At 39.2% G+C, this 144179-nt stretch overlaps 2 protein-coding genes across 3 annotated transcripts in view; both read left to right on the top strand.

The window, feature by feature from the left end:
- Window positions 1–5563, top strand: part of EIF3E (eukaryotic translation initiation factor 3 subunit E) — a 23477-nt gene extending 17914 nt beyond the window's left edge. The window contains exons 11-13 of the mRNA XM_009087592.3: window positions 3686–3788; window positions 4246–4380; window positions 5406–5563. Coding sequence (XP_009085840.1) covers window positions 3686–3788; window positions 4246–4380; window positions 5406–5444 — 277 coding nt within the window. The 3' untranslated portion in view covers window positions 5445–5563. The remainder of the gene's footprint in view (window positions 1–3685; window positions 3789–4245; window positions 4381–5405) is intronic.
- Window positions 5564–26748: 21185 nt separating this feature from the next.
- RSPO2 (R-spondin 2) lies at window positions 26749–130098 on the top strand. Of its 2 annotated transcripts, none has more exons than XM_050970469.1 (5): window positions 26749–26886; window positions 80173–80292; window positions 86175–86318; window positions 87002–87190; window positions 125671–130098. In XM_050970469.1, exons 1-5 carry the CDS (start codon window positions 26793–26795, stop codon window positions 125778–125780), a joined length of 657 nt encoding a protein of 218 aa, XP_050826426.1. In that variant the 5' UTR covers window positions 26749–26792; the 3' UTR covers window positions 125781–130098. The 2 variants fall into 2 exon arrangements, with proteins under 2 accessions (XP_050826426.1, XP_050826425.1); XM_050970468.1 differs by having other exon boundaries at window positions 26750–26886; window positions 80173–80361.
- Window positions 130099–144179: the final 14081 nt, after the last annotated feature.

Below are 144179 nucleotides of genomic sequence, written 5' to 3'. Positions count from 1 at the left end.
GGTAATTGCCAATTATTTAGTGTTTATTACTTATTGTAATAGTTCATATTTTTGTGCTGTGTGTGGTATTTCAACTTTAGGTATGATAAAAAATATTGTAGTTGGCTGTCCTTGTTATGTGTGAGTAATTCCTAAATATAGGTAGCAGTGTCCTTTCTTTATAAGCATTGTAGTGTGTTCTGAGGCAAGTGATAGATTTGGAGTTGAGACATTTATCTCAGAGTGACATGGATATTTCTACCACATGCCCCTAAGTAAATTGCACATGGAGTCAGTCATCAGTAATGAGGTGGTTCTCAGTAGGTCATTGTGTTTTTAATGATGGATATCAGCCTTAAATTGATTTGCAAGCTGTAACAATCATTGTATTTGAGCTGATTAAATTAGGTACACAAGTATTTCTTAGTGTATTTGAGTTGCTTTTGAAGAAATTAGCCAGTTGAAATGAATGTTTCACTGAGACATAGTTCTTGCATTTTTTTGTTCACAAGTGATTTCCCCTGCTAATCCTGGAGCAAAAAACTAAATGATTGTAACACAGTACTTGATGAGTACTGCTTAGCTATTCAGAATGAATTTGAAAACAGTAGGAAACTTCCTTATATTTACCTTATCAGTTGTAACTTAATGTTTGCACATCCTAAATCACTCTGTGATTGGTTTGCTCTTTGAAATATCATGTTTATAGGAAGTAATAGATGAAGCTAATTCAGTTTTAGTTAGTTTTATATGCCTGTATTTAATTGGAGAGCTGAATATGTTTCATTCTTTTGTACTGCGCATACAAGAAAACTATATAAGATGGGCTTGTTCATATATGAGCGTGTGGGGAATTCAGTTAGCTTGCCTTTTAAGTAAATGAAAACTTAAATAACATCAGCCCCTAGCATGACCCAAATGAATTATATAGAAAGTGAATTTCTATATAAAACTAGGGGACAGAAATTATTTAAAAATCTGCCATTTAAAATTAACTGTAACTTTAAAGGGTAGATCATTATTTAAATGTTAATAGTATTTCATTATAATTGACTTAATTTTTATTGAATTATATCAGCAATCTTTATAAACAGTGGTAACCTACAATACAGATTCTGTTGCACCCTTTCCTTAATATTAATTATGTTAATATGTATTTGTAAGTCTAAACATGTCACTATTACTTTAGCTGTCAAACTTGAGTGAGGCTAAGCTGTATTTTATATCTCAAGAGATTTAAATACATCTTCTAACTGTGTTAGGAGAATAATGGTGTTTGTTACAGAGTTGTAATCAGGATAGATCTTCTGTGCATTTGCTCTGGAAAGATAGAGAATACTTTTTTGATCATGTGTGTTATTTACCAGGAAAATACCTCTGTTATACATCCATGCAGTTTGGGGGGTCCTGGCTGCTTCAGTGTAGGCTGCAAGGAGACTCTTAAGAGGGAATCCAGTTGCCACAAGGGCTGGAGGAAGGTTTTCTCTTGTGTTCAAGTTCTAGGTTTTAATAACTTTATTCCTTATTCACTTAAAGGTACTTGCTGCCCGATAATGTCAGTTGTTTTATACTAAAATTTAAAAATTGTTTAAGTCTCAAAGCTACAAAGTGAGATAAAACAGATTTTACATCCTTTTTACTCTGTCATTTGCATTCTCTGATTTAAGTTTTCCAGACACATGTACAGGAAAATAATACTTCTGTAGTGTTACTTCTGTTGTGTTGTTACATATATATTGTATGTTTGTTTAAAAAACAGTTTTTAGTTGGAAAAAAGCGACTTCTGAAGCAGCTGAGCTAAAGTAGTAAAAGGTGGATATAAGAGAAAAAGGTAAAATTATTTGCTAGTAAGAGATGCAAAATACTTCATAGTTTCTGGCTTGGAATAATTCTCTAGAAATCTCTGCCCTCTTTCCATCTAATGACATGAGGACTGTGTTAAGGAAAAAGGAAAGTGTAGGTGCTGTAGGATGGAAGTCATCTGGTTTAATCCTTTGAACTCAATTGCAGCTCTGAGCAGGTCCCACAGCAATACTCCATTATGCTGCTTAGTCAGGAATCCACAAGTAAATCCTCCTATCTCCATGAATGGAGGTTCCACACTGTAATCCCAAAGCTGGGTTGCTTAATCCCCAGTGTAGTGGCAGTAGCCTTTCTTGTGGTCATCTGGAAGGGAATTTACTTTATTGAAATCTTACTAAGGTTTCTAAAAGAGAAACGTGAGAATCATACTCACCCCCATGTACTTTTCATTTAAAACTTCTTTATTTTCAAGTCAAATGGTTAACATCACTGATTGAGGGTAATAAAATTATTGTGGTTTTTTTCTGTTAAAGTATCTCATGTTCTGTCCAGGTGACTGATAATTCCACAAAAATTTCCATCCTGAGTGTCTTCTGCTATCTTCTGCCTTTACAATTGCACGTTTAAACTCACATTATAAAGCTCTACTGAAACAGTAGCAACTGGGATTGGGTTTTACTTCCCCTTACTTTGCCAAGTTTAAACACTTGTTACCCATTTGTTGTCTTATTTTGCTTAAGTGAGTCAGTGTAAATCCAGTATTTTAAGTTACTTTGGGGTTTTTTTCTGTTCACTTCATGTTTATCTGTGGAAAAAATGGTATTTGCAATTATAGTTGAGAGGAAGGTAAGAGATCAAGACCATATAGGAGAGCCAATTGTATAAACAAGTTTATGTAGAAGTCCAGTCAGGTAGATGAGGTAACAATTGATAGTTTATAAAGTATTTATTTGATGCAAATAATCACCAAGAAAAAAAACCAAACTGTTTTGGGTGGAGAAAAAGATGTTTAGGCAAAATTCTGTGAAATGGTGAGAAATTGACCTCTTGCGCAACTCAGCGTAGCCAGCTGGCTTTTTAGTCATGCCTGTAGCCTTTACCTCATGTTTGTTACCTCAGTCTGCAAGCTGATGGAAGAATGAGCGTTACTAATGCCCTGTATGAGCCAACTGCCAGCAGGAAGCTGAAGGAGTTAGCTGGAAAGCCACAGGAAGCACTGTCAGGAGGAATTATTCCTGGACAAGACTGCTTGTTTGATTAAGAATTTTCCTTTCTCTGTTCTCCCCTACCTTCCTTCCTTGAAGTTGCAAGAAGTTTTAACTTAGTGTATCTGTCATATCTTCTATACCAAGCTCTGTCTTGTGTGTCTTGTTCCTGAACTTTGGAGCAAAGTTTTCTTGTTAAACGTATTTTTTTGACTAGGTAATCTATACTTACTTAAATGCAATCAGCAGTCAAGAAAGAATAAAAGCAGTTGGGTTGATTTTTTTTTTTTTTTTTTTTTTAATTAACAGTGGTGGTGGGTTTATGTTAATAGTGAAATTACTTAAATGACAATTTTTCCAAGAATGTTTGTGTAGACAAGGTTTAATAGGAACATAGGACAATTGTGCAGGTCAAGATTTAAAAGCAGTGTGGTGTAGTTCAGAATGAGGAAGTGTATGCTTCAGGATATGAATTTCTTGTTTGCAGTGGGGGTGGGAGATGTGCAGGAGAGCATGTATGCAGTTTTTAAAGTAATTTCAGTCAAATTAAAGTAAGCTTCCCAGCTATGCAGTATTTATTGAATCTTGGACTGTGCTGTATTTTGTGTTGGTTTGACTTGCATTCCATAGTCCCTCGTTATGTTTACTAACATCAGAGAGATTTTATTTTGCCATTTAATAAGTTGTTTATCTTTCAGTATGTTGGCAGATAAACTGAATATGACTCCTGAAGAAGCAGAAAGATGGATTGTCAATCTGATCCGAAATGCACGATTGGATGCCAAACTGGATTCAAAGCTGGTAAGACTGTGCATAGAATCATGGAGTGGCTTTTGTTGAAGGACCCTAAAGACTGTCAAGTTACAACCCCTCTGCAGGGGCACCTCCCACTGTACCAGGTTGCTCAGAGCCTCATCCAGCCTGGCCTTCAGCACTTCCAAGAATGCAGCGCTCACAGTTGTTCTGAACAGCCTGTTCTACCCTCATAGTCTAATCTAAACCTGCTCTCTTTCATTTTAAAGCCAGATGGATCCAAGTGAATTTGTCTAGTTTTTCATTAAATTCCTTTTACTTCATGGACAAAGAAAAACAATAGAAATCAAAACTTTCTGTTCCTGGCTAAACTGTAGTGGGTTTCATTTATTGTGTTTTGTGCTTGTCTGTGAGATCTGTGAAAGATCTGAAAGCACAGTATTACATTAAAGATCCTTGCATGCTGAGCAATTGTTAAATTTGTTCTGTCTTTGCTGGGTTTTAGGGCCATGTAGTCATGGGCAACAATGCAGTCTCACCTTACCAACAAGTGATTGAGAAGACCAAAAGCTTGTCTTTTCGTAGTCAAATGTTGGCTATGAACATTGAGAAGAAACTGAATCAGAGTGGTAGATCTGAGGTTGGTATAAGTTTTGTTTTTCTGATTTCTTGCTGTCTTTTTTTAAGAGAGATAAATTTAAGTACAATTCTTAACCTATGCCTTAATTCACCAGATGTGCTTACTCCTAGGAATTATGTTGGGAAAGACATAGTGACCACAAAAACAGTGGTTCTTGCTTTCTTTTAGCCTTTCTCTTTATCATTAGATTTTATTCTGTTGCATAACTGTTTCTGTCATTTGCTGTTCTGCTCTGTTTAAATGGTCTCCTTCACTACCAGGAAAGAGCAGATTATGAAGCGTGACACTTATGAAAGTAGTTATAATACTTTTCCAAGTGAGTTGTACTCAAAAGTATTGTAGGTGCATATGTGGTATTGAAAGGAGTATCAATGGTGCTTAAGACTGGAATATGGAAGAAGAATTGTGCAAAAACCCTGTTAAATGAAATTCTAGAAAATGTAGAAAGGTTTAAGTAGAACCAGTGAAAATTAGAAAGTTGGCTAGATCATCTGATTTTGCTTCCCTCCACATTACAATATGAGAAGCTCTGAGGCAGAACGGTCCTGTAATGGGGATGGCTCTGAGACCCAGCCATACATTTTTGTTTGTTTTGTTTAAAACAAACAAAAAAAAAGTCAGAACAAACCACACAGTAAAAGAGTAAACATTATAGGTTTATTGTGCTTCCTCAGTCCTTGGCTGAAATATTGGTGGAAGTTGGACAGGCAGTGGTGCACTATTTTATTCTGTTAATAGGAAGTATGAAACTTGTGTATCATTCCTTCCTTTAAAAAATACAGCTGAAAAATTATTTCTGTATTTATATTGGGATCTTCTAGAACTTCTCCTTTTTGAAACTACTAGCTTGGAGGACTCTAGCTGTACAACTCAATGACAGTATGTGTGTCTGGGATATGAATACTTGGCTTTAATCTTACAGGGTATCCTTCGTTAGTAGCAACATTCCCACTGTTTAAATTAATGTGTTATAAATGTCAGTATTAGGTAATACAGTAATTTCTTCTAATCTTTATTCATTTTAGGCACCCAACTGGGCTACTCAAGACTCTGGATTCTATTGAAACACTTCTACAGTGGGGACAAATCTGTTTGACTAAGAAGCACATAAATATGTAACCTTTTTGAGAAAAGTAATTATGTGTTAGAGCTTATGTTATTTGAATAAAATTGGCTACTTTTATCAGTCTGTGTGTGTTTGATTTAAATAGATTCTTATGTTTTATAAGGACTTAACATCATAGTATTCTACAGGATTTTTTGATCACATTTTGCAAAATTGAGAATGTCAGTTGTGTTAGGTCTGTACTAAAGGATGCTTTTGCTCTCAGGGCTGTCTGAGTTTGGAAGCAGGGATTTATAGATTTTTATTACCTATTGCAAATGTTGCATGTTAAAAAAATTAGGAGTGTGTGGAACAAACAAATTGACCATGTTTGAACATGTGGTCAAGCCAAAATCTTCTGTGCTTCCATGTTTTTGTTTGTTACAGGAGAAGCGTGGAAGAGCAAAGGCACTTGCAGCCAGTATCTTCTGTGAAACCTAACATAGTCTACATGTAGAATAATTTGAGTAGACTTCCTGTGTTCTTGCTTCAGAATTTTTCCAGTTTGAAATCACATTTTTAATCTTGCCCTGTGTTGTAAACTTTCTGGAGTATTTTTGGTTGGGAGGGAGAATTAAAAAAGGCCTGACAAGTGAGCTGCATGTGGTTTATAACTTTCATTCTGAAATTTGAAGTTGTTAGGATGAAAGACGCAAATATCAGACAGCAAAACTCTAGTTCAGCAGTTGGATTTTGGAGAGAGTTTGTAAGTTTCTGGGGGTTTCAACTACTGTTTCACCCTTGCCTGGATTTCCTTAGCACCTTTACACTGCAGAGTATGCCTCAGTATCTTTAAGAGAAAATCACAGATCCTTTTTCTGAGTTCTGTCAGGTAAAGTGGCTGATGGCTGAGGGGAGTGTGGATGTTGGAAAAGAGGCATTATCACTGCATACAGTTATGTGTTTAAGGTTGAGGGAAACACCAATGACTCACCTTCAACTTGTTCCAGCTGTGTGCCTGTTTCCCTCTTAACTCTTAAGTTCTGGGATTCATCGATGTGTGTAAAGTTGTTTCAGCTTGCCAACACTCCTGTTTACTGTCTGAAATTACATGTTGCCTGGGAAAGGAGAAACAGTTTCGTGATGTTCAGCCTTAAGGCTAAGACCAGTTTTTACTGTTGTGTTACTGGGTAGATTCACAACAAGACAAGTCTTCAAGCTGCATGGAGACAGGATCAGTGACAATGGACACAAAACATGGGAAAAATTCAGTTTAAGTGGGAATATCAGTATTTTCTTTTATTACCTAAAAGATCATTAGGCACTAGAAGCAGTCACCCAGAAAGGATATGCAGTCTCCACTTTTAGATTTACTAAGTACCTCAGTACCCTGATAGAACTAAACCTGCATTGAGGAGGGAGTTGAGCTCTGCCCTTCAAAGGTCCCTTCCTTGGCTGAGCAACTGGAATTGAGGAGGTGGTAAATATAAGCAGTTATAAGTAGATTGCTGCTGGTCTGTAACCATGGTCCAAGAAAGCTGGTCCTACAGCACAAGGATTCACTTTGTGTATAACATTGGTTCCTAGGATGGGGATGAGGAGTCTGAAACATCTGAAGTTAACAACTTGATTTTTGGAGAGTAGTTTCAAGTCTGAGCATGGTCTATACCAAGTTCCTTATTCCCCAAGTTTTCTATCAGGGGATTGATTAAATTGCAATCTGTAGACTCACTCTAAATTGTTACAGCCCCAAAGCAGCCACTTTAGAGCAATCCAGATTGTGTAATAGCCATGTTCCTTGTTAACACAATCATAGAAGTGCAGTTGTGTAATAATTAAAGAATTTTTAAATGAGATAAAATAGGAATGTTTTGTTGTAAACAGCAGGGAAAGGGCCCACATGCAGATTTTCCTTTGACTGGAAGAATTTACTTAAAAGTACAGATTTAAAATAATCTCATCCCAGGAGTGAGATACTTATGTTATCATAGCTTTCAGTTCTCTGTGTTTTGGACCCTTCAAAAAATGATGCAAATATATGAGAGCTGTGTAGGCACAGAAGAGGTACATGCAGATTGTAGGGCTACTGAAATGTTTGGTAACTTTGTGTCATGTCAGTTCCATGAAGTTTGTAGGCTTGAGAATGTTCTGTAAATGTGAAAGCCTTGAAGCAAAGCTTCAAAATGATAACTACCTTCTGTAAAAGTATTGAGCAACAAATATCTTTGTCATCTCTATGCTTTAATTCTTGCACCACCATGATGCTGTGTGTGTCAGAGGGTCTCCCATTAAAGATTTCAGTCCAGCTCACAAACCCCAACACTTCTATGACTTTCACATTCACTAAAGCATCAATCATTACTCTTTTATTTGGTCCTTAGGAAGCTCAAAGGGTGGAGTTTGGATGTAAAACTATTGCTTTGTGGGTTGATTCTGATTTTTTTTTTTTTTTAAGGAGTGTGGCAGGCTAGGAGTTTCTTGGTTTTGCACTGTCATTTAAGTCCTCATGCTGTCATCACTGATGATTATAGTACATAGATGGGTTTCACAACAGGAATTCAGAATAATTCATACTGATTTCAAGAACTGATTTGCTAGTCAGTTTACTAAAGCAGAAATCATATAATGGATGTAAGATTCAGAGCAAACTATATTCACTGGTGGCATCTCGGGTAGATGCAGTTGTGTTGTGTGTAATGCTTCCTATTTGCTGAAATGGCAATTTTTGATGAAAGGGGTTTTAAGCAAATGATTTATTTTTAGTACTTTTGTCACTACCCCTCATCTCTGCTTAGGAGAATTTTAAAAAATGTTCTTGTCACTCTTAAAAAATGAAACAGAAGGGTGGTTGTATAGTTGGAGAGTGGTGCATGTGTTCTGAAGCCCACCTGCTGCTACACATATGAAGTAATGTTTCTAAAAATCATTCTTGTAAATTGACAGATCTCACCTGGTTTCAATGGCTGAAAGGGAAATGCTTCATTCAAAATGTTGCTATGAAGGACTTTGGTTCCAGGTACCTCTTGGTGAAGTAAATCCACTGCTTTCAGCAGCCCAGTAAGAATTCAGTCTTCTTTGTTTTTTTCTGAATGTCCCAACACTGCTGTTCAGAGAGGAAAGCTTGGCTGAATCTAAATTTCCAAGAACAAGCCCTGTCATGGGCTCTCCTGATGGTGCTGCAACAGCCCTCAGTTCTGCCAGCAGTCACCTGAGGGCTTTTCTATGTGGCTGAACGTGTGCTTGGTTGGGACTGTCCCTGTGGTTATGGGGAATGTGCTGCCTTCCCTGCTGGGCACTCTGGGACACCTTCACAAAGAACTGAGTTATGACTGGATTACACAGGCAGGGGAGAGTAGAAGAGGGAAGGCAAAGTTTATTCTCAGGCAGAGGGTGATGCTGGCCAGAGTGTGTGTTTGCAGTAGGTTGGCAGTAGATGAAGCTTTCTTCAAGCATGACAATTGCAAATTCTGTCATAACTTTCCCTTCGCTAAGCTTTAGCAATCTCATTAGTAGCAATATTTTATAAACATCCAAGAATAGTTGTTCTCTAAATTACATGAAGATAAGGTCTGCTTTGTGTCTCTTGTTTTGGCTTTGCTTTTACAAAAAAAAATATTTTTAGTAACTGCTAAAAGAAGAACTTGGAAAGGGGACTGTTAAGAACTTCTCTTTCCTTTAGTTTTTGGAATAACAAAGGGTGAAAGAGAAATTTTGTACTTCTGCTCCAAGGACTCTTTTAAAACGAAGTTTTTAAAATTTTTTTAAATTTGTTGAGCAGATACTATGTTATAATATCAAGTTTTGCCTCTTTTGGAGAATATAAAGATTGTTTTTTCCCTTTAAGCAACTGTAACATGTAAAGCTATGATTGTCTATGGGTTAAAATATTTCATCTATCCTATTTAGAGAAGATGTGTTGCCGTGTTTGTAATTATTTTAATAAAATTTTAATAATTTCAATAAATGTCTTCTCAATTCCCATTGTAGAAATGCCATCAGAAATGAAGCCTGCAAAAGCCATTCAAGGATCTTTAACAGGAGGGTTGTGGTAAGGCAGCAGTGCTGCTTCTGGTAGAGGGCTCCTTTTATAGTGTGTGAGAGTGGAAGAACTGAATGAGGGACTTCCACTCTTCCCTGCAATTGTTTATGTAACCTGTAATATCCAGGAGGGAAGCAAAATCAGATGACTGTAAGCTGTACATTAAAATAAAAGCTTAAACTAAATCCCATCTGCAGCTAGGAAAGGCAGACATATTTTCTACTCCAAGTCGTCACTGGGTTTATAGCCTAAGACTCTGTTGTGCCAACAAAGGGCACTGACTGCTGGAAGTGTTGTGATTCACAAGGGGGAATGAGCAAACGTAGGAGATCAACACAAAATGCCAAGAGCACAGAGGGGCTGAAAAGTGTGCTTGGCTTTCCTTGATCATTTTGTAACTCAGCAGAGGATTTAGTGTATGAGCTACCTTTGTAAATAAGGTGGCAACAAGTAGATGCCTTCCTCTGTAGAGCAAGACTTCCAAGGCCTGTGGATAACAGCAGGGTAAAGTGATTAGCTGATTAGCACCAAGAATTGGCTACCCAGGAACTTTGGGAGGTGCATGTGAGCTCCCTGTAGCTGGATTAATGAATAGGAATGTCCTTAGAAAGGATGGCAACTGGCAATAGCAGCCAAATTGTGAAACAAGTTCCTTGCCATGTATGAGTAGCCAGTTGATAACTTGTGTCATGCGACCCTGGCTAAATAAAGTGTAATTTAAGGACGTGAAAATGCAAATCTGCATGCCTCCTAATGAATACTTTCATTTTGTGTGAGAATGAGTAATGCTTTGCCAGGAGCAAAACCACCACTGATGTACAGCTCTCCATTAATTGTTCACACAGAGGGTGGCTATGGTTTCTTAGCAGCCTGGGCAAAGATATAGGCCACATAACCACATCTTCTTGGCTTCACATCACACACATCTTCAGAAGTAGTCTATTTGTGTCTTGATCAGTGCATCCTCAGTGATAGGAGGATATTTTGAATGAAGGGTATGAATAATCCATATCTCTCCTTGTAAAAAAAGTAGGCTGCATGGTAGCAGACTAAACCAGGCATGGCAGGCCTCACCCATCTGCCCCGTGCCAGTAGAAAAGTTGAAACTTCTCCATCCACTGTGTCCCAAAGTATCTTCAGTGTGAGGGTTTGTGTTCATATGTGCACTATGGCCACTGAACAAAGCTGAGCTTTAGCAGGAGGTGAAATCATAATGCAGTATGTACATTCCACAGTTTAAGGCATTTAAAGGGTGTTGGAATTAGTTTATTGTCATGTTGGATCTCATCTTCCTGGAGCTAACCAACCCTGAATATGCTAAGTTGGCTATGAGGAGAAATTTTAATGCAAAGAACATAAAAGTTTAAGCTTCTTTCAGTAGGTTAACTTCTTGTTGCAGTGAACATCTACTGTAAATTCGAGAATTTGCTTTAAAAAAATGAGGTGCTTGTGAGAGCTCGCACACACTGCAGTAGCATCTGTGGAAAGGTGCTGGCCATGCTGCTCAGCTCCAGCTGCCTTGGCTGAAGTGGCCGCAGGCTGGAAACTGCCCTGTGTGAGTTTGTAGGAGTTGGGGACATGCAGATGATATTTCTCTTATAAGGATCCTGGGCAGGGCATGTAGAATCAATTGTTTAAGGCAATTAACTTTTTATTCCCATGTTGAGAAGACTAAATTGTGTTCCTGCAGAGATCAGGAGTGGTGATATTTAAGGAAATATTGTGCTGTGCCAAAGAGCCATTCACTGAACATGTAAAAGTATTCACCTTGTGACTGAACAGTGAGGCTACCTGTAGAAGGATCAAGATTCTACTTGTGGACAGAGATTTCTTGTTTAATCTCATAGCAAAGAAATGTATGCTTTATGTCCCCTCTAAGGAATTAGAAGTCAAAGTACTTCTTTGGAATTTTGGGGTGTAAATTATTTCTGTATGTTTTCATATTTTACAGTAGGGCCCACAGAGATGCATTGTGGTATTTGATAATAATTGTTTGCATAATGCATAATTTAGGCATTTTTTGCCTATTTCTTCTGCTTTAAGGTACATTTTTCCTCCCATGATGCCAGATTGAGGTACTTTTGAAGAGACAAAAGGTGATAACATTTAGATAGTAATAGTTATTCCTACATCAAGCTGCAGTTCCTCCTTCTCACTTACACAAACCATGTGTTGTATGGTTTCCTCGATGTAAAGCCCCTTTCCTAATGAATTTAAATGAAGAAATTTTGTTTGCAATACAGGAAATTTAAAAGTTTGCTCAGTGCAAAGAACAGAGAACAACCTGTTTATTTCTTTTCCATAGGTTTCTTTTGACCTAACTAGTACTATTTGTTTGGTGCTGTGCCTTCCTTACTGCATCTGTTGGGAGAGGCATATTTCTACTTCATTTTTTCCCTGTTCCACACTTCATATTGACTTATAAATCTCCCTGAAGGATCTGAAACTTACTCAGGGCAGTCTGCTTCCAAAGCTTGGAAAACACTTATTGGAAATTATTAGTAGGAAAAATATAATCCAATATTTTGTATGATTTGAACATAAAGCAAATGTTACCCAGAATGGGAAATGTCAGATAATTTCTGTGAGTCTCCAGGAGGTTCAAATTAGGTTAAAAGTAACAAGAACACTCATCTATTTTGGCTTTCAGCAAGGTTAGATATTAGTTTCCTGGACAAATTCAGTGAGTGTTTTCAACAAATATAGAATTTAAACTATAATTACACATCTTAAAGGTACGAATAATTTGCAGTGTCCCTGCCAAGTAAACAGAATTTATGAGAGGTCAAACACTTGTGATTATTGAATTGTTACTGGTATAGCCAACTCTAGATTAAGGAACTTAATTTAGACAGCCACATCATTTCAAATTTTGGCTACATTCAGTAGAGGGCTGCAGGAGCCTTTTGGATCAAAGGTGCCTTGTGTCAATAGTATAGTGAAGGAATATCCCTGATGTGAAATGAGCTTTCCATTTTGACTTCACTCAATCCTCATCCCCCCAAAAACTATCTGACTACATCTTGTGTATATAATTTATCTGTCAATTCTCTCAAAAAGGAGAGCTTGTGTTACTTGGAGAGCCTTCATGCCAATTCCAAAATGAAAAGCAATTCACACTGCCAATGCAGCAATTGCCTGCAGGCTTATTGAATTTCTTTCTTCACTCCTACTTACCACCAAAACCAGCTCAAGGAAAAAAAATCCCCATAAAAAGCTTGTTAGGAGTCAACAGAACTGAAAGGTGATAAAATACTAAGTGTTTTCCTGGGGTGAAAAAAAAGGAGAAATTAGACATTAAACATTATTAATAGGCTATCATGTATATGCTTTGCTCTTGCATAGAGCCAGACCCAGCAGGACTGTTGTAAGTGTAGGCAGAGGGAGCCACAAAGAGATAAATGTGGTGTTAGTTTAAGGCCACATATTCCAGTACCCCACCATGTTCTCTTCATCTGCACTTCCCCTACAGCTTCTGAGTTGGTCCCATGGAGAGAAACAACACAGCCCTGCCCTTCCCTCTCTGGTAGTGCTGCACTTGTGAGAAAAGAAAAGAGGCTATAAGGGGATATCCATCAGCTGGCAGGCTCCATCTAGGTAATGAGCTGCACCCATTCACTTAGTTATTAGTATATACATTAGTATTATATATTATTCAATTTATATGTAAATATAAATTATATTAGTTCAATTTATATATATTTATTTATTTATTTATTTATTTATTTATTTATTTATATATATAAATTAAATATCCATGATGCAGGAACCATCAACTCAACATCACCAGTACTGGAGCAGTGGGGAATTTGAGATGCAGTGTTTTCCTCCTGTGGGTTTTTCCATCTGTATTGTTCTCAAACTGAAGAATTATTATGGATCCATATAAGAGAATAAAGGATGTGAAGGGCAGTAATGGGAGAAGCCTCTACTCCAGAAGAGTGTTTGAAAGGGACGTCTAAAGAAACAGGAGAAGGCAAAGGGAGGAGGAGCCTGAGGAAAGTACAAGGACAGAGTGAAACAGCATGGAGCATGTTATGAAAAAGAGAGAAAAGGAGCTGTTAGGTAAGAAGAATCCAAAAGTACTACGCAAAGTTAGGAAGAAATTAGAACAGAAATACAGACAAGATAAAAATTCCAGATAGCCACAAATATCAGGGAACAGTATTAAATTTGTATCGGTGCAGGGGCAATAACATTGGTTGAAATGTAATTTCTAAATATTTGTTGGTGCTAATTGTAATAACTGGGACATAAAACCTGGACAAAACATGGTGGGAAAAGACAGAGGATGAAATGTGCTCTGTTATTTGTCTCTTAATTTTATCTGTTTCCTGTGTATTGGCTCATTAGGTATCCTGCCTGCCTGCCAAGAGAGAAACCATTTTGGATTTGCATAGTTGTAGCCATGTGGGGAAAAGATACAGTGTTCTCCCTGAAAAAAAAACGTTTTCTCTCTAATGTAAGATAAGATATTTTGGACACACCAAGCTGTTTGCATGGAAATATTACAGTTGAGGAGTTACATGGCAGAAACAGAAATGGAATAATAAACTTGAGGGAAGTAATCTGGTTGGCAGCTTATTGGAGGTTTTGGTTAGTATTTATGACAATCCAAAGGCTTCTAGTACCACAAGCATCTTTCTTTTCTTTTTGGTTTATTTGTGATGAGAGAAGAATGACGGAAAAGATCCAATTTTAAATTTCCAACATATTTATATTTTTTCTCTTGTGTTTGGAATGGTGATTTATTAAGTGACAGGGAAGAAGACTTGCCACTGGGGGAATGGCTCACTGCAGCTCTTGCTATGCACTGGACAAAGTCTCCAAACTCTAATTTGCACAGGAGCTCTTATACAAAATGCCACAAATAAATAACATAATGTGGGGATGGCTGAGAGCAAGAAGTCACTGCAGTCCAAACCTCCTGAGCTAGAGATCCTGGCTGAACAATCCTGTGTTTCAACAAGGGATAGAAGGCTTCTCATGTTGGAGCAGCCTGCCAGGAACTTTAATAATCAATTTATTATTGCTAGACTGATCTAAAATGAGGATAAAAATTTCCAGAGCATAGTTGTTCCAAGCACTATAGGTAGCTTGTGTGTCTTGATGTTGTCAAATGGCCTGGAATATGAAACTAGAAATGTGGCTATTGTGTTAGTCAGGAGCTTCCAACTCCAGACCTGCTTTCAAGATCCTTCATGGTGCTTCTAGATGTATCTGTCAAGCTTATAAATGGAAAAGGTATAAAGTTCACTGAAAAATTAGGGCCTTAAGCCTATTCTTTACATTCTCCTGATCTGCCCCTAAAAGATTTAGTAAATAGGCTCAGGCTAGCTCATAAAGACATTAGCAGAAATGAGGATGCTATGTCACAGGACTTGGTGCAGAAGAAGAGTCCCAGGAAGGCCTGGGGGTTCCCAGCAGGTGTGCACAGCCCATGGCACTCTGCCAGCACCTCTCTGCTGGCTTACCCTTGGAGTTTCACTTTCAGGAAAGGCTTAATCTGTGTGTTAAAAATCCCCTAAACTATAGCAATGTGGGGATTGCCCTGTAAATAGCAGAAAGTAAGGATGTGCTATATTCCTACAGCAGTATTGCCCTGGGCACACTGTGTGTTCCCAAAATTGCTTTCAGGTGAACAGCACAGCTCTCTGTACTTCTGTATCTGGCATCAAGATTGTTACAGGTTTCCTGCAGTCTTTACTCAGATCTTCTAAAACTGAGAGAATGGTGTTTTATAATTTTTTGTTTCAACAGTAGTCACTGATAAAGAAGCCAGAAGGAAGAGATGTGGTAGTTTGCAGAAAGGGTTGTGTTAGTCTCATGGGCAGACACGTAAGAACACAGAATTCAACCACCTTTCTTCAGCCAGGTAGTGGGATTACAATTAGTGGGGAATGTCTTTGCAAACCATTACTCCATCTGTCATCACCCCACAGTCTGAATCAGTGATAGAAAATAGTTTCATTTTCAGGTGCCTACATCAAAAATTTAAACCTGCTATGCCTCCTACAGCTGCAGTCTAACCCTTGAGACTTCTGAATTCCCCATGTGGCTAAATGGCCTATTTCATACATGCAGGCTGAACTTTGCAGGAGCTGAAGTTGTGTTCCTTTTCCTGGAGTCCATCCTACCTGGTGGGCACTCTCTGAGGTCTGTCCTTTCAGGAAAACAAACCAAGAGGGAATTTTCAGCTGTATAGCCTGAGTGCATGCCCAGAACGTTTTAACACCAGGCTTACATCCCTGTTTTTCCTGATTTTAGAACAAGGATTTGAACCTCCACACCTCACCTCTCAGAGGGCACTAGGAGGTTTTTCCAGTTTTGCAATTCCTAGATGATTTTTGGATCAGGTCTGCCCCAGGAAGTTTGATAATTGCTCCCACATATACAATGTTTAAGTGCTTTTTTCAAAGCAAACCAGCTATATCGAAGGAAAAGAAACAATCAATTGTTTGGGACTCAACAAATTATAGAACTGGGCAATCACCAACCACATGCAGCTCAACAAGGGACGGTGCTGGATTCTACTCTGGGATGCAGCAACCCTGGATGTATGTACAGACTGGGGAGTGAGATGCTGGAGAGCAGTGCCTTGGAAAGGGACCTGAGGATTCCTGGTCCATGGCAAGTTGAACATGAGCCAGCAGTGCCCTGGCAGGCAGGAGGGCCAGGTGTGTCCTGGGGGGCATCAGGCACAGCATCACCAGCCAGCCAGGAGGGGATTGTCTTGCTCTGCTCTGCTCTGGGCCTCACCTCAAGTGTTGGGGGCAGTTTTGGGTGACATGATATAAGAAAGACATTAAACTGCTAGACACTGTCCAAGGGAGATGGACATGGGTCCAACAAAGATGATGAAGGGCCTTGAGGGGAAGCTGTATGAAGAGCAGCTGAGGTCAGTTCAGGTCTGTTCAGCCTGGAGAAGAGGACATTGAGGAGAGACATCACTGTGGTTACAACTTCCTCATGAGGGGAAGAGGAGGGGCAGGCACTGATCTCATCTCTGTGGTCCCCAGTCACAGGACCCGAGGGAATTGCCTGAAGCTGTATCAGGGGAGGTTTAGGTTGGATATAAGGAAAAAGTTCTTCACCCAGAAGGTGGCTGGACACTGGAACAGCTTCCCCAGGGAGGTGGTCACAGCACCAGCCTGACAGAGTTCAAGAAAATTTGCACAATTCTCTCAAGTACAGAGTGTGACTTTTGGGGATGGTGCAGGGCTGGGAGCTGGACTATGATCCTTGTGGGACCCTTCCAGCTCAGCTTGTTCTGTGATTCTGTGCAGTCATTTACAGGCTGAGCCATTCAGCTGGGGGATGAGAGATGGATACTCAAGAAGGTACATTCAGATCCACATCTACTGCTCCCTAGGAACTGCTAGCCATGTGTTTCACTAGCTAGAATCATCAAGAGATGCTTGGTGGACAGTGTTTGCAGACAGAATTTGTTGTGGGCTGATTGCTCCAAAGGCAATTTATTTATTGAGGGGCTCTCAGCCCCTCATTCCAAGGTGGTTTTCTGTAGTGGGACACATGGAATATTTTAGGCAGTAACTGATGAATGCAAACATAAATCTTTTGGGGGACAGAAAACAGGGAGCCATGCATGGATAAAGATCCTGGGCTTCTTTTCCTGCTTCTTTCTAGTCTAACAAATCCTGTTTTCCTGGGATTGTTTAGATCACTTCATCCTCATTCTGCCTTCCACTACTAATTACTTAGGATACATTCAGAGCTGTAGGTTTTGATATCGTGAGGCAAATGGGAAATAGTCAGTTGTGTAGTGTTAGGGTACTGCTGCTGGCTAACAAAGAAGTCACCAGCTGTGTTTTTCAAGGACACTATTCCTGGTTATTTTCTCAGATGCATCTGCTAAGCCACACTGGCAGGGCTAGGGGCATAGATTGAATATAGTGATACACATTTCATGTTTTGCAATTAAGGTTTGAGAATGTGTTTGCTGAAGAGGGTCTCAGCCTTCCACATTTGCCAGTATGAGGTAGAAGCAAAGCTTCCAGGATCTTTGAAATCAAGCCAAATGGTGTTATGGAGTTTGAAACCTCCTGCTGAGAAGCAAGCCAAGATTTTTATATACTTCAAAAAACTATTATTATTATTATTATTATTATTATTATTATTATTAATTTCCATTTTGTATTTAGATGCAGCAATTCAAGTAAAATTTAGTTGCAGATGTTCAAACGTGTTCTTCAGGGATTTAGCTCCTAATTTCTATCCCATATGTATAAGGGGTATGAGACAAGGTACCTTACCTTTCCCTAATATTAAAAACATCTTAAGTTTTGAAGGTGACACTTTATAAGGTGCCATCAGTGGCACAACAAAAATTCCCTTTTAAAAATCCCTTGCCTGACACTGTCCCAGCTACATCCCTCTGCATCCCTCATGAGGGACAGATAAAATGTGGATTTTGAGACTTCAACAATTGCTTACTGTGCAAGATGCTGTTCCCCAGAAGTACTAAACAGCAGGGAGTGGACTTGGGCCCAGGGATATTATTAGTTGTACTCACCAAGCCAGCTATCAGCCAGAAAATATTCAGCTGCCAGCTGTGTGCCAAACCAGCACTGGGGTAAAAGAAGGAGAGTCATGAGGGCATTGAAGATGATCAGTAGCTGTTTTTAGACTGAACCATGTGATTTGTAATATTCCCTTTGTTAATTTTCATGCTAGTTAAAAAAAATCCCAACTTAGTATTTTCCCCAAGGAGAGAAGCTGACATTAAATAATGAAAATCAACACAGAGGTCCAGCTGATCTGAAACTATCCCTCAAAGTGATGATAAAAAACTTCAGTATTGAGTTCAGGGAAAGGAAAGTGAAATATCTGCATTTGGCATGGCCTCACATACTCCTCTGCTTTAAAGGGCTCAGTGGACAGAGAAAAATGTCCAAAATAAAGTAGAAATGAAATCTTCCAGATTATCATATGTATTATTCTGCCAGAGCATGACTGAGTCCTTTAATACTTATTTAAGCCTTTCAGTCCCTAAGGAGCATGATTTATGGGCTTGCTGCTGATCATCAGAAGATAGGCATGGTTATAGGCTACAACTCCTTGCGTACTGTGGTTCATGCCTTTGGCTCCAGCAGCCTTCTCAGCCCCTGGGGTACTGCTGAAATGGCTGCCATCACAGTTTCTCTGCCCTATTCTCTAATTTAATTTTACTTTGAAGAATTGTTCTGAAGAATGATGACCTCAAATTTTCACTTTTTTCCCCTTATGGTTTATCTCTATTTTATTTTAAGGAAAGAAATCAGTCTAATTTTGTTTCCAGAAGATAGATACGGTACACTTCTCCAAAACTTGTAATGAAGTAAAAGCTGACATTCAGCTCCCATCATGATTGGCAGGGTATAAATCTCAAACAAAACAATATTTTACTGTGATTTATTGCACTTTTGAAAAATTAAAAGCTGTATTTTGTGGCTCTCACATTTTAAAAACATGTCTTCAGTTACATCTGTACAATTCCTCTGACAAAACTGAATGTAAGCTCTTTTGCTGCCCTTTCACCAAGACTCTTGGTTTCTGTACAGGTATTTGTACAAGGTCATGTAGGGGGCTGGCATCCCAAGGGCACTGAGCTCATGCTCCCCTCTCCTATTCCTGTCACTATTTACTCCTTCAGTGCAGGATCACCTACTGCTCCAAGCTCCCTCCTGAGCTGGGCTAAAGGAGGTGACAGTGTTTCAGAGAGAATGCCCATGACTCCTCTTTTAATTTGTTTTCCTGAGCTGTTTGCTCAATGTATAAGACAAGGAGTAAGCAACGATGTGGCAGTGGAAAAGTATAATATTTTGCAGATTATAAAACTGTCTTAAACACATTTTTTTATTACTGGAGAAAATTTTACTTTTGAAATTCAGTGTAGATTAACTACACAAATTTCAGGATTTTATCTAAGAATTCTCAACTGTCCAAAATTCTTTTTAAACTCCCTTCTTTATTATCATTTGGCAGAGATACTTCTTGTATATTCCAACAAGTATTGCAATCACTTTATTGCTAAATAGATATGCTGGAGAAAACATGCACTTAACATCACAACATTTAACACTTAGCCTTTATTCACATTAAATAGTAAATATCTCCAAATTATACTTGGAAGACATCTCCAAAGCCAGTTACTAAATTAGAAGGCTGTTAAGAGAAAATGTTGAATACAACATATGTCTCTGCTGAACAATGCCTCTGTTACAACAAATTGAGCCACAAATTCTGACATTTCAATAAAAAAGTTTCCATCATATCACTTTTCTCACTTTGAAAGCCCTTTTGATTGTCATTGCTCATTGTGGTAACAATTCTGTGTTTGCAGGTACACAATCATCTTTTCTCCCTTTCCTTCTGGCAACAGAAACAGTGGGAAAATAAACTAGACATTTCAAGATGATAGGGTTTGTCACAGGGATATAATTTTTTAAGAAATGTCTTAAATATTTTCTCCATTAGATGCATAAGTGATAAGGAAACAGGAAAAGCAAAGTAGAAATAAAAAGTAAACATACATTTGAACCAGAATAGATTATAAATATATATATATATAATTTTATACATATTTTATATATATATATATATATATATATATATAAATCAAATATATAAATATATCTCTACAAGCATATATATATATATAAAATATATATATATATAAAAATATATATATATATATATATATGTATATATATCTATTCAGGTGTAAGAAGGAGCTTATAGGAAGATGTGATTTGCAGAGAAAAGCAAAAGGGCAATAATTACAACTTTCAATGAGCAAAATTTTCTCCTGAGATATGGCAAAAATTTTCACTATGAGGATGGAGAAGCACTGGAAGAAGTCGCCCAGAGAACCTGTGGAATCTTCCACCTTGGACTTTTTCAAGCCTCAGCTAGATAAGGCTCTCAGGAACCTGACCTCACTTTGAAGTTAGCTCTGCTTTGAGCAAGAGATGGTCCCTTCCAAACTCAGCTACTCTACAATTTTTTGTGGAGGGAGGGGTGGGTTTCTATGTGTGTGAGAGATAAAGCAGTGATTGCATAAAACTTAGGGTACATGATATAAAATCCTTGTAAAAAACTATGCAAACACCAGCTCCCCATTTCATCTTTGCATTCCAGATCCTTGTGAAGCCGTTTTGTTGAGGCCATGTTAGAGCAAATTCAAACCCATATATGTGTGTTGCAAACCTCCTCTGTAGCTGTAGTGCCATGAGAAGCATTGCAAAACAGAAAGCCTGAACTTTGGTATACATTAATTTTTCAGTAATTTTCTGATCTATATGCTGGCAAACTAAAATCACCATTCTCCAAAAGAAGTGGATTTTCTGCAGCTGCCAGGCTGGAATTTGAACTCTCACCTTCAGAATGCACAGGAGGACACTGGCTCTTGCACACTCCAAGAGAAGCATTGTGTCCAAAGCTGGCAGGCAGGAACTGGTAATGTGGTTCCAGTCCAAACTGGGAAAGGAGGATACACACCATTTAGAATATATTTTTGTTACTATTTTCTGGTTTTCTTTCTTTTTTTTTTTTTTTTCAGAAAGAACTGAAAATTATATTTGAGAGCTACTGAAGTTACTTTAGAGAGGTTAACCCCCTTTCCCCATCTTTTCTTATTTGAGTCCTTAATGAAAACATAAGCTTTGATGAATTGATGGATTTGTTCTTTAGGCAAAACACTCATGGACACTGCTGGAAGCTCTGCAAGAGCAAAGTCTGCACAAGGAGGTAAAAAATCAAGGATTTTGATCATGTTTCAGAGAGGGAGAAGTGTCAGAAGGGTGACAATCTTTTGATCTCCCCAGGGTTTGGATGGAGGAGATGTGGGTGCCCAGAGGTGTGCAGGGCAATCCTCTCAGCCTGTTTTGGGAGCCCATGGGTTTCATAGGATTGACAGATCATGAAGGCTGGAGGGACCTTGGGAGTCCCGAGTGCAGCCCCTTGCTAAAAGCAAGCACAGTCAGCAGAGGCCAGACCAGGCTGCTTAAGGCCTTGTTGTAGGAAGGAGAGCCCACAGCTTGTCTGGCCAAACCACTTCCAGTTCTTATTCATCCTCATAGGGAAAATTATTTTCTATTATATCCAGCACAAATCTCCCTGTTTCAGTACATGACCACTGCCTCCTGTTCTTCTGTCCAGCACCTCCATAGGGGTCCTGGCTCTTTCTGCTCAGTAACCTCCTCATAGGTGTGGAAAGGAACACTTTGGTCTCCTCTAAATCCTCTCCTTCAGGGTGAACAAGCCCACCTTCTTAAGCTTTCCTTCACAGCACTAGTGCTCCAGCACCCAAACCTTGTGGTTCTCCAGTAGTCTTGCTCTGATCTGGGGAGACAATACTCCGTTATTGTCATTAACATTTCAGATGACATTTTGAAGAACTAATGAATTGAAAGAATTTTAAGAATTTAAAGAAGCTAAAAATAGACTTAGAAATAAAAAGTTTGAAGCTGGGTTCTATGTAATTCTTTTTGAAGGTTAGATATAAAGCTTGTCAGATTCATTAATTTCTTTCACTGAAAATAAAGATATGTCTTTTCTACTGCAATGTAAGGCTGCTAAGACTTACATGTTATTGCTGAGATTCTGGTCTTTGGAAAGATCATGACTTTCACATAGCAATGAGTTGCCCTGTTATAAGAATATGGAGAAATTTCTTCTAAAGTAAACCTTAGTGTTGCTGATTTTGAGATGATGAAGTTAGAATACTTACAGATCAAATCCTAGGGAGCCCAATAAAGAATTGAAAGATTCAATTACAATTACTTTACATCAAAAAAGCAGCAGTGCTTTGGCTTTAATACAGCTGAAATGTAGAAGGTAAGATCTTTTACAGTCAGTTACTCTGTGGAGCACAACACATAAAAATTTATTTTCTATGAACTGAAATTTAGTTCTAGAAAATAATATGATTTCTGAACAGTGTGTAATGAATCATCTCAGAACTATTCAAATACATTAATTTGGCTGCTAAGAGTTTTGAGTGATCTATGTAAAATAAACCTGTTCTTAGCTATCCCCATTGCTAAAGCTGTTGCCCAGACTGTCATCATCTGGTATTTCAATTATTGCCACATCATCCACTTGGGCCTTGACTGCAGCATTCTTTCTATGGCTGTTAATTGAACATGCTCAGATAATTTTCCCAGCTCCTGCCCGTGACAAAGCCGGCCTCAGAGTGAGTGCAGTGTTCACTAGAGCCACGGCACACAAGGTGCCACATCTACAGCCAGGTTCTCTCTGGTAACTGATGTGAAGCTGCAGAGACAGAGGTCACCATGTCCTACAGAACTCATCCCAGCACTTTTCCTTCCTCTGATTTTTAATCTCTTGGAGCCCCTGACTTTTTTTCCCTCTGACTGTAAAAATGTTCTGGGTTCTGCAGGCTCTGGTTTGGCTTCCAGGCCACTGACACCACACTTTGACAGACATCAGTCATCTTCAGTGCCAGCAGGACACCTGTCATAAAGTCCTTTCATGCTTTTATTGCCTCCACTTCCAGAAGTGGAGCTGTGTTAATGAGGAGGTCCTGGTATCACTGTTTTCAAAAATGACTCCAAAACTCTAGAAAGCTGTTGTAAAGTCAAAGATGCTTAATTATGGGTTTGTAGACATGAAGCAGCAAAGGAGATTAGTTCCTGAAGTCCTCACAAAAATGTAGGGAACACCTTTGTTTGGTTTCCCATTCTTGTACTTTGATATCTCTCTCCCTGGTATTAAAACTTGGGAAGATCTCTAGGGTGCTGGTACACTTCTTATTTCTGCAGCAGAAAATCACATACTCTAAAAATAGTGCTAGTGCAAAAAGGCTCACTTTTAGCTGTCTAGGGTACACAACATGTCACATGAAACATGAGTGGATACAAGGACTGCACATCTTGGAGAGCTCCAGTTGACACTAAACACACTTGACTGAAATAAATTATGGCATCAGTTGCAACAAGTTTTACAGAAAAGTTTAACTGTGTAAGTAGACTGGGGGAAATAAAGACCATAAACCACATTTACACATGCCTTTTTTTGGCACTCTTTCCTTTAGCATCCACTCCAAACCCACTTGGACACCACTGACACTGAGCTAGACTGACCTTGACTGACTGAGTTCTTAGATCTGTGTTAATTAGTTGACAGGTGACATCTTTGTAATTCTTGGATTATGATAACACTGAAAGATACTGATGCTCTGCATAGCACAATGGAATCTCACACACTGTAACCCCATCATGACAGTTACAAGAAGTAAATATTTTGCATCAAAAAATACCCATATAATAGAATCATAAAATGGCTTGGATTGGAAGGGACCTTAATGAACATTTAGTTCCAACCTTCCTGCTATGAGGAGGGACACCTTCCACTAGGACTAGGTTGCTCAGAGCTCCATCCAACCTTGAGCATTTCCAGGAATGGGGCAGCCACAGCTTCTCTGGGCAATCTGTGCCAGTGTCTCACCACCCTCACAGTAAAGAATTTCTTCTTAACAGCTAGTATAGAACAACTCTCTTTCAGTTTGAAAACATCCCCCCTTGTGTCACTACAGACTCTTGTAAAAATTCTCTCTTTTCTTGCAGGCTCCCTTCAGGCACTGGAAGGCTGCAATTAGGTCACTCTAAAGCCTTCTCTCTTCCAGACTGAATAATTCCAATTCTCTTGGGCTTTCCTAAAAAAGTACTCCATCCCTCTAATCGTCCTGGTGGCCTCCTCTGGACTCACTCCAACAGGTGAATGTCTTTCCTGTGCTGGGGACCCCACAGCATTCCAGGTGGGTTCTCATGAGAGCAGAGTAGAGGGATAAAATTGCCTCTTGTAGACCTGATGCCCACGCTGCTTTTGATGCAGCCCAGGACATGCTTGGCTTTCTGGGCTGCAAGTGCTCATTGCTGTTGCAAGTCCAGCCTCTCATCTGCCAGCACCCTCAAGTCCTTCTTTGCAGGCTGCTCTTGTATTGGTACTGGGGGCTGCCCCGGTCCAGGGGGCACATTGCCCTTGGTCTTCTTAAGTCTCATGAGATTCCTATGTGCCCCCTTCTTGAGCTTGTCCAGGTCCCTCTGGATGGACCCCATCCTTCAGCTGCATCACTCAGCTTGATGTCTTCTGCAAAATTGCTGAGGATGCACTCAATCCCTACTGTAGTGTGACTTCAAAAATCTTTATAATTTGTACTAGTATTAAACTAGTGTAGTGCTACTATTATACACTAGAAAACATAAAGATGGGCAGCACAGTGATTACAGAAATATCTAAGAGCTTGAGAAATTCAGGACACAGTCTCATGTGCCCCTTTTGATTTCAGGCAAGTTACATACCCTCTTTGTAAGTCAGTCTTCATTATGGAAACTGATGATACTGATCCTTCTCTGCTCCAGAAGAATATTATACAATAAATGCAGTCAAAAATTCTGAGCTCTCAGGATGGTATGGCAAACACCATACAGTCAGACTTCACTTATCTATGGTTAGATTGTTTGGGCCATGGATGAAAAACCAGCTTGGATCTAACACAGCATATTAGCTCAGGCACAGTGCCACATGAATGCAGTTATGCTCTTTCTAAGGCCAGCTCTGCTGTGGAAAGAGTGCATCTGCTTTTGTGGGAACCTAGCTGGCTCCATCCCGAGGCAGCTCAGGTACTTCAGCACCAGAATTATTGGCACGGGGTTTGGGGGGAGGGAGCAAGAAGGAGGAGCAGAAACACCCAGCACAGACCTCGATCCTGGATCTAGCTGGGTTTATAAGACCTGGCTTTGCACCAGCTGTACCAGATCCCCGCTGCCTCCCAGCTTTTGCACCTGCTTCACAGAGCCCCTTCGGGGCTCATTAGGTCAGGCACAAGGGGGTGAGAACCACAAGGAGAGTCAAGGTCTGCCTGTACCTGGCTGGGGAACAGGCTGTGAATGAGAAGCAGAGAAATGAATGGCACTGTGGAGTCAGCGTAGTGGATGTTATGAGGTATTAACAGATCTTCCTGTATCAAAACTAAATTCACTTGGAAACTCTTGGCTTCCCCCTTGTTTCAGCCTTCCTTACCTGTACTATTGGGATTGCCGTTTTACTAACTTTACAATACCTTTGCCAAGTAGAGATGTGGCTAGAAACAAGTACAAATCACTTACAGAAGTCACACATTAGGACTTCCAGAGCCATCTTGCCAAGACAATGAAAGTGGTGTTTCAAGGAAAAGACTTCGAAATGTGTGACATCAGACTTTAGGAAGCCAGAAGGAAAAGGGGGGGGCGCAGAATAAATCAATCAAGGTCTTAAATCCAGACTTGAAACATGTAGTTATCAAGGACAAAAGGGAAAGGAAAAATTAATAAAAAGAAAGAACAGGGCGAGAAGCGAGGAGGACTAGGTTTCCCCTGGCTGTAAGCAGGGCAGAGAAAGGACGAGGGGGCTTTGCGGGGAGAGGGAGAAGCCCGCCGAGGAAGAGCCTCCAGGCAAAAAGCATCAGCGGCTCTCGGGCCGGCTGGCGTTAGGGCCCGGCGGAGGCGGGGGCGCGGGCCGGGGCGGGCGGCGCCAGGGCTGGGCGGCGGGAGGGCCGGGGCCGCGGCACCACCCACGTACCGGGCCCCGCGCGGCCGCGCATCCCCGCGGAGCCCGCACGGCCCCGCCGCCCGCGCCCTCGCCTCGCTGCATAAAAGGAGCGGGCGGAGGCGGGCGGCCGGGGGCCCGGCGCGGACACCGCCTGCATGTGCCCGGGAGCCCCCGCCGCCCGCCCCGCCGAGCCCGCGTCCCGGCGGCCGCCGGCGGCCCGCGTGGGGCTGCCCCGCGGCGCGGAGCCGCGCTCGGGAGCCGGCGGCTGGACGGGGCGGCCGCGGGGCCGCGCCGCGGGAGGTAGGGGGGGACGGCTTCGCCCCGCCGTGCCGCGACCTGAGCGCGTGTGGGCGGGGAGCGCCCCGCGCCGGGATAAATAGCGCTGTGCCCCGGCTGACAGCCCGTCCCGGGGCGCGCGGGGCCGGCGGCAGCGGGACAGGCTTGGGGCTCTCGGTGACTCCGCTCCGCGGCTCCGCTCCTGCCCCGACACGGGTTGTGATTTTCCTCTGTCTGTTTGTTTTTGGGGAGAGCCAGAGCAGTGGAGGACCAGGAGAGCCCGGGTCCGAGCTTTTCACCTCTCTCTCCCCGCAGCACAGGGGAGATGCTGGAAGCGGCGGTGAGTTCGCAGAGCCCGAGAAGGGCGGCGAGAAGCTTGTAAACTCCCCAGCGGCAGCCGCTGCCCCGCGACCCTCCGCCGGCCCCTCCTCGCCCCGCACGCCGCCGGCCTCGCCGCCCCTCGCTGCCGCCGGAGGAGGCTGCCCACCCCAGCGGCCCAGGATGCAGTTTCGCCTCTTCTCCTTTGCCTTGATCATCCTGAACTGCATGGATTACGGCCACTGCCAGCCCGGCCGCTGGAGACGCAGCAAAAGAGGTGAGTGGCGCCGGCTGCTCACCCGGGACGCCGCCCGGGGCAGCTGCGGGAGCGCCCGCAGGGAAGGGCCGCTCTCCGGCAGGTGAGCCGCGCTCCGGCTCCGCGGGCACCGGGCCGGCACGTGGGGCGGCAGCGGGGGCGAGCCTGGGGCGCGGGGCCGTGCCGGCCTGGCGACCGCTCCGCGGGGCTGCTCGCCGCCGTCCTGCTGCGGAGGGCGAACCGGGAGCAGGAGGAGCGGCGTGGACGTGAGCTCCGAGGGGAAGGGACCGGCCGGAGCCCGGGGCAGCCGGGGAGGAGAATGCCGAGCGGTAGGCGCACGGCCCCCGACCCCCACGGCATGTCCTTCCCCGGGGGCCGTGGCGGGCAGGGGACGTCGCTCATGTCGCCGTCGCTCCTCGTCCAACGGGTCGCGGCTGCCGGGGGATCGCTATTAGCCCGCGCAGTTAGAGTCGCGTGTCCACGGGACGGACTTTGAAGCTGCTTTCCGTGGGCGTTTCCGAGGCAAAAATGCGGCTTCTCCCCTCCATCCTCCGGTACCGCCGTGCCCGCTCCCGCGGGGCTTGGCCGCCGGGAGAGCCGCTGCGGCGGAGAGCACCGCGCCTTGCCCAGCGCCCGGGGGAGTTCTGTGCCGCCAGCTTTGCTGAAAACGTGCCGATCCCTTTGAGGAAAAGTCATAAACGGTGCGTTGGGGCTTCATCGGTTTCCCTAAACGCTGATGTCGGGATGCCGGAGCTTTGAGCCGGAGCGGTGCAATATGCCAGTACAGCTCCCGTGTGGACGGAGAGGTTACTGCAGCGCCTTCCGGCAGGCAGCCTGGCCGAGGCTTCGTCTGCTTCTTTTTTACTTTTTTTTTTGTTTGTTTTTTTTTTTTTTTAGTGGTGGGGAGGTTCACCTTATTATAAAATGTTTTATTATCCACATATTGTGAGTTATTTTTCTATCCCTTTTGCTGTTATTTTCTCAGCCACGCATCCCCTTCACATTTCAAAAGTTTGCTGAAAATCAGGTGGCTCAAGCTGCTGAGAAATTTCTGAAAGGATTGCGCTTTTAGTGGTATTATATGGAAGGGGAGGGACTTAACATCTCCAGTGTTAAGCTGCTACAAATAGTAATAAAACTGTGAGAAGAAAATAGTTTGCACTTTTCTGCTTACATCACTTTCAGAGTAGGTGCAAATAAAATTGTAAGGCAGTTTGGTTTTGATGGTTTCCAGAGTTTAATTTATGTGTGTGTGGCTAAAACGATAGCAGTCCTTTAAAGTGACCAGACTATCTGTGCTAACAAAGGGTATACTGTGTCTTTAATTAAATGTGGAACTACTTAGAGTGCTGGCTAGACAGCGGAGGGTGATAGTGGTATTTCTGCTTTACAACAGAGCTTAAGGGCTGCATTGTGGGAGTACTGAAATGAATAGACATCTAACTCAAGTTGTGTGAATTGTCCTCTTACAAAAACTTAAGCTGGTTTTAATTGATCTCATGTTCACTGATTGATCCTAGACCAATTGTTGTGCTTGTTGAACAGTTGGCTTTTCCAAAGAAGATTGATTTAAATTAGTTTTTAGTTTAATTATTGGATAAATACAATCAGTATTGACAGTTGACTTACTGGGTCTATTTTGTGCTGTCACCTATGTGTTTTGTTTTGGGCTTTGAAGAATGCAGTCTTTTTCAGTTAATAAGTATAAAGAAGTAAGCATAGCCAGTTCTAAGCAGAGAAAGCACAATCTAAGAATGTATTCAAATTATAATAGGTATTTGCCATGACATATCCAGTCTGAAGTAATGCTTTCATACAGGACTCAAAATTCCAATAATTTCACAATTTTTCCATATCCCATCTGCAAATAATCAGGCAGTCACTGTGGGGTACTGGCAGTTAAAATTTCTCTGGCATTCTGTTTTGTCTGTTACATGATCTTAGATGCTCCATAATATCGTTTTCTTAATGAAATACAATTTTTGGCATAGAATAAGTCTCCTATGTGGTAGGAATCAATTGCATTCAGTCTGGAATGATGGGCAAATATCATGTGTAGCTGATTTTTTTAAAGCAGCTAAATGTACAATAAACTTCAAGTGTATATGCCTGTACTGGTGTTTGCTTGGATTTGTTGCTGATGTAGAATACTCTAATAAAGAAGACTTAAGTAAATTTGGGGAGACGTTCCCAGGATTCCTCATTTACCATCTGCTTGCAACCCTTTCCCAAATCAAGGCTTGCAACATTGCAGTAGAAGCAGAATAATAGAATAAGGTTCAGAAAGTGGTTCCTGCCTTGTATTGATTTGTGTTTTGTTAGTTAATGTCACTTCACTAAGATTTTTTGATAGATACATAATAATCAACAGTCTCTACTTAGTCCACTGCTGCTCTTAATTACTTTTTCAGCTCACTACAATATTGCTTTGCATAGTTGCTCAGAACAGAACCTTATTTTCCTTAAAACACCTCACCAAATTCTCCTTCTGTAAGTCACTGCCCTGAGCAGGATGAAAGCCTTTTGGCCTTTCCTGCAGAAGATATTTGAAAACCTATTTAAGGGTTACCTAGCTGAAAGTTTGGTGGTGTAGTATCACAGCTGGTTTAGTCTAATCTTTCCTTTTCTTGTTGAATTGTATAACTTGATTTTTTGTTTCTCTTGTAAGCCTTCTTCAATGAAAATTTATATTTATTTTTCAGATTTCTCTTTAGCAATCAGTATAAGATGGGCAGCTTCATGTCTTAGCATTTCACTGAATATCACAGGGTACAGGAAAGACCATTGGTTTTTCCCTTAGAGACATAATGAAAACAACTTTTCCAAAGATTGCCGCAAATCAAAATGGAGATATGTAGAAATGGAGACTCTCAGGGAGGCATGATGGTATTCTGAAAAGTTTTGACAGAAGAGAATATAGGGATCATTATAAACAGTCATCAAAAACCAGATGCTGACAAAATTCCCCAAGGGGAAAAAAGTCAATGATAGCAGTCAGTGCCTGCCTTGATGGGGAAACTCAAGAGTCTACAGAGAGGCTCTCTACAGTTGGTAAGACCAATGTTGGAGTAATAAAAAATGTGAATGGGACACATTCACATAGTTAAACCTGTTTATATCCAAGTACTCAAAACCTGTGTCTGTAAGATACTTGTCTTTCCATTTAGTTCCTATTGATGGAGTGTCATGAGGGCTGAGGTGAATACTTATCTCCCAGATGCTTACACTCTATGTTAGAGGTACATAAAGGGGGAATATCTGTGCCAAGGAGTGACAGTGGTGATGGCAAAATATCCACAGGTGGAAACAGGAGGAATACCTGGGGCAGGAAATTTCCCAAGTGTTTCTCAGACTTCAATATAGCTTTGTGCACAGCATTTATTGAAGAATATGAATAAATGGAGGGGCACAGTCACTGGGTTCAAAATTATGTCAATTAAATTTTTATCATCTTAATATAAGATGGGAATCCTGACCACAAACCTGTTATTATTATAGGAAGTTGTTACATGGATTTTCAACTAGAAGAAAAACCTGCTTGGATATTGGGGACTGTGATTTAGCTTTCCTAACAAGGTGTTTACCTGGGATAATCTTGGAACCTGTCTCAGTTGGGTTGTATGGCCAAGCTTTGGGAAAGGTAGATGATTTAAGCATTAGGGAAAAAGAAACTCTGTTGGATATACTTGACTGAAATAAATACCACATCTGCTTTTACAAGGACTGTACTAGCTCCTGAAGAGTAATTTACCTCAAAAAAAGTCATACTACATGACTTTTGTCTAGCATTATCCAAATATTCTGGCTGTTATTAGCTAATCTTCCTCTCTCTGAGTCTGAAACGTGTTTGAAGGAAAGTTAACCTTTTTATCTGCAGGTTAAGACTTAAAATTCAATGTGGAAGCAGTACTTTGAGATACTTTTTTTCCCTCAGGTGTGACATTAAGCAGTTGTAACAGAACCTGTGAAAGAACTGAGTTGTGCTAACACAAGTGGTAATTTTCCAGCACTCATGATCAGGAGAAATGTTTTGGAACATAGCTTCTGTTCCTCAGACCTGCACTTAGGATAGTTACTAATCATTCTTTATACATACATTGTTACTACAGCAATTAGAATATCCTAACTCTGTAACCATTGAAAAGTTGCAACTTTCAAACCTTTTGCTATTTACACTTATTACTGTCATAAACTGACAGAAATCAAAATTTCTGTGTGAATGACTGAATACTGAACTGGCTAATGATGCAGTGTTACTGAGGATAAGCAATGCTCAAACAGATTGTGAAGATTTGCAGGAGAATGCTCAAAGCACCAAGAGCAGGATTCACTGTCAAAATAGACATCTAAGGGTTAGGTGTTTCAGCTTCCCAAAGTTGGTTTTTAGTGCTGCTTATAATATTTATAAGATATACTTCTGGGCTTGGTATGTGCGTGACTCTCTTTAGCAAGCAGAGGCTGGACAGGATATTTTGGGGCAGGTCCTGTGCATTTGATACCTTTGGGTGTCCCAAGACCTGTTACTGGGGAAGTTAGAACTGGGGAGCATGTTCTGGCACAGTGTTGGGGTGTGTGTGCTTTTCCTTGCCTGTATCCACCCCTTTAGGTTCCATCATAGGTCACTTGGGTTTAGGATGCTGGGTTTAGATGGGTGTGCCTGATCAGACCTTGAAGTCTGTGTCCATGCTTTTGTGTTAAAACCTGCTGTAAGATTTACACTATGATGAAGAGCTTAGATTTGTACACTTGATAAACTTGTCTTAATGGTGTACTTTCCCCTTTTAGAGGATGGAGGGGATTTTCTAAGGCTTGGCTGAAAACTCTCACTGGAGCAGCTCAAAATGCATGACAGATACTGAAAGGGAGTTTTTGCACTAATATAGGGACATTATGGTGACAAAAGCAAGAGTGCAGTTTCTCAATTTAATGTGTCATTTACAATACACAGGCCAGCATAATTACTATGTTAAAGTATGTTAGCATAGTGTTGTTTACATAAGATGCCTTTAAAAATATGGAAAATATGAAATTATTTAAAAGGTAGAAAGTGGAAGAGGTGTTTGGTAATAAAATTCAAAGAATAAAGAAATAAAAGGCTGTTTCTTTTTTTGGGTTTTTTCTTTCTCTTGCTCTTTCTGCCACGACTCTGACTACCCCATGGAGGCCTGCACTTCATTTCTGATAATCTAGCTTTTTTTTTTAATACCAAAACCTAAAGCTAACTAGAGGGACTGTCTAATCAAACCTGCAAATCATCACAGGCTGAAAACATTGCCCAACTTACTGTACCTCCAACTTGAAAGCTTATAACTGACCATAACATCTTTTCCAAAAATGCATCCTTGATTTTGAATTCTGGGGTGGGACTCATGTGAGTACAGGTAACTATCTGGAACATGAAGGTCTACATGTTCTTTTATAATTGATCTAGTTGGTGCAGTCCATCAAACTCTTAGTGCAATTTAACTCATCCCATGGTAGATGCCTGCCTTTGATCAGATAAACATACCCCTACTTAAATAAAGATAAGATTACTTGATTATCTTTATCTGTAATTGAAGTGTAGTTCAGCTGTACATGTCTTCAGTGTTAGCCCCTGAACTAAACTGAAATCAGCCCCCAATGAAAAAGTATCCACTACCTATAGTAAAATTAAATGTTGGTGCAGCTCTTAACTGTTAACAGATACAGTCCCTGAAAGTTCTAATCTCTCCTGTATTAGAGATTGGTTTAGTTTCAGGTATTTTTTAATAAATTCAGTTCCTCAAGCATGCCCCTTCTTTTCACCTCAAAGTTTTGTTCAGGCACAGTTGGAGAACCTTCTGTATTTGTCTAGGCTCCAAGTATTTGCTAATCCTTTTCTTAGTGAAGAGCATGACTTCATAAGTATTGGCTGTTGGTAATGCACAAATGTAACAGCTTGATCCTTTCATCATGGACTGCTTTAGAAACTGAAATTAGGTGCTGCCATGGTTTGTATACTCATTGTATTGGTAGTATGTGTTTAGCAGATGTAATGCTTTGGTGTCAGGGTGGTGCTGCAAAGTAACTTTGTGCAAGAGGAGGAAATCTATCACTTTTTGGGACAGCAGTGGCAGGCTTAAACCTGTTCCCAAGTAATTTTTGGTGTAGAGGGTGTAAGAGGCTTTGTATCACATTTTGATACTTGGATCCTAAGTCATACATCTTAGGAAGGGAGGTGTTGAGGTGTCAGCTGGATCTTGCTGGTGAGCACCATAGGGCAGATGCAGAGCTCTCTTTCCTGCCTACACAGTGGCTTTGTCCAGGCAGCTCCATCCATGAGGACCACTTACTGATTAGTCTTCAGTGCAACACTTGTTGAGTTTTGCCTGTCTGTGGGCAGTAAGGTCCCTTGTCTGACTTGAATTCTTGCTGTGCCACTTTATTCTCTCTATGTGTGGCTCCTGTCCGTTTTTGCTAATACTTTTCAAAACTCAGAGGAGAAATGAAACTGAAATGGATCAGGGTGGTGGTCTCTGCATGTTTGCCCCAAAAAGGCAGATGGTGATACAACGCAGTGTCAAGCACAGGAGAGGCAAGAGTGAAAGCATAAGTTTGCCAATACTCTAATGTCACCTTTCTGATTAAGTTTCTGCAGTGGAGGGGGTGGGTGGGTGGAGGAATTATAAAAAATTGGTATTTATACATAATACTATTTCAAAATACCTAATTGGTGTGAAACTTGTGTTCTGAACATGGAATGGAGATAAGTGAAACAATGAAATATGATATTTTCCTCTTTAAGTTTTCCTCTGAAACTAAAAGGATTTGAGACTTTATTTGTTTGTCCTTACTTTGGGATTTCTGTGTCTTAGCACTTTGATTTCACACGGCTGTACACATCTCTGACCTTTGTGTGTCAAACTGTGGTCCACAGAGCAGCTGCCAGCATCTTCTGGATGTGTAGAGATCACACTGTCTCATCCTTGTGTTTCTACCTAAATACCCTTGAATGAAACACTCCAGTGAACTTGTATAGCTCTGCTTCTTTAATCTTATCCTATTTTGCTGCAAGTGCTCGTTAGTTAAATTCAAATTTGAGCTTAAAATTTTTTTTAGGGGACAGCATATGAAAGATTGGCAGTTAAATTTTCTGAAATTTCCTCCTGTTTGTGGATTTGAATGTGCAAACTGTGAAGTGCAAAAGGATATAAAAGAAGGAATAGAACTACAGTGTGGGGAAGAGACTAATTTTTATAGGAAAGCAGAGAAGGAATTACTATTTGAGGTACCTTGATTATGTGATCAATAAGTGGCTTTTAAGATCCCATCTGTTAAGATCTGGTGAAAAGTACAAAAACCCTTCATGTTCTTTGTTTCAGTAATTAATCACTTATGTATTTCTTTTTGAAATACAGATTTCAGTAGAGCCAAGTACTTGATGTATCTCTAAGGTTTTGTCCTTCTGTGAGGAAATGTTGTCTCCATTCCTTCCTCTTTTGTTGATTTTAGGGGATGGTCATAAGACTATAACTAGGGAAATGTAAGCAATTACAGGTTACATGCAGAATATTTAGAAGAGGTGTGGAGTTCTGTAATTTTGTTTCAAACACCATCCTCCCCACCCCCACACTTTCAGTGGAATTATGTGTGTTATTTCATAAGGATAATGGCAAATCTTGTGTACAATTAACATAGATCCAAAAATGACAGTACTTCAACTGTGATTATCTGTTTGTAAAAATATTTTTTCTCTCAAGAATTTAAATCTAAAAATAATCAAAAGCATATGGTTTAGGGACTGACTCTCAAATTTATCTTGCAGAAAATTTTCTCTATTTTTTTGTGAGTATAGTCAAGATTTTCTCCATCGAGATGAAAACCGGACCCAAACATAGATGTAGTGAGGTGGAGGAAGGGACCTGGAATATCAGTAATGTTTCTGTGTTGGCTTTTAGGTTGGTGGGTTTTTTAATCACTGGACAATTGTATGTGCACTAACTCCAAAGCAGATCATGTGCAGCAATAAATACCGTGTTTGTGCCTTTTTGTCTTGATATTTGTACTGCTTTTACACTGCAAAGGGACAAGTGTATTTGTGTTAGAGAATTGCAGTGCTGCCATAAAATAGAAACTTCCTGATCCAAGCACATTATTTTCTCTTTTGAGTTGAAATGCTGGCTGAAATGTGTTGCACACAAACATATACTCTGCAGTGATGTATGGTCTTCTCAGCGTATGGTTGCCACCTTTGGAATACCAAAAAACCCCAAACTAGCCACATCAGACAAAGGGCTGTTGTGCATGCACAGATCAATCTGCACGTGTACAGCAGCACTGACAGCACCCATCACATCCATAGCAAAACATTATGGGCAAGATGGAAACAACTGAAACAGCAACTGTGCTTAGTAAAGATAGATGTTACTGATTTGCTCTTTCTTCTTTCTGGAAGTACTCAAAAATTTTGGTAGATACCATATGTTTTTATTATAAACCTTCCAATTTAGACAGTGTTTCCACTGCCAAACATGTGGCTGTCACTCTGTTGAGTGGGCACTAAAGTTCCATCATCTTTTGCTTTATCTATTTTGAGATGGTAGTTAACATCTCAGCTGAGCTGAGGCCCTGCAGTGCTGGCCCTGCTGACATGGCAGCCTCTGAACTGAGGTCACCAGAGCAGAAATCAGAAATCTGTCCTGGATCCCCTTCCCCTAGCAGACATGTTCTTTGGCCCTTCATGTGACCTACTTCAGACCTGGTTCACATCTCATTTTACACAATGCACACTAATAATGTGGTGGGCATGGGTTCAGTTTTGACTCAGCAAGAGTAACTAAGTTGGCACAATCACTTTGCACATGAGGTGCATTAGGTTCTGTTTACAGAACAACACAGCACAACACAGCAGCTGCTGGTTTCAGTTTTCTTAAAGCTTTTAACCATTATTGTGAAATACTTACCACTGGCCTCTGATCTGAGATGCTTCAGTCCTGCAAGAAACCTAAAGCTAAGGAAAATTTCACAGAGCATTCGCTTATTTATCTGTTGGCATCAAGTTATGTATTTTACTTTCACCAGGGACATTCTCAGGAGGTGGCTTTACCTCTAAATTTGCTCTGCTATCTTCTCCAAAATGGTCAGCATTCTCTCCCCTGCTTTGTTGAGTGCAAGGAAAGCTGAATCTCTAAGGGACATGTGAGGGAAGGCACCTCTTGGAGTAGGGTAGCTGTGTGCCTTTGCTGTTGTGATGTACTCCTGTGGCAGCAGGACAGTTCTTCAACTTAAGTTCCTTGCCTGGATCATACAAAATGTGCCTGGCCTGCATGCATCTGTCTTGGCCTTTTTTTAAGTTGTTCAGCAAATATTGATTGTACATGGGTACAATCATTATTATACATCACATGTTTGGTTTTACCTGACGTGGTTCAGTGTTGGGAGTTCTGCCTCCCTGGTAAGAGGTTTCCTTCAGGATGTCAGAGGGATTGCTTTTATTGTTAATCTTCCTGCCTGTAAAGCTTGTGGTTCATATACATATATTCATCAATGAAAATGGTAACAGAAGATAAATTCCTCTTTTCTGTGAATGCTAAGCAGCTTTCCAGTGTGAAATGTTATGGCAGTAGGGATGTGAAAAATGTCAGCATCTCATTGAAGTGGTGCTTCTAGAGTGCTTTGGTTTCCAGCTCTATTTCTTACAGCACTATTGCAATATGCTGGAATGCAGCATCTTTGCTGATGCTGAGATGACACTGGGTTATGATTTCTCCTTTTAGCTATAATGGGATTGCAGAATTACAAGTAGTTATAATAATTCTTTTATTAGTCACAGGATTTGCTGAATTTTGTCTGTGGCCTTCAAAGTTGTTTTGGAATTCAGTTTTAGGAAATGCTTATGGCTGCAGTTAGGAATTAAAATAAAAGGGATGTCTAATATTTTTTGTAGTGTTTAAAGTTACTTTTTTTGTTTTCTGTGAAGCTTGCTTTGACTCCACTCTGGTTTTTGGCTTTTTTTTGTGGTTGATTTGGTTTTTGTAATGGAGACTCTTATAGAAGTAGCAGCTATGACTTTCTTTGGTGCAAAATGTGTAGTGTGAAACTGAGAAGAAAATCTACAAAATCTTATATTTAGGTGAGCAGAACTTGTAGACCACCTAGTCTAGTGCTGTACAGATGTGAAGTAGTAAGAATATATATCCTCCTTTTGAAGGATTCAGGTAGACAAAACTGCCACATGGAGAGGAAGAAGAGGCACAGAATTACCTCTTTATTAGTGGACAAGGTTGGGTATCTGATCTGTAGTTTTGATTCTCAGATTCATCCATATTCCCTGGATCATGTACTCCCTCTGTACTGAGGGCATGTATTTGCAGAAAAACTTATTTTCCCCAGTTCAGATTGGTGTTCAGCCTCATCTGTATCTCTTTGAGCAAGAAAGACCATTTTTTCTGTTATTGTTCTGCATTTGTGTTGTACATGCTCCATCCATCTCTTTTGCACTGTCTCTGCAGCCCAAGACAGAGGCTTGTGTATTATGTCAGAGGGAATCTAGTTTTGCTCAGCTTTGAGTACAAGAAGAGGATTATACTGTCTGTTCTTCTGCTAAAAATGTCTTGTTATTTGCATCTGGTGCCAGCAGTATTCTGGAAAATACCCCCAATCCAGGGGACATCAACAAGCTGGAGAAATCAAAAGAAACCTCACAAAGTTCAACAAGACATTCAAAGCCCTGAGCCTGGGAAAGAGCAACCCCAGAGATCCCTGTAAGTTGGGGGGCAATCAGCAGGAAAGCAGCTTGGCAGAAAGGGCCCTGGGGGACATGGAGGGTGCTGTGCTGAGCGTGAGCCAGCAATGTTCCCCTGCTGCAAGGAAGATTTGGGGTGTTCTGGATTGCCAGCTGTGGTGAAGCACAGCTAAATGCTGTGTCCTTCTCTGGGCTCCTCAATGCTGGAGGGAGTTCAACAAAGGAACACAAAGATGATCAAGGGACTGGAGCATCTCTCCTGAGAAGAAAGGTTGAGAGAGCTGGGACTGTTCAGCCCAGAGAGGGCACAAAGGGGTTCTCATCAATGTAGCTGAAAGGGAGGGTGCAGTTAGGGCTGGGCCAGGCTCTTGCCTGGTGCTCAGTGACAGAACAAGAACAATGAGCACAAACTGAAACACAGCAGGTACCCTCTGAACATCAGGAAATGCTTTTCTACAGTGCAGGTGACTGAGGACTGATATGTGTTGTCCAGAGATGTTGTGGAGTCTCTGTCCTTGGAGATACTCAGAAGTCATCCATGTGTGGTCCTGGGCAGCTGCATTTGTCTGGCCCTACTTGAACAGGATTATTGGACCAAATGGCTCTTTTTGCCTCCAGAAGTTCCTTCCAACTTCAGCCATTCTGTGAAAGATAGTTTGGAAATGTACTGGGGACCTGGCTTGAGCCTGCTTTTTTCTTTTTAGTAGTAGCCAGCAGTGGAGAGGAAACAGACAAGTCATTCCCTTTAGGAATCCTTAGGATAAGTGACAGAATCATGCACAGTTGCAATCCCCTTAATTTGTTGGAATACTAAAATCAACCTAGAGAATCTTCTTGGTATTTAGCAGTAGCACTGGCTGTCATAAAAATACGATTCTATGTCATGCTGATTTTCCATCCCACGAGTTCCTTGCTCCCCCATTTTTCTTCTCTCAAATATTTACAGATACCAAAGAGTGCACTGTGAATGTAATAATTAAGATACTAGACCTAACTCTGGTCTCCCTCATTTTGTTGTAAATCTGGGGGTGATGTCAATCTCTCTCAGGCAGAGTGGATGTTCCTGAGATGGTGCTTGCTCTGGGATAGTGTTGTCAATTTGCTGATGCTATATTTCAGATCTCTTTAATTTAACTCTTTCATCAGACTCCTGGAAAAAACCTTGCTGCTTTCAACTTTTATTTCAGTTTTTGTAATTAGCAGTGGCATCCATATGTAGGAGTTTTCTTTCAGCTTTGGAAGGAGGCTTTTCTCTAACTGCTTTCCAAGCAGCAACTGAGTGAAACTGCTGCATATTGAGCCTGGTGAAACATGAGGCTCATTGGGTAAAATAACATTAGTCTGTGCTACTTAAACACACTCTGGAAGGCTTAAGGAGGAGAGGAAGGAAAATATTTGAAGAGATCAGCTGGATGTGGTTGAATACATGTAATGTCACCTGAGAAGGATTAGAATTTGCCAAAGCTTGACCTGAAGGAAGACCTCCATTTAGGGCTTGTGTTCCTACCAGATCAACTACAGTAGTTTTTCTATGCACAGCTCTCTACCAGCAGTCATAGAGTGAAAGAGTCCAGTGATTTACTTGGCTTCTGTGTCTCAGATGTAGTAAGTTGAAAAAAAAAAAAAAAAAAAAAAAAAGAAGGTCTCAGTTTAACATTCCTTCTCCTTATTAGCTGCAGCTGGCTTTTTCTAATTACTAAAGTCAACGTTTTTTCATCTGCATTCTGGTGCTTTTATCTTTGCTGGGAGCTCAGTGTATGCACTCTAGCTGATAAGCAGCTACACGTGTAGTTCATATCCATAGATGTGGACAGCTTCAAAAAATACATGGACTGACACTTCCAATTCCAAGAGAAGACCCAGTGAAGTAGTTAGTAGCAATGCTACTTCACCCACCATGGTATTTTCTTTCTGATTATGTGATGTTAGCAAACCCAGTGACCTCATTCTTAATGACTTGATTACTGTGATGGTGAAAATCATGTAGTGTTTGTGAAAATTGTGATAGTGTTTTAGAGGGCTCAGAGTGCTTTCCCATGCACCTCCCTGAAGTGATGAGGGTCTCTTAGAGGTGTAGAAATGGAGTCCTGGGGTTACAAAATGAAGTAAAATAGAATGACAAATGGGGATGCTTAGTAACTCCGAAAAAACAAGCCACAAGTGATGTTCTTGTTTTATTCAAGTCTGCTACAGAGCTGGGATAGAGGTTGAAGAAAATTAAATGATTGTTTGTGCCAACATTATGCAGCTAGACAGATGTTCACCACAGCAGGCCCCTATAGCCATGCCTGCTAAATCTGAGGTTTGACTATTGAATGGTAAAGTAGGTAATACTTCCACATAACAATTTAAAAATACAAATTTTCTTATTAAGAATATAGGGTTTTTTTAGGAATTACCTAATCTCATGCTTCTAGATATGGACTTGAGTATCACAGACTGGGAATACTCTTAGTTGGGGGATGAACTTGCCTTTACCAACAGGAGGTTTCTGATACCTTCCTCTAAAGCATTGACTGCTGCTGGAGTGGGCAATGCTTTTGCTCAGTATAAGAATTTCCATGTAAATTTTTTGTTGCAAAGTTTCTTTTTATGCACCAGATGGTATTTGAGTCTATATTGTTGGGCTTCTGTATAGCATGTGCCATACTGGGCTTGATCTAAAAAATACCTTGAGTTACAGTTAAGTTTGGTGGATAGGTAATGAGAAAAGGCACACAATGAAATGCAGTGCTGTGGAGGAATAACATGTCTCTCCAGAGACTTATATTGCAATGATTTAATGTCAAAACTATTTAGAGTTAACCTTCTTTTGCATTTGCATCTCATACCACTAAATTATGAAATTGTGACTAAGATTTAACCATTTTGTTTAGCCACAAAGTTATCACTGCTTGTTATTTATTTGTTTCTTTTTTTCATTCATTCTCAGTTTGTAAGAGAAACACCGTCCTTGTAGTAATCATGTAGAGATCCCCATGATACTCTGCTCTGTGGAATAATTTTTCTTTTGTTTATGTATTTTTAGCTAAGAAGAAATCTGATTAGCTGAATGTTCTTGATAATATTCAAGTCCATCCTAGAGTTTTGCATTTGCTGTTTGATGTTCCATTTACAGCTTTACTTAAATGCTCTGCAAGGATTGTGGTTTAGTGGTGAGAGCATGAAATTTGAATCCAAGGTGCCTGGTTCTCTTACCAACAGAGCTGGCCAGTGTGTTTAAAACCAGATTCTTCTACACCACCACCCCATAACAGAGTTTTGCATGTGTGTCTACAAGTTTTTTTTTCCTCTCTCTGTTTCTCTTAAATAAATGTTGAGCAGCTTAAGCAGGCACTGCAGGTCTGTCTTTCCCTTCAGTGCCTCAGTACCTCTGGTGTAGAGGGTGGTGTTTTATCACAGTGCAGTTTAAACTATATCAGTGATATGTGTGGCTAACAGGTCCTAGAGTGTTAATCTCTAGGCATTTATATGGTTATTTTGAAGGATAATAAGCACATAAAAAGTTTCCTGCCTCCAAGTTTATTGTCTGAACACACACCAGCGTGTAGACCATTGCATTTATGGCAATGATTTAGGAGCTTTAGGAAGTGCTGGCTCTATCTAATATGAAGTCTTTTGTGCTGTCATGTCTCTCAGAACTGAGATAGCAAAACCTGTTAGACTCTGCATCAGTGCTCTGCAGGGTGCAGGATCTACTTCTGCCTCTTTTCATTACTAGGTAAGTGTCTGAAAGTATTTAATGGGGTTTTATCCTGGCATTTTAACTTCCAGATACAAAGGATGGAGCTCTTCAATTGAAGGTAGGTATTTCCAGTGGTCTGATTTAATTGCTATATGAAGAATCTATGTACTCTCAAAAAATCCCCCAAATTCTATTTTATTTCCTTCCAAACTGAGGTAACTATCAGATACCTCAGAACTGGGCTGTGAAAGGAAGATGTCTCAAAGAGGCCCACAGTTAGAGTTACTAAGCTGAACACCTTACTAAATTTACCTTATCTGAAGGTGGAAACTGAACTTTTAAAACTTAAGGTATTCCCAAAGTTAAGAAATGTGTATTTCTTGTATTAAGAATGTAAGAAAAGGAGATAACCATTTTTGTCTTTGCCTCCTCAGAGCTTCCTCTATCTTTCCTTTAATTCTCCAGTCTCTCATTATTCACATTGCAAACATAAGCTGTGTAATGTCAGCCAAGTAGCTTTTAATATTTTAGAAACATATGACCTGTCTGTTATTAAGACTGTATTTGCATTTCCATAGAATTATGAAAAAAATCAATAGGCCCTTGCTAAATACCAATTCTAATTTTTGCTTGAAATGTACTGAATGGTAAACACTTGGAGTCCACGGGTAAATATAATACATTTTTATCTTCTTTAAGAGGGAATTCTCATTTGAATTTAAAAAAGCCTTGTAGTCATGAAGTGTCATATTTCAGGATGACACTCAGCCTCCTGTGATTTAAGTGGATCTGAAATGAGGAAGCTAGTACATTTAATTTCATTTTTAATAATATTCCTGCATGGTGTGGAGATAGCAATATGAATATATCTGAAAAGCAAATATGCTCCATCTGTTCTAGTTCAAGATTTCTAAGTCTGGTCCATCATCTTTGAAGTTTCAGACTCTGGTGCCTGGAGTTGACAACAGGGAGCATGACAGAAAATTTGGTGGGTGTTTTAAATATGGGAGTACAAGCAGGATGTAAAGCTCAGTGATGTTGGATTGAATTAAAGTGCTGTCCTGAAGCTAAGTGTAGATTTGTGTAGTTTGGAAACATTCACTTTGAGTTGTCTTTTTCATGTGTTATTTTTCTTAATCAGATACTTTCATATTTTCAGAGTTTTATTTTTCAATCCAGTGTTTTTGTTTAAAGACACCTATTCTGATCTTCTACTTCCCCCTTTCTAGTTAAATTGTTTTGCTGCTCCTCTTCTCAGCCATGTGTGGCTATGGCAGCATAAATAGCATTTATTCTTCCTTCTCTGTTTGTCCAAGTGTCTATGAACTCTTTTGCTTGCCTGCAAATCCAGAATTTTCTCAGGGCATATTGCTAAAATTTCCATATTTATTTGAAATACCACCTTCTTGTCTCCCAATAACCAAAAAACTTATTGAGAGTGGTTTCATTGGTTCATTTTTGTCTTGGAAGAAAACTTTTTAGGACTTTTTGAAGTTTTTAAATCTAGTAATCTGAGTTTTTTAAAGAGTTCTACGAAATATGGCTTTGCAATGATTGTTTGGTTTTGCTCAATATTCAGAGCAGGATGACTGCAGTGATAAGGAACTCTCTCAGGTGCACAGAAGGTATATTTTCATTTCCTGATTCTCAGCACGTGTGACCTTGGTGAAGTTGCTCAGAAAACGTCCTGTATCCACATTTCTTTTTCTGGAAAATGGGACATTTGCTCCTTACATAGTCTTGCAGCAGCTCTACAATGGTGAAGACTCTGCACATCTGAGAAATAAATTAAATTCTGTTGTCTAGTATTTTGGATTTTGCTTGCATTCTGCTACATGCTTTTTTTTTGTTCGCATATTTATGACTTGGAAGATCTTTTCTTTAGCACTGCGTGTTTTCTTCTTTCAGTGCTTCTATCTGGCATGTTCTTTGGAAGCTTTCTTCCTAGAAGCAGCACAATGGTCAGAATCTCACGCTCAGACTTTAGTGCACAGTATTTCAATTTGCTCAAATTTAGCAAAGTAAGTTTCTTAGGGCAAAGATACAGGGAGAAGAATTCTGGCCCTGTGAGATGAATTGCTCATCTTATGCTGACCTGGGTGGAATGAGAATATCACCATTGGTTTACAAGTGTCTGATGAAATGTTGTAACAGTTGGATGTGGTTGTGAAGACACTTTGCTTATCCAGGGCTTTTCCTGGGTTGTGGTAGGACTGTTCTCCTTTGCTAATTTGCCCAGTAGTTTTCCCATTTTACATGGATTATAGATTACCTTAGCCTTAGGTGCCTCAGATGTAGCTGAAGTGGGCTGGAAAACAGGCTATTTCCAGTGCAGAGGCAAGCTTGTTACTAATGCTCAATAAAAATAAGAGAATGAGATTTCCTTCAAGTTTCTGAATTTTATTTACTCAGCTTAGTCTTAGCATGTAAAATCTTATGGGCATGAATGAAATTAAGTAACACACGCTCTAGTTAGCATTGTTTCAGACTTGGCAATAAACAAACTTTGCTCTTTTCAGCCTTCCAGTAGATAAATGCTTCATATTTTATTAGAACAATTTGGCTCCTGACATGAACTGTAAGCCTGTTAAGCCTGTAATATAGTGATTAAAATTGGAAAAATACAGGATGCAAATATGTTCTTCATTATGCACTTTAATGCCAACCAGATATGTAGTGTGCAGCCTAGAACATGATAGTTGGAGTGTACTAAGCAACTAGCAAATTGTTGACAAGGCTCATCTGCTATTGGTTTGTGTTGGGGTTAAGAGCAAAAGACCTTAAGAAATTTCAAATGTTTGACATTTTATGTTGATGCCCATTGCATCTGGCTGGATGCAGTTTAAATAGACAGGGCCAGTACCTTTATTACCTTCAGTTCAGTATTCTTCATTGAAGCAAGAAACAGGGCAAACTAAAGACTATGAGAAGAATTAATCAGTACATCTTACAGAAGAAAGACTCCTCAGTTATGAGAAGGGCTACTTTCTTTACATGGAGAATAATAATAAAAAGTAATTATAGTCTACGAAGCAGTAAATCCAAGCTGTTCTATTTTGCCAAAATCTTTTAATGTGGGACTGGTTTCCTTCCCAAGTTTAATCTGGGAGTTGCTTAGATCTCTTAAAAGGTGAGAAAGAATGAATTCCTAATGATACCATAGCATCTGCTATGAGGGCTTTGGAAGTGATGGTGGTGGTCTCAGTTGCCAATGAATGAGCTGCTCAGTGGGGAAAATCAGCCTCCAAACCCTGGTCTCCACATTGGAATGTGTGTGTCTTATCTGTGGGGAGCATGCATGTGGAAAGGAAGCTTTTGGATACAGTTTTAATTTTCCCATGCACTGTTTTCCTCTTGGATTGCCAAGATATTAGACTTCCCCTTGAAATTGTGGAAGAAAGAATATTGATCAAGAGTCCTCATTAAATAATGGAATCATAAAGTCATTCACCTTGGAAGAGACCTCTAAGATCAGTGAGTCAAGCTGTTAGCCCAGCACTGCCATGTCCAGTCCATTGTTAACCCACCTCCCTAGACACTCCATCTGCATGTTTTCTAAATACCTGCAGGGATGGGGACTCAAATGCTTCCTTGGGCAGCCAGTACCAATTCTTCCTTACCATGCCTATGAGAAATATGAAGTTTTCATTGGTATAAGTGGTTCTTCCCTTTCTGTTGCTAAACTCAGCACTACATTTCTGCACTTGCTTGGAGTTCCCTGTGTAAGCCATTGTCCAGCAGCTCCCCAGCCTTCTTCCATCCCATCTGGCACAGCGTCCCCGTGGAGAGCTTGGAAACATGGCCAACATAGACCAACCCTTAATAAACTTTTCACTGGGTGCCAAGGACAGCTTAGGCCCCTTTTTAGATCCTCTTTGCCAGATTAAACCAAGTCGAACTCCCACATGGTGCACAAAATGCGTGGGCTGGACTCACAGCTGCTTTCAGGAGATGTTCACTCCTCCAGAAATCCCGCTCTATTAAGCTGGACTTGCCCCAGGAGGCAGCCTGTCCCTCAGCACTTGCTCCTGGACAGGACAGGATGCAGAGAGGGCTCAGCTCAGCTGCTGCCTCCACTCCAAGCCTGCAGAAACCTGGAGCTCCCATCAGGGTCCCTGTACCAGGTGCCCCAGGACCAGACCGCCTGCTCATGCAACTGCTTACAGAAGTGGTTTGTGGTGTTTCAAAAGTTTCTGAAGTCCATAAATGGACCTATCATCCTGAAATAGGTTCTTTCAGAGTACATCAAGCCCACTGAGTGCTGTAGAGATTTGTATTGTTTATACTGAAAGTCATCATGTTTTTTTATAAAGTTTCCCTTTCTACTCCATGGAGTTTGTCCTGAAGATATTTCTGTGTGTTGGCTTCCAGGCCAGACATATTTTTAGTACATTTGCATAAGTGAAAGAACAGTCCTTTTGTAAATGGAGGAGACATTCTTTTGAAATTGCCAAATTAATGATAAATTAATTATTGTTTTAATAATGCAGCAAAATTAGTGTATTGCATTAGTGTGCTGCTATATTATTTTCTTTCTCTTAAGAGACAGCCTAGAAGAAATTTCAGGTCTTCATTAATGGCTTTTATAAGAATCAGACAAGTTCCGTGGCACTGGCAATTGAGCAGTAAGAGATATAGTGAATCTGTAGCCTTAATTTGTCCCTTTTTTAATCCTCAGACCTTTCTTTTAGGACCAAGAACACTATGCTTCCACAGCAGAGAATGTGGAAGGACAGAGTGAAGGAATCAGTGTACTTGGTGAAGAAAAACAAAAAGGTGCTTTGGTCGATGGTCGAGGTTTGGCAAAGAAATAGGAAAAAAACCCCACCCTTTTCATGAAAAGCAGACCATTATCATAGAAAGTATCACTCAGTGGAAATAAGAATAATTGCCAAACAAGATGTCAGTCTAGAAGCTTACAAGCAGTCCCAGAATACAATACTAAATTCATTGGTGTGGGATTTTGGGGTGCAGTTTTTATTACATCTGACAAAGTGTGCTGTGATCTCTTTGGAATGAGACTTCATAGAACTATATTAACAGCCTGCACACAGATTCAGAAAACATTCCTGTATTTGAAGTGGTTTAGCAAAATTCATTTATCCATTAAATCAAGAACTGTGTTTAGGCTGCAGGACCTGATGGTCCACATAATGTGCACTGGGCTCCTACCAGTCAAATGTAAACTGTCTAATTGCTCTCAGCTGTGTTGTAACAAATAATTGGAAACTGAATATCCACCAGCAGCCCTACCTGTAGCTGTAACAGTAGCAGATTCCTCTTACAGTTCCTCAAAAAAAAAAAAAAAAAGATGAGAACCCTCAGAAAAAAGCTTAGGGTTCTTTTTTTTTTTCCCCTGCTACTTTTAAAAGCTGCTGTTGCAGCGTGACTTGCTTGCCTGTTGTCCATGTTGTATTGCTTTCCTTGAACCAAAGCCAGTCGCCTTTTTGGCAAGTACTCTTGCTAAATGCACCATTTGAACAACTGTCAGTGGGGAGAGATACATTTCTGTGTTGATGCAGTGATGATTTTAACAGCTTGCTGATGCAGTGGAGGACACTCCAGAAACTTTCCTGAGTATGGAGATCTTGGCTGTGAATCCCAGGCTGCTGTATGGTGGCCAGCTCTGTCCTGTCCACCAGGGAGACTTTCACGTCTAAAAGACCAGTAAACAGCCATGGTAGCATTTGATGTTATTCCTTGATCAATTTATGTGTGTGGGATGCGAAAGCAATGAAAAAGGTCATACCAAGTAATCTGTAGAAGGATTGTTTCTGTTTTTGTCATGTTACCTGATCTATTGGAATTTTCCAGATATTGAACTGGGGAATGCAAAGCTGCTCAAATGTATTACAAGACCTGGGAGAGTACCCTGAAGGTAGGGTTATGGCACTAGTTAATAGAGCTGTGCAGTCCTCTCAAAAACATGAAGGACATACTTGTGTCAAAAATTGGGAATAGCTGAAGCAAAGTTGTAATGAGATCTCTTGAAGGCTGTCATTATGTACACTTTCATTTTAACTCAAGTATGAAATGAGAAATCTTTTCTTTCATTGGTGGCTGTGTCTGAGCAGATGTAACTATTTTGGTGTTCTATAGTTAGCCCAGTAATTAGCTGATGATTGCTCAGCAAAGACACCAGCAAATTGAGAATGTACAGAGTACGGTGACTCATCTGAGAATATTTGCTGTGTGTTATATTTGATTGTTAATTCTTGGTTATATGGTTGCTGTATGAAGTATCCAAGGTTTCATAACTGGAGAAAAGAGATAAAGTGTAAGAACTGGTTTTCAAAGGAAAGTATTCTCTTGGTTTCATGTGGAGAGGATCTTTCTCTACCATATTCAGGATAAGCCAATGAGGCCAAAACAGGAATGGAAAAGCTGGAAAAGTGTCACTATGAAGTTGCAGGTGATAGTATGATTTAAACATTTAATTGGGAACCTTACATCTCTCTAAGTTTAGCTGTGTTTGTAATGTTTAACAGGTGCTGATGTGTATTAACCACCAACATCTTCCAGGATATGATCACCTCCTCTTGTTCTCCTCCTGATGTGAACTGAGCAGATGATGGGCTCAGTAGGATGTGGATCTGCCCAGTGAAGAGCCTTGCACATCCTCATCTGTGTGGCCCTGTAACACTTCACAGGCTGTATGTTGGCATGTGAGGAGAACATTCTTGAATGATAGAATCATAGAATGGCTTGGGTTGGAAGGACCTCAAGGATCATCTAGTTCAACCGCCCTGCCATGGGCAGGGACACCTTTCAGTAGACCAAGTTGCTCAGAGCTCTATCCACCCTGGCCTTGAATGCTTCTAGGGGTGGGCCATCCATAACTTCTCTGGGCAACCTCTCTGTTCCAGTGCCAGGAATGTGTGGTCTTCTCTTCTCTCCCATTTTCTTCAGTGTATCTATTTCTAATGGTCAGCATCTGTGTGAGATTTTTTATTTGTGGACTTTCAGACTCTCTTGGAACTCCCAGCAAAAGCTCAAACTTCTTGGTATTCAACGCATGTTAAGTTGAATTTGGTGGTTGTATGGACTTGAGAATTTGTAGTTGTCAGTAGCAGAGTTAGTTCCTTTACTTCCATTTATAACTTTGAAAATATTCCTTCTTAACTACTTGAGCAATTTACTAAATCTTAGAATTTTAACTACATTTCATGGCAATAAAGGGATGAATAAAAATAAAGAAGTTTTCCTGTGCTTATCTCTTTTAGTTACCCTCTGCTGTAATTTTGGCTGACACATTTTTATTGACAGTCCATATCTTTCTTTATATATATATATATGTATGCATACAGGTTCAGTGGAGCTATATTTTTTTAAATACTTCTTAAACTTTACTTCCATGCTGCTCATTATTGGTGTAGGATGCATTACAAGAACGTCGTCCCTTGAATCTTGAGTGTGCACTTTGTTCCCTGCCTCTTGGGTTTGTTTATTGTAACCCTTATCTTGAAGATACAGTGCAAGGTATTTTGTAGGTCTGTGATGAACTCCACTGAATTCAGGAACTGCATGCAAGATCAAGGCCTAAATACTTTAATCAGGACCCTTTAGAGTATAAATAAGGAAATTAAGGTGGTAAAAGATAATGCTAAAATAAGGGAGCAGAATGTGGTACAAAGTGGAAGGAACAGTGAAGAAGGGAGTTTTTACTGTGGAAGGGAAATCAGTTGAGTTGATTAGTTTCATATGTGAGATTCTTTTTTTAAAATATTTGTTTAAGAACTAAATGGAAATTCTTTACTTGGGAATATAGTGGTTGAGAATGATTATGCATGTGTGACAGAGGATAACAAAGTATACATTAAAAAAAAAAAAAAAAAAACCTATAAAAAAAACCCCAAAACTACTCAAAATATCAGGGGATTTACAGGAGAAGCACCTATTCATTGACTTTACCAGCAACAAAATTTTGTGTCCCTGACTTAATCAGTGTCAAAGTTTCTTTAATCTCATCATATTCATCTTCTATTTGTAACAGTTAACTGAAATACAGTTCTCAAGAATGTTTAAGTTTTTTAGGTGCTGATGGACAAAGTTTGTGCATCTAATAAATTGCATGCACTGTGTAGAACACTTATTAATTGGTGGTGGAAGTTACAATCCATATTTTAAATAAGTAGTATAGTACAGCCATTCAGAATTACACCACAAAAAAGAGAGGGGTTTAATGGGCTCCATATGTCTGCTCTTAGAACTGGTTAAGTAAAACTTTGTTATACCACATAATGGTAAACCATCAGTGCTATAATGTCCTTGGGGTCTTTTAAGAACCTCCTTTATAGACACTCTTCTGACAAAGATTAATTCATTAATGGATTCAAACTAACAGGAATATAGTTTATATTAACACAATGAACAGGCATCAGTGTTGGTTGCATTGTCCCTTTAAATTCCTGGAAACTGAAATGCAATATCCTTGCTCATGAGGAGGAACTAATTTTGAACAAGCAGCAGCTTTTCAAGTACGTCACTTGCATTTTAAAACAATCGTTTCAATGCACACCTTAGCATATGCTCTTTCAGAATAAAGACTAGAATAGTAGATGTGTCTAGGAACACAGGAACATAGAGTGCAATCTTCCTGTATCAGTGATAATTTGTGATATGGAAATATTAATAACTATTTCTTTAAAGTGGTTAAGCATTTTAATAAAATGGGTCTGTTTATAACTTCTAAGTTATAAATAGCTAAGGTACTAATGGGTAGCTAGCCTAGGGCCCCATTATTTAAATGGTTTGATGGCCTTCATCTCCTTCATCTCCTTCCACCCCACTGTTTCTCCTCCCTCTCCCCTTGCCCCAAAATTGTACTTATGCCTGGAAGTATTTCCAAGCCTAGTGACTGTCCATGTGCGCTGCCTGGCCAAGCCTGTGGTCTTCTTGCATATTGAAAATCAGATGCCTGGACTCTTGATCAATATTGCCATGAGGAGTGTGTTAAAAGCTGTAGCAATTTGCCCTCCTTCATTTGCACTCCTGGGGCACAGGCTGGTGAGAAATGTGCACACCACATCTCACCAGGGTGTTCTGCTTCTCCATTCACACCTGTCTGGGTCTGCTGCTCTGGGGATCAAAGCTGCCCAGTGGCACCAACACATTTCTAGGGGGCAGGCAGAAACTCTTGATGGAAGTTGATGGCAGGAATTTGGACATTGGCATAGGTGAACGCTGATGAGACAAGTGTGTTTTGGTAGAAAACAAAGACCATGGCTCTGTTAAAAGGGCCTAGACAGGAAGCTAATCATCTGATTTTGAATTAAAATGATTTGTGCTTTTCAGAATAGTGTATGTGAATGTGTATGTTTGCAAGTATGTGAGCACATACAAGGGAGTTACTGTTTACTTTTGAAGTTCTTACTATGTTCTGTTGAGGTGTCAAAATTAAAAAAAATTACAAAACAAGCATATAAAAATTGTGTGCTCCAAGATTCTTTTGAAAAATTTAATAATATTAATATTTTTATTATTTTCATTCAAAATCTATTTAATATTGAATTAATAATTCCATGAAATGTTAAGCTTTTAAAAAAAAAATACTGACTTTGAAAGGAACTCTTTTACTACACGTAGTTGACCCTCTCAAAGTCTTATTCAGAGCATTTCATTCTTCTTTTCAAAGCAGCTGCCCCTTGTTCAGCTGCATCTCCCACTTCCATGGTCCCCATGGATATTCACGCTTCATCTCAGGATGGCTGCATGTGTCTAAGCACAGGGCTGACCTTGGCTGGAGGTCAGATGCCTGCCCAGCCTCTCGCTCCTCGTCAGCAAAACAGCGTGGGGGAAATAAGATGATAAAGCTCACAGGCAGAGATCAGGACAGGGAGATCACTTACCAAACTAAATGTTCTTTTGCTACATGGGAGTAACAGCAGCAGGGGTCTATTTTTAAATCCTGGAGAGACAGAAAGGCATATGGGCCACCTCTCGAGTGATATCACAGTGTTGCCTTTTGAAAATGAAGTAAAACAGTTTCCTCAAAACTTATTGGAATTTCTGATATTTCTATAAAGCAAGGGAAATAAAGCAAAAAATTGAGCAGTTCTTGCTCTGTGAAGTAGCCCATGCATTTCAAGGCTGTTATACAAACTGACTGCAAACTTAGACATTGCTTCATCTATTTTTCCTTAGTTTGGTTTTGGTTTTTTTTTTTTGAGGAAAAAAATGCTATTGCTTGCTCTTTTATTTCTCATATGAACCCAGGACCTGTATATTTAGGGTCCCAATCTCCCGTATCTTAAGTGTTGGAAATACCTTTGGAGGCTCTGCATTTCACCAAAAAAAGCAGTTTGATGCTGGAAGGGAATGATGTAGCTATCAGAGAAGGACAGGAGAGATGTCCTCTCATGAAAGTTTATTTGTAAGTCATCATTTCTCCCTTCAAAAAGAGCTGATAATTAATTAGTTTAGTTATTTGTAAATTCACTTTTTTCATCAAGCTGTAGTATCAAACATCATACATTAGTTATTTCAGATGTTGGGATTGAATACATGCTTGCAATTACCTTCTGCACATATGTAATACATTCTAGCTTTTTATAAGGCTGTTGGTTACAAATGGCTTTGAAATAACTACCATGCCTTCCAGCTATAAAATCCCATAATAATTATTCATTATCTCATTTTTATTATGTTAAAAGGGATTCTTCCACACACCCTCCCACAGCAGAATATTGTAGAAGAGATTTCTTTTGCCCACATTAATTCAGGATTGTTCAGCACTGCAATACAGCCATATTCATCTTTGTTGTAGGGAAAACTGAATGGAGCGAGACAGCTGCTCCATGAAACTTCAGTAATTGGATTCATGTTTAAATAACTTGGGCAAAAAACCCCTTCAGCTTCCTAGCTTAATTCTTTTTATTATCTGCATGTAATCTGAGTAGGTTCTAACTAGAAGTTCTCTAACAACTAGGCTAGCTGGCTTTATAGCTATAATTTAGGCATAGCTGAACATACCTCTGACAATTCCCACTTCCTGTTACACATTCAGAACATAAAAGACAAGGATGTTGAGATGGCAATTTGTTTCTGAAAATGAAGTCTGATTATTTTAACCTGTCTTCCTTAAATTTTAAAATTATTTCTGGAACTTAAGGTCATTTATTTGTTTTTAGTTTTGTTTTCTTCTCTTTTATATTTAAGACTACAGAAAGAATCTGATTTTAACTTAATTTTAATGTGGTATATGCTGTTGTAAACATGCAACTGCTTAAGCATATTTTAGGCTATAAAATACACTCATTTAAACTGCTTTGCTTCCAGAGCATCTGATTTAGATACCTCTGCATTCACTTCTTAAATAAAGTGAAAGCATATTGTGTCATACAAGATTATTTTTTTCTTCATTATCTGATCCTTATGCATTTGAACTTGGGCTTCTGTGACAAAGGCACAGTTGTTTGTCTGCTGATTGAATTTAACAAGAAGCTGGTGTTCTCTAAGCACAAGTCCCTCATTTCCTATAGCATAGCAGTACAGTAATGCTAAGGGCACATGTGTACAAAAAAGCATTAAACTCCAGAAAATCCCCTTAAATCTCAAAGTTGGAAATTCAACCACTGAAAGGTAATTGTACTGAAATTTAAGCCTGAAGTAATTTTCTTACATGGTTAAGGAGTTTTAAATGTGATTAATAAACTGCAATAAAAGGGGTATTTAGGGGTAACTTCAGGGAGATGTAATGAACTCATGTGTTGATCAGTGACCATAGTTGCCAGCCAAATGTACAGAAAACAGATATTTTAAAACCTCTAGGGAAATAATAGTAGTAATGATCCACATTTTACTGCAGCTGCTCAATTTCTTCCTTTAGATATTTAGGTAAATGAGGTATTTTTGGAGCTGCTGCCTAATGAACACAGACTACTGGCAAGTGTCTCTGCACCTACCCCTGAAGTGTAGCCCCCTTTGTACAGCAAAGTAAAGCACTGGCTTAGATTGAAGTTTAGAGAGGGACACCTTTCATTTAAATGTAGCCATCTGAAGTTCAGGCTCTGTCTGACCTAGCCATTAGTCAGTGGAACAAAATGGGCAGCTCAGCAGGGATGCTCATCCCCCTTAGCTTTTAGGTTCCTCTCCAGCCAGTGGAATGTGATGAGCATCTCCAAGGGTAGTTTGGCTTATCCCAAAGGGCTAACCTAAGAATGAATCCCTAAAGTTTTAGCTGCTGAATTTAGGTGAGGAGAATTCCATCCCCAGCTCACTAAATATTGTTACTAGGGCATACTTGTTTATGACTTGAGAATGAGCCAGGATCTCTGTGCTGCAAATTAAATCACCTTACAAACTTTAGTAAAGCAGAATGTTTGTTTTAATATCATAGAGCAACAAAAATTTTGAATTGTGAATTTCTGAAAAGAAATACCTTTGTCAAGGCTTGGGATCCCAATGGATGGGCTTTCATCTGGGAAATTTTGATAGAGTCTAAAGACTGAAATTTCAGTGTTTTTTTTTTTTTTAAGTGTCATTCCATTATGATGAAGGGCTACAGTAGGAAAACAGTTTTAAGATTAAACCTAAACATGTATTTTACATTGTGCAATGTGCACAGGTCCTGTCCTTTTCTTCATTCCTGTATTTTCTAATCCTGGCCTTCACAAAAGTTGGAATCAATATATCCTGCAAGCCTTCAAGTGCACAAAGCTAACACACTTCTGTGAGTGACATCCTTTTTCTCACAACTATCAACGAGCTCATAAAAATACCTAAACAAACAAAAAAAAACCTGCTTGTCTCCAATTCTGTCAAAGCAACTTAAAAGTTTCAAATTATTCAGCAATATTGTTTGTGTAGCATCTTGCCATAGCACTTGAAATCTCTGGATTGCCTAGAAAGATGTTCTGCTAAGCTTCTAATCTTAGTATGTTCACTTGCACAGCAGTATGAACCTCTCCATAGTATTCTGTATGTGGGAATAGGTTATTATTTTTCTCTAGTTCCTGTCTGGCTCTATATAGTTACCACCCTGGCCTTTTTTTTGGTAGATGGGTGGGGCAATGGATTGGCTCTTAAATTATTTTGCTTTTGGCACTGGTGCCTGACAGGCTTCTGCCTTCCGTTCAACTCCTATTTTTTATTTTGATTGTAGTCTCTGTTCTTTATCTCTAGTACTTACATTGTGATGTGTTTGTTTTAGAGTTTCCACAGTGTGTGATAGTTTGTTCTTTGCACAGTCCCATATGTTCACCTACTGACTTGGACAGCAAAGAGGAAAAAGGAAAAAAAATAAAAAGGCAAGAGCATATGTGTTTTTTTCCAACATTTGTAGTCAACACTAAATACACTATGGAAAACACAGTTATTTCAACAGACTCAAAGCTGAGGCCTGGGTAAAGTTTATAGTTTCAATGAGACTCAAGGGAACATGTATTTTTCTGCCAACTCTAAAAAGACTTGAAAATGTGTTGAAATCTTATATGCTTTGTATTTGTTTTGTCTGTGTAGGCAAGTGCTTCTGTGTGGCCCCTGTATTTCTTGATGTTCTCTACAGCTGACCTTGTAGGTGGGTTTTATGTCTCCAGTGTTGATCAAAGGGAGTTTGTAAAGTAATTTTAAAAGTTATTTGAGAGTTGGTATGAGTCGTGTTTCATGGGTTTGAAGGATTTATTGAAAATATGTTCAGCAAATTAATTTTTATTTCTATGAGGATTTTTAATTTAGTTTTTCAAGTGTTAGGAATTTTTTCCCCTCTCTACTACAAAAAATAGGGATTTCCAGTGGTATTTGAGTGGAAAGCTGAGAATTCCCATTTTATGATCTGATTCCATATAACTGAGTGTGTAATTCTGCTCATGGCAAAGTTACTGGTCCCATGCAGGTGAACATATTAGACTTGTATGCACCTGTACATTAAGGTAAGATTTTTAGAGTGGCATATGTTGCAACTTCTTACACACCATTAGATTAATTAGTTCTCTTTTAAACACCTACTATTCCTGTTAGCAATTGTTATTAAGTATTGTTCAGTGCAGCTAGGGTAGGGTTGGGGTATTCCTCTGTGCCACTTCATTGAGGAGGGAGCAGGTACCTGCTGTTTGATGTCAAGTGAAAGAACAGATCTCTGTCATGTGGCTTATTGATTAATTTATTATCCCAAGCATGCTTGTTAGGTACCATATATTGCCTAAATTCAGCTATAACTTTGAAAGTAACTTTCCATACTGATGTTTCCAAACAAATTCAAATGTGTACAGACATAACTGATTTCAAATATCCAGTCAAATAAGGCTGGTTTCAACACCACTGGAAGCAAGGAGTGTCAGTACACTTTCCATTTTGACCATGTTGGAACTGTTTTCATGGAATTGCTTGGTGAGGTGGATTAAGTTGGTAGTGAATTCCTCCAACTACCATTGGAGCTGGGTAGAATTTGCCTTGTCTCTCCATCATGGTGCTTTCTTCAGAGAGTTGCTGTTCTCAATCTGTGGAAAAGCTCTGCACAATAAGTATGTGAAGATGGGAGCTCTCACAGGAACATATTTGAAACTGCACCACATATGTAAGCAGATGTTATTTTGTGGTTTAGAAACATTTACTTCTTTTTCTTTTTTTTTTCCTCCAGCTGTATACCAGGATCTTCCATTTGTGCACTTTCTGGATACAGTCAGAAGTTTATGTTTTATCAGTTGATCAAAAATCAGTCTGTTCTCTCTTGACTTTGTGCCTGATATTTCCAAAGACATCCAGATACATTTGGATGCACTCTTTCACTTTTGGATGCATTTTTATTTGTTTGTGTGGATACATGATATTTTGAGGTTGCTGCTCTGCGAGAGCAATGGCCAAAAGGAGATGAGACTAATCCTTTGTTTAAACAGTTCAAAGACTAAACTGATATAGTAACTGCTTTTAGACTCCCCAAAATACTTTGTAACAAAAATAATATACTTAACTTTCTCCCTGTTTTTCTAAATGCAGTTTAATTTAATCATCTTCTCTATCTGAGAATGAAGTGATTTGGGGTATTGCAGTAGGAGCCCATGTCAGTCTGCGTTTTTGTCTGCCTTTTTTTTCCTCCTTAGTCCCACTGAGTCATGGTCTCCCCATTTCTTAGAAGAGTGTGTCTCTCCTGCCAGTAGTGGACCTGTTCAGCCACAGTGTTTGAGTGTGTGTGTATGTATAGCTTTCCTTTCTGGGCATTGTTTTCTGAAATTTGTATTAATTCCTGTTTCTTAGGTCAGGTACTTTTCATTGCACTCACTTGCACTGCAGTGTCGAAACATACCTACTGCCAGCAGGTGGAGATTGGTTAAAAAAAGAAATCAGTTGGTTGATCAATCCTCTTTATCAAAAGTGACATTTTCAGATGTGTTTAGGATATCTAACTTATTTTTTCCTGTTCTAAATCCTACTTCACCATAACCTGTTAATTTCTGCTGGTGAAACCTTTTATGCCAAAAAAGCATTGAGAGGGAGATCTCCTGAGCTGCAGAGGCCTTTGAGGAAAAGCTGATGAATGGGCAGAAATATTGCAGCTGCCCAGGAGGACTCCAGGAACACTTTCTGTTCCTCAGAGAACCTGGCAACTCCCTGCCTTTCCAGCTGAGTGCCACTGTGAGACTCCTCTCCAAAGGGATGGAAAACATTCTAGACATCTCTAAGCTGTGAAGTGTCATCTATGCGTTTGCTACTGCAAAGCAAGAGGGAAGGTTTGAGGATTTGCAGTAGGGGTTAATAATTTCAGCCTTTTTGGTCTGATTGCAATGAGTTTTTTTCCTTGATCTTCCATTTTGAGGACTTTGCAGGTAACATACTACCACGGGAGACCTCATGGTCAAGTTTCTATTTAGCCTAGGGTAGTCTGGTCTTAACCACTGGGCCTGTAGAGTAGGTTTGGGTTTCTTCTTGGGAGACAGCAGCATCAGAAGCTCAGGGCAACCCTGAGCTGTGTCGGAGGCCAAGCTCTGCTGCTTCTCTCCTCATTCTCCCTCCCTCCCTCAGCAACTTGCAGCTCTGCTGACTCCCTTCCTCCAGTTGAGCAAAGTGCAGTGCTGAGGTTTCTCCAAGGCTGTGACGTTGCTGGGTGGCAGATGCTCCCAGCCCAGCTGTGCGAGAGGCAGCTGGCTGGTTTGCCTTCTCCAGGGAAAAGGCACAGAGCCAGATTCAGCTTGTTAACTTCCAGCTGGATCCTACTAGCTAGTCTGCCCCAACATCATGCACAAATGGCAGCTGACATTTGGGAAGTGAGCTTAGAACTGTGGACTGTCAGAGAACATCCTTTGGCAAAATTTGAAGCATCCCTAAAAGCACTGAGAAGGCTTTCATGGTACAAGAATTCATCCAATAATCCATTGTCAGTTGTGCATCTGAGCTGGGATAGGCCAGACCTGAGCTCAACAAGCACCATGAAACAGACTGTTAACAAACTCTTTTGCTGGCTTTGCCTTAGCATTTATTTTATCTTCCTTTTCCATGGGAGTTTTTGGTCTGCATCCACTCCTCTGCACACCACTTTCTTCAAGAGCCTTTCCTTGAAGCCTGAGGAAGTGGTTTAACATTGGATACAGACACAGGCACACAGACACACACAGGCATAAAATCCCAGTGATAGAAAAGGAGTGTGACTTCCTGTGCACAGCAGGACTGATGGGGGTGGGAATGGCACAGTTTCTAAAATGCAAACAGTGGAAAGGCAATCCCCAAAGTATATGAAATTCCTATGATTAAATGACTAAATCAGCTGAATGCTGCTGAATGTTCTACTGGTTCAGTACAGAGTTTGAATGTGTAACCTGCAGTGTCTCCATCAAACAAAGTTGGACTGTGGAGCCAAGAGAAGACCATAGGGGTGGGTTATAAAAGAAGGTGGTAGGAATGGTTTTAAGCATCTTACTACACAAAATTATTTGCCATTTTGTTGTCAAGTAGAACTAAAGGTAGGGAAAATATCTGCAGCATACAAAACTTTGTTGAACTGTAACCTGGGCTTCCTTGTTACTGAATTTCTGCTTCTCCTTTGTTAATATGCATCTCATACAGTAAAGAACTGAAATAAAGATCTCAATCAAATGCATCCTGGCCTGGAGTAAGATTGCTTGTGATATATTCAAGGTGGAATAGCAGGAAAATGGTGTGAATGTGATGGAATAATTTTCATTTTTGAAATTTTGTCTATATTTCCCCCATATGTGTTCTCCTGTAAAATTGTTGAACACCCACCTCCCTCTAAACTTGTTGAAACTCCTTCTGAATGCCCTTGATGTTCCCATGTGCCCTCAGACCAGCCAAGCTTATGGCCCAGTGGGGTAAAAAGTTGAAGTGACCTGCTTCTCTGCTACAGAACCCATTTAATTGGGCACTTGGAAATGTAAATGCCTGAGTGTCTTGCTTCCTAACTGACATATTCCTGATTCCCTGTGCACCTAGTTAGAGAATGCAGGTTGTTCCACGGAGATCCATGCTTTGCTAGGTGGTTGTGCAGGGGCTGCAAGAGGACCTGGTAAGACAGCATTTGTCTGGAACTTTTCTTTATGAGGAAAAGAGAAGTATAAGCAGATGCTGGTACAACAAAGAGGTTTCTGAGGGCCTGTTGAAGGCTTTAGGGGAGCTTGTGTCTGCAGCAGACTCTAGCAGTACCTGTGCCATCAGTAGGAACAAAGCTATGAGAAAGATCCTGCTCATTTTTAAGTAGAAATGAAAAGCAATCAGCTGAATAAACCCAGAAAAACTCTTCAGCTCGCTCATTACCAGCCAAGGCTTTTCTTGCTTCTTGACCAGCTATTATGGGGAGAAATCCATTCTTGAAAAGAAGTAATGTTGAAAAGATCATCTCTTTAGCTGAAACTCCTTCTAAACCTTGTGGTGGTCCAGATTTCCAAGAGCACCACTTGGACTGGAAGAGTTATGGCAAGCTTTCCTTTCTCTCCTAATCACCAGATTCCTCAAAAAGACTGTCTCAGTATCACTTATTGCTCTCTATTCCTTTTCTCTCATGTTTTTGGACATGATAAACTAAATTTCACCCTTAGATAACCTTGTGTCCCTACAAAATTTTATTTAGATGTCTACATTCCTAAAAATAATACACGAATGAAGCGTTCCAAGCAGCAAACCACAGCTTCCTGAGGTATCAGTGGCTGTAATGCAGTTTCTAGTTCAAGGATTTTGTTTTATAAGTGATATAACACTGTAGAGTCTACATCCAGTACTGCTTTGCTGTGCACTGTTTGTGGGGTTTTTTAACCATTTTTGGGTGCAAAGCATATGCCATTTAGCTGACTAACATAAACAGAAGGCTGCTAAGGTGTGTTTTCTATGATGTGTGTGCCCACTCCTCTACTTAACAAGGTTTTTAGCTATATAATACTTCTAGGCTCAATCAAAACACTGCCCACAAGTTTTAGTCATATATTTTATCACTTAATAATGAAAATGCATTTACTTTTGCCGAAGATTTTTGTATGTTACACTGATTCTTGGTATAAATTGTTTTCCTGGTGTCTAAAACCATGTTTGCTCAAGCAAACTCTTGTGAAAAGGAATCTAACTGGGATTCAGTAGCCAAATGTTTTTTGAAAAGGCATCATAAATGGTAAATTATGATTTACAGTTAATTTGTCTGGGACAAAGCCAAGCATGATTGGTGTTATGTTCCAAAGTTAGTTTTGTGAGATAGAGTGGGAGAAGGTGAAGGGAAGGGTGAAATAGTAATTTGGCAATACAAAAGTACCTTATTTGCTTGGCAAAGTTCTTGTATTTTAACACAATTCCATTGTTTGGACAGCAACCATACACTTATTAATTACTGACAGTAAAACTAAGGATTTAAGAGCTCAGAGTGTTACAGTGGGAGGAAGCTGTAAGTAAGACTGTTTGCTGAAGGAAAACAGAGAGTTCAAGCAGCTTTTCAAAGAAGATGGTAGTTATAGGTGAACTTCTATGAAGACTGTGTAAGACTAGAGAACTACATGTTCTCTAGTCTTACTCCAATAAGTTCAGCAGTAAAGCATATCCTAAGTAACTTCTTAATTTGTGTCTCCCAATGAGCTGTTTCAGGTCTAAGGTGATTTATCTAGTAAAAGATAAATATCCTTAGAGATTGATAATAGATCAATTTCCTTTTCTTCCAATTGTAAGTCAGAATTCCTTAATCCTATATCTTTTGTTGTGGACTGAGAAAGAGAGGTGTAGAACAAAGTAAAATGTAATGGATAAGGTTAAGAAATAAACTGGCTCTAAAATATGCACTGTGTTTGTATTTGCACTCCATTGCAGCCTGTCTGCTTCCAGAGAGTCAGGGAGACACGGCTGCTAATGAACACAAGAGCTGGAAGACTGTTAGTCGACAAATAAATGTGGGTGTACTCAAGTATTGTCAGTCAGCAGGTCATTACATACAACTCAGTCTAGACCATCTTGGAATCACTGCAGAAACCACTGGCATATAAACCCCTCTTAGTCTGATGGGCTTCCCTGGGGCAATATTTTTTAGTCGGGAAGGATGCTGTGGAGGCTGGAGCTTGGAGTGGTGATTGCGGCAGCTCCTGTGCGCTGCAGCTCTCGCTTTACCACAGCGTTCCATGGCTGTCAGGATTTTGGCTGCTTTTTCCACTGGCTTCCCAAGCACTGTGGAGAGAGCAGACTGGTGTGTCCTGGTGCTGAGCCATGTGGGCTTTCCCTTAGCCTTAAGTATGCTGGAAGGGCATGAGTACCTGGGAAGCCCTGTGATAGCAGTTCCCAAGTGCCTGTGTTCCAGCTCTTGGTGCAATTAAATATTCTTGTCAGATGGGCAGCACCAGAACTTGGCTTAGCTTTGAATTATTTATTCCTATGTTATTCTACACTGGAATGAAGACTGATTTTGAAATGGGAAGATCTGTAAAGTGGAATAATATTTTCTCACCATTCCTGCAAATGAGAATGACTGTTTTTGTATCACAGGACTTTGAAGTATTAGGTAGATTCAGGTAAAGAGTTATGTAGTGAGAGAACAGAATACCTTAAAAAACTTTGTCTAGAAAGTCATTGCACTAGTGGCGTAGAAAGATAGTGTGGCATATAAAATTCTCTTCTACTTTATAATTCTTTTTCTAACCAATTCTCCATTTAACAATCATTGTTGAATTGGAAGATTAATTCTTGTTTGTAGAGTCAAGGATTAGTGGTGATTTTATTTGAATTTTAGTGGGGCAGAGTTCATGTCTCTAGCATTAAGGTTTATTTTATGAGTGAGTTAGAGTAACCAGAACATTTTGTGTGATTTTGTGTAAACAGATCATTTTGCATGTGAGATAGTTTGGTTTTGAGGCAACTTCTTCAGAATCTAGTTAGACCTGTCTGTAGATAAACAGCTGCAGTGCTGTGAAGAGGATGTGTGGTCCACAACTTAATGTCCCGAAGGACAGTGGTGGCAAGTGATGTCCCTCAGGGGCCCACACTGGGGCCAGTACTGTTTAATATCCTCAATATTGACACAGTGGTGGGATCAAGTGCACTTTTAGCAAGTTTGCAGAAGACACCAAGCTGAGCAGTGTAGATGGCATGCCTGAGGGAAGGGGTGCCATCCATATGGACCTGGACAAGCTTGAGACATGGACCCATGGGAACCTCATGAGGCTCAGCAGGGCCAAGTGTGGGTGCTGCATCTGGACTGGGGCAAGCCCCAGTATCAATCCAGGCTGGGGGATGAGCAGATTGAGAGCAGTCCTGCAGGAAGGACTTGGGGGTGCTGGTGAATGAGAGGCTGGACATGACCCAGCAATGTGCACTTGCAGCACTTGCAGAAAGACAAACAAGTCCTGGGCTGCATCAAAAGCAGCATGGCCAGCAAGGAAGGGACTTCTGCCTCTCTACTCTGCTCTGCTGAGATCCCACCTGGAGTGTTGCATGCAGCTCAGGGGCCCCCAACATAAGAATGATGTTTGTGATAGGACAAGGGATAATGGTTTTAAACTAAAAGAGGGTACATTCAGACTAGATATAAGGAAGAAGTTTTTTACAATGAGGGTAGTGAAATACCAGAACCTGTTGCCCAGAGGAGTTGTGGATGCCCCATCCCTGGAAACATTCAGGTTGAACAGGGCTCTGAGGAACCTGCTCTAGTTGAAGATGTTCCTGGTTATTGCAGGGGGTTGGAATTACATGGCCTTTGAATGTCTCTTCCAATCCAAATTGTTCTGTGAAATTGTTCATGTACCCTCCTGTCTTTTTCATGTATGAATAATTTTAAAAAGCTAAAGTAAAATTAGCATGTTTCATAGTGCTTGCAGCAAAGCAGAGCTAAGCATAGCACCATGTTTTTGTACAGGTACATGCCACAATTATGTTTTCTCTCCAGGTCTGGAGATGAAGGAGGCAGCTGTTCAATGAGGACCATACTGGAGAGTGAGGGAAAACTGTTCTTTTGGCACGTGGGATTCTTTTTCAGTTTCTAATTTTTACATTTAACCATCCCTGAAAAAGCATAAAAAATGTTGAAACACAAAGTGTTAAGAATGACTTTCTAGGTCACAGGTTATATTTTAAAGCAGACTCATGTTTTTATGGCTCCTGATAATATTTTTGGAATTAGAAACCTGTCAGTGTTTCCATTTGGAGATAGGGAGCTATAACTGGCTATAAAAATATGTTCCCAGCCAAGGCATGCCATATGAGGTTGCTGCTGAAAAGCAATTAAAGTCTGGCAGCTTTGAAATAAGAGGCACATCAACAAGATTGGGAAATCTGCTGTTTTGTGTTGCTGCTGCATTCTAGAGGTCAGGAAATGTATGATGATAGGTGTGACTGTTCAGGGTCTGCTTTTATGGGTCACTGTGCAAGATCAAGTCTGGGTGGATGATTTTGGTTTGTCTTAATGTCAGGTTTTCTCATGCTCTGAATGTCATTTCACAAATTAGGTTCTTGATAGATATTTTAACACCTTCTATCCATTTCCTAAATCTTTTGTGAAATTGGTCCTTTTCCTTTGGTTCACCACAACTTTAAGTAGCTCCAGCACATTCCTCCAATTTACAGTCTCCCTGACCCACCAGCTGGACTCCACACATAGCCTTGGTGCTCCAGGAAGGAAGACTTGGCATCAAGTGAGTCTGGGGTTAATGAAAGCCTGGAGTGGGAAGTTATAAAAATCAGATGGTTATAGTAATTTTAAGGGGCTGTACTGAGTTTAATAGCTCCATGGGGAATGGTGTATATACGAGGAGTGGAGAAGGAGAGAACGGGCATAGCAAGGTGCCATTACTTCTATATAATAATGTTTGTATATATGAATCCCTCATCCCTCTCCCCTTTCATTCCCTCTTTTCAGGAGATTTGATATGTTTTGGCCAGAATCCTAGTCTGACCTGACTGCACTGCATCATAATACAATCCCTACAGAAAGCTTGCAGAGAAGGGAAGCTGTTTTCAAGATTCAGTTTTCTTTGGCTGCAATGAAATATTTGACTCTGATAATCACACATGAGTTTCTCCCCTGCATTTGCCATGGTAATTCTAAATCATCTACTTTATCTTTTATTGTGATCAGATGAAACTTTTCTGTTTCACTTTTTGTTCAGGCAAATGTAAGATAAGTTTCTTCAAAAGGAAAACAGCCCCAAAGTTAACTTGGATTTTGGTTAGCCCCAAATTCAGAGTCAGAATCACATGGGCCAATGCTCCTGCTGAGGTGGAAGGAGATAGTAGCTGGAGGCAGGTGAAGGGTTGGCTGTAATCCCAAGCTTCTCGTGGCTGGCTGCCTGTAGTTCCCAGTGTGGAGGCAGAGGTGCAGGCTTGGAGCTCACAGCTCCGTGTGCAGGCACTGGAAGCTGCTGTTTGTACTGGGCTTGATGCTCCCATCCTTGTCCCTTTGTGGAGCACATGCCAGGTGCTTGATCTCAGTGAGCTGGACCATTGAGTCTTGTCCCATGACCCTGACTATAAAGAGATAGTGGTGTTGCTTATCAGGCATAAGCAGACATGAAAATTAGGAGTTGCCTCATGTTTAGGGTGATGCTGTATCTTAGTGATGATAATCTGCAGAAAATGAATGGTTAGGTAACAGTGAATAGTACTATGTTGAGGCATGATGATTTCAAAATAAAAAAAAAAGATAATACAACCTTGTAAATGTAAGAAATCTTTTATGAAATAAGATATTCTGTGGGAATGTCTTGCATTTATTCTCTGTCATTCTAGTTCCATAGTGTTAAAAGGAAGTTGTTTTGTTTGCTTTGCAAATACAGTATTGTGACAAAAAAAATCTTGTATATTTAAGAACAATGAAATAAAATTGCAATTTCATTTAAAATTTTACTTACATCTTTTAATTATGAATGCCATGTTTTATAATGTAGTTTGAAAGAAAACATAGGGAGTACAAAACCTTGGAGGGAAATACAAGCCCTTTTTATGACATTGTTTAATTAGTTGTTTTGTAGGGCTGGTTTTGGCAGGGAGTATAAATGCATCTGTATATGTGGGCATGTACATAGATGCACACACATGCTCATAACTTGAGCAAATTATTCTGGCAAGTCCTTGAGACTCAGCTGTGGAACACCACTTTGTTGGTTTAGCAGTCATGTTTTGGAGAGGAACTGTACTTTGAAGAATATTCTAACTGCATAATTTATTCCATTTTTAAAAAATACACTTGAGGTTAGGATAGCTTGTTTTCTATATGCTTCACAATGTCAGAAAAATAATAAAAGCAAGCAAACAAAACCCCAATACTACAGAGATTATGTATCTTTAGGTTTCAATTTAAGTAAAGTGTTCAAGTAGACATTTAAATACAAATGTGTTTAATGATGTTTTTGCAAAGGCAAAAAATGTGTTATGACTTCCTAAAAATACACCTCTGGTGGTAGAGATGAAAATGGTCTTATGATTCACTTTGTGTGGGAAAGGGTGCTTCCAGCTGTGAAGACACCATTTTTGTTACCTTATCTGCAGTTACAACGCACTTCTAAAATGCTTTGTTTCTATTTCATTCATTGATAATTGTTGTCTCCCTCCATGGGAAGTCCTGTGTAAAGGAATATACCTGAACATCCAGAAAATTTTGCATATCCTCATGAGCTTTGTTATCTATTCCTCCTCCATCATGTAGCTCAAGCTGCCTCCTTCTTCGGGCAAGAGGTGAAATATGATACTTCACATGCAGGTTGTAGGATGACAGGGTGGGTCCTGTGGAAGTGACTTTTCTGGCAGGATTTTGGACTTCCTCCAGCAGTCTCCTGCTCAAAGCAGGGTCAGGTGTGATAGCAGACCAGATTAATTGGGCTTTATCTGTTTGGGGTTTGTAATGGCTGTGCCTTCGTTAAACTGCTGTGACACCACTTGGAGTCTTGGACTTACCCAAACTGGGTAACTCTTGGAGTACCCACAACATCCATGTTACTTTGAATTTCCTTCCTGGGCAAGGATAAGATGGTATTTCCTGTCTGCCTAGTGCTTCAGGAAAATTTTGACAAAAAAATTCAACTCGAATTGTAATGGATTCAGCCCAAGAAGACAACATGGAACCTCAAGTGCTCTCAGTTTTCTAGAGCAAATATAAACATTGTCTACTCTCAGCCAGCTGCCATACTGAGGAAATGCAGTGTTGCATCTTCACAGTACCCAACTCAGTTTCTCTTCAGACAAATCTACCAGGAAATTACTGGCTTAGTCCTCCACAATACTCTGAGGAGCAATTTCCTTCGGTGTGGTCAAAGCCTCATTCTCAACCTGTGGTGGCTAGTCTGAAACCCTGGTGCCCTCCATCACACTTGGACATCTGGCAAATCTATTGCACAGGCCCTCACTGAAGCTTAGGTCAGAACTAGCTTTGCTCAGTGTTAGGAGCTGTGCAACATTCCTTCTGCAAAACTTCTGATGCTGTGAATATAACCTTATGTAAAGTTTCCTAATTAGCTACTTCTATCTAAGTACATTAAATCTTCCAGGCCATTCACAGCTATCTAAACCTTGAATTTCTTCATTCCTAGAGTGTTCACTGCTGTGTAATCTGGAGAACTAAGGCAAGTTCTTCACTGTTATAGATTTACAATTGCAAGCAAGCATTTTTTTTTGTTTCCTTTGTCATTTCCTTTATATGCTAGTTCTGCTGAACAATAATGTGACAGTATCAATAGTTAAGGTATGGTTATTAGTTTACTGGTACCAAATATAACTGCAAATAACTGCTTAGTCTTTGCTTCTGTTTATTTCTGCTGGAATTTCTGTATGAGTCCAGATTTGGTATCTATGACTATTAAAATATGTTTCATTTCATCTTCTGGGAAGTGAAAAAGACTTTGCCTAAACTCCTTCTCTAATTACATTTTTTCTTCTGTTCCTCAGTATTTTTTACCTTCTTAGGAATTTTTCAGTAAAAGTGTGGAAAGGTAAAATGAAATATCACCCATAATGCATAAAGTCTCCTTGTATGTCATTGTACTTTGTGTCTTAAACAGAGTGTTCTGGATCTTCTCGTCTATAGCTTCAGTGCTGCCAATAATGTTTTGTCTTCTGTGGTTTGGGTGGATCTGGATTTGGAGCTGTGTTTTTGTTGGAATGCCTCTACATTGGATCCCTGCAGTTTTCAGTACTTGGAAAAGTTATAACTTACAATAAAAGGCAAAGTAAACCCACCATCAAAGGGGAAAAATTAAATCTCTGTTTATTCACCTGCATGCTAAGATGAATCTTATTGACAGCAGCTAGCTGAAATATTCTAGATATTAAAAGACTTGGAAAAAAGTGAATTTTTTAAAATGCCTGGGACTTTGTTTCAATAGGATTTGTGTTCCAGATGTTGATTTTCAGCAATATGCTGGATGAAATTTGTGTTGAATGTGCTATCAGATAGTGGCACAGAATGTGTACATGGGAAAAATGCATTTCTGTGCAGTTTTGTAATCAAGGAATAGACTGGGACAGCCTCTGCATTGCTGAGTGACTATAGCATGGGAATCTGAAATTGAAAAGTCTGAGAATGGTGTCCAAGTGACTTTTAACCATCTGAGAGGTGAAAAAACACTGCCTTGTGGACTCCACTGGCCAGGCCTCTCCACTGGCATGGTGTTATGAGGAAAGAGTAAAGGAGGGTTTGTTGTTTAAGTTTTGCTTCCCTTTGCAGCTTTCACAGCAGCACTATATATAAAGAGTTGGTCCAAGTCATAGTAAGTCTAGCTTCTAGACTTCTTTTAGCTTCCAGAAGAAGCATGACTATTTTTCTGTATTAGAAATGTAACTATCAGCCTTGGTTTGAGCATCTGCTCATGCTTCCCAATGAAATTTATTTTCAATGGAAGGCAAATAAAACACCCACTTGAAATAAGCTGGGGAAGATGGTGGTTTTCATGTACTGTCTTCCCTGCATATTTCTTCCCACATACAAAGTCTGGTAGGAGCTCCTGTGCCTCATATATGGGTAAGACATAGTAGATTAGATGTAAGTGAAAAAGAGATAAAACCTCAGCTAAGGAATGTGATTTTTCAAAAACCTGTATGGGAGAGCCCAGCAATTGGTTTTGAAACCCCACAACTCCTGCTGTAGATGGTTTAAGGTCAGCTCTGTGTAGGCTCCCTGTCTGAGCAGGCTCTTCAGTGGACATGCTCCTGGTGAGACACTGTCTATAGCAGAGCTGAGACTGCTGAGTCACTGCGTGGTGGCCTGATGGAAGGGAGCTCTAGCTGTGCCTTCCCTGAAACCAGCCTGCTGGCCCACTGTCCCGTGAAAAGAGGAGATTTCCTCAGCCCTTAGTGCGGGGAGATTTCCTCAACCCTTGGTATTTCATTTGTCTGTCAGTGTCCCAGGAAAGCTGAGACCCCTGTGCCCAGCCAGTCTGTCAGCATTACAGGGACCCTTCGCTGAGCACTCCTGGATCAGGGGGTGGTTTGACTGACTGAGACAGGGACACACACCAGCAGCATAAAGGAGACCCCTCAGTGGGTCTTCCCACTTTGAGTGTGTCACCTGCTGCCAGTGACTGCTTGTGCCTGTGAAAGATTCAACACTAACAGTTCACAGTATAGCACTCTTTATTAGAATAACATCGTGACAGATTAATGTTCAAGAATTGCCAGTGATAGTATCTGATGGCAAAAATGAATTCAAAGCAATATTGCTAGTCCCCAGTTAAAGTATCAGTGTGCATAGAGTATCTTGCCCAAAATGTGTCCCTGTGGGGAGGGGGAACAGGTTCAGCCCATTGGCTGCTCCCAGAAGTTATGATGGAGTCTTCCCTAGCATTTCCCCATTTTCACTTACTTACTATTTCTTTATGTTTAGGTGGAGCTCGTGTGGCTCTATATATATACTTTTGTTGCTGAGCGGTGTAAAATTATCTTGCTTTGCTCTTAAAAATACCGTCAAAAAATACAGAACACATGTTTAGTGAGGGGTGATCATATCTTGGAGTTGGGTAACTTTGGATGGAGCTTAATATTATAATTAGGCTACAATGAAATGAGTTCATTGAGAACTCATTCAAGGAGAATAATTTAAAGGAGAATAATTTCACCACGCTTGCTGACTCAGCAACTGGGCACCCTCTCCCATCTCCCCTGGCTGACAGGCGCCGTGCAGTTTATCAGCTGCAAAGTACCACTGAGTTCCCCTTCCTCCCAGGATTTCTGCAGAGCCTGGCTGTGGTGTCTCCACTCCTCTCCACCATCCATTCCATCCCTCCTGGTTGCAGATCGTGTGTATGGGGAATCATTGTGGAGCATTCCAGCCAAGGAGCAGCAGCTGTATTTTACCTTGTAATTTCCACAGTGTTACAATTTATGTTAGGGTGTGAATGTAGCTTCTCAGTTTCCACTTATTTTACCCCCAGCCCTTTTTCCACTAAGACAGAAGAGCCCTGCCATTGCATGAGGTGCATTTCAGAGAGAGCTGAACATTGGGGTAGACCTGAGGGGTAGGGCAGACTGGCTGTCTGGCCTCTGTCCCATCACTTGATTTGTGCAGTCTTCATCAGATAAAAATATTCTGTGCTGTGGCCAAAGTCAGTGATTGTGGTGCTCTTCCTCCCTGTCTGAATTTCTGGGGTTTGAGGAAGAACAGCATCTTCTCTTTAAGGAGCTGTTTTGTGGGATTTCTACATTTTACTCTATAGACATGGAGAAAGGAGGAAGTGTAATTAATGTAAAATCTAAATAACAGCATTTGAGTGACAAGTTATCTTTCAAAAGTACTGCATGTTAAAAGTCCTTTTGAGTTTTATGATTGGAATTTCTTGAGGTTACTATATATGAAACTACTGACATTTCATCACATTATCTGGGACTTGTAAAGTATCCTAAAATCCAATGGAAGTTTATGGGAAGCTTATATAATGAACATTTTTAGGGAGAATGAAGATGCCATATAAGAAAAAAACTTTTGAGATTTGGAGTAGACAAAACTGCCCAGAGCTGTGCAAATAGCATGTAATTGGCAGATATTGTCTGTGCTTCAGTACTGTTAGACTTATAAGGTTTCTAAAAAAGCATCAATCAACCCATAAGGAGATGAAACAGATTCATCTTGGAAGAATTCACTCTTCTCATTGTGGTGAAAACTGAAGCAGCCACTTTACAAATCAGCAACTTCAGTTGATTAAAAGAAGTGGCTGGTTCATTTGTTGGAGTAATGTAATTTCTTACTGTATCTGCAATGGATTGGCCTATAAATTAAAACTCAGAAATGGAACTGGGAACATATACATGAGTGTGCATTGTGTAAGTCTTTTAAATACCAAAATGAGTACTTGGTGGGGAATGGGTGGGGAGCTAGGCTTTGAAAGAAATGACCTGTGAGTGGTATTTGTGAATCACTTGGTCGGTAAGGCTTGGTTATTGTGTTGCTTTTTTTTTCTGAACGGGCACTTTGTCTGTCCTGTTTGCATGAACACAATGGAGCAGAGCTTTTTTAGCTTATCTTTTTTTTGTCTCTGAGTATACTCTATGGTTGTGAAACTTGGACCTTTTATGTGTTTCAAGTGTGTATGTTGAATTAGTCTCAGTTGTAACAGGAAGACCTGGAATAAAACTGGTGAATCTGTGAACAGAAAATATCAGTAAAAGCTAACATTTCCTAGGACATTGCAACTCTTATTATGACACTTTCTCTGTCTATTTCTGTACTGCTTCTGTTTTTAGGAAGGCAGGTGAGGGGGTGGTGTTTGTGACCTGCAACAGATGTTCTGTATTTTTTTTTCCGTCCTGTAGACAGAATGAACTTCCCAGGGATAAAACATAAATTGGTGACAGCTCTGGATTTCTGTACGGGAAAGACAAGTACCAATGGTGGGGAAACACTGGGGAAATGCAAGAGGCCTGATCAACCAGACTGCTCCATTTTCAGGGGAGGAGGAAATGTCTAGGAACTAAACAGAGAAATTGTGGAGGAAAATTCACATCCCAAGTAGAAGAAGGAAGCAGCATTCAGTAGAGTTAAGGCAAGTGAGGATTGGTAGGACAAACAGTGAACAGAAGAGGACAAGAAGAGTTAAATGTTTCCAGATGATAATAGGTATCCAGAAAGTGAACTATGAGAGGCACCTTCAAAGGCTCCAGATGTTCAAATGAGGAAAGATGGCTGAGATACCTCTGTTAGTAGCAGTTCATCCCAGCTGGAAAGAAAACTGGTAATGCTCTCAAAACAGCTTAGTAACCAAGCATCCTGAAACCAACATACATGTCATTTTATTGCTAAAGTAGAGACTTCTGAACTTGGTAGTCAGTATGCAATGGTGCTAATGCCTAGAGTCACTAAATGTTGCAAAATATCTTAATATGTAGGTGATTTCTTGAGACTTGCCAGGATGCTGCGGGAGAATAATATCAAACTGATCCTCATAGTGATTCTCCATGTCGTGGTGGTAGGGAAAACCATACAGAAAATTCTGTAAGTATTCAGCTGGATAGCTATATATGCACATAGTAAAATGTTTTGATTTGGAAGTGGAATAAAATGCCACTGTCTTTTGAGTATGGATGGAATGAAGACAAGTCCCTTGGAAGCTTACACTAGAATAACCAGAAAGACATCATATCAAAAATGAGATAATGAAACGAGCTGATAAGTGAGAGTAGTTTAAGCATAAAATTGTGATATTGAAAATATAATGAAGATCTCTGAAGGAAGTGAAGGAATAATAACCAGGCAAAATTGCTTGCTCACAAGCAACATTTGATGAGATTTATACCAAACTTATTGAAGTGAAATGCTTCCCTACACCTAATCTGTCTTCAGAGGAAGAGTGGGGAACGTGCATTTTCTCAGCTATAGAAAACTTTAGAGAAAATAATCCTGAGTGGTGAGGGCCTGGTGGCCTGAGAAGGGGCACTGGGTGATCTCCTGTATAACAAAAAAAAATGGCTGCAACCTACCCAGAGCAACATGGTACTTGGGAAATGGTATCTTCCCAGCAAAAAAAACTTATATAGCACATGAATGTTTCAGGAGAGTAAAATCTAGGAAAAGTTGAGAAGTTATATCACTTCTTTATTTGGCATCAGTACAGTTGCTTTTCCAATGCTGAGCTTTTTTTTGAGTATCCATAAGCCTGTTGATAAAATTGTAAGGGATTTATCAAAGGACTAGATACTTTGCCTTGCAGTGAGACATTGTGGAATTTTCCTCTGTTTATCTTACCCATGAGAAAGCTTGGACTCGACCTGATCAGAGGATTGGGGAAAAAACCTTGAAAAACTGTTAACAAACTGGCAGGCAAAGATACAATAAGGTCCAGTGGTTGGTCCTTGGAGTTCAAAATTCCACTGCACATTTTCAACAGTGTGAGTGATTAGCCCCTATGATATCTTAAAAAATATTGTGGTGGCTTCCTTACCACTAACAATTTAAAAATTAAGATTGAATGGTTTCTTAAATGATACGTTTCAGTAAAGCAAAAGTTCTGTGGCTTCTTTGTACAGGTCATTGGACTAATTGTTCATAAAAATCCCCTCTGACCTTGAATTTTTAAATTCTCTTAAAGAGAATTTAATAGAATAATTACAAGAAACGAATTAGTATTTTGTTTTTAATTGAAGTTTTCTGCCTAAAACTTGCATTTGCTTTACAAAGTTCTAATGAAAAATAGGTATTTTTCATGGCCAGCTTCTGTTCAGCTGTAGTGGATTTACAGTGTTACAGTCTCAGTGCCTTGATATTCGATTAGTATTGGTTTATCTATAAGGCTGTAGGTTTTGTTCAATTCCTTGGCACCCCTGAAGACATAAGCCAAGCACAAATGTACTTTATTGAGATATGTATGGGATGTCTTCAAAGCCTTAATTGAATTCAGGATTATGAAATCTACTATTTTGCAATAAGTGCAGTTCGTAGTGGTCTTTTAGTTCCTCACCTCCTCTGAGTCCCATCTGCACATCTTGTGTTTACAGTGGGAAGTGTCTTGGAGACATTTCTGCAAGATCTGTACTAAAATCCAGTCACCAGCATTCCTGTGGCTGCAATCCCAGTTAGGGTGAGAGTGTCATTAAGCTGGCCATTGTATAGCAAGCTCAGTTTCTGACTTCAGAGAGCTCGAAAGACCAAAGACTGCCAAAGAGAGACACAGTGACCAGATAGCAAGTGATATTAGGGACATAGTGAGCATGTTAGCCTGGCTCTCTAAAGCAATGTTTGGGGAATGACTTTAGTGCTTGTTTCTCTGCCAGGATCTCCTCTTTCTCCAACTGGTTTTGGATTCATTTGTCTATTTCAGCCTGTGGAGCATTCCAGCATGATAATAGGTATCCAGAAAGTGAACTATGAGAGGCACCTTCAAAAGCTCCAGAAGTGTAAAAATACCAGAAGTATTTCTTCAGAAGTATAATAATTTTCAGAAGTATAAAAATACCAGGTTCTTGTGGTGAGCTGAAGCACCAGGTTCAAAAGAGCTTTGTAACACCCAACAAATGGGTATACAAGAAAGACACAAATTAGAAGCAGTTGGAGTATGGGCTGCAGGACAGTAAGATCACAGAAAATCAAATGCTCTAAGATCTCTTGCTTACAGAACAACTTGTATTCTTGTGGGGAACAGGCTAGACTCATTTAGATTCTCTTGTGATTTCAAATAGTCATAACAACTCACTCAAAACTGCTTCAGCAATGTGCCTTAAATACATTTAATCTAGACAAGAGTTAAAGTAATTAGCTGATATTTGATTTTACTTGATATGGATCCAAACCATGAAATTTTGAACACCCTTAGGGTTCAGAAGTATTTCATTCAGTGTTTGGGTACTAGTCTGCGTTCTCAAGTAACCTTTTGAAACTTGGCAAATTTAATACCAGATTTAAAATAAAGGCACTGCATGGGGAATCAAGTCTGTAAATGTTTTTTCTTTAACTATGGAGGTGCTCTGGGCTGTAGTTGTAGAAGCAGAAGGAATAGAAAGTGCCTTACCTATATTGAGGTGTGTGCTTGTGTTTCTACTCAGTGTTCACACCTGTGTACATACTTATGTGGCTGCACAAAACTACTCCTGCTGCAGGGAGCTTGCAGTCTTAACAGAGAACAAGGGCAATCATGTGCCTTGAGAGCCAGAGGATGGTGCTAACTTACAGCATGTGTGCATTTTCAGTTTTGTGATGTGATGACAGCAGCACTCTGGCACTGGTTAACATTTGTGGGCCGTGTGGAAGGAGCAAGTCTCCATGAGGGATTTGGCTGGAGGAGACCTGCCTGCCTGGCACACAGAGATGAGGAGGGTGTTCCTGGCAGGGTTGAAATAAGGATGAGTAGCATGATGTTTTACATTGCATGTGATGCACTCAGTAATCTGGAAGGTGATAGACCACGTTTTATAAGCTTTTTATTTTTTATTGCAAACGAATATAGAGGGTAAAAAAAAGAAGTTATGAAGAAATTAAAAAGGAAGTGCATAGTTGTTTCTGTTGAAGGTGGAGACATTTGCTTCCTCTTCAAACAGCAATTATAAGCAAAGTGGAAAAGCTGTATGTAATAACAATACATCCAGTTTGCTGTGCTAAGAAACTGAGATGGGAAGAATTTGAGGCAAGGAGGATTTCATAGGATTTAATTATGGCCAATGTATATGGGGCCAAAAGAGGCACAGTTAAGTGAGTATCTTCAAAATGGCATCCTTACGTGACCCCAAAACCAGTGCTATGGTATTTGGTTTGTGAATATGTATAGTCATTGTCCAAGTAATTTGTTGGTAGATCATATCACAATTTTCCCTGGCTCTGGGAGAGATTGAAATAATGGAAAGGTTGCAGAATTCAGACCTTCCCATGAAGCTCTGAAAAGAAAACATGCAACAACAATGTGGAAGAGGATCGATTCAGTGGTACACACTTTACAGTAATTTACTATATGGAAATTACCTGGAAATTATTCAGTCTAATTCCTAAGCAGCACAGTGGGAAGCTTTCAGATTCTTTCATGAAGTTTGCTCTTTGTAATGCAACATACAAATCGTATTATCTTCCCCTTACCATTATAATTTTTCAGTGATTTTTAATTTCTTAATGTACTAAAGAAAGAAAAAAGCTAGGAAACCAGCAGGGAAATTCATCAATATGTGACCATTAATTAAGTGATAATTTTGAACACTGTCCAAATTCAATGTGTGAATTAAATAATTGTTCGTTTAAGTAACAATAAATACAATATATCTGAGGATTTCAGAGCAGTTTACAAATTTTTAATCTCAGAGCATTTCTATAAGAAGATAAAAATGTACAGCTACAGAAAATATAATTTTTTAAGACTGCTCAAGAGATGAAGAAGGAGGAGGATTCAGATGTCACAGTTTGGGAAACCTATACAATTTACAGAATTAATGTATTACTGAAGTCTTTAATATATCTTGAGTTGACCTTAAGCTGTGAAAGATGTGCCATGCATTTCCTGAACAAATAATAGCATAGGATAATGGAAGATCATTTTATGCTGTTAGCTCCTTTTCTATGGATCTGAAGCCAAGAGGAGTCAGCATAACTAAATTTGCCTGAAGAAAGAAAGGGTTATTGATAAAGATATCTTACCACAAGCACAGGAAGGGTGCTTGGGAGGAGTAACATGTGGCAGTAATAAAGGAATGTTGGGCATCAGAGTCAAACTCAGACACATTGTGTGGCAAAGAAGTCAGAACTGTCGTGGAGATCCATGAGAGGAGATGGCAAAGAAACCTACATGGAGCCCTGATGTATCTGCTCCAGAGCTTAATTCTTGCTCCACAAGATCATAGAATTGTTTAAGTTGGAAAAGACCTTTAAGATCATTGAATACAGCCATTAACCCAGCACTGCCAAGCCTACCACTAAACCATGTCCCTAATCACCACATCTCCACATTTTTTTTAACAACTCCAGAGATGGTGATTCAACCACTTCCCCGGGGAGCTCTTTCCAAGGCTTGACAACCCTTTCCATGGAAAAACATTTTCCTAATATCCAATCTAAACCACCCTGGCACAACTTGAGGCCATTTTCTCTCATCCTATTGCTTGTTATTTGGTAGAAAAGACTGAACTCCACCTTTCTAGACCTTTCTTTCACGTATTTGTAGAGAATTATGTGCCCCTGACCCTCCTTTTCTCCGGGCTAAACAACCCAGGTTCCCTCGGCAGCTCCTCATAGAACTTGTGCTCCAGACCCTTCCCTGCAACACAGCCCTTCTCTGGACATGCTCCAGCTCCTCCTCTTGTAATAAGGGTCCTAAAACCCAGCACAGGTTTTGAGGTGTGGCCTCACCAGTGCCCAGTACTGAGGTACAATCTCTGTCCTGGTTAGCCTGGCAAGGACATGGACCACTATTGTGACACTATTTGACACTATTTGTGACACAGGCCAGGATGCCATTGGCCTTCTTGACCCCCTGGACACACAGTGGCTCATGTTCAGCCACTGGGCAGCTTTCCAGCCACTCTTTCCCCAGCCTTTAGCATTGCATGGGGTTGCACCTGTGACCCACGTGCAGGACCCAGCACCTGACCTCACTGAAATTTGTACTCTCAGCCTTGGTCCATAGGTCCAGCCTGTCCAGATCCCTCTGCAGAGCCTTCCTACTCTCCCGCAGATCAACACTCCTGCCCAGCTTATGTCATCTTCAAGCTGACAGAGGGTATTTTCAATCCCCTCATCCAGATCACTGATAAAGACATTAAACAGGACTGGCCCCAGTACTCAGCCCTGGGGAGCACCAGTGGTGACCAGTTGCCAGCTGTTTTGACCACCACTCTCGAAGCCTGGTCATCCAGCCTGGTTTTCTACTGAATGAAGAGCACAGCCATCCCAGCCATGAGCACCCAGTTTCTCCAGGACAATGCTGTGGGAATTGCTGTCTAAAGTGCATGTAGGAACATCCACAGCCTTTCCTTCATCTATAATGTTGATCATCTTGTCACAGAGGAAAATGAGGTCAGTCAGACTGATGAGCCTGTAGTTCCCTTATCCTTTTTCTGATTAATCTTCTAGATGGGTGTCACACTGGCCAAACTCCAGTCACCTCCCTGGCTGACCAGTAAATGATCCTCCACCAGCTGCCCCAGTATCCTTGTGTGGATTTCATCCACATAAATTTGGATGGATCTAAGCGGTACTGCTGACCATTCCCCATGGATTATGAAGACTTTATTCTGCTCACTGTCCCTGTCATTCAGCTCAGGGGGCTGGGTACCAGAAAAAGACTGGTCTCATTACTGTTACAGGCTGAAGAAAAGAAAACATTTTGTACCTCAGCCTTTTCCTTACCCTTTGTCACTGTGTTTGCCCCCACGTTCAATAAGGAATGGAGATTCTCCTTAGCTCTACTGCTGTTGCTAAGGCATTTATAGAAATGTTACTGTTTATGGGAGTAGCAGATGCAGATCTTATTGGGCTTTGGCCCTTGTAATTTTTCCCTTCATAACCTCATGCAATCCTTGGAGTCTGCCCCATAGTCCTTGCAATCCTGAATTGTCTGCCCCTTCTTCCAAGGGTTATAAACTCTGCTTTTTTCCTGAGTTCCTGCCAAAACTCTCTGTTCAGCTAGTCTTCTTTCCCCCTGGATCATCTTTCGGCATGTGGCACCTGCCTGCTCCTGTGTCTTTGGGATTCCCTTCTTGAGGACTTTCTAGCCTTCTTGGACTCTGTTGCCCCAAGGCAGAGGTTTTGGTGACCCCTTTCCTTACTTCACCAAGAACCAAAAACTTACCTTTTGGTGATCATTGTGCCCAGGATGGGCACAGTGACCTCCAACCATCACACCTTCCACAAGTCGTTCTCCTTTCCCAAACAACAGGTCCAGCAGTTACCTTCCCTAGTTTGCTCCCTCACCAGCCTTGTCAGGAAGTTAAGTGCCCCCATGTTCCAGAAATGTCCTAGGCTCTTCCCTCTTTGCTGTGTTTTGAACAGACATCTGGTAAGGTGAAACTCCCCATGGATACAAGGGTTAGACTTCTCCCTAACATTGTTAGACTTCTTCCAGCTACTTAGAGAAAATTTTATCTGTCTCTTTCTCCTGGTTGGGGCGTCTGTTGCAGACTCCCACCATGATGCCTGCCTTGTTGGCCTTTCCCCAGTTCTTACTGAAAACCACTCAACCCTATCCTCACCATCACTGAGCTCTAGAGAGCCAAAACACCCCTACCTCCACTGAGACAGCAGACTGACAGACCCTGCTAGCACCCTGTCTCTCAGGTTTTGGCATGCTGCTCTCAGACTTCAGTGAGCTTTGTTTTATCCTTTTCTCCCTTCAAATCTCTTCAAAGCTCTTTCAGTGAGCCCTAGTAACTCCCGTGGAAAGATATTTTTCTCCCTTTGAGACAGTTTTGCCCTGTTTGTTGCTAGCAGGCCTGTGGTTTTGTTCCCTTTAGCTATATCCATATATATAACATTTATCTGTATCCATATGTATATGTCCATGTATATACACAAATGTGTATATGTATGTGTCTTTAGCTGTGTTCATGCTGTTCAGCAATTGGCCTGGCCCTAAGTCAAAATCATAGACATGATTTCAGCTGGTTTGAACTCCAAAAAACACTCTGAGTAGTGAGTAAGTTCAGGCATCTTGCATCCTTGCTTCTGCTTTATTCCTTTTAACTCTTTTGTTAGAATACAGGCTTCTCTAGGGAACCTTGAATAAGCTGGAGGTAAAGATTTACTGAGAGTGACATCCAGGGAGACTAAAAGAGAAGTCAGAAGTCTACAGGACTGCCCACTGTGTGTTAAGCAACAATTGCTTTTGTGTACATGGTCACATATTTGATGTGGTTACAGTAAGGCAATCCCTGCCCACAGTGAGAGGAGGGATGCATCCATGTTCATAATTTGTTTGTCTTTGAAGAAGAGCGTTGGGAATGAAAATAGTTACAAGATGAAGTGTAGCAAAAGTTATATCTCAAGTCTTTCAGGCAACAGGAGGAGGGAACTGTTTTAGGAGTGTGAGGCAGTTGGTCTGTTAGGGTGTCTCCTTACAAAAGGGCTAACAGAGTGCTGAAGAATCATACATATACCATGAAGGGTAAGGATTCTTTTCCCTTCCAGAGGATCTCACCTACAGGGGATTCCAAGACTCAGAAAGTGTCCCACTGACTGAGCTGTTTCACACCAGATTGCTTCACTTCTTGTCCTGCCTGCCACCCACTAGGATTATTTGTACAAGATTGGAGTTGAATGGTGTCATGCTGAACTTAGTGAGTTCTGCGTGGGGGATGGGAGCAGAGAGGGAATTGGAATGTGGTGTGCAGATGTCTGAAGGTGAGAGTAAAGCTTATCAGCTACTGGTTCCAGAGGGTGGTGGGATTTTCCTTGTTTTTTCCCCTGACTCTGCTGGTGAAGTCATCAGTTGAACAACCTCAATTATCCAGCCATAGGAGGTAAAAGTACCAGATCTCTACATAAGGGTGTGAATAATTTTTAAATATTTCCAAATATAACAATTGAACATAGGTCTTTTTGGTGAGCTGCTCCCTGGGTGGCCTCTGTTAAAAACCTCTTGAGACCACAAAGACACTTTCCTTTGTTGCATAATATTTTGCTTTTGTTTTTGGTAAACCAGGTTTGAACTGGCAAATTTCTATGAAATTCTGTAGCCAATTAAATATTTAAAACAGACCTGTGATGTTGTGCTGGTCTCAGGAATGTCTTGAGTCATCCTCCCTCTGGTGACCTACTGTGCAGACCCAGCACCTGAGAAGGACTTGACAGCCCGTGGGGACAAAGGAGTGTTCTGCAACTCTGCAGAAATGCAGGATAATAAAATTACTCTTTGTAAGAACAAAGAGGGATGTGGCTGAAGTTTGTGTTGCAGTTATCAGCTGAACAATTTAAAAGAAAAAAGAAAATAATCCAACAAAATCAGAGCATAGACTTGAATGCACAGCAACTGGTGACCTAAAATGGTAACCTGCACTAATTGTGCTCTTTTTGTAATGGCATATGGTTTTCAGCCCAGAGTAGAAGGCTCTTAAAACTGCTCCTCTTTTTTTGAAAAATTTGTCTTGATACTCAGGTCAAGAAGAGTCTGTAAGAAGACAGCTGTTCTAGGACCCTGAGAGCCAGGGGACAGCACACATTGCTTGTGCTGTGCCTGCTCTGCAGAGGCTTCTGTACTCTGAATCAGAAATTGCATTTGTGGTGTCCCTCAATTTCCATGGGCATGTCATTCCGTGTGCATATATCAGGGTCCTGAAGTTCTTATATTTTGTTGCTGTTATGTGCTAATATTCTCAGCTTCAAAGAATGCATCATTGCATTTTCATCCAACTTTATACTGTGAGCTTTATAAATCTTGGTCTCTGCTTGCCTACGCCTGTGTTTTAAATGTGTGTAAAATCATTAAACTGCCCTACATACAATTAAAAATGTAGAGATTGTGGGTTTTTTTATTCGGTGCCCCTGTAGATGTCTGAAAGTGAGTGCACTCTCAGAACCCTCCTTTCAAAACTGTTTGTAGTCATGCAAAAGATGAGTAACACTTTAGAGGATAGAGGACCTCCAGCCAAAATACTTTCCAAATGACCTTACAGCGTGATTTATCTTATTTTGCAGCTAACTATGGACCAAATCCAATTTGCAAAGGTTGCTTATCTTGTTCAAAGGATAATGGGTGCATCAGATGCCAGCACAAGTTATTCTTCTTCCTGCGAAGAGAAGGGATGAGGCAGTACGGTGAGTGCCTGCACTCCTGCCCGTCGGGCTACTACGGACTGAGAACGCCCGACATGAACAGATGCTCAAGTGAGTTATTTCTTCAACCCTTGCACTCACTTTTGTCACAAGGCCATAATTCGTGGTAGGTTTTTAAGAGGATATGCTGTGAAACACAGTTGTATTTTCACAGATGTCTCAAGATCATCTTAAAACTTCTTTGCTAAAGAAGGTCCCAGCTAATTCTGAGATATACCATTCAGCAAATTAACTAGTTGATGAATCGACCTATTTTTTATTGTTATTATTATTTGTTTAATTAGAGGGGTAATTTAGGGGAAAAAATATGATTCATGCAGATACTCCTAGTTTTAAGAAACAAATTCCTGCTACATGAAAATAAAAAGGATTCAGAATAAATTTAATATCTAGGCACAGGTCAGTATAAACACTAATATATGGGTGGGCTTTTTGTCATATTTTTTGTTCCCACACAAATTTCAGGTGACCAGACACCTCACACCAGACATGCTTTATTTTGTAAGTGTTGCTAATTTAATAAAACAGATGTACTATTAAAAACAAACAAACAACCTTTCACTTTTAGTGAAGCATTTTATTTGGAAATTTACAACCTGCTAATGTGCAACAAGATTCCTTGTTTGCATGTTTGTGCCTAGAAGCACAACTGTTAAAATCCACGAGTGCTCTGGTATCTCACATCATTTCACCTCTGTCTGGCAGTTGTGCTGATCTGCATTGATTTTTCCATATGCTCATATGTGGAGTATTACCCATATGGATTATTAATCACTGCTGTTACCTCTTATTCCTGTTTAGGGGGAGAATGTTTTTGCCATAGTCTAGCCAGAGTCAGGTCACCTGACAGAAGAACCTGAAGTGAGAAATAGCTTTTCTTTTTCTCCTGCAATAGTCAGGTGTCTGTTAAATGTGTGGCACCTTTCCCCCCGTGCTGTGCCATGTCACTGGGAGCACAGAGCTGGGAGAAAGCCTGTGCTGGTTTTCACATTACACATCAACTTGAGACTCACATGAGGTCACTCAGTGGCAGTCTGGCTGGATGAGGAGCACTTATGGCCATGCTTGGACCTGTCCCAAGCTATCCCAGCTCTTTCTCCCCATTCCCTGCGTGGGCTCCATGGATATAGTATTCCCAACTGCTGTGTAATATTGCAGAGTGCTGCCTAATCTGTACCAGGTGGTTAAGTTTTGATAAAAAATTAAATGAGACAGTATATGGTTTATGCATCCATTTTGTAATGTAATTTAGAATCTTGCCCTTAATTTTCCTAACACATTTTTGAATTCAACTTCTGCACTTGAAATCTTTCAAAACTTGGCTGTAAGTACTTCCCCATGTAAAAATGTTTTTGAATATATTTGTAGGTTTAGGAAATAGATTGATTTATTTCCATTAGCCTGTACTGTGCTTGTGAGAAAGGCAAAGTGGTCTTATTGGCAGAATTCTTAAATTTCTTGAAAAGAAAAAAAAGTAAAAATGTGTAATTCACCCTTAACCTTCTGCAAAGTTAATCTGCAAAGTAGAGGGTGAATTCAAAGTGATTTTTTTTTTGGTTTTTTTTTTTTGTTGTAGCACTCATGGAACGTGGCTTTTTCCCCTGAATTACAGGATTGATTTTGAAAAGCATAAATGCAAGTACTGTCTAACCCATACTGGCATGTGTGGAGCACTTGATGTTTATCTCATCCTCATGCCTTTCACAGTTACCCCCTGTGAGAATAATGATGCACTTGCATTTATGGACCAGTCGTGGTTCCCCTCTGATGATTTTTGTATTGTATATTTTTATATTAGTGTAACTGCTAAACATTTACACATTACTTCTTTTTTTTCTTGGTTTGGTGATCTTGGTTTGCACATATGAAGCATTGTTGAGTTGAAATAAACATCCTTAAAAACTGAATAGGTTTCTTCCTACTTGCTCTTCTTAGGTATGGTTACAGATTCCATTGCTCAGACAGTATTATCTCAGCTAAAAATAATAACAATCTTGGCTATGTTAAAATCCTTATGGGAGTTCCAGGGCTTGAATTACATAAACTGAAATAATTTCTGCCCTAATAATGTCTTCATAGGCACAAAAGCTTTTAAACATTTTTTACTGGAACACTTTCCAATTTTTGTTGGAGAAACTATAGAAAATATTTTTTATGGAAAATGTTGACTTGGTTGTCTGTGCCAAATGTAACACCATAAATACCACAGCCAAATGCAGCAGCTCTAAAATGATAGAAATTTTGGATTTCAAGACAAATGTTCTTTTCTACATGTAAACAGTATGTGTTCCTAGAATTTGCTAAGTGGTTCTAGACTATTTTTCTAATAACAGTGAATGATGAAATTTCAGACTGCTTGTCTCTAGAAATCAATGTAGATTCCTGCTGGAAATGATTTCCACCTTGAACACTGCAGTATGAGACTGCAGTTCTTTTGGGCATGAACTTGGAAAGTGTTGAATCTCTCCTGTAGAAGAATGCCCAAGAGACGAGCTACACTTTGTTAATTTTCCAATATTTTTTTAATAATTAATGACTTTGAACTGAACTGCTCCAACAAGACATAATCTCATGAGAAAAAAACAGAACTGAATTTTAAGAGTAAGATGAAACCTCTCAGTTTTGTGGTTGCACTGATTAATGGATCAAGCCTGTCTTGAACCTTTCAACTTAGTCTGTGGCCAGAGTAACCTATATAATTTTAGGAGGAGAAACCACTCAGAGATTAGAAATTACAGCTCCCTTCAGCTTAGGTTATCCCTCTTTCTCCTAGGTGGGCCCAACATTGTAATTTCCTCTTCCATTCACCTTCAGTAAAAACAAGATAAAGAGAAACTTTTAGACAAATTGAGCACATATTAAACACAGGTAGTTAATTCAATCCATTAAGAAAGGTAATGAATTTTTTTAACAGTGTTACAAAATAGCAAGACTTCATGAATATGCTGTTGCTTGAACTATACTTATGTAGTATAATAGAGCATATGACCCTTTGAGACTGTTGTAATTGCAGCTGTAGCAGTCAGGGGGTTCAATTACCAAAAAAATAGCACAGGAGTTGTTGCTGGTGAATGACAGATCAGTGCAGAGTGCCAGTGGACACTTCAGGATGGTGATGTGAAGTTGGATCTGTAGCACCAAAGCTGCTCTAGTGACCAGCAGAGGGATGGGAGCAGGAGTGGAAAGGAGTGAATGTCATGGTGATGGACACAGTCTGGGCATTGGTGACATTGTAGAAGAGTCAGGTTGTTGTCACTCTTAGTTTGTCTTCAGCTACAGTTAAATTATCATTATGATTAGCACTCAGTAACCCTAAGCATTAGGATGAATATCACTCTGATGAATTAATATTTTAATTTCAGTAAGAAGAAAGAATTCTTACAGTATTCTTAGTACTCCTTCAGTATTTTCCCCTAATTTACATCTGATACAGATTAAATAGTAGGTCTTTCACTTTTTGAGTAGTTTATTTTCATAGGAAAAAAATGGAAATAAACTGTCTTGGTGGAAATCTCCACCCAACCTTCATCCAACCTTCACCCAACCTTCACAGACTAAAGCTTCTAAAAGATAGTTATCTCAAGGACTCTGCTGGCAAAAGGAAACTGGCATTGCAGGTAAAGCAGAAAATACAAACAAGATGGGAGTTCTGAAGTATGATCAAAACTGAAAGAGGATTTATTCATTCATTTAATGAATGATAGTTTTATGGAGGGAATCCCCAGTGCAAAGTGAGGCTGGCTTCCACCCACCAGCCATGTCTGTATCATGTCAAATGTTAACTTCTGTTGAAGGTTTTTCCTTTAGTCCCTTTTCCACACACACAGAAAAGCTTTTAGCATGTTGCTCCCAACAAGTTTTTTGAAAGCAATAGTTAAAATGTTGTTTAAAAATTGCTGTGCCACCTGGGTGTGAGGGAGGGTTGCAAGATGCTGATTTTTCTTTCAGTGTTTTGGTCTGCATCTTATCATTGGGACTACACGATTTGTAAAAACCCTGATTTCTTTTCTAGTGTCTCAGATGGGTGGGCAAGAGGCAAATGTTTTTTCTGAATATTTAAATACACAGGATGCTTAACTAAAGAATTGCATTTAATAAAATACCTGCAGTGCACCTTGAGTGTAACAAACCAGATGAGCAATTAGCTATTGTGGCACACCTCCAGAGGAGCCCATCTAGTTGGTTTTGCCTTGCAATTCATTCATCTAGGAAAGTGCTTTTGCAGAATCACTGCAGACATTGACCAGGATCCTGTTCTTTAGGGACTGGTTCAACCCTTGTGAAAAGAAATTATTATTCTAAGGAATTTCCTATAACCCTAAGTGTGGAAAAGAAGCCAAAGTTGTGCTGATTATATGAACATGAGTTTTAAAAGCCCCTTTGGAGAATGCTGGATGGAGGAGTTGGTACATTCAGGTTATGTGTGGTTGTGTCTAAAGAGAGCCAGCAGAGGTTGTCTTTGTCAGGGCAAGGCTTCAAACTGATGCAAAGGTCAACACCACTAGAAATATACATTTTTCTTTTCATTCAATCTGTCTAATTTTTTGCCCAATGCCACAAAAAAATCTGATCTAAAAAGCCTCATATTTCCCTAATTGCTAACAAAGAATTTTACACAACCACACTCACACACACACTGTTTAAGTATAGTGGGATGCCCTGTTTTAGCCTGCTGAAGTTCAATAATAAATATTAAAATCTGTTTCATAAATATTGGCTAAATTTAAAGTGTTGATTGGAGATATTTACTAATTGCTATTTCAGAATAATTACCTTATGGTTTGTGCTGTTTTACCATTATAAAAGAATGAAGAATAAATGAGTGACAGAATTACAAAAATTACTATTATATTGTTGCATAACATGAATAAAAAATGCTTCTTGCTGTGGCTTCTGATAGCTGAAGAGAGGATACAGCTATTGTAGCTTATTTAATTTTGTTAGCTGAAGGATTGGATTTGGAAGAAATTAATTATAAAATGATCATTACTGTTCCAAATATAATGGCTTATCCTTTTTAATCTTTGGAATATTTTTTCCCTGGTATTTTTTGAAGGTATGTATGGTATACAAATGATCATTAATAACTAACTCATTTCCAAGTTGACATGTTTTAATATGGAATAGGATGTTTCTGAAAAGCCTACACCTGAGTCTGTCATCTCTTGCAGGTCATATTCCTCCTAAGTTTTCTGAGAAATACAATATTTCATAAAGAGAATAGTTGTTTGGTTCGTTTGTTTGGTTTTTTTTCTTTTATTTTTAATCTATTCATTATGGTGTATGTCTCCTAGTAATTTAAGAATGGTTATTTTTTGTGGATTAAGTGTCTCAGTAATAGAGAGGAGTTAAATCCAGCAAAATTGAGGCTGCTTGCACATGCATATGTGTAGACACAGACATCAGATACACTACCTGAAAGCACCCACTCAGCTATTCACAGGGTCAACTCATAGAAAAAAAGTATCCTGCTTTCAGTGATAAATTAAAAACTGAAGACAGTACACATAATACATGCATACTTCCCAAAATGATTTGTTGCATCTCAGTTTCATCAGAATAACTTACACATGCAAATAATTTATACTGAACATTTTTCCTCTAAAGAGATGTCAGTAATTCAAATATAATTAAACTAGGGGTTTTATCTACTGTTTGATTTCAAACAAGCAGGATTGGAAGAACATAGAGGAAAATGTGGCAAATGCAGTTACCTCTAATTTTTTCTATGTACCAGGTGGATTTCAGGATGACAGAATTACAGCATTTCTGGCTTTGCTATTTTATTGCTTGATGAGTCCCTTCCGTTTCAGTCTTACCCTAACTTTGCTGTCTCATTGTTCCTTATGATCCTTTTGATTTAGGATGCAGAATAGAAAACTGTGACTCCTGCTTTAGCAGAGACTTTTGTACCAAATGCAAAACTGGCTTTTACTCGCACAGAGGCCGCTGCTTTCGAGGGTGTCCCGCTGGGTTTGCAGCCTTGGAAGAGCTTATGGAATGTGTGGGTGAGTCAAGTAGCTCTTCTGCCAGGTGGCCATATTCAAGGATGGCACTACTTTATGATGATGTTTAGTATTTCTTATCAGGGAATATTCAGTAAGGAATTATTATTGATTTCTTTACTGATAATACTAGTACATTTTTCCAAACTTTAAAATACGCTTCACTGGGAATACCACTTACTTGTGCATCACAAAGTTCTGTCCTCTTAACTGTAAAATCACCTTATGAAGCTTTGCAACTCGGAATTTGTAAGATTTCAGGACTTGTGTCAGAGCAAACTCTTTCTTTCAAGAGTATGTCTTACATTTCATGATGGAGAGGACTTGGAAATGTGAACTTCTGAAGTTTTCAACCCAGGTGACAACCAAGTAGGATCTCTATATTAGATAGAAAAAAGAAGTCAATCTCGTTAGCTTGGGAGAGTTTTTGAATATTTGAGACTGTCATATCATATCAAACAAAAATTTTGATATTCTGATTTTTTTTTGGTTGGGTTGATGCTGGCTAAAAAGATTCAAATTCTGTAAGAGTTTTTAATTATGTTTCTAGCTTTTTACCTGCTAATGGTAAAACTGTCAAGTGTAGCTTTCTCACAATGCACATTGTATTCTAATAAAAAAAAGAAAAAAGAAAAAACAAAAAACCCAGAAGAATTGCTCACTTGTGTTTTCTTTTGCTTTATCAGAAGGCTGTGAAGTGGGTCAATGGAGTGAGTGGGGAACTTGCAGCAGAAATAACAAAACATGTGGATTTAAGTGGGGCCTGGAAACAAGAACAAGACAAATAGTGAAGAAGCCAGCAAAAGACACAATACCATGTCCAACCATTGCAGAATCCAGACGGTGTAAAATGGCCATGAGGCATTGTCCAGGAGGTAAGTGTAGCCCATGCCAGAAAAATCTTTATGAGCTGAAGGCCAAATTCTGTCTCTCTTCTGCCAGCCAAGGCTGAAAAGCAGAAATGGCACATCTGTCCTAGTCTGTGTAGAGAGACTCCAGGGAAATGCTCAGCTTGGGAGGAATCAGTCCTTCAACAGACTGTGAAGCTGTTTTTCCTGGTGTGGTACTGAGGGTTTTTCAAAGAGGAGCCTTATGGAAGAACTGTGACAGGTTGCAATTTTGAGCTTCAGCATGGAAATGGTGCTGATGGTGGAAGAAGTACTTGTTCTACCCATGGCAGGAAAGATTATGACTCTAAACCTCTCTGCAGGTGGCACACACAATGTCGGTGTGCTGGGTATTTAAATTAAAAGAAGTTAGTTACTCATGGCATTGTTAGCTGGAACCATTAGCTGGACCATGTTATTTGTTTTAAACATTCTGGAGCGAGGCCAAACTGTGATAGTTGTGATACAAGCAGAGCAGTGAAAGATATCAAGATTTTCAGCTTGAGACCAGCCTATGGCAACTGCCCCAAGTAAATAAAATCATATTTTTTTATCATGGTGTTGCAAGACTTAAGTAGTGATGCTGATGTGAGAAAGGAAATTAAGTTCCAAATTTGGGCTTGGTTTTTGTAGACCCCAAATGGAAGACACATCACTGCTGGAGAGTTTTTGTTATCTTTTAAATTAAAACATTTAACCTCTCAGGTGTTGATTCTGACAACTTAAACAGGTTTCAAAATTTGTAGGAGAGGTGGGTGATCAGCAGGTGATAAAGATTCCATTCCTTTCAGAGTCACAGGGTTAAAGAAAGAATGGACTTCAAGAGATCTCTAGTCCAACCTCCTACTGCTAGCTGGGTCAGCTGTGAAATCAGACAAATAAAAAAGGAAATAAAGGGTTGAGGAATCCTGAGGAAAGCCTTAACATGATGAATAAGATAAACCTGAAACAGTCTAAGAAAAGGTACATAAAAAAGTTGTTTTGCATTCTGGGATTCTTGAAGGTGTCTGTCTTGGCTTGAGCATTCTGCCTACCAGTGTGTATGTATGTTATATATAGAGGTTTATCTTATGGATACGGATTAAATCTCTGCAAGCTTAATTTTTTTTGTCTCTAGGACTGCAAGACAGTCTAGAAGAGTACATAAAGCTGAATCCCTGTTATCCAGGTTGACAGTCTATGATGTATTTCCCTTCCCTGTTCCACTCCCTGTATTCATACACACATGGGCACATGTAGGGCACAGTCACTGTGGTACAGGGGGCATTGCACAGCACAGCTGATCTGCAACCTAAATAACATTCTCAAAGGCATTGAAGAATGGAACCTAAAAAAATGAACATCTCTGTAGGAAAGAAGAAGAAAAGGAAAAATGAAGGCTGATTTGGGCTGCCATGGGATGTGTGTCTTGGTATCTTTGAATATGAGTCAGCTGCCTCTGCATCAAGGTAGTGAAACTTACCCGTGCTTGCAGCCTGCTGAGTGATCCAGTTACTTGTAACAGACTTTGAAGCCCAAATGGGGTTAGTAATCAGATCAAATGAGAAAATGTTTTACTGCTGAAATGAAAGTAAAAAAAAGGGCCCATGATAAGTTCTACTAAATCTCCAATCAGTGTTTCCTCTCTTTTCATCTGCCTTCAAATGCAGGCAGTTTATTTTGCAGTGGAAAATTTGAGAAAATTGAAGAATTTTTTCAATTCAACATAATGTGGATCAGATTTAGTGATTTATCTACTCAGTGTGTATAAAGGCAGGTATTTCATGGATGCATCATCCAACTTCTATAAAAACTCCTAGCAAGCAGAAATATGCGTTTAGTCTTGATATTTTAGTTAGTATACAAATTATTCAAATTATTGTAAATAGTTTGAGAAGTGTGCTTAAGTGAACCATAATATTCTAGACTGCTGTACCATACTCATGGAACTATGTTAATTTGGACATTCATACCTTTTTATTTCATATTCTTTTACATTGTTTCAAATTTTCTTTACTAGCAATTTGTCAAATTTATCTTTTCAAAGGCACAGTGGCTTTCCTAAGAGTGAGGATATTTGTTTCCTAGTGTCCAAATTGTCTCTGTATTAAGATCCATGATCACATCTTTGCTTTTTTTTTTCACCACATATCAGGAAAGTTGTTGTTGCAAATATAAATTCAGTGTAGTACTTGTAGTACTCTTTCATGGGCTTCAGTAAATCCTAAAGATTACAGTCCACTCTTCCCATGGTATGGAATTCCCTGCATCTGTTTTCAGAGATAAAAATAAATGTGTACAAAACTGCAGGTTTGAACTCTCCACACTGGATGCAGTGTTTGATACTGCTTCTGTGCCATCATAGAGAACACCCTCCAGAGTATAAGCTCCTTTCTTTCTCATAAAAAACTCTGGGAGAGTGTTGGAAGGGTTTTAAGTGCTATGGGTAAGTCTTCCCCAGGCCTGGTTATCTCTGCAGGTGAGGAAGCCACAGAGGCTGCCCTGTGTACAACTCCAGCTTTGTAGAATATTTTAATTTATACTCTATGCGGGGCTGGTCTAAGACCCTTTCCTTTATCATATTTTAGTAGCAGGTTGCCACATTAGACACTCAAAATGTTTTATTGCCTATTTGATCAGTGTGACATAGTGGGAGGCTCAGACACAGCTTACAGGTTTTGGCTGCTGAGAAGGAGATTCTGAATCTTTAAATATATGGTGCTTTCCTAATGTTAAGAGTTTTGTGACTGAACTTTTAAACTGAAGAAATAATAGAAAAAAATTGTAAGGTTTGCACTTCTGGGAGACTGAAGAACCATAATCCCCTGTAAATGTCATTTGAGAAGCTGTTAATAAATCCTTTCATCTTAATGTTCTCAGTACACAAACTCTCACAAATGTGGAGAATAATTATTGGATTATACAGCTAAGATGATTGAAGATTGTGATGGATTAAGCTGAGCACAGGAAGTAAGGATATTTTTAGTAGAATAGGGTCAAATAAAGTGGTTTTGTCATGTGCTTTCTACTTCTGTATATTTTAAAGTTATTATTTATGGTCCACACTTCAGGGAAACATCCAAAACAGATTTTTATGTATTTGCAGTAGAAGGAAAGTTAACGAATGAGAGTTAAATTCTGTTTTCCTACTAACTATTTCAGTTTCATATTTTTAAGCTGCTACCCAGCTGACCATATGGCAGTGGTATTCAGTTTTTGATGAATGATTTATCACTTTCTCCAGTATCTGCAGAGCTGCAGAGATACAAACTGGAATGCTAGTGAAAGATCATTTAACTTCTTTCCTACTGAAGCCAGCAACATTAGAAAAACACTGATTTCATATTTGTTACTTAGAGATATTTCCTTAGTAGTCAGTAGTTATTGATTTAACTACTACTGTATGTAAATGTCACATCTGTGTATCTGTTAATGTTATGTGAGTTACCCTGTGGCTTTGACTGTAATATGAATTCTACTTTGAGAGGTTATACTTAGACAAAGGAGACTTGGCTAGTTCAGGCCACCTTCTACCCGTGCTGGTCTTTCCCTGATAAAGGAATTTTCTTCTCTTTAATTCAAAAAGAGAGAAAACAAGAATTTAAAAAAAATGGGGAAATAAGCAGTCAGAAATGTACAATGGACTGATAAGTCTTGCTCTGTTCATGTTTTCCCATATATTTACTATAAATATTTTATTTGCACCTCTTATTTTTATGTTGCCCATGATTACCTCAGTAATTGCTCCTCTTTTGTTTGTACACTCCAGGAACCTGAAGACTGGTTTAATTATTCATATAAGTGTTACATAAGCAAGCAAAGCAGCTCTCTGCTATTTTAGTGTTCATCAGACTGCAGTTCTTCAAGCTGTCTGAAACTTGAATATTACTCTGTGCCAAAGTAATACTTCTGCAAGTGCACATTGCTGGCCCATGTACAGCCTCTCACCCATCAACACCCACAAATTTTTCTGGGTCACCAAAGCCTGTTTTTCAGGTTTAACAAACCCAGTTCCTTCAGTCTCTCTTCACAGGGTAAGCACTTCAGCTCCTCACCATGTTGGTGATGCTGTGCCAAACTCTATCAATATTTTTCTTTTCTTGAGCTGAGGGGCCCAAAGCTGGATATGGTATTCCAGATGTGGTCTGATGAATGTCAAATAAAGGGAGATGATCACGTCCCCCAATCTGCTGCCACGCTGTATTAGCAGGCCAGCAGATTGAAGGAAGTGATCACTGCTGCTATGGCACAAAGTTGTCTCACATTTAGCTCAAGTTTCATCAGGACCTTCCCAGGAGAGCTGTTCCCCAGAGAGTCCAGTCCCCATATCCAGCCCATATTTTTTCAGGGACTGCTTCCCTCCCAGATGCAGGACTTGGCACTTTGTTGAATTTCATGAGGTTCCTTTCAGCTACACTGAATCTTTTCCTCATAAGTGAAATAAAAACCAGTCAAAATAGATCTAACACCAGAACTCAGTGATCAATATCAGGCAGTTGATCACATTCTTTTAAGCTTTTTGCTACATCTACATTGTAGTACCCAATGTTGAAAATTTTGTAAGCTGGGACTCTTTTGAGACCTTAATTTATGTATTGCACTTACAGTCTGTCTCAGAGCCAAATACCTACAAACACCCTCTGCCCTTTGAGTCAAGGCTAAGCCATTCTCCAGCTGGGTCTCAGGAAACATAACCACTATATTCTCTGTCTCCTTCTGGTCATGCTATTGCCACAAGAGCAGAGAGCTAAGTGGCAAAGGCTGGCCCAGGAACAGCCAGAACTGTTGTCTCCTCCATGAGGACTGTCTAGCATTTGGCTGGATTGGTCCAGTAGACTGTGCAGGCACCATCCTTGGAAGTTTCTAAGATCTGACTTGACAAACTCTTGGACAATCTAATCTGAATGGTCTCAATCCTACTGAGGATGTTGGACTGGGGATCTCAATCCTGCTGATCTTTGGACAGGGGTCCAGTCTGAATGATTCTGTCTGAATGGCAGAACCTCCTGTGGGTATGAGCTGAAAGAACACTGCTCTTCCTGTTTGAGTTTTGCAAAATTTCTGATAATTTCTGCTCTGAATTAGAGAAAAGCTGGAATGACTGGTTGTAGGGAATAGGAGCAAACCAAATTTTTTTTGTGGCTGCTGTAGTGCTGAAATATCTTCATTTGGCCTATTTTATTCTATTTGAAATTATATGCAAAGTATGTGTCATGTTTTGAATATAATGCTAAACTTTGTTTCATGCATTTCCAAGTTTTGCCTTAACCAGGTTAAGAGCTTAGTTCAAAGTGCTGATTTCTTGATATATTTGTTATTATTTGACCTGTTCACTTTGTTGTGTTTGGCTGAATGCTGCACACTTCTAAATTCAAAATCATGCATTGGTTCTAAAAGATCTGTTGTACAATGTATTTCTATTTGAAGTTAATGCACTATGGCAGTCTAAGAAAACATTGGAAGACCAGCAGAACTACAGAAATGCAGCTATAAGACTCTGTTTTGGAGTTGCTGTGACTTTTCACATCTTAAAGAAAAGTCTAATTTTTTTGACTTTTTTAGTAAATTGAGAATTTATTTCCATTGCTATTTATGTCATGACATAAATGTCTGTGTCAAGTTAGACCTAAAAGAAAATTATTTCACTTAGAAAAGATGACCTTATAGGTTAAGGCATGATCTGACCAGAGATGGTAGCAACAAGAAACCATTGTGGTTTAGGGAAAGCTGATGAGATTTACAAACAGATTGTACTGCTTTGTTAGTATTGCATGGCTCTTTAGGGTATTGGAATGATATTTACCACTTTAAGACTAAAATTAGGATTTACAAGATTTATTGGTATTTTAAGCAAGACTGTAGTGCATAGAATATGCCACAATTATACTGTCATTGCCTGCTGCAGCTCTCTGTTAATTTTGCAGTCCCATTGGACCAAATCTGACCTTGTTTGCCCTCACCAGACAGGTAGAAGCTGCATTAAGTGTAGCTCCACTGAGTGCTGGCTCTGCTGGAATCCTGGTGTCACCAAGCAGGTTTCCCTCCCTGATGTGTTTTTTGCACGTCACTCTGGACTAGAAGATTTGTCCTTAGCTTGTCTGAAAATACAAACCATCATTTTCATTTACAAATCATGACTCAAAGCTTTTGAAGGAGAGAAGGGAAACCTGCTTCAGTATCAGTTTACAAGATGTATTCTCCACCAAAAACACCTGATTGCACAGTGCAGGGTGGGAAAGCAATAGTAATGAGGAAATATTTTTGTGAGTGTTTTAGTTGATGGCCATTCTGTGAAGGACCAAATAAAGAGAGCAAGAAAGGATAAAATAGTAGTCCGACATATTTTGGAGGCTTTCCAGGAAACAAGAACTGTTTTACAGTGTGGCTTAACCCTCAGAGCCTGGCATGCTTGCTAGTACATTTGTTCAGGAAACAGACCTTTGCCAGCTGCAGATTCTGCTTGTCTGGATTGTCAGCATCTACTTTGTACAGAGAATGTTGTGCTGCAAGTATTAAAATAAAGGTCCTGTTCTACCTTTTAGCTGATCACATTCAGAGGGGGCTACAGCCAGTGAAAATTAATTGTAAAGCAAATCTAGATCCTGAAGAAAGTGAAACACATAATACTGCTCATTTTAGTGGGAATGTCAGCAACTAGACTCTGTATTTTAATTAAGGCTCATAGGCAGGAGCTATAGTATATTATAAATACTCAATTAAGTTTATACCAGCTTCTAAGAAGAGCAGAAATTTTTAAATCTCTGTTTGGTAACAATAAAAAAAGTGAAAATCTAATCATAAATAGTTTCAGGTTGGAAAGGAACATAGAAAGTCATCTAGTCCAGCCTCCTGCTTAAATCAGGTCTGTTGTGAGAAAACCAGGATTAGCCATTATTCACAACCCTCAGACATGGACTAGTCTCCACTTTCTGGTCTTAGTTATGTTCCTCTTCATATACTTATTTCAGAGATGATGATTTACAACTTGTTGTTTTTATTTGTTTTGAAGTGGAAAATACAGAAATGCACAGCTAATTTGTAGGTTTATTTTAATGAAATTTGCATTCATTGACAAATGCACATGCATGCATGTGCCTGTATTGGAGCACTTCTATATTTGAGGCTTAGATTTGCAGGTAAAAGTTAGGCAGTGTGCCTCTCAGGTGATAGCATACTATAAAGTAACTCAAATGCATGGATATTTTTCTGGGTTTTTTTTTTTTTTTGGGGCTGAGAGAGCAAATAACTCTCTCTGTATTATGCATGCATTTGATTCATATTCATTAAAATGAGTTCACAAATTAACTTACTGTGACTTTTAAACAATTGCTGTTATTTTTATTTTGTACTGTTGGGAACAATCCATTCCTGAGTTACTTTCCAAAGAGAAAATGCAATCCAATTGGTCTCCAATTGAAAAGTAGTTAGAAATAGTTTTTATAAGCCACATAAACTTGAACATCAGTTTGAGTAGAAGTCATGTTCAATTCTGAAACCAAGTACCACCCATCAAGGACCAACAGGCAGATTTTGCAGGAATGCCTCCCCTTTGCTGCTACTAGATGACATCACATTGCTTGAAGGTTGAGGTAGCTCTTAAAGCTCTGTGAACAAGATACAGCCATTGACTGATCCTCCTTTTCCTACATCTTTGGAATCAGGTCAGTTAAAGTAAGCAGTTAAACAATTAAGTGCTCTGAAACCATATCAACACTTATTGAAAGGAACCCTTCTGAGATTTAGGTCAATTAGGTAACTGTTCAGTGTTTGGGTTTGCATTTTCCTTGGAAATGGGATGGTGGATTTTGCACAGGAGTTTGGGCAGCTTTTCACTATGTCACTGTGCTCCTACAAAAATTTTTGCTGTTTTTGTCTGGATAAATACTACTATGGGTTACAATTACAATTACTAAAATTTGTGGGGTTTTGTGAATGTGGTACAATAATGCATTACTTATATTGAAACCTGTAACTTTGATAGATACAGCTAACCTAAACTTCCTTGGAGTGTTGTTTGAGTGAAGTGTGGTTTTGGTTTTCTTTTTTAACTGATGGATTACATTTTAAAGCTTTTAAGTGACTTCAGTCTCTTTGAATGAAGCAGAATTTAAAAATGCATAAACCAGAAGTTGAATCTGTCTAAAGTGAGCTGTAGAGGGTGCCTTTCATGACAGCAGCAAAACACTTTTGCAGAAAAGCATTGTTGCAATTTGATTTCTGTTTTAGTTTTCCTCTTCAGTACCCCTGCCCAAAGCATATCTTGTGATGGCCTGTATATACTGAGCACAAGGTTTTAACTCTGCATCTGCTTTATCAGGATGATACAGCCTGTGGAAATTTATGTGTTGTTTCATCATATTGGCAGGCTACATTTTCAGCTTATTTTTAAAGGCTTTCGAGGGAATTACTGGCAGTGCAGAAAAGCCAACTCAAGTGCATTCTTCCCTTCCTTCTGAATATAAATTATCCTTCAATCTTCTTTAATTTAAGTAATAGGAACTATTTTCTTGGGAAAACATTAACATAGTTTTCCCAATCATTAAAAGGTAATATGCACAATTTATTTGTTTATTACCATTATTATATCTTAGACCAGATAAGTATTTTTAACATGTGTGTTTCTTTAAGTATACCATATTTCAGAAGTAGCATGAGTACTGAGTGATGCAGTGTCTCCTGTGGGAGTTATCTGTTTTTAATGAATAACTGAGTGTACCAGAGTGTAAATCCTCGTAAATGACCAGAGTATGAGTTAGAATGGTCCCATGGCAATTATACAATTCAGGGTTGTTTAAAAATACTGAAGGAGAGCCAGCTGCTAATCCACATGGAAATACAGATTCTGAAAAGAGCTGTGGCTGATCCAAGTGCACAGATTGAATTTGTCCATAAAAGGCACTTGATGGATTTTATTATGCATACCCTTGTGAAGTAACTCCTGTTGGGTTTTGTCTCTTGCTCATTCTGAAACCACAATCCACTTGTAGGAGGAAAAGTCATATACATGCTCATTTCAAATCCTTGACCAAAGAGCTATTTTTGTACATTATGGTGTCAGCCATTTCAGTCACAGCAGAGAAACCAGCAAATGCTCACCTGCCTGAGATTATGTGTTCCTCCCTTAGGATCAGTCAGTTATGAACAGTTCTGTGCATATCCTCTGCCAAACCACCAGCCTGGGTATGGCAGGTCTGGAGAGCCATCTGCCTCAGATGTGGCATGACTAGAGAGCAACCAGCCTTTCTCAGTTTTTAAAGGTTCAATAAGGCTTTCTTTGCCTTTTCTCTTCTTAAGTAAAAAAGCCTATTGGGGTATACAGAGTGTATTTTTATTCACATCATTGGTACATGGGCCACATCCTGACTTTGGTATCCTCAGGCCCAAAGGTAAAGCTGACAGGTCTGTATTTCCCAGGGCTCTGTGTCCTGCACTTTTAAAAAGTGGGTATATTTTTCTCTTTCTTCAGTCACCTGGTATTTCACCTGATTGCCATGAATTTTCAAACATCATGGAGAGGGACTTGGGGACTACATCAGCCAGTTCCCTCAGGACTCTGGGATGCATCTCATCAGGCTCCATAGGCTTATGTACCTCAGGTTCTTCGGGCAGTCATGAACCTGAACTTCTCTTGTAGGATGGATTTTGCTCCCCCCGTCTTCCAGTCTGTTCTCTCAAGTGGTGTGGGAAGAGAGGTTCTGGTGAAGACTGAGGCAAAAAAGTTGTTGAGTTCCTCAGTGCTCTCCTCATCTGTTGTTACCAGTTTTGTCAGCTTAGCTCTTCAGGGGGAGTACACTTTCTTTGACCTCCTTTTTCTGGCTGATGCACCTATAGAAGCCCTTCCTGTTATTCTTTGTGTCCCTTGCCAAGTTTAAGTCCAGCTGTATCTTGGCCTTCCTGATTGCATCTCCACGCAACCAGGCAGAGAGCCCATATTTTTCCCAGAATACCTGGCCCTGCTTCCTTTTGCTTGTGGATTTCCTTCTTGTCCTTTAGTTTGACCAGTAGATCTTGACTCAGCCATGCTGCCCTCTTGCTTTTTTTCCTGATTTCTTACAACTGGGAATCGTGAGCTCTTGTGCTCTATGGAAAGCATCATTAAAGTTCTACCAGTTCTTGTCCTAGAGGGCAGTTTCCTGGGGGAAAACCAAAGGTTTCTATTGACTAACAGAAATAGAAGCAGGTGGTCCTATTGACCAATTCCTTGACCAACTGTACTTTTACTTTCCTAAAATTCAAGGTCCCAACTTTTCTTTTTGCCTGACCTATATCCATTAGGATTACAAACTCCACCAATGCATGATCACAGCAGCCCAGGTTTCTTCCAGTCTTGGTGTCAATGATCATTTGTGTTAGTGACCATCAGGTGCAGTGCTCCTTGTCCAGTGCCAATGCAAATTATCTAGATCATCCTCCCCAGTGCAGTACCAGCAGTGTACACAAGCTAATTGCAGTTGCTTGACTGCTAAGAGAGAAACTCATTACACTGCTGTAGTTGTGACTGTGAAGTCTCATCTCTACCCTTCATAATAGCTGTGCTATTCTGGAGTGTCATTTTGAATGCTCTGTGGCCTGCTTGCATGATAGATTGTGGCAAGCTAAGGCAGCCTAAGACAGGAGCCTCACAGCTCCAGGCTAAATTCAGCAGAAGTGCTTTACTTCTCATCCTACAGCCAGAGAGTGCAAATGTGGAGGGCAAAGAATCCAGGAAAGAGGAGGAGAGGGGAAAGAATCTGAGAAATAGAGTGAATACTTCTTCCTCTTCTTTGGCTCTTTGGAAAAAAATCATGAAGGTACATACATGTGGTTCCTAATTAATGGCTTTGTTAGCCAATGGGAGAAGGTAAAGCCTCTTCACATGTGATGATTTGCTGAATGGTTTCCAATGCCTTCTAAAATCCGACAAAGAGTGTGCAATTCTACAGTGATGTGTAGTTCAGAGACTCCTAAGCCAATGCTGTGTCAAGTAGCTCAAGAAAGGGAGAGTTTAAAAGTGTCAGCAGAATGCTGTGCAGGAGTTAATGGTCCCTGCTGAGACACACGATTTATTAGGTCTGGCATGGTGCTGTGCAGATAGAATGTTTTCAGGTCATGAGGTACTATGTTTGGGATGAAGAATTGTGATTTGCTCTATGGGTGTATAGATCACTTGGGGGACTCATTCTCTTGTGGGATTTATTCCTGTCTAATTATTACAGAGAGTCTCACAATAACTCTGGAAGGGCACACTGCTCGATGCATAAATGCAGCAGCTTCCAGTCCTCTGCTGCAGGCCAGATTTAATTTAATTAACTTGCAGCAGACAGCTAGAGGAGTGAAGGGGGAGTGCCAAGAGGGAATTTGTGAAGGAACAATCTCCCCAGGCACTCTCACTTGTGTGACCACCAGTGCTAGAACTAGGCTGGAGTCAACTGCACTGATTTTTAAGGCTGTGCAGTGCAAGTTCTTCAAAGAAACCTTCTAGATATGTTTGCATCTTTACCTCTCATGCACAGCAGAAAAGGGGCAATAGAAGAAGGGGAATGCTAGAAGATCTGCTTCTCTTTTTTTTTTTTTTTAATTGTTGTTTGGTTTTGCCTTTGACGTTGTTGTTGTTGTCTTTTTAGAGTTTTTTGAGATAATTTTATTTCAGACTGGAAAGTTTGGGCATCACTGATTCCTGTAGTACATTTTGTTTTACACCTCAAATGTGACAGCAAAGAACTTCCTCCTGAACACTGAATTTCTGGTTCATTCTGAAGAACTTCAAAAATTACTGCAGATAATGTTTGGTAAAGGAATGGGAACCTGAGTGTAGGAAAAAAGTGAGAGAAAGCAAGAATTTCTCATGATGGACAGGGCATCCCCACTCTGCATTGATGTTACATGGTATTGTACCCATTAGAAATGAGTGAATAATTTTCAGAGCACAGTCTTAAGAATAAATTAGCCTGAAATGAGTAGGAGCATGTAAAGAACAATGCAGTACCATGGAGGTTTCTCAATACTTTCCCTTTGTCAGTATAAACATTTTGCACCACATGATCAAACACAGAACCAGTATAAATTATGATGGACACAATGCAGGGCCCTTTTGTGCAATAAATCCTCCAACATAAACATATTTATTTTGTGTGTCACTGTTTATATTTTGAAGGGGTCCCAAGAGTAGATTTTAAAGTGTTCTCCCCTGGGTTAGTATCTTACATCATCTTTGCCATGTAATGTGAGAGTTTATCAGTTTGTGTTTCTTTATAAAGTGTGTATCAGGTAGAAGGCTACTGGGGTTCAAATAAGGCTGAGCTTCTACAGCCTTACACAGCCCCTTCAAGTCTGACACTTCAGTCATATGTTGTGCACATCTATTTACAGTGTAGAAATACTGCAAACACAACAGCAAGCTTTTAGATCATGTTTAAGACTATTCTACTTACACAACTGAATTAGCTTGGCTGTTCATATATTTGTCTATTTTAAGCCTCTTCTTGGTTTCCTGTGAGCATTCCTTGGTGTTCTTACCTCCATACATATAAGTGTGATGACTTTTGCAAACCTGATGCCAAGTCAGAGGTATCTAGCTGCAAAGAGCAGCAGCAGCAGTAGGACACCAAAGCAGTTGCTCTACATCATGTCAGATTTATTAAAAACTGCAAGAAGTTCAAACAAGGGACATGGATTGCAACTCCAACCTAGCTGCTTGAGCTATCATGGAACATAAAGATCACAGGTATTTCCAATGACATCAATATCCCATGTTAACACCATGGCACTTGCCAGAGGAACTCCTGGTGAAAATGGCAGCCAGCTCTTAAATTCCTCTGCTTCTCTCTCAGACACAAACGTGAACATTTTGAATGGGTTGCCTACTGTACTTAAACAAGAAGTTCAGCACAGTAGAAAGAGTACTATAAAAGCTGTCACACTCTTTTAATTAATTGCTTTTAATGTTGCACAATGAAACCTTAGCTGTTGACTAGAGGCAAGTGCCAGGCAGCTTTGATCAGATCTAGCATAGCTGCCCTGAAGATAGATTGCATCTATAGTATAGTTTCTTCAATACTGACAAAGTTGCTACATTTATCTGCTACTTGACATGACAAATGTTTAAAGGGTTTCTAAAACAAAGCTAGTTATAAGCTACCAAAAAGATGGTTAAATTCTGGCTTTTTATTTTTGCTCCGAATTTATGGACCAGATTATATTGTTACCTCATCATTTGCCTTCTGTTCCTTGTAACTTCTAAACAAGAAGGAAAAAAACTTCTGTTAGGGTTTGCAAAAAAAACCCCACAGTTTGGTCAAATATAGGAGATAATCTTAAGCACTGCAAAACATTGTTCAGGGGATATGCAGTAAAAATCAGTTTGCAACTCTGCCATATGGCACTAAGAGTGATATATGATTAGGCCTCTGAGTGTATTTACAACAGGAAAAAAGACTTTGTATTTGATAACTGATGGCTGAAGAAATTTCTGGGCCATAAAAACTTGACAGATGAAAAATATCTACTGAGCAAGTCCTGTGTCAGGATTCAGGTCATTACTCTGGTTAGGCAACTGGAGTAACTGGTGGGAGGTTTTAGCTAAAAGAAAGTTCTGTGGCAAAATAAAGGGAGGTGAGTCTGAAGAAAAAGGAAGTTGTTTCAAGATCATTCCAGATTGTGTCAGTGTAATAATACAAATTACTGACATTCTGATGTGAGGTCAGAATCAGGTTTTCACAGTCACTGAAGGTGATTCTATGTGTGTCCTCTGTGGGATGAATAGATGCTATCAGCTGTAATTCCCAGCACTCAGCACATGATTATTCTGCCACCAGCCTTTGTTAATCGTGCCTGCAATCCAGTGCCAGCTTGAACATACGCTGCAATAATTCCTCTTTTGAGAACAGGGGACGCCAGTGGATGATGAGCCTTAGACACATAAATGGAAAAATCCTGGGAGATAAAGTTCATTTTTTTTTTCCTTGCAGCTGTGGCAAGGAAAAAGAGAAGAGGATTTATTATTTCTGCAGAACTCAGAAATAGAGATGACCCAAAAAACAGCACAGTGTTTTGAGAGAAGTTTTATAACATGCTGAACAGTTCTTTCAAGTGGAGTTTTTTAATTATATAAGTAATTGTTCTTCAAATTTCAAGCTCTAAAAAAAAGAGTTGATTCATATGTCTTTTCCAGAATAATGTTTTTATGGGTGGAGTATATTGTGAAATAATAATATTTTACTTTCCTCTTAGTTTTCTTTCAAACAGCTGAATAATTTTTTTAGAGAGATGAAAGAAATTAAATTAAATTTCTTTGGAGCGGAACTTTTTCCCCCTTTTATTTCAGTGTCATAGGTTTACAGTATCTCAAGCTATGGCACAAGTTATAAAGCATTCACCTCCCAGTTCTTTGGGTGAGATGCTTGTCTGAAATAGGTTGGTGGTGTTTTATAGATGAGTTGCTATAAATCTCTCATAGCATGGATGAGCGTGAGCTTCTTGATGGTTATTGCCAAAATTCAGAAGTCCCATCAAAGCCAGAAGAGTTGAATGTTTGCTTCATTTAAATGAGAAGCAAATTTTTCTGTTTTGTAATTATTACTTGTATCACGAAGTAATGGGATCTCAGAACTTAAAAGTGAATGGAAAATAGGAGCCAAAATATATCTAGAGTTTTCTCACTTCATTGAGAAATTTTAGAACCTCTCTCTATTTCAGTGAAGGTTGTCCTGGAAGAAATAATAAAAAACCCTCCAAAAGTGATACACTTTCCTCAGCTGAGTATAGAATAAGAGTTTAAACATCATTGCTGGACTTGGAGTTATAACTGTCTGCATCAGTGCATGCACTTAAAAGCTGGGAGCAGCATGCTTCAAAACAGCCACTTAAAAATTATTATTCCTTTTTAGACAGTTGTTCAAGTCAGCATCTCTGTATCATCTTTCAGGGCTATTAAAGGAGGGTGTGGATCTATTGATAGGAGTTTCATTTTTCTATGTGAACCAAAGTTTTATCGAGTTGGACAATTGGCTGTGTAAATTCTCTAGAATTGGTAGAGGTTTCCTGTCAGTCCAAGAGCAATTGAATTGGTGTGTTCACCTTCTGTAACTCTTACAGTAATTTTTCTAATTGTCTTGTTCTAAGACAGTAACAAACAACAGAGTAGTGGATGCCTTCTGAGAACATTGTCATGTGCAAAATTTTTTCTTATCCCTTGACCAAAAATGAGTGATTTTGGAAAGACACCTTTTTTAGGGAATGAAACTCCAATGCTGTCAGTGTGGCAATGCTTCAGCTGCCAAAGGAAAGGTACAAATGCCCTGAAATCTGTAAGAGCATTTGTTTCTTGTGGACACTGTGAGGAAGCTCAGTTCCTTCAGCAGAACTCCCTGAACTGTGAAGGTGACCATGTATCACTTCCAGGAGTTGTTATAAAAAGGTTTTACCTTATTACTTTCTAAAGCAATTTAGAGAATAAAGTAGTAGTGAGGACATTAATGGTAGTTCCCTGTATTGCTTTCCTGTGTAATTTTTGTCACCAGTTTCCTCATTTCTTAATGCTCAGCTGCTGGAACCACCACATAATACTTTTAATGTTTTAGCTGTTTTTCCAGTCTTTATAGCTGCAGGCAAAAGTTGGAGAAAATGGACATTTTGAATGTTTCAACACCAGAAATTAAATGAAAAGCACTGGAAATTAATTATTCCATTAAAAGCCAGTGGTTTTAAATTTTGCTTGCAACTGGCTTATAATTTTTGACTCAAAGTGGTTGTCAAACTTTTACCTGACATCCACCCCAAAGGGAACATGTTTAGAAGTGGTGGTTTTCAATGTTTGCTAAAGCACTGTCTCACTTAGGTATTCGTGTGAAAACTGACATATTTCTGTGTGAAAACATTCGGTTTTCATTTACGTATTTCATTTTACATATTTATGTAAAACCTAGTCAGCAGCAAAATATCAAGTGTTATTAGTGAAGGAACACTTCCATGCTAATTTGAGAAGATTAGAAATTCATATTCTCTATTAAGCTCTAAAAAAATGAGCTAATGCAATGCATTATGACTGAGCAAAATAATAGCTGGTAATTTACTTCCTTGGTTCCTGTCAGCAGTTTCATTTGTCTTGAATAGGTATAATTGTGTGTCCAAAAAGAGATTGCTCTAAACCCAGTTTTGATATAGTCAGACTTTTCAAATCCTGTATTAAGCACAGCAATTTCCTGCTTCAGATAAAAATACTTCAGTCTTCAGTTATATTTATGTTCTGCTAGTAAAACATGGCTTTCTTTTAAAATGTGAAAAAGAAACATTTCTGCAAAGCTGAGTTGATTGAAGTTGTCCTATTACAGCAGTGTCCATGTGAATATGGTGTTCAGCTGAGCATAAGTTAAAATCAAAACCCTCATTTTAAAGGGCTGTTGAAGGGTAGAGTTGTCACCATGCTACCTCAGGTATGAGATTTGGAAAGCAAGCACTTGCTGATTGTTTAACAGTTATGAGTTATCACAGAGGTCAAGCGCGGGAGGTTTCAAGCCTAAGCCATTTTACAGAAAATGAAGTGATAATGGTTACTGCCATTAGCCATATGAGTCAGTAGTAACTCACAGAAACATTGCTTATGCTTGCCAGAAGTTAATACTAAACAAGCTCCATAATCTCATTTTAGCTAGCAAACATATTTTCCCATTAAAAAGGAGCTAACTTGTACTTATGGTGATCTTACATTTCTGAAGATAAATGCAAGAGGTGCTTTGTCTAGTTTGGAAGTTTTGGAGTGTTTTTCTACCAAATTCATAAAGATAATGATAATAAAAATCAGATCTGGATCTTCCTTGCTTCATACAGTTTTTATTACAGTCTAGCTTTATTTTGATGGAAAAAATACCAGGAAATTGAGTATCTAATTGTGTATATAATAATAAAATGTAGGAAAATTTTTGACTGAGTGACTGTACCTCAAGAGCCAAAATTTATTATTCTGTTTTTATTTTTCTACCACTCAACATGTTTAGCTAAGATATGGGAACATAGATTTTGTGTGTGCTTGATTAAGTTTGGTATATATCATGTTTTTCATTTATACCTCAAACTTATTGTGTTATCCCCAAATGCTAACACCCCCACATTAGAGAGATTGGGAAAATAGTCATCTGTTTAGACATAATATTAATACTAAAATGTATGTGTACAAACACAGAACTAAAAGTGTTTTTTGTGCTCCCAGGCTTGCTAGAATTTCTTAACTCCAAAAGATGCTTGCAGCTAGAATAATTTTAATCTTTCACTATTGGTGTTTCTTTTAATACACAGCTGCTGTTGTTCAGGCTTTCAAAAATTTGTTCCATAACAGTTTTGTTATTATCATGCCCTAAGGAGTGCTGAGTGCTTTTGAACATTTGCTGCTGAAGAGTATTCTTTCTGAGAGACGAGTGTGTTCAGTTTCCTTCAGCTTTTATAAAAATAAAAGCTGACTTCTAGATGGGCTGACTTCTAGATGGACTTGCTGCTCTAAATCCCTCAGGGGCTTGTGAAAATGTTCATTGTAAAGTTGGTCTTTTCTACCCAGAGCAATCTTATTGCAGGGCACACTGGGAGATTTTTGTAGTCTTCTACTTGTTCACACTAAACTTCAAGATTATAAAATGCTAGATTGCAAACAGTGCCATAAAATCATATTCTCTTGTTTTCCTCAGAAGCAGTGTCCCAATTTATGAGACATTTCTGACTATGTTACAGTCACAGATATCAGACAAATAACTTAGTGTCAGACCTGCTGAACACTCCACAAGGAGCCCTCCCTGACTGGTTTAGAAATTGGAGTTTTAGACAATTTGTCAATAAAAATGTTGTTGCACAATTCTTGGAATTGCTTGATATTAGTGAAAATATACACAATTTATTTTCAATTATTTAAGACCCTATTTTTGCAAGGCTTAAATCAAGGGATGGAATAGAAGAATAGAGATTTTTTTGCTGTATCTACCTGTGAATTACATATTAATTTGGAATAATGGCTGCACAGTATGTCTTTGAATATAATCTCCATATTAACCCACAGCCCTAGAATCCTAAGCATGACCTCAAAACTATTTAGCTTTCTACATCATTGCAAAAAGTCTTGATCATGATTTAATTTATCTTACCATTATAAAAGAATGAAAAATTCTCAAAATCATGCCATAAGGACAAACTCTCTTCCAGGATTTTGAAGCTTCCAGTACTGGCTAAAAGTAGGAATTGCAGAAGTATATGAAAATATTCAAATTGTGGTTAATGGATGGTGTTTTGTTTTGTATGATTATATTGCTATTGTACTGTGTATAATTGTGACACTTGATATACAGCTATTTTTTCTAAATGTCAAGATGTGGCTACTAAATAACCCTAGAACTCCAATTCTTGGTTACTAAAATAAATGATTTTCAATGGAATAATGCAGTTTGGAGAGGAGACATAGCTGTTGCTCACACTGTACATTTTTGTTGGGACATTTCTACTTCTGGGTATTTTTTTTTTAATTTATCTCTCTAACATAACCACAAAAAAAATTTGATATGTTTTCTTAAACCCCTTGAAGAAAAAAGAAAATTCATAGTATTTCATAATATTCCATTCAAATAAATAATGTGTATTTTTTCAGTCCTATACTGAGGCAAGATTTGATATTCCTGTTTGATGGAGCAACTCTCCACTCAGGATGCTTGTACAGAGATAGATCCACTCTTACACAGGTGATGGCACAGGGTAAATTGAAAAGCCCAGTTTCAAGTATTCATGAAATTGTTGTACCTTCACCAAAACCTCCATCTTTGAAGTTGCTAAGCTTAGTAGACATGCATAGTGACATGAGTTTTCTGCCTTCCATAAAATAATTGCAATTTTTAATTTTAAAATCATTATATTAAATTATTAAGTACTTTATTAATTGGTGGGTCATTACAAAAAGCATCACTTAACATAAATTCACAAAAATGTCAATATGTCAACATTTCTTCTGTCATAGTGTTGTTTGTGTCTAGCCTTCTAGCACTTTTGTACCTTCCAAAACTATTTCTGGGCCCCTGTGTGTTTTCTTCTTCCTTCAGTTTTTGACACATTTCTCACTGTTTAGCTATATTCCTCCCCACTTCCCTGGTTTACTCCTGCTTCCTGTGCTTGTACTTTATTTTTCTTCAATAAACAAGAGTTTCTACTCTGTATGTCTTTTCTATTTACTCATGAATGCTGTAACTCACTCATTCAATTTTGCAAGCTCTTTCAATCTGTGTAAAATAAATTAATTGATGTAACTAATCTAGAGTGATAATTTTTATCAGCCTGACCAATAAATGTGATACCACTTTTTATTTAATAGGTAATCTAAGTGAGTGGGGTATATTTACCTAACCCATAAATAAGAAATCTCAATTTATTTCTGTATTTGAGCCAGCAATGTGCCATTGCAGCCTTTACAGCCTAGAAGGGTCACAGTGTCCTTTGCTGCATCAGGTTCCTTCTGAATGTCAGGAAACACTTTTCACTGGGAGGAAAACATGTGCTGGCACAGGTTGCTCGAAAAAGTTGGGGAGTCTTTCACCTTGGAGATGTTCCAAGGAGATGTTGGATCAGATAACATCTTTTTTTAAGCTCAAAGTCCCTCCCAACTTCAACCATTCTCTTCCATGCATAGCTTGATTTCAAATTTGAAGCGGTGGTAAATTAATCAAAATTGTTATACTAGCTATCTTAAAAGCAAGCATATTGCCAGAGGGGTAAAAAGTTCATGGCTTTTTTATGAATGCCATGGTTCTCCATTATTCATAAAAACCACCCAAAACATGATGTAACATGTGCTTTCATGCTATGTGATTTAGAGAACCTGACATTTTAGTCCTCCTGACATTCTCAGCCTGTTGCTTTATCAGGGAAGGGCAATTTCTATGACTAGATGACTGACTGGAAGCTGTACACCTCACTGGAACACTGAGGGTGATTGTAGAGAACATTTCTGAAACTAGCAGAGCACTATGGAAAAAAATATTGAGAACTTAGGTGTGATATATATAATGCCAGCAAAATATCTGCAGTTTACTTCATGTAGCTGAAAGTAGAATGTAACTCTCTGCTATACTGTGGGTGCTTTTTTCTTACAACTGAGACATTGGCACCATTTGTGTCTCTTTCTTACTATCCTAAAATAACAGCCCTGTTTTAGAGTCACTCTATCTCTGTCTCTCTGCTATAATAATAATTAAAATCAATATAATAAGTGACTAGAACCTAAAAAGATTCTGTCTGCCTTGAAATGTCAATACAGAAGCCTGAAATCCCATAGCCACTTTGGACTTTGATTTCTGAATCGACCCTCATTTTAATTTCCTCAAAATAACCTTTACAACTGAACATTTGCAGTGTTGGTGGTTGAAGCAAAGGGCACTAGGCTTAAAATTCTCTGTTATAATGGTTATTAAACACACCAACATCTTCTGTGTATAGTTTCTTACTTCAAAAAGCCCAGAGGATCTGGCTGTGTTATGTTCCACTGCACATCTGCAACAAACTGTTACCATTTGCATCAGCACAATAGTTGGCTGAACAGGCTTGCTTCACAACAGAATATTAACAGATGCCTTTCTCTTTTCTGACCCCATTTAATCACAGTGAAAATAATTTTCTGTTTTATTTCCCAAAGGTGATAGAAGTCTTACTTTAGTGTGTTGTCTGATGTAGTCACCTTATAACAGAGGTCTTAACTATTCTTTTTATCACAAATTAATGTCTCCATGAGCTTTCATGTTTTGTAACTACCATCCTGGGCCAGTCTTTCCAAACTGTGGTGCTTGAAAGCAGTATGCAAAAAATGCAATTATTTTTTACAGTAGGAAAGTTCAGATAACTGAAGTGCAGGCACTGTGTCTGATTTGTAAAGAGTTTAAATTAGAGAGGGAGTCATGCATACATTTTTGTGTGACATTAGGAAGCTACAAGTTTGAAGTGGCAGCATCTTGATAGCTACATGATGCTCTATGTTGGCATTGCAAAAGAAGTAGATTCATGACCTATCATGTCATGAATGGACCTGGTGTTCTGGGCAGTAGGTAATAAATATCCTGATTTTAGCATGAAAACACTGTTACGGTGAGCTGTACCTCCACTCTTTCTTTACTCTCTATTAGTGTAATCTCATACCAATTTCACATTTTCCCTTATTGTTTCTCATCTCTCATGTCTCAGGCAGGACATGTGAGACTTGCAGGTACAATAAATATCTCATGCTCTTTTATTAAACCTAGATTTCATACATTTTCAGTTTCATGCCAAGTCAGCTGTCCCTTTTGTGCAAAAAAGTTTGTCCTGATCTATTATCAGCTGGAAAATTGTAAGTCAGAATGTCATGGTTACATGGCCCTAACCAGATATGCAGGATTAGCATCATGAAGTGGCAGAGAAGTTCCTGAGTGGTGAAAGGTCAGGCTGAGGCTTTCAGGACAGGACAAATGTTCTCCAGCAGAAACCTGTTCCCAACTGCAGTGAGTGCCTCCATATGGCCATGGACATGCCAGGCCCCATGTGTGTTAGGGAAGCTTCTTGTACATGAGAGGGAGTACATGTCTTTGTCTACTCTCTACTGTTACTGACATGTTAGTTTTGGGCTACTGCTGCAGTAGTGGTTTTGGTGGCTCCTTGGTTCACCCAGAGCAGCCACTTTCATGTTTTTGTATTCTGATGCCACCAGCTGACTCTTGCAGACCATAACATTATGCACATAGGCTTTTAAGGATTTGTGAAATTTGAGTTTCAGTGATTGTTCAAGACTTATGGCCAGCATGGAATGAGCAAAATTCTGCTAGTAATAGTAACTTATATCTGGTCTGTTGTTTGAAAGCTCAGTTTTGTTTCCAAGTAGTAATTCTTGAGCATTAGAAGAGAATAAATCAGTTCTTCAAAGATGACCTAAATTTCATTGCCAGATGAAATTTCAGAAGAGAATCATTTATCAAAACAATGTTTTTGAGAAATGATGAGATCAGGCTAGTTAAGTTGTTCATTATGTAAATTATGGATGAAATCAATCCCATCTATTATAATTTAAAAAAAAAGAAAACCCTGTCTTCTCATTTAGTAACATCTTGTATTGTTCAGTGTTAGTTTTAGCTTCTGTGCTTGGCCTATCCATAGATCTGCAGCCCATTACAGTGGCGCCTGTTAGGGCAAATACCATAAAAGTTTTGCCAATTTTTCTATGATAAACCATGTTTTCCAGGAATTCATACTTAATCATAAAAAAATCCCTCACAGTTGAGACTTGGCTTGGAAAGTCTTGATTCACAAAAATTTCACTTGTATGTTTATCCAGATATTAAAAAATAAATCAATCATCTAATTTATAAAACCAGAGGTATTTAAAAATAATGTATTGTTTAAAGATTAGAGAATTGTATTCATTGGAAGCAAATAATATTATGATCACTTAATCCAAATAGACACATTTCCTGACAATGAATAATTGATTTCTTGCTCTTACCTTACTAATCACTTTTAAATGTTTCTGTGTGTATTGTCTTTTGTGCAAATCCATAGTTTAAAATGGCAAAATTTTTTCAGTATTCTAGAAATATTTAAATGTCTAAGATATTTTCCTTTGAAAAGCTCACTGTTTATCAATGAAAATCTAAACATATAAGTAACTCTGATACATGTGGCATGATCTTGCTATTATATACTAATGTGCATTTTAAAACTTTTTTTTTCTAGATGTCATGCCTATAGTGCTGGTGGCAGGATTTTTTGGTTTAGTTAATTACATATGAATAATGATTAATGCAAGTTGTGAATGTTGATCATGGAGATATGAGAGTTAATCTGTGTTGCTATTCTTATCTGCAATGTTTCTATAGTTCTGATAGAGACAAGCTTTAATGTTGTCAATCTCTAACTAATAATCCAAATGATTGTTCAGATTTAAATTGCCCATAATTGACAGACAAACTAGTGAGAAATGCTTGTTCTGTAGTACAAACATTTCTTTTCAACTGTGTGTTAGTGCTTTACGTTTCCTGTTGAAATCAGGTTTGAGGAAAGAGCTATTACCTAAAGTTTATTTACACAGAATGAGCGGCAACAGAAATCACATGTTCAGAGCCTGTGTATGTGGAAAGAAGTTTAAAGAAGAATAACTAGTTAGCATTAGGGAGTAAGTAATTATTTGGCTACACAGAAGGAAACTGGAAGATATTACCCATAACTGGAAAGATAATAAATTCAGACAGGATTTTGAAAGGATTTTTGTGAAGTCGGTAAATGAGGAGAAGAAAATGCTTCCAGTCTCAGAGAGAAGGAAACTGGCTGTAATAGTGGTTTAATTGTCTCAGTAGGGAAAATAAACAATTGAGAGGATGCTTGTAACTAATTTGATAAGTATGTCACACCCTAAATGATCCAGTTGTCATCCACAATTAATCTTACAGGACAGTTTAAATCAACATATGGAATAGATTGTGATGAATGTGCTGGCCAAAAAATGAGTATTTGCTGACATGATGAAATAATTAGAATTTGGTAGAGATCAGTCATACCTCAATGTGAGGAGCTGATAACCACTTAACTGAGCTTGCTCTAAATTAACAGTTCCTTCCAGCACTTAAATTGATATCAGCCAGTCCAAGTATGCAGCCAAAGTCATACACTTGTGTTTTTCTTCCTAGTAGCTGGTACAGTGCTTGGATTTAGGATGAGAATAATGTTGAAAACATACTTATGTGCTGGATGTTGCTGAACAGTGCTTACACTAAGGCAAGGACAAATCAGCTTCTCATGCTGCCCTGTCAGCAAGGAGCAGGAGAGGGCACAAAAAGCTGGGAGGGGACACAGCCAGGACAGCTGACCCCACTTGAACAAAGGGATATTCCAGACCCAGCATCTTGCTGAACAACAAGACCGGGATGAATTGGCTGAGGGCTAAAAACTATGTCTCAGGGACCGGCTGGGAAATTGCACTGTGCATCACTTGTTTTCCATATTCTATCACCATCATGGGTGTTGATGTTGTTATTGTTATTTTCCCTTCCTTTTCTGTCCTAAGAAATTGTCTTTATCACAACCCACGAATGTCACCGCTTTCCCAGTTCTCCTCCCCCATCCCATTGAAGAGGAGTGAGCAAATGGCAGTGCAGAGTTTAGCTGCCTGTTGGGTTGAACCACAGCTTGCATGTCTGGCTTTTAGGACCATGTATTCCAGTCCAGGCCCTTATCACTCAGGCATCTAATTGGTAAAAATTGCTCAGCTTGAAAAACTGTTATAAATTTGAAGTTAATGATGTCTCAAGGGTTCACGTAAATGTTTCATCATCTCTTAATCCTTTGCAAAGAACAGACAAACAGGAAGGCAGCGTTCTTGGAAGACAGCTGGCACAAGAAGCATGCCAGGAAACCTGCTAGTGTTTCAGGACAGTGAAACACTAGCAGGTTTCCTGGCATGTTTCTCATGCCAACTGTTTATATTTCACATAAACGTAGAATGGTTTGGATTGGCAAGGACCTTAATGACCCTCTAGTTCCAGCCCTCCTGCCATGGCCAGGGATGCCCCCCACCACATCAGGTTACTGATTTTATTCATAAAGTATAGTACTTGCAGCAGGCCACCAGTTCAGCAAGGATTGTGGTTTGTGCTGCTGTACTGTATTCCAGTCTCTGACTGCCAGCCTCAATAACTACTGGTGGAAGTACCCCTGGTGCACAAAGAATTATTAGCACCAGGCATTCCTAAGCAGAAAAAAAAAAAAAAAAAAAAAAAAAAAGAAAAAAAAAAAAAAGAAAAAAAAAGATCTTGAACAGTTTCAGTATTTCATCTAATACTGTCACAAAATAATAAAGACAAGATATCCAAGATCCCACATAAATTAGAAGCTCTCCAAAGTAGCCGTAAGAATTTGATGATGTGGAGCTGGAATAGCACATGCATTTATATTTTTCATATGGTTAATTAAACCCATAGAATCATTCTGTACATACTAGGGTTTTATTGGTATTAGAATAAAGAATTTTTTTTTTTAAAAAATGAAACTGATAATTACTTCTCTCTGTGCTTCTAATCAACAGTCTTTGATGTACATCTGTTTTTTAAGCACATCTGTACTGTAACTTCCAGTCAGGAAAAGCCTTTTATGGCAAGTAGCCTTTAAGCTACATGCTGTGTTTATTTCATATATTCTTTTTCCTTTTCTTCTTAAGAAAGTATCCACACATTTTCCTTCAATTCAATTTCAGTTGAATTTTCAGTGAATGTATACCTTAAAATGTTTTATGCAAGAAAAACTTCAGTTTTTCAAATTAGCTTTGACATGTTGTTGAAATGATGGTAGAGGTTATAGCACTATCTTTCTTGCAGATATATCTCAGAATAAGAAGAGAACCTGTTTGTCCAGTCCACATGTATTATTGGACACCATATTATATTGCTTCTTATATGATGTGATGCCAAGTGTGTCTCCAGCTGCTGTGTATGTGAGGGGGATCTAAGGAGAAACACAGCCTGCTGTGTTTCCCATAGCAAATCAGTCTCTTAGCTCTGGAAGGGGAAAAAAGGCATTTTTTGGTTGTGTTCTTCAGGAACACAATGATGTAAAATATAATGTAAAGTGCTGAAAAAGAAAACATGCTAAAAACCACATGCTTTTAAGTACAATGTGTCTAAACACTGATGCACTTGGGTTGAAATACATACTCATTATTTAGCATATTTAAGCATGTGAATAAAAGTGGATGAATTTATTGTCATGGACTTATTTCAGTTTAGTGAAAAAATGTTCAGATCAGCCTTTGTTCAATTTGGGGTGGTTGCTGTACATGAGGCCAGCACTGCCCTGCTGAAGTGAAAAAATGTTCAGATCAGCCTTTGTTCAGTTTGGGGTGGTTGCTGTACATGAGGCCAGCACTGCCCTGCTGAAGGTGTTCCTGCAGCTGTCCAGAGAAGGGACATGGGAGTGCACAGCTGTCCAGAGAAAGGGACATGGGAGTGCACAGCTGTCCAGAGAAGGGACATGGGAGTGCACAGATGTCCAGAGGAAGGGACATGGGAGTGCACAGCTGTCCAGAGAAGGGACATGGGAGTGCACAGATGTCCAGAGGAAGGGACATGGGAGTGCACAGCTGTCTGGAGAAGGGACACACGTACACAGCTGTCTGTCCAGTCTCCAGCAGCATGGGTGGAGCTGAGCTTTCCTGCAGTCACACTTTGCTTCCATGGGCTGACAGTTTTGGTGCATCCTCTTTTGCCTGCAAAGCTGTGAGTAGTAGTTGCTGGATTGGTGGGCACTCAGGAAGAGCTTGGACAAGAATGTCCCCAGCAGCTGCAGCTGGATTCAGAAAAGGGGCATTTCCTGTAATTGTAGTAATACTGATTTCATTCTGAAAATACACTCAAGTTATGTTTCTAATGGCTTTTCCTAGACACACATTTCAGTAGTGAAGATAAATAACAGGCTTGGGCTCTGTGGCACCACTCTGTGATCTCAGAGATCACATTCTGCTTATTGCAGCTTCTGATGTGAAAGGTGTTAAAGGTTCAGTCCAGCCCAGGTTGTTTTGGGTTTCTTTGTTTGGTGTTGTCATGCCATCAGAAGAGTTTAACCAAGCACTATTACTTTAAAAGTAGAATTTCTTTTTGAGAGACTAAGCCTGTAAATTCATATATGGAAAGCTTCTGCAAAGTTTCTTCCTTTTGGATTAATATTTGCAGCTGTAGAAATGAAGCTGACAGAAGCATCACAGGAGTCATGTCCAGGTCTACCTACCATACTTGAATAGGTTCAGATTCAGGACATGAATAGACATATTGATTTAAAATTAAAACATTTGCCGGCTGGATGTCTAGGAAAAAGCAGTGATGGCCTCTAGATGTATCTGTAAGCATTACTTATTGTTTTAGTCAGTGATATAAACACCTTTTAGAAAAAGAAATAATCTGAGGATAATGGTAAACTATATTATAGAGTAGACCCAACGAAAAATGTAGATTACTTTGTAAAACAATAACAATTACTCTTCATATAGTTAAATGTAAAGTTATTCTGCAGAATTCAAGATTTATAGAACTAGGAAAGCATAGCTGCAGGATGAGGAATGGCATCCAAAAATGGTGTTTCTCAAAAGAAATCATTTGAGTCCACTACAATATATAGGGAAAATTTCAATTGCAATTCCTTTCTGTATAACTTTGGTAATAAGGAAGGAGCAAAATCAATCTCAGAATTCTGACATCCAGATTGAGACCTGTATTTTATAGAAGATATTGGAAAAACAGTTCAGTTAGAAACTGCAAGTACAAGTAAAAAATATGTCCTGGTTTAGGGCAAATTTGGAGAGAATCCCCAAAAAGGGCTTCTCCAAAAGCAAACCCACAGGCCCCTTCCCCAATTGGTTCAGGAAGAATTCCTCGGAGAGAGGTGGAAAGAACCTGTTTATTTGATAAGCACAGCACCCCCCAGCACACACAATGAGCAATACCGGATGACACCACTCTTCCACTGCTCTGAGAAAGATGACAAATTCAGAAAAGTCTCTCCTGGGGGTTTGCTGTTGTCAGTCCCTCCGGTGCTGAGGCAGCTGCTGCAGCCACAAGGTGTAACCTCTCTCTCTCGGTGTTCTGAATCCCAGTCCGGAGCAGTCAGCAGGTCCAAACGGGGTGGGGGTGGGGGGGGGAACAGTCCAGAAAGGAATTTGGACTGTTTAGCTAAAGTAACTAATGAGAAGGGGGGAAAGAAGCAAGAGCAAGCAAAGCAGAAGCGAAGCAGAAGCAAGAGCGAGAGCAAAAAAGCAGGGCAAAAAAGCAGAGAAGCCGCAACATGCTCTGGTGCTATCTGTATGTCCCGCCGAGTAGCTGATAGGAGGCCCAAAACAAAACTCTCACTCTGCCAGTCTTGAAGGCACAGAACATAAAATCCAGCATAAATTACATACACACGAATGGGGATAACAGTCACCCTAGGACAAAATAATTATGTGACGACTAAAAAATAAACTGTAAAGAAAGGTGCAGAAAATCTGCCACGTGTTTAACTTCTCAGATGATAAACAAATATTTATCTACAGTCTGATCTAGGACAGAAGGGAATAATAAGAAATAACACCTGCATAATAAAATTCAAGTCAGGAACTAGACAGAAATTTTGGTGGTGGAATGATTAACTGCTGGAATAATTACCAAAGTATTGGACCCTCCATCTCCTCTTGCCTTTGGATTTAGACTGGACAAATTTCTTCAACAAGTTAGTAGCCTCAACAGCATATGAAATGGATGTTTCATTTCTCGTGTTTATGTAAGAAATGCCACTAAAGGTTCTCTTGGCCCCAAGTCTCGTTTGTAATCACTGCCTCATCTTAAGTTTTAAACAATGAAACATGTTTTTAATCATATTAATGTAAAGTGTAGGCATCCTGAAAGAGACAAGTATTATCTGATTTGCCTATGCATTTATTATTTAATCTGCAGACTCTGAAAAGCTATGCAGGTATGAATTACTGGGGCCCCACAGTCTGGGAAAGTGCTTCTCATTGAGCAAGCAAGAAAGTGACTGTAACACATTTTGGGATAAAGCCATGTGCCTCAGAGCATCCTGTACCTCCTGCCTGGCCAGAGCTCAGGACAGGCACTGTCTCTACAGGAGTTCACTGAGGGGTCTGGGCTGTTGCCTGGCACAGCTTGGGACACATCCACGTTGGTTGGCTCAGAGCTCCCAAGCCATGGAGATGCCTGCAGGAGCAGCCTGGCCTGTGCTGCCTCTCTGGGAAGGACAGGGCTGACCCAGACCAAAGTTCAGACCAGGGAGGTGGGGTCTGGAGATGTTCTCTAGCACTGCTGAATTTAATAATGCAGGCCTAGCATGACTACAGAGAAGTCTGTGGTCACAGTGTGTGGGTACAGGTAAAGGGAAATTAAAAGGAAATCAAAGCTAAATTTGGATCATTGGTCTGATCCAATGTCTGTGGAGAAGGGAAAGGTGTGCACTGTATTCATTGGTGGAGTTATGGATAAACAGAGACTGCCTGACCAAATTCAGGCAGGCACTGGAACATCCTGAGCACCCTGACAACATAAACCCAGTGAGTGCCAGGCAGCAGTGCAGGTGCACACCTGGTACACTCTTCACTACATGAGAAGAATGAGGCAATAATTTTACACCATATTAGAAATAACACATTCATATGCACTTTCAGTTATTATTCAGAAGGAGTCTTCCTGCTGGACTATTCTTTAATTTGTTGTCAGGTGTTAATTAAGCCTCTTCCTGAACATCTATAAGATCTACTGTGCAAGACTTAAGGAGGGGCATGAGGGATAATAAAAATAATTTCTGAGCTCTTTCAATTATAAAAAAGGAATAAAATAAGATAAAATAAAATAATCCTGAAACAAATTTATTCCTCAGTTCTTGACCTGAATCTTTGAAGGGAATTTAAAAAGGACTAACTCTTCATAACTAAATAGCATTCCACAGAAGAAAAAATATCTCTAAAAAACCTTTGTTTCTCAGTATAATCTTTCTCTCTCTAAGAAACCCTTAGTTGAATAAAATGCAATTTCCAGTATGAAATTAAACCTTGGGGGTGCCAAAAAATAAATGTTGCTGCAATAAAATTAATTTTTTATTCTCAATATGATGCATTAAAAATACAATTAATTAAATTCACTTGGAAACAAGAAGAAAAATAAAGAATCCATTTTGAAATAGTGAGCAGAAGGAGTTTAAAGTCAGATTAGTATCTAGTCAAGTATCTAGTCAAGCCTAGAGAAGTTCAAGCCAATTAATTGTTAGCTATAAATGTTGCCTGTAGAGTTAGAATGTATTTACATGTGTATGCATACTCTTGACAGTGTTTAATTTTTTTTTATTATTTTGAAATTTGCTTTATATTTCTCTGTAAAAAGAGGGAAAATAAATAATCCCAAACCTTCCATTGTAAATATTTTTCTTGGCTCTGCTTGCAAAGTATCTGATCTGACATGGTGTTGACTGAGATAAGAATGGTGAGTGCCCTGCGTGCAACTGATATTCGTATTGTTGGAATTCTGAGCTAAATTTACATTAGACAAACATTTTGGCTGCATGGAGACTCCCCTGTTTTCATGGAACTGTGACTGAGAGGACAGTGGGACCCAACATTTGAGCTTCTGTGTATTCAGCTATACATGGGGTCTTCTATGAGAGTTTTGTGGTTTCCATGTCCCCTTGGGTTTACTGGTTTTCCTCTACCCCAAGAGTGCTTACTCCTGCTTTCTTCTCTGAGTGTGTTTGTGTATTTTTATTCTTTCACTTTCCAAATTCTTTTATGAATATGTACCTCTACAAATAAAAAATAATATTCCTGGCAATGTTGTGAGAGCAAGCAGTTTTCAGTTCATATCTCACTGCCATCTACTGTGTATGCTGGAAAACTGCACTGTGGGAAATGCATTGCATTTCAGCAGTGTAAGATGACTCTTTTCCCAGTTAATTTGCCCTAAAGTTGAAGGAAAAAACTACTGAGCTTTCAATAGGCTGTGACATGTGAATTCATTCCTTATGTAGGAATCAGTATTTCTTAAACAGATGACAATGTCTGATTAGACCATATTGTCCAGAAGGAAAGAACATCAGATTATATAGTATTGCTTAGTTAGTTTGTATTCAGGCCAGATGAAAATAGATGGGCAGTTTGGGAGGAAAAAAATACCTCACTTTGCTTATTCTTGTCCTAAGTAGTAATACCTTTAATTTCTTAATGGAAATACCAAAACAAAAATCTAGCAGGATTTAGATGCAGGAGCTTGAGATATTTGAATATTCCTTTTAGTTGAAGAATTAGTCTTTGAATCTTTTAAATTAACTTTCATCTCAGTAGCTGATGTCTAATATGTGCAAACATCAAGTATATACAACACTAAGTGCTGGTTGGGATAGATATAATAATTTATTTAAAGTTGTGACATTATTCAGTTGTAAATAAATAAATAAATCAGGATTCTGGGTGTCAGGAACTGAGTAAGATATCATTCAGATCAGCTTTGCACTGAGTACTTTTGTAATGGTTTGTGTAGAACTGCAAAGTTTACTTAAGACAGAAATTTTTCTGATTTTATCAGGAAAGCTGGCATCAAATAGACAAGAATGCATGCAAAACATCAAACTCTGTGTTTGCATAAGTGAATTCCAATTCTTAGTTTATTATTAATTTCATTAGACTGGGAATATATATTTACACCATTAGCTACCAGTATTACACCAAAAAAGACTAAAAGAAGACCAGTGAGCTTGCAAACTCAGGGATTTCAAAGCTGAAGAAGTACCTTCATTTGCTTCATATTTTTATCTGTTTTGATGATGGCTTTAATTACCTTAGGGGTTTTTTGTATCCTTATTCAGCATTTGTTCTAAGACCTGTAAGACCTCATTTGCTGAACATTATATAACTCTTGCAAATGAAGAAAGAATGATTCAAGAATTCCTTACTTTTTGTGATGTCCATTGTTGCCATGTTTCATTGCTTTGCAAATGTTTAATAACCCACCTTTACACATTCTGGTCCTTGGGCATTTGAAATGGTATCGTGGGCAGCTGATGTACCCTGTGTGATCATTCCATCCCTTCCCTCCCTGGTGTCTTCAGAGGCAAACACCTGTTCACAAGACTTTGTCAAATGACATCAGAAATTCACCCAGGAAAATGAGGAAGTGGTTTCCGACACTTGACCCTTTCTGTTGCATCTCCTAAACCTTATTTCTTTTCCTGTGTCACCATCCAAGATGAAATGTCTTTCACTCCTTGTCCAAAAAAATAATTTACTTTGGCTGATTTCTTCCAAATTTCCTCCTAAAGCATGTATTGAGCACAGCCAATTTCAGCCCAAATGTTATGGCATTAAAAAAATCCACAACTGCAGACTAGTTTAGGAAAACTGTCATGAATTCAGTAGCAAGTGAGATTGGTAGATATGCCCATGGGTTGTGGTTTGCAAAGTTATTAAAGCTCTGTATATCCTCTTCTTCTGGGCCACTTGTCAGTGTCGGTTTGTAAATCATGCTTTAGGAAGAGGATGACTCTGTAGCAGTGAGGAATTTTTTTTCCATTGACTGTGTGTTTACAAGATTTCTTAACAATTTGTGCATTTCTCTGGCAGTTTCAGTATCCAGAATTTTTAACTGAAAGCCCTGGGAAATGAATTATTTCTGGGAATAATTTCTGGCCTGAATTGTTTGCTTGGTTTTTGGATTTTTGCAGTCAGTGTTTCTGCGTAGCTCGATGTGTGGTGCACATGCAAAGTAAGTGCTGAGGCATTTGTGGGTCTGTGCATGACCAGTGCTCTGCCAGAGGGGGCTCCTCCAGAAGCTGACATGAAGAATGGCTGAGGCAGCTGGGAGTGTTTCCCCTGGAGAAGGGGAGGATCTAGAGAGACCTTATTGCTCTCTGCAACTACCTGGAAGGAGGCTGGAGCCACGTGGAGGTCGGGCTCTTCTCCCCTGCAGCCAGAGACAGGATTAGAAGACATCGCCTCAAGTTGTGCCAGGGGAGGTTCAGGCTGGACATCAGAAAGAATTTATTCACAGAAAAGGTTGTTAAATAAGGAGGTGGTGGAGTCACCATTGCTGTAAGTGTTCAAGAAAACACTGGACATGACACTTAGTGCTGTGATCTACTTGGCAAGCTGGTGATTGATTGTACTCAATCTTAGAGGTATTTTCCAGAACCTAAATGGTTCTGTGATTCTGTGACTGTGACATGGTTTAGTGGCAAACATGGTGGTGGTGCTTTGCTGGTGGTTGGACTTGATGATCTTAGATGACCTTTCCAACCTTAATGATTCTATTCTATGATTCCGTGATCTGCCATCTTTCTCTTGAGTTGATCTTGTGGACTGATTTATCATTGAGTATCTACCAGCTTTCCACTGCTGTCATTAGTTCCCTGATGTTGCCATTCTTCAGTGATATGTCTTGATAATAACTTTTCTGGCTTTCCACATGGATGAAATGCTGCCACACTTGAGGTCTGTGGTAGAACTGCAGCTGTAGGAGCATCATGTACAAACATGCAGCATTTATCTCTTTAAAGGGCAAGTAAAAGGGGAGGAAAGACTAAAAGGAGCATTTAGCAGGATCTGCTCTTATCTTAGGATTCCCCTGTCCCTTGCTACTAGTGGTGAAAGTTCTGTGCATGAATATCCATGGAAGGGAAAAAGGCCCAGACATCTAAATCCCATCATTCAGTAATCATCAATAGAAGAGAAAAGTGTTTTAAATAAGGAAGAGAGTATTAAGCATTCTGGTAGCTCTAATATGATGATTTGTGTGTAAGACTGCTGAAATTACACTGTGAAATAAAACTGCAGATGGTTGTTTTGCTCATCCCTTTTATTAAATGTTTTAAATTTGCTGCCCTCATGTGGCTGTATTCCACACTTTCTCTGCTGAAACTCCCCCAGCACGGGATTCCTTAGGGCAGCAGTACCTGCAGCAGTGTTTACACACCAGGTGAAGGACAGTTCAGACACTGAACTGGTGCTGTCTGGCTGAGTCAAGAATGTCAAGAAATGTGCCAGGGAGTCCCTGTGAATACCTTTGGTGCCTTTTAACTCTGGAGGGCCAGGACTGCCCTGAGTGTTAGGAATGGATGCCCAAATTCTGTCTGGAGAAAGCTGCCTTTGCAGCTGTCAGAAGGTGATATAGGCTCCTTCTGAACCAGGTAATGTGTATCCCCAACTGGCCTGGTGGGTCCATGCAGAAGGAATACACAGTATATTTCCAAGCATCTTTCAGCTTGAGGTATGAGACAACCCAGAAAACTGAGCACAAGTGCAGGGATTGTAGGAAGAACACTGATAAAATGGTACAAAAGCAACATAAAATGAAGGAAAATAACCCATCAAGATCCAGTTTAAGGTTGTTTTTAGAGGTTTTTTTTTTGTAGCTGTTACTCTTTGGTGTATGGACAATTGCTGGGCTTATTAGCCTAAATAATGTTTTTTCAGGAATGCATGTTATAATTGCATGATAACCTATATTGGACCATTAACATTTAATGTTGCCATTAAAATACATGATAATATTTCATTGCATAGCATATTAGTTGCCCAGATACCTACCAGAACTAAGTTGTCCAAACAAAAGTTTAATGAATAACACTGTAAAGATACAACCTATTGGGATAAATTACTTAAAGAATAAAGACTTACTAATCATTAATTTAAAAAGAAAATTGCAAAAAGTGAATTTTTAAAAATTGGAATAAAGCATTTCTATTACAGTACTGCTTCTGCAGAAATAATCTATGCAGAAATGTGAGATATAGAATGAAACATTAGGCTTCCAAGGCTTCTTTTTTAGTAGGAAGTTGAACACTGAATTCAGCTACATTTCACATCTTTCTTGGGCCCTATAGATTCAGTGTATACATGTGGCTTTATAGAGAATTAAACAAATTATGTAAATCGTGTTCAGAGCTGACTTTGATAACAGAAATTGAGGAGCCTGTTTTTAGACAGTCAGAGATAAAAAATGCTTTCCAACAAAAAGCTAGTTACCTAGTTTGTATGCAAGGGAAAACACAGTCAAAAAAAATATAAGAATACAGTATGATGTATATCTGAACAGTGCTCAGATATCCTGCACTTAGCATGAATTATTTGTATTTGCTCCCTTTGCTGCTAGCATCAAAATCTTAAAAAGAAAAAACAGCAGTCATAAAACAAAGATTGAAGATGAGGCCTGATCTGGAGACCTATAACCTGGAAAGCAGAAACAACGTGCCCTGCCATCTGCCAGATGACAAGCAGATGAGCATCCTTCCACTAGGAAGGATGTAATGTCATTTAAAAGACCAGTGCTGACTGTGGATTCTTGGCAGTTACAATGGATTGTTTGCTTGCTTGGATACTGCTTCTGATCAGGAGAGGTTTATAGGGTAATTGGATCAGACTTAATATCTCAGATATTCATATAACCATAGAATGGTTTGGGTTGGACCTTACAGATCATTTACTTCCAAACTCCGTGCATGGGCAGGGACACCTTCTACTAGACTGGGTTGCTCAAAGATTCATCCATCCTTGGCTGTGAGCACTTCCAGGGGTGGGGCAGGCACAACTTCTCTGGGCAACCTGTTCCATACTACGCTCACAGTAAAGAATAGTGCCTCACTACCCTCATAGTAAAGAATTCCTTCCTGATATCTAATCCTAACCAACCCTCCTTCAGTTTGAAGCTGTTTTTTCCTGCCCTATCACCACATGCCCTTCCTTGTACGAAATCCCTCTCCAGTTCTCTTGTATTGTCACTTTCTGTTCTGTACAATAATATTGCAGCCTGGTTTTGATGATGATAAAAGGACTATAAAGAGGCAGAGTCCTTTCGCTCCCTCTCCTCATTTGCTCAGTCAGGAATTACCTTTTTTATGCTACAGCAGGTTCTGGACTGTAATAGAGTGCTGCTAAAAAATTCCTCTCCTTTTCAACTGCACAGCAGAGCCAAGCATGGCAGAGCCCTGCTGCTTCCTATGGGGAGACAAACCTGGGGTCAGGGCTCTTGCTCTAAGGAGCAGGAAGAGAGTGTGGCAAGGTGTGGGGAAGGTTGTGCACACAACCTGCACACAACCTGACCCATGACACAGAGCAGAGGTGGCTGCTGCCATCCTAGCCCCAGGGAACAGTCTCCCCATTGCCTGTCCTTGTCCCACTGCCCTCCAGTAAGGGAAATGGGATAGCTTGGCTCCCAGACTCTCTCAGAGGATAAACATCATGTTCTTCAAAAGATGTCTGTAGCAAGATTTTCAGGAGATACTTCTGTTGATAAAATAAACACTGTAATTGAAGTCTGCATTTAATAAAAGTTGTTATGCATATCAGGGGACTTCAGCAGCATACTTTGTTTGAACTCTAGTCTTCATAATCAGTTTTTTCTTACTAATCTCTAATCTCTGTTACATTTTACTAACAGTATGGGAACTGATGGTTACCCAAAAAATACCTTTTATATTCAGTTTTCTGGTTAAAATGGCATGTGGAATTTGGGACTCAGCATCACCAAATCATCCAGATTTTCTCTGTGTGGTTAATTATTGTCCTGAAAATAATGAATCTTAATCTGTACAATAGGGCAATTTGAGATACAGTGAGCAGCCAAAGAGCTCCTAAACTATCCTTTATGAATGGCTCAGGGATGCTGCCTCTGCATGGGTGACTAGCCCACAGAACAGGTAGAAGTTAATTTATGTCCCTTGGAATGAAAAAGCAGGGAGAGAGACAGTTGCTGCAGAGCAGTAGAAGCATTGCAATGTGCTTGTTGCACAGGGACATCAAATCATTGAGCTCCAGTCCCATTCATTTCTATTTTAAGGATGTCATATGGGGAGTGTGGCAATTTGGTTTGATGTTTGTATTGCAGGAGCTACTTTCTAAGGTTTAGATAGAGATAACAACTGTGCTCTGTGTTATTTTATCAGCTCAACTCACAGGTTTTTAGTGGAAAAATAAGAGGATCTTTCATTACCTTAAACTTATGGTAAGCAATTAATCTAGTTCTCTGGAGGAGGTCATAGAGAAACTAGATGAGACACTGACTGAAGTTTGTATTTCTTTTACTGATCGGTTTGTTTGGTGAAAAACTCCAGAAGGTAAAAGATCACTGAGCAAACTGGGAAGCAAATTTCCATCAAAGCTCCTGTTGATTCTGCTGGCCTTGTGAAAATCAATTGACCAGCAGAATTGGTCACTTTTCTCATATCATTTTCCCTCATCTACTCCTCCTTAATAAGCATTTCAAAGATTTGGATTAAAAAAAAAAATAGCATATTGAAAGTGCAAGTTAGAACACAGTGTTGAACAAGACATTCATGCAAGTTCTGATGCCTTAAAATATAGCAACCAGTAGAATTACATAAAAAATTATATTGAAATTTCTGTAATTCAAACCACCTTATTGTAATGGCATTTTGTGTCAAGTGTTCCTTCCCTCTGCCCTCATTAGGCGTGCCTCGTCATTAGATACACTGTTAGTAAAGAGTTTTAACTTAAAAGCTGCTTTGATTAATGCTTGGTTGGACTGAGGATTTATTGTGTAGGATTAACTAGATTTAAAATGGCAAAATGCCACAGTAACTTTAATGCCAGACTTTAATGAGAAGCAGAAGTAAACTCCAAGGACCCTTATGATTTTCAATATGGACTAAACTCATGTGCTCATTACCTTAATGTCCTGTCCTATTTCATATACAAGTACTCCAATAATTCCTGGAGAACAGTAGTCTAGAAAGTGTATTACAAATGTGCAACCTGAAGTTTGTACATATTTTTAATTAATCATAAATTTTGATAATTTTATAATCAGATTTATTCAGTGTTATTATTAAATAAAGAAAAACTCTTTGCACCGGTTTGGTTCTTTTTAATTAAGAAAAAATAAGGAATAAGTCAAAACCAGACTGGCAAACATTTTTCCCAGTAAATAATGTACTGACAATGTAGATTAAAAATGCATTTTCACATTTTTGTATAATCTGCTAATCAAATTTCTTTTTACTGTCTTCTTAAGTTCATTAAGTGCTCCTGAAAGTTTATAAAGTTGGCGCTTCTAGAGTTTAATAACCTTATTTTTTTACCATTGATCACATATTTTAGTATATGATACTGCCAAGAAAATCCAGACCATTCTCACATCCGACAACATTTGGTCGTCTCCTTAAATCCTACTAGACTTGATAGGATTTAAGCATATACTTAAAAGGTAATGCACTGCTCAATGAGGGCCTTTGTATCTGACATTTTTTCTGTCCATGCTATCTTTACTGAGATAACCAAAGGGCACTGATTTATTATTATATCTAAACAGGAAAAACTTTCTCATTCAAAATCTTGTAAACTTTTTTTTTTTTTTCTGAATTGATGGTGATTTCCCAATTTGTTTATTTTCCAGTGAATTTTCAATAGTACAAGCATGTTTTTAAATTTTTGTTTCTGCACAGTTATATACTGTGAGAATTAGGCACAAAGTACTAATAAGCAATATCAACAGTTCTGGTACTGTCTCTGCCAAAGCAGGTAGGATGTCATCCCATCAAGTTCTTGGGCTGTAATGTCAAATTTCTCATTGAAATCACAGATGTGTTGGACATGACTTAAATAGGATTACTCACTCAAGCAAATTTACACAAGGGTCTAAGGCGTATATCCAGCTTCCAGTGGGTAAGGAGCCTGCATTCTCATTTGGCTCTGGGCCTTGGGCACTTGCATAACGTTGCTTGTGTAACTTACCCTGCCAAAAGTGAAACCTGCATCAACATGGTTACTCATACCAGAAAAATTGTGCCTGTGGACAAGTGATGACAGTCAGGGATCCTGCTTCCTTTTGTAACACACTGAAAACTTCTGTTTTCACTGATGATTGAAGCTCTTTAGCCAGCATTACCATTGCAGTCCCTATTGATAATTTCTGTACCACTGAGTTGTTTTTATTGGGTTTTTTTGTCACTTCTGGATTCTTTACTTGACTCATTATTTGTTTTTCCTTTTTTTTTTTTTTTTTTAGGGAGAAGGCCAGCAAAAACGAAGGACAAAAAAAAGAAGAAAAAAAATTTGATGGAAAGGGCTCAGAAGCAGCACAGCATCTTTTTAGCAACAGATAAAACAAGCCAGTAAAGACTTGATTTTCCTTAATGTATTTTTTTTGCAAAGTGCACAAAAGCTGCTATATGCTCCTGCCCATGGATGCACTACAATTCAGCTGCTTTGACAGTATTGGTGGCAAATAACTTGTGAAAATAAAACCCACAAGCTTGTTTGTTTTATTTATATATTTTTTATTTTATATTTTCCTCTCATTTTTGACCTGAAAACTTCAAGGTCAGGAGTGCACTGAGTTGGATCAGTGGAAGTGGTCCTGAAGTGCATCAGCGACATTGCTCTGAATGCCTGCTCAACATGTTGGCAAGGAAAGAAACCTACACAGCACCAGTAGGTGGACTTGTGCATATTTAAATAAACAGGGGGGAAAGGAAGTCTTGGACGTGTAGGTACAATTAGATTTATGGCCTTTGTTTCCTGAATTTGTACATTTCAAGAGTAAATGGATATGAATTACCTCCTGAGTGGTAATCTACATTGTTCTCACACCTGCTACAGTGACACAGTTGTGTAATAAAACTGCTTTGAGACAACGTGCTGCAGGATTCAGTGCTCAGACTCACCCAAGCACAACAGACTGTGTGTACATATTACTCTGTCTACATATAAATGAACATATTTACTGTACATCTATGCATTTTTATGTATAATACTTTATACATGTTTAAAGGTATGTTCTGTTGGTTCTAGTAATGTACTTTAAATAATCCAGTAAATGTTTACTTTTTGCTGTGTTTTAACTATCTTCTCATGTTCCTCAATAGTTACAAACTGGATTTTTTTTTCTCATTTGCAAGGCACACTCATTTGCAGAACTACCTTGCACTGACCCTCACCATGGAGTGTCAGCTCTGAAGTTTAATTGCCAGACTAGTAATCCACAAATTCTTTCTGCAATTCAGTACTTCTGTTTCAGGCCCCATGTATTTTGTCTCAGAAAAAGAAGTTGAATGGTTTTTAAGATGAGGCTTGATGATGATAGAAATTTTGAATGTCAGGAGAGAAATTACTTGTAAAGTTCTTGGTATCTAAGACTGTATGTGTAGTTTGGGATATTTTTACTTGCTTTTTTTTTTTTTTTTCCCTCCCAATGTAATGCAGTGTTTAATTTCAGTTAGTCCTAATGCAGTCAGAGAGAAACAAAATAAAGGTCATGTAATGAAGGTCAACCATTCAAAAGCATAGAAAACACCAATTCCCCAGTATTGCTGATTATTTGTAGAAGCTTAACAAATTTATTCTGCAGCTGTTGTTTGCTTTGGGACATTTTTTGGGGGGAGAGGTAGAGACAATGTTCTGTGTAGGCCATTAAAATGGCACAGGATATGTAATTTGGTAATCTAGCCTTATTGGGCTAGCATTCAAGGTGATTTTTGGATACCTGACAGGTATGCCTGTCACTTAAGGGAAATTATTTCACTTTTAGACCTAAAACTTTCATACGACCTACACCAAAAAATGAAGCAGCAAAACAGACCCCAGATCTCCACAAACCTCTTTTTGACATATACTTTAGAAAACTCCCACAAATTCCAGTTTTAGTTTTATGGGTTATATGCTTTTCAAATAAACTAGGGAAATAAAGCATCTGTAAGCACAAATATATCTGCATTTAGTTATGACAAGTGTTACTACCAAAATGTACATATGTTAGACACACATGAATGTTCCAGCAAACTGCTTGTGAACTTCCACTCAGCCATGAGGTTTTCACTGTATGTTTATATTTACCTAGAACATAATAAAGTTACAGACAGTAAGATTGCTGTAATCCTGGGATGCTATTTTGGACATAAAATGCTCACTTCAAACAAAAAAAGAAAGAAAATGAGAACTGTAGCTGTCTGTTTGCTTACTGGTTATCAAATTAGGCTGTAAGTTCAGTTAATGCCCTCATACAAGCCTTTCAGTAGTGGTTACAAGTATTGTATTAGGCATGTCATGGAAAGAATGCTACAAAATACAATAAAATGGTGTCACAAGCTCCTGAGTAAAATATTTTTGGTCCTTTTAAATTCAAATAGCATATTCTTTTGGAATTTCATACATGTAGAAAAATTGCAGAAGATGGGGAGATGCAGATTTTCTTCCACTGGAGTAAAAAATGTGAGGGTTTTCCATACAACTGTTTTGTTTGAAAAAACTCTGAGCATTAGCTGTACATTGATTTCTCCTGTCCCAGTCACCTTCACACCAAGAGTTTTTTTGGGAGTGTGGAGTGAAAAAAATTATCCCTAAGCAGCCCTCTGTAGCTCCTCCTTTGTCTGGGCATCCTGCCTTTGCATGGTGGACCCTGTCAGTGTGTTCATAGCCCTGGGTTTTGTAGGATCACACTTTGGAGGTTGGAAAGGACATTAGGAAAAGGCTTTGCACTAAGAAGGTGTTTGGTCACAGGCTCCTCAGGGAAGTGGTCATGGCACCAAGCCTGTCAGAGTTCAAGGAGTGTCTGGACAGTGCTCTTAGTAGTATGGTTTTGTTTCAGGTACTCCTGTGAGGAGCAGGGATTGGACTCAGTGATCCATATGGGTCTTTTCCATCTTGAGATATTCTATGATTTGATGAATCTATGACCTTGACAGATCAGCTAGTTGAAATATTTGCTTGAAACGGGGCTACCTTGAAGTTATCCTCAGATTCTGTTTCTTGATAAAGTGAAGATCAGGTTTCCAAAGCTGAGTAGCATAAAAGCAGCCTGTGCCCACTGTGGCTCTTATTTCCTTTAAATTTGATCAGAAGTGGACTTACAAAGATCGTAGTTCTTTTCTGGTAAGCAACTGACCAGGTACAAATGCCACCTTTTCCCCCCTTTCATAGCTGTTACTGCTGTTTGAATCTGTTTCTCTCAAATAGCAGAAGGTTTCAGAGCAATGTAACTTTTGTGTTCACAAGGCTTTTATGCCCTGGTTTGACGATAAACTATTGCAAATTTATTTTAAACTACAAAAGATTCAAATTAGGAGGACAAAGAACTTTATATGCTGTAGTCATTGGTTTTAAAATGTTGTTACATTGCTATGATGAGTAGAAAGTGCTTTTTCAAAACCATACATTATTTTGTATCTTATTCACATGTCCCAGAAAAGACAATTGCATAGTGCACTGTGTACTTAGGATCTCTCTATTCTCAGTTTGCCTTAGCTTATCCTGGCCTCCTAATATCTGTTTCTAAATTAAAACAAAACCAAAGAAAACAAAATAGAAAAAACATACTCCAGGTGTATCTTTAAAGCAATTATTTTTTGGTTGACTCGTCTTTATAGCATTTCAGCTACTCTTGTTAGTGAGAAATTATTGTTATATGTCTCTTTGTTTATTCCTGGGGGGAAAAAAACAATGTTGCATTCCACACTATGCTAATGCAAACCTTCCATATAACAAATGTCAGTATAAGGAAATTGTTCTCTGACACCTGTATGCTCAATATGAAGATGTCAGCAAAAGAATAGTGAATAGTTATAGAGCTTACATGATGTGTCTTCATTTATCAGTGGGAATTACAGAAAACTGCAGAGCAGAAAAAAACCGTAGATTTTCATCCATGTTAGCTAAAAACAAACCAAAGATCAATTAAGTGCCATGTCAACTTTTTTAAACAAATATATTGCTAAAATCCTGATTGAAGCCTCATAAAATGAGAAGACAGATCTTTTCCAGACAGATTAAAATCAAATTCAGGGCTTCAGCTTTTTTATGCTGATGAAACAGAATATAGAATAAAAATATCCAGATATTTCTGGCACGAGTTTCATGCTTTTTTAAGTGGGTGATGCTGCTGAAGGCTGATGCTACCACTTACCAGAGGGTATGAGAGTTTTGAGTTCAAACTCTCTCTCTTCACCAACAAAATGTATTTGTCTTTGGACACCAGTCCACTTTCACGTCCAGTGGTGTAAGCCAGCATGAATTCCAGTAAGCTCTAGACTGAAGTTATTTTGGACTGACACCAAGAAGAACAAAATGTACCCTTCTGAAAGTGTAACCCAGAAACCACTGTCAGCTTTTTGTTTAGTTCTTTACCGAAAGCCCTGTGCTGAACCTGGCATCGTTTCTTTTGAAACTATGAGAAGCCTCAGCCTCAGGACTGAGGAAAGGACATTAACTTGAGGAAGTATTACAGCAGCCTGATCTGCAGGACATCTGGGAGAAGAGCAGACCCGTATTTGAAGTGCAGTTCCTCTCAGAAGAGAAAAACTTTAAGAGAAGTGTGACTAGAGAGAGCATCCGAAGTGAGCCCAGCCTTTAGTCCATTGCCAAACTCTTCCAGACTTCAACTGATTTTTTAAAATGCAAACTAGTTCTGTTTATGTCTAATAAACATATGTGTTCAACCCTGGTGAAGCTGTATATTTTCTTTAAGGACCAGAAATATATCTGTGGTTGTGCCAGCAGGAAAAACGCTTCCAGCCTCCTTGTTTTCAAATTATGTCTTCAGTGACACTCGTGTCACACTTGATTTTAATTAGGCAGTACTGATGAAGCTAACTAACAGTGCATAGACTACAAATGAATAAACAGTAAAACTGAGGCTCGTTTGCTCTACCGCTGTGAGCTTCTATTTTCAAAATAGAAATTCAGGTCAAGAAAGCAAACACGTCTTTCAACTGTTTCTTAACTTCCCCTCAGACTTTAACGTGCCTTTATGAGAAGGATAAGAGTTTTGGGGGTTTAGTTGGGGTTGTTTGGTTTTATTTTTTTTCCCTGATATCCTCTTTTTGTTTTAATTTTTTTTTTTTTTGGTCAGAAACTGCAGTGAGACTCTTTGCTTTCTGTTTCTGAGCGAACTTGGTTGCCATCTGCAGAAGTTAAGGACCACAAGTGCAAAGGGGGTCCAGATATTTGCTCCAGAATTATTTCAGTCCTTTATTTCATTGTCTTGTGGTAGGTACATGAAAACTCTCAGGGACATGGAGTGCAGCCACAGGATTTCTCTGTCATGGCCTGGTGCTCTCCTTTTGGCCTCATGTTCCTTATTATGCTATAGCCTGGCTTCAGCAGGAGCAGTGAAGTTTTCTACCATAAATCTCTTCTAGTCTGCATATTCTCTTGGCTAGGGCATGTGATTTCTAGCTCTAAGGCTGATCCTAGTAATTTATTTTGTGGTCAGATATTTTCTCTCTAGAGAGTGTTAAAGAGAAATTCAAGGACTTAAGGTCAATAAACAGATGATGAGAGGCCTGTATGTAACCTCTCACAGCTATAACCTAATACATGACTGGGTAAGTGTATAGGTAAATACAGTAACCATCCCTGATCCAGTGATTGCAGATGCTGAGGGAATGTGAGATGACTGGACAGCAGATAATGGCTCAGATATTACACAGTATTTGCCATGGTTGGAGAGAGAATATTAAACTATTGGTTTGACTTGTTAGAGCTTCTCTTTTAGGCTTTTATGGAAAAGTATGTTGTGTTTGCTCCTCTACTGAGATAGTTTAGATAACGGGTTTTTGCCCTTTTTTTTTGGTTCATAATGAATTTATAAATTCAAATCAGTTTGATCCCAGCTCAATGGGATTGTTTAAAATCAAAGTCTTCCTTCAGTTCTTTTGGGACTATTGATGAAGGCAGTCAGTGATCTTAGCAGGGAAGGTAAAAGGACTTCATCCCCTAAAGGTATATTTAACTTTGAACTAAAACTGTGACAGTTAATGACAAGGGGAGAGCTTGTAGAAACTCAGCAACAGGAAGAAAGATGTGGAAGGAGTATTTTTCAGTCTTAATTTTATTTGCAGTAATGATAAATATGTGTGAATGCTGAATGATAGCATTTTAAAGATCTGGAATGAGATGAAAAAAACTGTGTTTCTTCTGTATGTAATTAACTACAGTTCTGCAATGCTGGTTATTTGAATGAGGCAATATATCTTCATTTTTACTCTAATTTGGGGTTTAATTTTTTCTTTCATGCTAACAGTGCAGCACAAGGATTTGGGGGTTTTGCCTATTCTTTCTTCCCTCCCCTCCTGCTCCCTGGTTCTCTGTCTGCCATAATTCAAGGGATTCCTACAAGCCCAAGGCTGCAGATGCCTTGCAATATGCAGCCAACTTGGATATGTTTTGGCATGTATTTTCAAGTGACGCAGCCAGGCACTCTGAAGAAAATCCAGATGTTATTCTGAGAGAGAAAGTAGCTAGCAAATGCATTCTAGAGAAGTATATTAATTCTTATTCTTTCCCTGGTCAGCTTCAAGCTTTTAGGTGGGATGCAAGAAGAAAGAGCAGATATATTTTCTGGGAAGCCTCCAAATTCACTTCTTAGAAAAGTAAAGATTTTTTACCATACTAGCATTGAAAAATACTGATATTGGTGTAGTTTCAAGCAGAATGCTACTATTGTTGTGCTGAATAGACAGAGGAGATGGAGAACTCAGCTCCATAGCAGAACTTCATGCCACAAATAACCTGGTAATAAAATTACCTTTTCCCTATTAAAATGGCAAATAACTGATAAAAATATAGATGAAGCCTTCTTGAGCAAATAAAGATAATTTAAGCTTCATGGACTCTTTGCTAACAATGAAGAAAATGTGTGCATTTCAGCCTGGACTACTGTACCACCAAGGCATTATTCAAGTTTTGAATCCTAGGATCAATTTTTTAAGATCTGGAATAGGACTTGAAACATAGAGGAGGCCAATTTTAATTTCTTTAGTGCAATATCATGGAATCATAAAATGGTTTGGGTTGGAAGGAACCTTAAAGATAATCTAGATTTTTAGAAATAAACTCTCCAACCAGTTTGATAGGTTAGAAAGTCAGCATTATTTCATTCAGTGTTGTGCGTGCATGGGCATAACTCCACCTAACATACACACTTCCAAAACTTTTAATTATTTATACATTTTAGCAAATAAATTAATGTTCGTTGGCTCATTAATGTTCATAAATTATGTAATTTGCTTCATTAATTAGTGTTCTGTCTTCTATTGGTTATTGATTTCTCACTTCTCATTCTAATTAGTCCATCCAGACTGGGTTTCAGGACAATTGCTGAATTTTTAGTTTTTTTTTTTATCTCAGGTCTCTGAAAAATCTCCTTGTGGTCCATGAATTCTGCATTTCTTGTGCCCCATTTTAGCAATATAGCTCTCTCCCAAGGCTTTGTTAACCTCCTTCCTGGTCCTGAAGCATATCAAGGTTGATTACAACTGCTTTAGTAAAGCTTAGGGTTTCATTAATTTTCCCAAACTGTGTTCCTACAATAGCAACTTATCACAAACCTTGCTAAATGCTGGCTACAGTGGTATGTGACAGAGTGGATAATTGCACTGCTTATTATTATTTAAAACAATTAATTAGAAAATTAATCAAAACTATTAATTATAAAAGATATTAGAAATGTTCTATCAATTACTGCCCACAGTACAGTACAAAATTAAGCATTAATCACAGGAAGTGATGAAACTGTTGTGTAAAGGTTAAAAGAATTTTCCAAGGTCTTCCCCCACTGCTGCATAGATGTCTTTTTAAAGAAATACAGCTTGTTCTGTAACATCCTGAACATCCTGAAGGACTAGGTGAGCAGATGCCAGAAAGAAAGGCAGTGCACAGTGATTTTTAATTCTTGTGTCTATATGTGTCTTCACAGTTGAGAAAGCATGGCTGAGGCAACCTTCTTTGACGTAACTATGGTAACCAGATGCTTTGGAGCTCCCACCCATCTTCTCTGCAGATTCCAGGGATCATCACTATTAAGGAAACTTCCCCCTCTCACCATCCAGGACCCACCCTGGCAATCACTGTGACACCACACTGCTTGAGCTGGGACTTCATGACTACACACCCCACACTCTCACAGTCAGAACAGGTTTCCTGACCAGCTGGTCCTGTGCTCCCCAGGACAGAACAGAAGATGTGGGGATCTTTTAAATGATTTAATCATGGTGGATCAATTAAATAACAAAATAACAGCCTGAGCTGGTGCCTCCCCAAAGTGACCTTGAGTGAAGGCACCGCTGGGCTTTTATACCCTCCCAGTCCAAGTCCACAAAAGCCTGGGGGGCACTGGAGCCTGCTGGGTCTCTGAGTGCCTGGTGCCCTGGTCAGGCTGCAGTCCCATGGCATTTGTTGTGTAAAGGGTCAGCAGTTCTTGGCCCCTTGCCTGGGGCTGTCACCACACAGAGCTGGACCTGAGCTGGCACTGGCTGCCCCCTGAGCCACCGGCCCTGCACAGGCTCCTGAGATGTCACCAGGCTTGTCCTCAGCTGTGCCCTCTGAGATCCACCTGTAGTCACTGAAAGGAAATGGATGGACATGCATCTGTGTTCAGCAGTTTATACATGACAGCACCTCAGAAACAAACGCATACCATGCAGTGCACTGCTTCACTGTGTTAATCTTCACCATTGAACTGAGACTGACATCTCAATGCAGGCACTTTGTGAGATTTTGCAGCTGAATTTGTAGATTTTGCTGAGGTGAAGCTATCAGACACCACTGTCTTCACCTTGCTGGTGAAATCCCAGAAGGCACATAGAAACTTTAGTGACTTACCATGAGTTTGAGCAGGCACAAATCTGTAAAAATGCAGTCTCGTCCAGTGTCCTAAAATATTATCTCATTTATTGAGAAAATTCATACTGGATGCAGATAAAGATAAAGCCAGACATATTCCAAAATTTCCATCCCAATGTGAAAAACAGTATGATCCTAAAGTAGCAAGAATCCTTCTCTTAACCCTCTTGGAAGTTATCAGATGTAGTCAGAAGCACAGGCTCACAAGCACTGTTAGTGAAGTCTCTCCAGGGGTAGAAACTATTTGACTTTAGACCCTCAGACTGAAGCACATCTAAAATGTGTGTTTTATTTATATCTTTAACAAGTGTTTAACAGCAGCAGTAAGACATTATATGGTGTATGCACTGAACTGGACAAGGATCTTAGGAGGAAAGGAGGATGTCTCACAGGCTATGCCCAGCTGTCTCCCTAGAGTTGTTCAGTTACACACCATACAGGGAAGCATATGACACATTTGGATAAGTAGTTGAAGATTAGACACCTGGATGAATCTGGGCAGTATTTTCTTTGTAAATGTGATCACAAAGATACTATTTTATTTTTAAAACCAGGCCTTATAGATTAGCTCTCCTTTACTTCCCATTTGGTGTGTGTACGTAAACCTGTTGCCTTCTTGGGGAAAAAGTCCTTTTTCCTGACTTCATGAAAAAGAACAAATGGAAAGGCAGTTTTTCATTAGTGGGTGACACCAACAACTCAAAAACTAGCATAAGCTTGATAAACCCTTGATTTTCTGAAAATCTTCACATTTTTTCCAAGAGTATTATTTTAACCAATCCTGGATTTCAGGATCGTGGGAGAGATAGAAAGCATATGTGCAAACATGAACTTCTCAGCAGCATTGGAAGACATCAGCTTGGACTCAATGCCTTACATATTCAGAGCCATTTCAATGCCAATTATGCAAATTACTGCTTAGAAGGCTGAGAGCTTCATAATGGTTACTTAGTTTTCTCAAGAAAATGCCAGTTTTTTAGTATTTGTGCTTTTTTTATTTGAAAAAAAAATACTATTTCTACCCTGAGTTCTTTATTTCAGTTAATGATTCAAAGATACAGGATTGCAAGTTGCTAACCAGAATTGAGGTAAGATTGATATCTGTTAATTGGCAAAAGCACTTTTTAAATAAACCCTCTGAACTTACATGCCTAGTTTATATAAATAACAAGTTAAAAGGATTCTTTTGATGAGAAATATTTGGCAGTGTGAAGCATAAGAGTATGACATAAATATCAGAGCTGGTAACAATGCAGTGCTGCTTTCACAATATTTTGTCAAAAGTTAACATTTTATTTTTCAGCACATACTAATTTAATCTGAATTTACTGTTGGCATGTTAGTAGACCTAAGTCACAGGTTTTAGGCTTCAGAGGGATGTAGTGACCTGGGTGAGGAGACCATGAACTACATGGTGATGTTCACAGCTTCTTCCAGCTGACTCTGAAAGAAGTGCTGTCAACAGTGGTAAAATCCATCTGTGATCAAAACTTTAGTTTAACCCAGAAGGCCTCAGGTGCTTCTGGGTTAAACTAAAGTTTTAGAAGGACAACTGTAACTCCTGGGGATCAGTGATGCACTCTTGGAGCAGGAGATACTCTGTGCTGAAGGGGGTACAGACACTGCTGATCCTGTGAGGAGCTGTGGCTCATCATCTCTCTGGATGGATCTTGATGGATTTAATATAATCCAGAGCAGAAGGAAAAAAATACAGACTGAGAACAGAGTGGGGTAGGGGTTTTAATGAAGGATTTTTTTTGTGTATGTGTCCTTTTTCTCAACACCAGACTTGGTAAGCAGAGAATTGTGTCCATTGGCACTCCAGCCAAAGTCCCCAAACCTGTACTTTGCCCACAAGCATGCAGGTTGAAATAGACTGGTAGAATTGATAGGCCTGAGGTCCCAATTTTGCAAGCAAAATTCTTTCTTCTGTGTGGGTTTGTTTTGAAATATTCCTGAAAATTATTTTTCAAATTTGTTGGGTTCTCATGGGAAATGCTGAAGGCAGCCTACAGAGCAAAATTAGCACCCATCAGATGAGAAGTGATTCATAAACCTCTGGCTTGTGGAGTTGTGCCAGCCTGGGAGAGTTTTCAGGATTGGTCCTGATGTGCATGGTGTCTTACTTAGGATCAAAGAAACAGAAGTATATATCGAAAAGTTTGTAGCAGTAGAAAAAATGCATGTTGAGTTAACTTATGATGCTATAGAGAATAGTGGCAGCCTGTTTTAGTCATATTTAAATGAGCACAGCTGCAGTTTTAATTTCAAAACTCTCAATACCCTCAGATGCTTGACATGACAAATAGTGCCAAGATGAGGGAACTGCTGACAAAACTCAGATTAAGGAAGTAATAAAAAGGTCCTGAACAGATTAGGACTTTAGACAACAATTTTTTTTTTTTTTTTTTTTTTTTTTACAATGTGAAAAACCCATAAAGCTACCTTTACAAGGAGGCAGTAAAGGAAATGAACTGAATTGGTTTTGTTGGCAGCTTAACATTTATTTTGGTTCTTTACTTCCTTGAAATTTTTCTGAGGTTGTGTGCAAATATTTCCAGGTCATTTTTTGTCTAAAAGGATGCATTTGGCAAGAGTGTTGCAGAAACGAGTGAGTTCCAATCTTTGATTAGAACTGGAAAAACAGCATTTAAAAAGAAGACAATGAAACCACTTCTAATAAGGAACTTATTTGGTGTTTCCTTTTCTCTATCTCAAAATTTGTGTCAACTAGTAGATAGTGACATTTTTTTGCAGAGTTTAATCGCAACCTAGAACAGAAGTAGATGCTTCATTTCACAAAAACTGAAGCTTTTAAATGTTCCTGTGTCACAGGATCACTGATGATACCCTTCTGTCTCTTTGGTAAGGTTCAATTCAAATCCATTTAACTATAAGCCTGTTTTTGAGGGTGCCTTGGCTGAACATGCTGTCCTTGAGGCACATGCCTTAGCAGAGCCAGTGCAAACCATGGCTCCAACAGTCCCCAAGGCAGTGCTGGAAGACATGAGGTGCTGCTGCAGGTTTGCTGGCTCAGCAAGTAGGAATTACTGTAACTTGTCCCAGCTGTGTGGTATTGCAGGGCTAATCCTCTTCAGAATCAGTCACTCAGGTGGGTGCTGAGCTCACACTGCTCTGCAAGGAAACATGTTTGCACAGAGCTGGAGTTCAACTCATCAGTCTGTGTTGGAAAGCAGTCAGAGAGAGGTGTGTTGGTAGAGGGAAGTGTATGAGGGAAAGTGGTTTTCCCATCAAGAAGATTTTCATGTTTTGTTTTCTTGCTCAAATTTGTGGGTTAGATTTTGCAAAAAAAAGACCAAAAAAAAAAAAAAAAAAAAAAAAAAAAAAAAAAAAAGGGCCAAAAGATTCATGTGTCTGTGTCCCAAGCTCTGTTCTCTAGCACTCTTCTTGCTCACTAGACATCTGTGTATAGACTTTGACTAGATGAGATTGTTCTGATAAAAAATAGTGATAAGAGAGGAATTTCTCTTCTTGATGTTAAGAAATTGTAACACCACACAACTAGTGGTGCAGCCATTCTAGTGCTGTCTGCTACTTTAGGGAGCACTCTGGAGATCCTGAGCCTTTGAGGGAGAGACACGTGTTCAGCTCCAGCTGGAGAATTGTCAGAGAATGCCATATCTGCATAACACGTTTTTGTCATGACCTTAAAAAAAGGAAGGAATTTGTCCCCAAAGCAAAAACAAATTAAATGGTCAGTGGCAGAAATACCTTCATGAGAAAAAGCCAAAATCTCTGGTCATGCTGCTGTCTGCCCAGACTACAATAGATCTGTCATCTGTCCATGTCTGGGAAGAGGATGTGGGTGGTCACTGAAGTGTCACAGACAGTATGCTTTTATTAACTGAACCTCTGACTCTCTCATCCATGAGATCTGGAGATCTGGGAAGGTCAAGACTTACCAGAACAACCAGGCCTGTTTAAGCAGACTGCAGTTTGAGCATCACTGCTGCACATGCTGGGAGGGAGGAGTTTGGCCACCCTGAAAGTGCCCTGTTCACTTCGCTTTTGCATGAGACACAAAACTGTGCTCTTCTGGATATCAGCTGCAATTGATTGTCTACTGCGATACTTAGAAAAGCTGTGGTCTTTACTTAAGAATAATGTTACATGTTCAAGCAGCTGTCAAATTTGAAGAATTTAACATTTTCAAAATCTTCAGTTCCTGCATGAAATCCTCAGTCATGGCTCATGGTGCTTGCTTTCCTGCATTTTCCCTGACTTGCTATATGGTCATAAAATTCTCTTACTTCTGTCCTTTAATTCAGGCTCTCTGCACAAAATAAGTAGAAATATTCAGACATTGCACAACAAAAATGTTTATAATAGTGGAAGATACCAAGACTTTAATTTTAAAACAATAGAAAAGATGTATTAGCTCAAAGATGCATTAATAAATGCAATATTAAATAACGCTGAACCTTCAAGAGGTAAATATTTAAATCAAGCCAGAGATGGCTTAAATTGTATAAAGCTTTGAGGAAGTATGGAGTGTTTTGTTGAACAGAGTTTTGCAATGGGAATGGTAAAATTTGCATTAAATTTTATGCAGATTTCTCTGTATCATAAAGCTGAATAAAAATTAAAAAAAAAAAGATGTTTTGCTTTGTTATGTAAACTGGAAGACAACACAGCACTCAGAGGGCTTGACTGACTCTTTAACAAGTGTTGCCAAGAGAATAGCAGCACTTCATTTTTTTCTAGTCTGTCCAGACCCTTCTGGATAAGACACTTGTGAAAAAAAGCCACCCCAGAGGAGAAGGAGGGCAACAACATTCCAAAACTCTGAGCAGGAACATTTTCATCTTTGTTAACATGAAAACTATGCCCAGCATGTTCTTCAGATTATTATCATCATTTCCCTTAAGAACTACAGAATTACAGCCCATATGAAGAAGAGAGCTCTTACCCAGAGAAGGCCTGGCAAGTCCTCAAAGAAAACTGAGAAGGGAATCCAGGCTTCATCTCCATCCCTGCAGAAGGCCACAGACTGTTTAGGGACTCCTGTGGAGCATGTTATTGGAGAGGGGCATGATGCAGGTAGAGCAGCAGCAAAGAGCTGTGTTGGATCCTCTTCTGTTACAAATGTCAAATATTGCCTTTAAGAAATGTGGAAATTATTCCTTTTTAATGACAGTCTTTCCCACAACATTCTCTCTTATTGCCTTCAAGAGACAGAGACAGGGACTATTTCAAGCACATCACCTCCTAAGATTTCCCAAATACCCCTTTGTCTGTTTTCCTGATTTGAATTTTTAGCAATTGTTTAATTATCACTCTTTTGTTTACAAGAATAATATGCCAGTTTTTCATTAATCCAATAGATTTCTGAAAGAGTTGTTTGAAAAGATCAATATTTTATTATTATTTTTCAGTTTGAACAAGCAGATTCCCATTCAGCATATTCCTTACTCACAGCCATTTTTGCTCAGGTAGGAATAAAAATCCTTAGAACTCTTTTTTTTTTTTTGTTGCCTGGGATTTCTTCTTCCTTAGTCTCAAGTCTTGTGAAAAAACACTGCTGCATTCATGTATCATACAATGCTCTTAATTAGAAATGTATTAAATTTTATTAATGTTATCATCTACACATTAATGAAAATACAATGATTAACTCTCTTCTTCACACTGTGATTGATGCCCTTGTGGGAGCTGGCTGAGGGACACAGCTTACCAACCTTTCTTATCAAGGCTGCCCAAGGCTTCTGGTCTGTGGTTTGTGAAACCTTTGGGCTCTAATGCCAGCTCTGAGTTGCTCTTGAGATGTCCCACTATTAGATCCAGTCCTGCCCAGTTAATTTTCAGTTACCAGACCTGCTTTTCTAATCATCATACACTTTCTAATCATCATACATATTTCTGGATGAGCTGCTGTCCTGCTTCACTACACTGATTTGCTGTTATTTTCCACAGGAAGACATCAGGACTCTCAGCAGTCTGGAGGAATATTACTGCTAGTCTTTCATGCTTAGTCAAAAGAAGTCTTCGTCTTCATCCCATCTGTAATCTCTCAACAGCCTGTCACTCTTCAGCAGGATATTTATTATTATTATCTAACAGGTACTATGTTCAGGTATGACTTTTTGCTACCAGCTCAACAGTTTTACATTAGAAGTTTAACAGATTAATTTTCACTAAGAACCCACATCACACAAACCTTCAAAAGATCTTCTCAAAGGCACAAGATCAAAATAAACATTTTTCGAAATTGAGGTAGTTCATCAAAATTGATCACTGCTTCTTGTGAGAGTGATCAAATGAAAATTTGTGGGTAAAAGGCATCCTCTGGAGGCAGTAGGGTTGTTTGATATTTTAAATGGAAATCTATCTATTAATAAAAAAATTGAATTCGTTCTGCCTAAATTTGTATTATAAAAAAGCCCTTCCTGTGCAAGTAATAATGAGGAAAGAACACTTTATTCCTTGTACATCACATTATAAAAATATAGTAAAGACAGCAGTTGCATGTGCCAAAGGTAGTTTATGACTTCAGAATTTTTGTGAGTTTAGATTCAGTTTATGCACAAAATAAAACACAATTTCTACTTCCCTCATATTAAACGTTACCAGGCAAATCAAGTATTATTTGACTGAAGAAAATTTGTCTTCATCTTAAATAGAGATGAGCGATTTTTCTGTCATAGCTTTTGGTAAAAAAACAGTGCCTTGTTTACAAAACCATTCTGACACAGAAGAAAAAGTCAGATCTGTTAAATCCAGAAAAATTCTCAAAGAAAGCTTACCAGATTTGGGGGTTATGCATGAATAGAATACATATGTACATGCATACATACATACATACACACATAAATATAAAATGTAAAAAAAATCTAGGAAACGCTCTCTGAGGAATTTTTTCCAAGAAACTAAAATGCATAATAATGTGCTAATTTCCACCCCCATCCCCACCCCTGTGGATTATAGTTAGAACATGTTAAAGAAAAAGGAGGCTGACCCTTTATATTTATCTCTGAACAAATCATAACAGTAACATGTGTGTATGCATGTATTTTAATATTCTTGTGCAGAATTAGAAATTCTGAATTACTGTGGGAGGCTGTTCTCTTGGCACTTCCGTCTCGGCCAGAGCCAAGCATAAGAGTTACTGCATAGATATTGCGCAGCTCTTTTGTTTTCCATTAACTTTCCGGGGATAGTTCTAAGAAACACTGATTTGAAAACAGGATTAGTGTCTGATGGGAAATGGCCCTGCAGGGTGGGAAGTGCAGAGACGCGAATTTCGGGAGCGCCTGGCGGCGGAGCGTGAGTGCCGCCCTGAGGCTGCGGGAGAGCGGAGTGCTGCTGATGCAGCTGATGCTGCTGCTGGTTCTGCTGCTTCTGCTTCTTCTGCTGCTGCTGCTGCTGGTTCTGCTGCTTCTGCTGATGCTGCTGATGCTGCTGCTTCTGGTTGCTGCTACTGGTTCTGCTGCTTCTGTTTCTGCTGCTGCCGGTTCTGCTACTTCTGCTGCTTCTGCGACTCCTCCCAGTTCTGCTCCTGCTCCTGTGCCTAGATTTGCTGCTCCTGCTGCTGCTGCTGCTCCTGCTGCTGCTGCTGCTGGTTCTGCTGCTCCTGGACCTGCTGCTGCTGCTGGTCCCGGTCCTGCCACCCCACCACAGGAGCACTCCTGCATACACTGGGCTATTCTGTTGTGCACATCTCCCAAGAGGAGCATAGGTTTATGGAGGCCTTTCCACCCCTTAGGACCCTTGCATTTGGTTTGTGTGGGTGATGCAAAAAGTTGTGGGTTTTAAACTTTTCCTGTCTCTCCATCTTACCAGGCACAGAGGAAAACAGTCCTGCAATTTTGTGCTTCTGCAGGCTGGGGTAAAGGGCCTTTAAAGTAGTTTAAGGCACCATATGCAAGTAAATAATTTTTTAATGAAATGTGAAATACTTCACATCAGAAGAAAAATAATTATCTTCCAGAAACTCTGACTCCCTGATTTTCAAACTCTTGCTTTCCAAACTTAGTAGCACGACAGAAACATCAAAGTGACAAAACATCTGCTGCAAGTTCCTCACAACCCACATTTACAAGTGTATCTCTGCACCCAACCTAAGTTAACCAAATATGTTAGGTGTTGATATGTTAGGTTTGATATGTTAGGTGTTGAACCTTGTTTCTAAATTATATTTCTTTCTTAGCTGAATAATGTAAAATATGTGTGCAAATATTTCTACAAAACTGATGATAAATAGCTGACAATACACAGCTATAAGAAAATCTAAATCATAAAACTATTTAAGCTGGGAAATACCTTTAAGATCATTGAGTCCAAGCAAATACCTGACACTGCCAAGTCCACCGTGTCCCTAAGTGCCTCATCTACACTAAGCCATGTCCCTAAAAGTTGCATCTGCATGTGGTTCTTTACAAAGGAAGAATGTAATCCTGAAAGGATGTTATATTTCACATGAGGAAATTTTTCATACTCTTTGTAATTAATATTTTTACACCCCTGCAGAAAAACCTAGGAAATCTTCATTGAGCAGTATTTCTCTATTGAAGCATTTTTTTTGTTTTCTATGTCTGAATGGGGGCATATATCCTCCTACATTATAATACCTATTTTGTAGAGACTGTGTTATCTTTTCATTGAAAAAGTCATCAGATCAGTACATAGATTTGATTATTTTAAAAAAAATATAGACGTTTAGACTTGAATGTTTTTGTAGGTCTCTTCCAGCTGAAATGGCATATTCTATTCTATTCTATTCTATTCTATTCTATTCTATTCTATTCTATTCTATTCTATTCTATTCTATTCTATTCTATTCTATTCTATTCTATTCTAACTGAGCTGAGCTGAACAGTCTTTGCAAGATAAACTGGTTTAATGTTAAGGAATATGGTACTTAATATGTTTTTTTTAAATTTCACTTAAGATTAAATTTAAAGAGATCCTGAATAAATTCTAACTTGGATTTCTTTTTTTATTTTTGCCACTTAATATTTTATTGCTTGGTCTACATTGTGGGAAAGAAAGTCCTACAGCTAAAACCAATATAGTTGCAAAAATCAAATATAAATTAAATATAGCATATTTCCCTTTCTTTAACTGATTTTCGTTCATCTATGAGGGTTTAACATAAGCTGCCATTGTGTGTTCCTAAAGAAATATTGCTTATACTGCCTCCAGGGTATCTGGGATCTCACATTTACCAGATATGCATTTAAAGAAGAGAAGCATAATATCCCAGTAAGAAGTGCTGGTGAGAACATTTACTTTACAGTTCTACATTTTTTATCTCTAGTTACTCAGCTGGACATGAATTTTTAGTTTTGGGAGAGTACTAGAAATCTTTTACTTTTTCAAGATTAAAATGGACTGAAGGATTTTAAATTTTCATTTGCAAAAGCAGGGACATAAGCTTATGAACAGAATCAAAGAACCAAGGAATAGTTGAGGTTGGAAGGGATGTCTGGAGATCCTCTAATACAGCCACCTGATTAAAGCATGGTCAGCTAGACCAGAGTGCCCAAGACTGTGTCCAGCCAGGATTTGAGTATTTCCAAACATTACGAATCTGCAATATCTCTATTGGAACAGGTTCTTAAAAGTGTTCAAGAACATTTACAATTTAAAAAAAACCAAAATACCCTACTTTTTTTCTAAGTCTAAATGGAATTTCTTTATTTCTGTTTGTTCCTGCTGCTTCGTGTCCTTTCACTACACACCACTCGAGATTCTGGCTGTGCAATTTTTATTCTCTCTTATCAGATATTTACTTATATTTACAAGATCCTTCTGAGCCTTCTCTTCTACAGGCCAAACAGTACAGGCTCTCTCAGCCTCTCCTTGTAGAACAGATATTTCAGTCCCTTAGTCATGGGATCACAGAATATCCTGAGCTAGAAGGGACACAAAAGGATATCA

This window comes from Serinus canaria, chromosome 2, assembly GCF_022539315.1.
Source record: "Serinus canaria isolate serCan28SL12 chromosome 2, serCan2020, whole genome shotgun sequence".
In the NCBI taxonomy this organism is placed as follows: Eukaryota; Metazoa; Chordata; class Aves; order Passeriformes; family Fringillidae; genus Serinus; species Serinus canaria.
The sequence above is the reverse complement of the archived record's forward strand: the minus strand, read 5'-3'. Positions and strand labels throughout refer to the sequence as shown.

Coding starts and splice junctions, on each gene's coding strand:
- RSPO2 (XM_050970468.1), top strand. CDS start 26,793: ATGCAGTTTCGCCTCTTCTCCTTTGCCTTGATCATCCTGAACTGCATG. Junction 86,319..87,001: donor AGAGCTTATGGAATGTGTGG/GTGAGTCAAGTA, acceptor TTGCTTTATCAG/AAGGCTGTGAAGTGGGTCAA. Junction 87,191..125,670: donor CATGAGGCATTGTCCAGGAG/GTAAGTGTAGCC, acceptor TTTTTTTTTTAG/GGAGAAGGCCAGCAAAAACG.